Source organism: Toxotes jaculatrix, chromosome 9 (genome assembly GCF_017976425.1).
Source record: "Toxotes jaculatrix isolate fToxJac2 chromosome 9, fToxJac2.pri, whole genome shotgun sequence".
NCBI lineage: Eukaryota > Metazoa > Chordata > Actinopteri > Toxotidae > Toxotes > Toxotes jaculatrix.
Window position 1 is genome coordinate 11,376,843 of NC_054402.1, and position 125,634 is coordinate 11,502,476.

Consider the following 125,634-nt stretch of genomic DNA (forward strand, 5'->3'; position numbering starts at 1 on the left):
CAATGTATAATTGCATGTTTTTGTATATCTCATTGCTTTATGTGTGTAAGCTTATTCAGCCTTCTCTGCCAAAATCTACTTAATCAAACAGACAGCAGATATTAACAGAAACCTGCCAGACACACTTAAAATACATTACCTATGAATACAAAACACCCTGTCAGCATTTCACAGTGCACACAGAGGGAAGAGAGGAAAATGGGGTTGTGATGGAAGGGTAAGGACAGGAGGAGCAGTGCAGGGTTAAACATTTAAAGCTAAACCATGTGGGACACAGAAACAGCTTTCCAACACATGCTGTGGTTTAAACAAGTTTCTCTTAAATGGATCCCTCACGCAGATGTGCACAGTGCGTGGATAATTAACTCAAAATGCAGGTTTGTGTGCGTGAATGGGGGCAGGGGGTTGTCGGTGGAAGAATAAGCATAAAGGTATGGGGACAGTTATAAGTAGCTTTGTGCATAACTTGTTCTGAAAAGAGTGAACAGATTAAAATATATTTGCAACAGTGCTGCAGGAGGACTGTAATGATAACTATCCCCTTTGCTGGGACAGTTAAAGAGACTTGGAACTACTACTTGGAACTACTTCAAGAGTTTGATCAGATTCTTTAATAAGGGTTGTTTGAGGTCAAGCTTTAGAACAGATTCTCTTGGTCAACAGGCTGAAGGCTCATGGGTATATGAGCAAGCATGCCAGTGGCCATTGGGTGTAAACTTGAAGGCTTGACTGATGACGGCTCAGTGCCTGAAAGATAGCTCGAATAAGGTGAGGAATAAGACATGAGAGGACCAGATTTGTTCAGGATTTACCACACCTACTATGTCACTAAGACATTGTAGGTATACAAAAACCTGCACACCTATTGTGTCACTAAGACATAGCATAATAATTATTTATAATCGCACAAAATATGAGCAAAATTAAACAAAGTCTTTAGAAAAAAATGGACTGATTCATGAAAATCTGTTAATATTGTCCAATTATAATCCACTTATTTATCATCTGCAGTTATCGTTATTGACACAGTTTAGTATGTACAATGATACAGTCTTTATATAGACTACAGTAAAAAATAATTATGCCCAATCTGCTGGGCACAGGGAGCAGCCTTGGGTTGAAATTGGTCCCAGCAAATACTCACCATCTCCTCTGAAAAGTTCAGGCACTTTTGATATTGTGTCTATTACTGAAGTGCTGTAATAATACTTATCCCACAGTAGGGGTCCTAGAACAAGCATGTTCTATGCCTCACAGCGAGGCCAGTAATCACCGTCACTGCTGATCACTGGGCATCACTGTGTCTAGGGAAGTACCCTCTGAATTCGTTCTCTTAGGAAAAAAAGACTACATTTTGAGCAGCACAGAAATGTTGACATGAAAAGGTGAAAGTAAGTGATTGAGATAATGAAATCTTTTACATTTAGATTTGATGTTCATCTACACATGAAGTCAGTTTGGTAATCATAGGCAGGCTGTAACAGGCACAGGAGAATGGCTGTAGGCAGGCCATGTGAATCTGATTACACAGTGTAAATCCGTAAATAATTTCATGAGGCCCCTCCTGGTCACATTAGGCTTTGCAAGATCAGACAGGGTTTAGGGGTCTTCCCTTCACTTCTGGGCTACAGGGATAACAGTGGCGTTGAATTGAGACATGTTTTGAGAAATACAAGAAAATAAAAGCAACAAATGAGGAGTACTCGTTTTGCTCATTGCACTTTCAAAGTTACATAAAATGTCAGCGCATCACTAAAGTATCACAATGAATCACTGATTTCATGTGGTATTTATTGCAACAAACAAACACAGTTCCTCAAACTGGCACAACAGACAAAAGCTTCATTTAAATTCGGTTCTTGCCAGCAACCCCCCACTCCCACCCCTGCCTCTCTCAAAAAGGCCAAGAGAGATAGTGAGTGATAGATAAAGAGGTACTAATAGTGTCAGAGTCTTCCATCCTTCTTCACTACATTCCTTTTGGATTAACATTCACTCATGTCTTTTCATCATGACTCAGCACATTTCTTGCCTATACACTTTATGGGCACATATGCTTGTTATTTCTCCTTCTGTGGAAGCTTTTATTTTTGCAGAATTCCTAGGAAATACATTGTCGTTCGAAGGCCTAAAAAATAGCTTGTAGTCAGTGAAAGCCTTTTTATACTGCACTTTGACCCTGCTGCAAGACAACCGAAAAGAAATGGAGTTGCAGGAGTGGCACATTAAGATGGGGTATTAAGTTTCCTCCGTCTCCACCTTTCTGATTTCTTTATTGTCAGTCCCCCTTGAGTCTCGCCTGTTGTTCTCACGATACCTGAGACAGCAAAGGTTTGCTGTCCAACGTTCTTTTTTCCATGTCCCAATTTGAGAGTTCACATGATAGACCTATCTGCTTGTGGTGCACAGTAACCTCACCAGTTAGGTTTAACATTTTCTAATTGGCAGTAAACACAAAGTACATCTGAGGCTGATGGGAACTTCATTAGTTTTGCAGGTACTTGGCCATAAATCAAACTACTGGACAGATTGAGATTTTGACCTCTTGATGGTGCAGATATATAGCAGTAGAGAATATTTAAACCAAAAAAATCAAACCTGTTACTATGGTAATGTGTGCTCTTGTCCACTGCATCTAGGCTGTCTTGAACATTGATTTCTATCTTTTTGCTTTTTTGCTGTTTTTGAGATCAGCATGTAGAAGACCAATCAAATTTTAATATTTAATATGACAGCAAAAAAAAAAAAAAGAAAAAAAAAAGAAAAAGAAAGAAAGAAAAAAAAAATCATCTCCTGAGTATGTGCATTGTGTGTGCAGCGTGTGTTTTCATAGATGGGGCCTACTCTAGAAAAACTCTCGGCTCTCCTGTGCCTGGGGGTTTGGCTATTGAAGTTGTCCTTTCTCACAGAGTAATGCACTGTTTCACAGAATCACAGCCATTCCTCCAATCATTCAAACAGTCAGAGGGGACAAAGAACAAACTTGAGATAACAAACTAGGCACTGAGAGAACAGCGTCCTACCAGCCTGAGTTCTGGTCCTGTGGGCATTCTTTGGTGTTAAAGGTGTTTTTCCCATAAATTTCTGCCAGTGGGACCCTGTTTTAAAAGGACTTGGATTGTTGTTTGAGTGTAAGCTTACCCCAGGCTTTCTTGGACCCCTACACGTGAATTTTAAGCTATCTGACTGTAGGCCTCAGTATCCCAGACAATAAGTGTCTGTCTCTTGTTATAGTTTGACTCAAACCATCCCAGACACTGCGGGTCGGTGGCCAGGAAAGGGACACTGGACACTAGACACCATCTGTTACCATCTCAAAGTTTCACTCTTAGTTATTACTTTCATTCTTATCGTATCCCACTATTTCCTCCTGAAAAAATAAATTGAATGGGCAGAAAAAAATGGGGTGTATTCTCTTGCTTTGCTGACAGTCTTTATTGGAAAGAAAAAGGTAAGACAGAGCACAGCTGAAATTATGCAAAGGAAAGTCTGTTCCTCAATGATTATCAACTGTCATTCAAATATACCAGATGTTAGATTAATGTTATTGCTGTGCCTGCGGTTCCACATGAATTACCCTTTGATGTTATAACTATAACAATCATGGTATGTTGTACTTGAGAGGAGAGCAAATAAACACAGAGGTGGGAGGTTGCATCAAAGTCCAGTGGCAGTCCCCACAGCTGTATAGGCAAACCCTCTACATCTGCTCATCAGCTAATGCAACTTAGTTTAACTGTCACTCTAATAAAAGGGAGCAGTCTGCAGATATTCCAGTAGAGCTGCATGTTTTTGAACACACCACGCCCTTAATAAATTGATGAATTTCAAACAGTGGATTAGCTGGATAAAATAGCTCACATTTCAATTTTTAGAGAAATATGGAGACTTGAAACATCCTCAGTTCTTTTTTTTTTTTTTAATTCTCATTTCTATTCCTGATTTGCATATTAATGCTGAGGAGAATTTACATACAGTTGTGTTTTTCACCACGTGGTGCAATACGTGTCACTAGTGTTTGCTCTCTGTCATGCAAATACAAGTGCCCAGTTCACAAGGGTTTTCAGACACCAAAAATACCACTGCGGTGCTAAAAACTTTATCAGAGAAGAACATATAACTTCTTATATGTAACATTACATGCCATAAGTGTTCTTACATGTAATTTTGTACATTTTCTTTGAAAACAAAGAGCTCTGTTTCCTCCCACGAGCTTTACTGATAAAATCTGTAACAAAATGATTCTCTTCCTTAAGCCTAACAAAAAAGAATACCCTAACTCAATATGGAATTACACAAGACGGACTTTGCCTTCACTCCAACCTAAATTATATATACTAACAAACAGAGCTTTATTCTAATTGTTGTAAACCCGCCCACATGGCCCAAGATCTTTAACTTATGGTTATACCCTTCTTCACATACGGTTCTACACTGTCATTTTTTTGTGAGACAATAATTTAGATTTGTACCGAATATCAACAGACAATCTTGTGTCAGTAGTTGAACAGAGACTAACATTTTGAAATTAATTCAACCTATAATATAGCACAAATAAATCAACTTCATAAATGAAACATGCATAATAGTGTTTTGTATTGTGCTTTAATGAATGTTATGGAACTTGCCATTAGTAATTTACCGGTGAAGGCTTTAATCCCGCCCAAGTCGTGCGTCACGGGGCGTGGGTTGCCTTTCCCAGATAGATAACGAGCACACTGAGATGCCTCTTGGAGTAGCGAGGTGGAAGCCGGCAGCTTGGTTAGTACTATTTAAAAGACTATTTCCACTACAGTAACAGTAGTTTTTGGGGCAAGTGTTTGTGCTCTTAGGGTAAGTTTCAGGGTAACTGTTGTGAGCGCGCACAATGGCTGAGAAGATTAACATGGAGGAAGGGAAGGCATCAAACGGCGAGACTCACCTCGATGAGCCCCTGGCAAACGGACTGAACGTCCCCAAGCAGAGCAGTCCCGAGCCGCTGGCTCAGCGGGTGAAGAGGATAGTGATGGCCAACTTGCTGGTGATTCTCACCGTGGCCGGGGTCATCATCGGTGTTTTTATTGGACTCGGTGTGCGCAACGTGGCGTTGACGAGAACCCAGGTCATCTACATAGGTTTCCCCGGAGAGCTTCTCATCCGGCTGCTGAAAATGATCATTATCCCCCTCGTGGTTTGCAGTCTGGTGTCCGGGGCGGCCAGCATCGACCCTAAAGCCCTGGGCAAACTTGGCGGCTGGGCTATGCTCTTTTTCCTCGTCACCACCTTGATCGCCTCGTCCATCGGGGTCGTGATGGCTTTCATCCTTACACCAGGTGCGGTGTCAGTCGGGAAGCCCAAGGTACAAGGCTTGGACGACGACGTGCCTGCCGCTAAAGAAGTGATAGACTCCTTCTTAGATTTGATCAGGTGAGTGAACCCCCCCCCCCCCCCCCCCCCCCCAAGTACTGGCTCACCTACTGAGCCTTAAACACTCTTAACGAGTAGTTTAATTATGATGTTTAATTGTATGCGAATAATTGTTCATCACGGGTGTCAAACTTACAGCTAATCACACAGTAGCTGCTCAATTTTTCCAGTTAAAGATACAGCACACTTTGTACCACCTGTCTTGTCAGTTAACTTGGTTTCGAGATCCTAATATAAGAGGAAAAGGGAAATGTTAGTGGAAACAGTCAGCATTAACCACGTGTATTGTAAGTGCCGAACTCACTACCCGTGCTGTAATGGCAACAGTCAGTTGCATCATCTCGGAGAGGGTCAGTTAGCTCCTCGGGTCAGAAAGCCAGTTGTCGCGGACTCAGCCCAGAAGCGGACACGGTCCTTTTATTTATTTATTTATTTTAATTACTTAAAAGAATATTCTTTTCAAAATCTCTAAACATCAAATAGTTAATATTTCGCGTTTTGTCTTTGCTATATTAGCACTCTAACTACACGTGCGTGGGAGGGACAGTCCCGTTTGTAGAGAAAAAATAAAACGAACACGGTCCCGCTTATTTTACTCCGAGGGAGGGCTTTGTGACGAGTTTCAGAGGATTTCCGTTCTGCAATATCAGTTTGTTCTAGCCAGCTTGTGAAATAGGTTGCAGTTTATGGTTAGACCTTTTTTTTTTTTTTTTTTTAAGCTAAGTAAATGAAATGTGGTCTAACATGTCGCTGGTGTCAGAAACTGGCCCAGAGCCTTGCTGACCTTTTTTGCTCTTGGGAGTCACAGTATATTCCACCACACTGCTCTAAGCTTGTCTGCCTGGGAATCAGTATCATATATATCATATATCTCGTGTGTGTGTGTGTGTATAAGTATGATCAATGTGTCATATTCATGGGGCATTCATGTGCCACCTCATCTACTGAGAAATAAAAGGAAGCCAGAGTGCTCAAAGCGGGCAAACAATTGAGTCAGTGACGGAAATAGAGACATGTCAAAAATCCTCTGACGCTGTATCACACAGTTTGTTTTAAGAAACATCTTACCCAACAGGTTGCATGAGGTACATTTTTTCCCCTCTCTTACTCTTGCCCCATTTTTGATATTTATCCATTCCAAAGGAATAAAAAGTTGAAGTGTTTTGAACCTCATGCTTCGTTGTCAAGACTTTTACAAAAGTACACAGACAAACACTCACAGATATGAATTCAAACTTGCCCTCACTTGTTCACTTGCTTACATTTGCGACTCTTATTGCGTAATTCTGTCTGGTGAGTTTGAACATTCTTTGCAGTGCTCAGTGCTGCTATCCATGAATTATGGAATTGTGTACTTATAAAATCCAGGATTTTCCACCCCCTCCATCCCTCCTCCTCAGGCAGTGTGACTTAGCCCTGAAAACACCTCCTAAAAACACTTTATGCTGCCCAGAGCCAGTTTAGACACACAAGAGGTAAAGGGCAAAAAAACTTATCCATTCACAGATTAACATTGCTACCCTGATTTTTATCAGAGGTTCTTATGTAACCATATCCATAAGCTGCAACACAAGGGTCTGAGTTACAATACTCAGATGAGGTATTTAGCATTTGTCTGACTCTCATTCATGTTTAATGCCTGGGATGAATGAAAAGACCTTTGATCAAAGAGTTTACTTCTAGAATTAGTGCAACAGTCCATTTTATTGTTGGCTGATGACCCTGAATGCAGCATCTCACTACTGTTGTCCAGATTGATCTAGCTGCCTGCCTTTTGATGTGGAGGGGTGGGTTGGACAACAGCTTAGGAAAGTAATGTTTTTCTCGTGCAGGGCACCACACACATTTACACATTATCTTAATTGGACAGCAGGCGCCTCTCATTAGAGTGAGCCCTCTCAGTTGGTGTCCTGGTTAGTTTTACAACAAAAGACACTGAGGAACTTTGACTAAAGAGCTGTTCATCAAAGCGTAAAAATGGCCTGGTCATTGTTCAAAGACACGCACTGAGTCTGTTCAGTGCTTATTTGTCAATGTGTATACACACACACACTTAGAGAAACAGACCACATGCCAGGTTCAGCTTTGACTGGAGCCACTCCTACACATCCTTGTTGACATGTCTTATCTCCTGCCTTTTGTTTGTTTTCCCACTGTAAACCACACAGTCTACATTCACAGGTGACAGCTATCGATCAGTGCTAGCATCACCTCTGGATTTATTGACTATGTACAGTATTTGCCTTGATTAGTGACGTTAAATGCAAATATCATGGCACAAATACTTCTCAGTAGAGGTTTTACATATTGCCTGGATATTATTGGATATTTGTTTATCCATCATCCATACATCCACTCATTTATCTGACCCCTCCAGCATGTAGGATCATTAATTCTTTGCATCATTACATGTTAGGTAGGAATCTAATCATTTACTGTTCCACATAGAGGCGTTCTCTGCTTCCAGATCTGGGAAGTATAACAAAATGCTGGGCAGGCGTCATAGGAGTTAACCTCAAACAATGAGCCACCCATCGTAAAGGAAACACGCCCGCCCAATGGTGTGTGACAGTGCCGTGTTTGCCAGTTGTTGTCATACCATTTTTAGAAGGCTAATAAAAGCAGGGTTTTACTGTCTGTACGGCATATAACATCCTCTGCCTAGACCTAACACTGGGTTTGGGTAGAGGAAAAACTTAAAATAGGTTACTGAAAATACCTTATTTCTTTAAAGGGAACATGTTGTTAGTGTCAAGTAACATGGTGTGTTTTAGCAACAGGGGCTTCTTGTGAAAAATAAAACTGTAACGACCGGAAAGAAGTGAAACCCTTGCTGATGTGGTGGTTAGTGAATGGCTGTGACAGTTTCAAACTATGGTTTTTGGTTTTTTTTGTGTGTGTGTGTTATTCTGTGCAACAAGTGTACGCTTAACAAAACACCAGTAAGGAAGTGAACAGTTCTGAGTATAGGTGTACTGGCTCTGTGAAACATATATTCAAAACAAAATATCCTTAAATGGCTTACGGCTTAGGACACAACATAGATGGGTGGTCTGTGTCATATAGCGTCCCACAGAGCAAGAGTGATAGTAGGTAAATTACAGTGACCAGGCTCAGGTTTTGCAGTTTGACTATATAACATCTTTTTATCATGTGAAGCTGTTCTAAAATCAGGATTTAAACTAAATTGGAACATAATACAATAGGTTTTCTTCCTCTAGTCAGACTGTACCAGTCAATAGGAAAGCTTTGAATAAGACAGAAACATTTAAATATCTAGATAAAGTCTAAAGCCCGGCAGCCTTTTTGTCTTTTTGTTGTGGCTTTCTGGGTGACCAGAATTCAGCCTGTGATCCAGTTGCATGTTGCCCTGTCACACAGTCACATGATGTTTAATCCTGATGCACTATAGTTCCAATGAAAGGGAATGAATGGTTGGAAAGAGCTTGTGAAGTTAATGCCTTATTACTCTAAATCCATTACAGACAGCTGAGTACAGGGGTATCGGGGACGCATAGGTTTCATTAGTTCTTAGGAGATTTAATATGCAGTTGGACCTATGTACCAGTGCGTGTCTATGTGTTTGTACTTGTTAGCGGAGAGAAACTCCACAGCAGTAGAAATGGGGACACAAAGGGGAAGAAAAGGGGATTAATAGATAAATTCTCTCAGCTATTTCCACATGATCAACCTTGTGATTCTGTCTGCTTGAACCATCACTGTTGTCCAGAGGGCATAGCTGCTGTCTCTGCATGGCCGCTGGGGGTAGATCTTTGTAAAATAGAGTATTTTAGGTATAGTATGGTGCATAGTTGTTTGGTAGTTTGTTTAAACTCACCTGTGTGCTGCGCAAACAGGTTGGAGTTAATCAGAAATTATTATGAACTCGAAGGAGGCCAGTTTATGGCTTTACAGTGTGTTTGCCTTGTAAGCAAAGGTGCCCTTGCTTGGTGTACCCATTCATATAAGTGGTCAGGGTTGTTTCATGCAGTTGTCTGTGCAGATGGAGAAAGAACCAAACAAGGCCCAAGCACTTGTATTGTGTTCTTCTCTTTAGCTCCTAAACATGTAATTTTTCTCCTTCAAATTTCAGCTTTTTCTTTTTCATTGGATTTTTCCAAAGCATCTGGTACACACTCAGCAAAGGGAATTGACAGTGTTGTTGTATTTCTCCACAGAAACATTTTTCCCTCCAACCTGGTCTCTGCTGCTTTCCAATCAGTGAGTATTGGATCTTGAGTCTGTAATTTGACATAATTTTGATTTGAAATTGCATAAAGGAAATATTTAGATACTGACTGACTGAGTTTAATAAACTAACTGTGTATAACTTTCTTTCCTATCCAGTATGCAACCAGCTACAAGCTGGTTACAAAGAATGGCACAGATGGAAACCTCAGCGTCACAGTGGAGAAGGTGAGCGAAGTGAATTAGCTATCTTGTTGTGTCCATGTAGTGTCAACTGATGTAGATCTGTTTGTCCTCATTGTGTTTTTCATATACATGTCTGTGTGTCTCTAGGTGCCCTTTGGAACAGACCAGGATGGCATGAATATTCTTGGTCTGGTAGTGTTTGCCATTGTGTTTGGTGTAGCTTTAAGGAAGCTGGGAGAGGAAGGAGAGATCCTCATCAAATTCTTCAACTCCTTCAATGAGGCCACCATGGTGCTTGTCTCCTGGATCATGTGGTAAGGAAAGAAGAGATCCGGATGAATCTCATTTGATCACTGAATATGAGAGGCCTTTTGTCTGTGTGCTTTGTTCCAGACCCATAAACTACAGTGTTGTACTGTCCCTCCCCTTTCTCTCTCTTGACCGCGCTTCCTGTCTCTCCTCAGGTACGCTCCCCTTGGTATCATGTTCCTCGTAGCTGGCAAGATCGTTGAGATGGAGGACGTTGGCACACTGTTTGCCAGTCTGGGAAAATATATAGCCTGCTGTATCATTGGACATGCCATCCATGGCTTTCTTGTGCTGCCCGCCATTTACTTCTTCATTACAAGGAAGAACCCATACAAATTTCTCTGGGGTATATTCACAGCTCTAGCAACAGCCTTCGGAACAAGCTCCAGGTAATAAATTCATAGCTGCTTATTTCAGTCTCTGGTTGTTAAATATCATATACTGAGGTCCTCCTGCTCTACAGTGCACTTGCATCTCCCCACAAACACACATCCGCATACCTTTTCACCTTCATACACTCACACATCCCTTATTTCTTGCTTTTTTAGCTCTGCCACCCTGCCTCTGATGATGAAGTGCGTGGAGGAAAATAACGGCGTATCCAAGCACATCAGCCGCTTTATCCTGCCCATCGGAGCAACAGTCAACATGGACGGAGCTGCTCTCTTCCAGTGTGTGGCTGCAGTTTTCATCGCTCAGCTGAACAACACTCCCCTTAACTTCATCCAAGTCATTACCATCCTGTAAGTCCTAAACCACTGAAACACATCCACAGATACACAACTGAACTAAATAATACGTCTGATTTTACAATCACTTCACATATTAGGTAACTGAATACAACTATAATTGGTATAAAGTTATATACACACTTTAATGTTTGTGAAAATGCAGTTTAAAATTTGATTTGCTCCATCGGTGTCTTACTACGTCATCTTCCGTCCGTTTTGTGTTAGTGTGACAGCTACAGCATCGAGTGTTGGAGCAGCAGGTATACCTGCCGGTGGTGTGTTGACCCTAGCTATCATCCTGGAGGCAGTAGGACTGCCTACCAATGATATCTCTCTTATCTTGGCTGTTGACTGGCTTGTGTGAGTATACAATATACCGGTTGTAAAATATTCCAAATATTCAAACCTAAACATACTATGCTTCCTGACACGTTCACTTCTTTCCACGCAACAGGTCTAAATCTCTTTCTGAGGAAGTTTGTTAAATATAATATTAAAATTGCTTGTCATCCACTCTGTGTTCCTTTAGTGATCGTACCTGCACAGTGCTGAATGTAGAGGGAGATGCCTTTGGAGCTGGTCTCCTACAGTTCTTTGTTGACCGTACATCCAAACAAGAGGCAGGAGCAGAGCTGAGCGAGATCAGGCTGGAAGGTGAACCATCAGCTGCTGAACCCGAAAACTCGCCGCTCATTGAGAAGCGAGGTGGTAGGGACAATGCGAAGACAGCGCTGTCTGGTGAAAAAGAGTCTGTTATGTAAACCATTTGCTGACACCATCAAGAGCCTCCGTGCTTATTTGACACTCCTGAAACCTGAGGTTCAAACCCCCTTTTTCTTTTTCTTTTTTTTCCCCCCCTTGCCACAAAGAAAAGAGTACAAGGAGAGAGGCTGGACATGCACACTACAATGCAAAGAAAAACTCTATCCTCAACACTTTTCCCCTACTACTAAAAAGTTGTAGGGCAGATTCAAAATCCATGTTATGCACACTGACTTTGGTTTGATTTTGGAAGGGCAGTATTGAACATTAGTCTAGCTGCTGTGTTGACTCAAACTGATGTTATATTCAGTCAACCCTCATCAGTTTTAAAGTCAGAAGTTTATCATGTGACCAAGTGTGTATCTACCAGGTGTTCATTAGCCATCTGTAAATTTATCATGTGACCAATATATGCGTCCACTGGGATGTCAAATGGCTGGACCAGTGACCCCCTGTAAAATGTAGTAAGTAAGTAATGCCAGATCTAATGTCACAAATATAAAGAAATGTTACATTCATAGATGATGTTGAAAAGGAAATTACATGCTAACCCTAACCCTAATGCATTTACCTATTGGTCTATTGTTGCCACTTTGTCACAAGTCATTTACTCTTGTATCGCTGAACTTGCCTTTTACAAACCCCTCTATTGCTACTCTTCACCTTTTTAATACCTACTCCCTGGTGGAAAACATGAAAATTTCTGACTTTAAAAGTTCACAAAGACCACCATACAGCTTGCTATACCCGGCTTTATAGCAAGCTGTATTATCACAAGATAGTTTTCATATTTCATATTCCCCATCTGGAATTCTATATCTTCAAAATGGTTTTGTTAAGTGGTTTGTTTGTTTAATGTTTAATGTAATTTCAATCTTCCCATGCAGGAAAATCACTAATAAGGATCATATGTGTTGTAACTGTATCAGTACATGTTTTAGATATAAACCTACCTTGTTTGTGCACTTTAATGTATATGATTATGGCCACGTTCATGCAGATTTCATCTAACGTATTTATAGATCTCTTGTTTATGATTTGTAAAAGCAAATGGGACAGTAGCTATATTATATATATATATATTAACTATATTCCATATAGTCTGCATAAAAATGGCTGTGATAATATATGACAAGCACAAACATTTGTTCTTTTTGTAGGCTTCAGTTAGGCTTCAAGAATTTTATTAGTCTCTTACTGTGTCTTTGGTTGCTCCCAGCCAATGGTTCTCTTATGTACAATGCCTTTCTCATGATGGAAAAAAGCAATACACTTGTAAGACCTGTGCTCAAGATTATATTTATACTCCGAAGAACACCAAATGAAATTATATCCTCAGTAATGTCCCAAAGCTGAATGAAGGACCTTTTTCTCAAGGACTCACACTATGTCAACATGCCTGGAGATGTGCACAAATTGACCTCCAAGCATTTCTGCCTCTAAAGATGGACAGACATCAGTGCTATGGCAGGCAATATAACCTCAGGTTTACCTTTTGCTTGAAGACTGTCCTTCAGCTGCTCTTTAATTCTCTGAGACCAAAAATCACACTGACTCAGCAAACAGACTCCTGATGACACTGATATTTCAAGGGAGATGTGTCTTTTTTTTTTTTTTTTAATTATTATTTAATTAATTTTTTATTATGGCTTCCATTTTACCCATGTTGTAACTCTGTGTAGGTCCCAGCATCTTAACAAGGCACAAATGGGTTGTAAAGCAGTGTGTGACGAGAAGGACTGTTCCCTGATGTTGTAAAAAGTGTGATATGACTGCATGTGGTGTGTACGCGACAAAAAACCTTCCACTACAAGGATGTCTCTATATTGTAAAAGTAGCAGCAGTGGATTGTCACGTAGTTTTGACTGTAGAGGCCTGAAGACCTGAAGGACTTAAGAGAAAGGGTATGTCTCAACTTAAATCTATCTATTTTGTGGCTGTAAGGACCATAAACATGGAATACTGGTTTTATGAGCTCTACTCCTCCTTGTATGTTTGATAATTATTCATTATAATTCATATTTATTTCTCTAATCAAAATCCAAAGCATTTTTTGCCCGTTTTGGCTTTTTTTTTTTTTTGCCAGTTTCAAGTCTTCTTGTAATAAATGGTTGGAGGTATTTTTATTTTTATTGTTTTAAATGTTCATTTTATTTTGGTCTTATTTTCAATTTGTGTGTATGAGTCTAAACTCTGTGTGTAGAAGGTGCTTCCATTTGGTGATTTTTCTTTTGCAGTTTGGCAGTGGGCATTTAGGAAACTTCAAGACTTGAGATGTGGGGTTTAATAGAGATGACTTGTTTTGGTTGTACTCCAGAATAATACTGTCTATTTTCTAATGAGTAACTGTAAACTTGCACTAATGAATGTTTATCTCTTCCATCCATATCATCTTTAACTGTTTAAACTCTACCAAATAACTGGGGAATATGGTACTAATGTTATATACAAAGTTTATAAGCAATACCTTTGCAATGGGTATTTTTTATCAGCTTTATTTTGTGCTAGTTTTGCAGTATTTCCCATTATGTTACTCCATGGATTCATTGCAGGCCTGAGGTTATTTCTAAAGTCTTAAATGTAATAATTCCTAAAACATTAAGCACTGCCTCAAAACAGCTATTGTGTTCCAGCTTCTACTTTATGCTGTTTTTGTGTTGGGTTGTAAAGATGTTATCATTCCTCTCAGATCTTTCACCATATGGTCTCATCCGGTCATAGTGTTGTGTGTATGTGCATGGTAGTTGAAATGATTTTATTACAGTGGGGTTATGTTTCAAAGAACCTTCCCGGTTCAAATCTGAATGCAATTTCAGCAGGTTTAAACAGTAAAGGCCTTTTTTAAAAAAAAAATTTGGCTGTGTTTTGGCTTTTTTTTTTTTTTTTTTTTTAAACAACCTACCCTGCATGTTTTTACCTTACTCACTGTAGTGACTAGCAGCAAGGGCTTCATTCAGCAAATCAAAAAAGACTTTGTGGCTGTATGAACACTCTACAGCTCTGTCACAGTCAGCCACCTCCAGATGTCACTCTGTGGTAGAATGCAAGAGGGAAGACATACTTAGAATGCACAGAGATCCTTTATGTCTTTACATCCAAAAATAACCATGCATAGCCTCTCGGAGGTATACCGGGTGCGTATCTAATTACCAGGCCATAAATGAACAATGCTGTTCATCTATTGGTAAGTAAGAAGAATGTTACCAGACCTCGAGGAATACAACATCTGAATTATCAACGGGAAAGGCAGTTATTGTTAAATTCAGCCCTTTCTGGTTGAGTGGGATAAGGAACTGTTTACATCACTGGGCCAGTCTGTGACAAACAACAAACAAGTGAGCTGCATTCCTGTAACGTGACATTCCTGTTTGCCCTGTCATAAAATCCTCCACCCCCTGAGCTCCTGCCATATGGCAGACAAGTGGAGGCCACATAGTGCAGGGGCTTAGGAGTTACAAGTAATAATTAGGTGTGCTGTGCCTCCTAGTGTTCAAGAGGGAGTGCTGCAACCATTGTACATTTTCTGCTAACAGTCTTAGAAACCATGAATAAGGACGTGAAACTGTTCCAATTCTTTTATTTTACCAGTAAATGAAATGGAGCGGTACCTCGATACATCTCACACAAGTAACAACACTACAGGAATCATGTGGTATCCGCAGGGAACTGGTGTGTTTTAAAATGTTTTCTTCAAATAATCTGAATTGAAATTCCATTTCAGTCAATACATAATCAATGCTCAGTTATAACACGCATAACTGAGCAAAGGGTTAATATTCATTTACAACTTCAGCCATATTTGTATGTTTTTAACAGACTGCTAAGGCCTGATAAAGCAACACTTCATCTTCATGCCGACAATAACAGGATGAATGAGTGGGTTTCATTTCACCATACTGAAATTTTACAAACCACACTCTAGTTGTAGAGGGTACCAAACATCAATATATATAACATTCATTCATTAACTGTGCAAAACTGAATCAGTGCAAAACAATACAACAGTCAAGAAATGTATAAAACACCTGTTAGGGCAAAGCCACTTATTTAACACAAATAATTCTGTACAATATCTTAAACCCTGCTTAAGATAATGTAAACTGAAACTTTCAACAAGAAACCAAAATCAGTTTCATTTAAAAATATTTATCATGTTTACAGCAGTCATATTTATTCTTTACTGTACAACACATACAGATTTAGTACACCATGTAGTAAAAGCAGTCTTTCTTTAAGGTATACCTGATGTCAATGCAATGCACTAGTAAATGGATTTAAAATTTTCAAGCGTTCATACCGTTTGCAAACAAAATCCTGCGACTCACAAAGAATGAAAAGGCAACATTAGACTAAACAGTTAAATACTGATAATGGGGAGAAAATTTGACCAGACATACTACTACTTATACTGTATTCTACTGTTATAGTTGTGGTAAATGGCAAATGCAGTAATTTTGGCACTGTATTAGTTTCCAGGTATCATCTTTCAGGCTGTTTTTTTTTTTGAAAAAAAGCTGAGTTACATGTATTGCTAAGTAAACAAATACAGTATGACATAAAAAAAAGGCTTATGAGTTTCTATTATCTCTATAATTTGCTTCTCTCCAGCCTCTTTTTTGAAGGGTTGGGATACTGGGGGTTCTCAATTACCCCTTCTCCAAATTTGAGCTCCAAGAATGCCCGGTGGTTGTTAGGGCCATAGGCAGTGATGCCAGCAAAGGGCATGGGCACCAGAGGCTGCAGGAAGTGCTCTGGGAACTCCACATCTTGTTTGTGCTCCGTCCATGTGTCCTTTGTCATGACGCCATTACGTGGATAGAATGGCCACAGGTCAACATGGAGGTGGTTGGCCTCGCTGTACTGTACTCTGTAGAAGTCTCCCTCCACTGCGCGCTCCCAGACATAGCCGTTAGCATCCACAAGAGAGCCTGAGTCCAGGTTCTTCAAGTGATCACAGTTGGGTACATCTTCCAGGTAGATGCCCAGGTCCACATCGTAATCCCATGGGATGATGTCTTGATGGCGGACAGCTCCCAAGAGAGTCCCCCCCTCTAGCCAGTAGCGCACACCTGAGCTCTCCAGGATGTTGATAACATACTTGGTGGTTTCCCTTAGAGCTCGCAGACAGCAGGGAGGTGTCCAGCGATCCAGATAAAGGTAGTCTGGAGTGTCATCCTGCACAGTGCCAAAGCAGCGAGGCGTCTCTTTACTGCAGCCATACCACTGTTCCTTCCCATCAGGCAGCAGCAGACGTTTCAGACCAAAGCTCCTCATGAGCTTCCCGGTGGTGTCCTTCAGTCGAGTGTCGGCCTTCCACTGGTTGTGAGCGGAGCTGAAGAGGGGCCTGTGGTTTGCAGAGAAACAGGGGCTCTCCAGCAGCTTGACCTTCCAACCTCTTAAGGCAGTCTGAACAAAGAGCGAGGAGAAGAGGGGCCGCCCCAGAGGGACAGAGAGGTTAAAAAGATCCTCAGTACGAATTAGGACAACTGCATCACCCTGTAAAGCCGTACACACACTCCCGCTGCTTCCAGATGCAGCCAGCGTGTAGGTGGCTGTCCACTCTCTGAGGTTCACCCGCAGGTGAAGACACTGCACAGCCGATCGAGCCAGCACTGGTGCAGCTACCAGCCTCACAGGCCCTCCCCCCTCACCTTCCAACTCCCTGATCAGCCTCTCAATAGCCCGAGGTTGCTCAAGCTCCACCCCATCAGGCACCAGCAGAACAAACTCTGTCTGGACATGGAACTCTGGCCTGTGAGCTTGTGGAGGTTGGTCTGGGTTGGGGGAGAGCACTAGAAGCCGTGCCCCCTCTGGAAGCACCAGAGGAGGGTACGGAGACGTGTCAGCCACAGCCAGAAAGGGAAGCTCAGGTCTCTGACGAAGGAAGGAATTAGCCACATCCCCAACATAATTCTCAAAGTTTTCAAACTCCCGAAGAAGAACAGTCACACGTGGGGCACGACTGTGTCCCTCCACTCCAACCACTCCCGGCTCACCTCCAGCGCCTACAAGTAACCCCAGGCCTCCCCCGAGACCAGAGGCTGGTAGGACAGCCCTCCTTGTAGCCCTGCCAAGTTCTTTCCTCTTCTCCATCATTTGCTGCTGGGCCCGGGACACATAGTAGAGAATGAGGAGGTTGAGGATGATGGCGCCAGTTAACAGGCCCTGGCAGAAACTGATACGCATGGCAACTAATGTTTACCTTCCAGTTTCTCTCAGGAGCAAAATTTAAGTTTCAATCAGGAAATCCAGTAGTGGATCTGAGGTCCCCATTAGTGTAGCAGTAGAGGAATGAGAGATGAAGACAACCTGTGAAAGAAAGAAAAAAAAATGTGATGCAGTAATTGTGTTTTGCTTGTAACACCACAAGCTTATACGCACGTAAGAACTTTATAATGCAATCTGAATTAAAATGACACAAAGGGCAGTTGAAACTACTTTGATTTCTGACAGCTTGTTTTGAAATCGGTTACTTTAAATGTAAAAGTAGGTCAGCCATAGCTCCATGCAAGGGTTCCTTTTAAAATTTAAACATGGCTAGCTGCAGTATCAATCGATAAAAAAACAGGCTGCTAAAATTCAAGACTACAACTCACCGTAATTTAGATCTATTTATTACATTCTTTTCAAGAAAGTCGTCTGCAGGAAGCAGCCTATCACATCATGCATTTGTTATTAGAAGCTTTAGCAACGTTAAGCCCATTAACCTGTACTGTATATGGTTTTCATGGTGGTCCATCTCAGCCAGCTCTGGTAACATAGGAGCAAACCTGGTTGAATCGGGAGCAACAAAGACAGATATCAATCTGCACTGCTAGATAATGTTTTTGTTGTTGTGGTCGAAACCGAGCCTCCAAGACTAAGAGGGAAAACCCACAACTAAGCCCACAGAAAACGCATCAAAATATTTCTATGCCGCCTCACACAAGCTCAGCCATGAAAACCAACTAGGAGATTTTACCATCTGTGTTGCCCGCAGTAAAAACAAAGAGACTTCCGGATAGCATCCTTCAGAGTAAAAGCTCTGAACGCTATCTTGCAAAAGCTTGGTTCTTCGAACATAGACAACAAAAAAAAATATCAGATTTTGCACACAAAAACGGCATCAGCTGCATATAAAATAATCCTGGGCTGAATACTATCATTTAATCTGTGCCCTTTCATAAGGGTCTGCAACAGCATTGTGCTGTTATTGTGCCACAGAAATGTATGTATTTCATGTACTGTATGTGCTTTTTGCTTTTGTGCTTCTGCTTTGCATGTCTGAGTTAGTGTCTTATAGTGCAGCACAATGTTATCTAATTGAGGTCTTATTTCTATTAACATTAATATTCCCTATGTCATTTCTTAAGTATTTTGTAAGCATTACGTGCTTCTGTGCTGCATATTTTAAACAGTACCTGAAACTTTTGTAAAATTGTGTAAATTAAGTTTTTTACTGTCAGTATGATTCAATTCTCTTTTCACTCTTGCACTGCATGCTTATAAATGGTCTAAATATATTTGCAAATTTGATCTTATACTGTCATATTCTGTTTTTAGTATCACCTTTGTAACATCTTTCCAGGAAATATAGATGAAAAATAGATCACAAAACTTCACACCTGCACATATAGGAAATAAGAGTGTATGTGTTCCTATTTTAATCTGAATTACCTCTGAATATCTCCACGTGTTTTTACTTAAGATCACTAGGATGCCAAGGGACCAGGTGCCAAAATCTTCAACCAGCATTTGTACAGCTGCTTTTCTAATTTGTACCTTTCCAATGCCTAATTTATAATGCATTATGTAATTTTAATATACACATATGCATGTATGTTTAATTTAAAGATTAGCATTCTCATATGTTAACAATGTTTCTGAAGGCAAAATCTCTTGTGGTTGCAAGTGTGTGCTTTCCTAAATGAAATTATTACTTGATATTAATGTCAGGGTTGTAAAAATGCTTCTGGATAATTAAATTTAAGTTTGATTTATTGAAGAAGAATTGATTATAGCTCTGCAACAAAACTGTGATTTTTTTTTTTACGTGTTTACATGAGGCATCTGACATTTATAGCCTACAGAGTTCTGTATGTGAAGGAGCGGACTTCCATACAGTTGCTGTACCTCAAAGTAAGAAAATCGAAAATCGACCTTTGTTGTAGACATTTTTTTAATTAAAGTTTAAACCGGAAACAAAGTTGTGGAAACTTTTGGCTACCTTCACTGTCCTCAAACATCCCTGCTCACAAAATGGCAGGAAATAAACTCCCCTAGCGGCCTATTCTGTGTGTATTACAGAAAACATGGCCCTTTATTTGTCATCCACACCGGGCATTTCCGATAGCAAACACAAGGTGGAGGAAAATAGATCCGGGATTTGCAAAATAAGAGTCGTAAACAAAATTTCAACTCTTGTTTTGAGTGATAGGCATTTAATGGTCGTGTTTTGATGTTACTTTAGCAAACGTTTCCAAATAACAATGTATGTTTAATATTTTTCATTGGTAACTAAACGGGCCAAGATACTACAATTGTTTCTCTTGGTCAGGTTTTATCTTGAAGGTTTGAAAACGGAAGTGTAGTATTTTACCAACTGAATAGTAATTTAGCTCCGTGCGTGTGAGAAAAGGAAGAAAGGAGGGTATCTAATAGTGAAGTGTTGCTGGGTTGGAAGAAGGGAACGGGGTAGTTTTTTATTATTATTATTATTGTTCGTACACTCTGCCCGTTTACTCCTAATTATCCTGGAGAGAGGTTGAACGGTTAAAATGGAGGCGGACAGATCCGGCGGAGGACCAAACCCGAACTCCGGAGGCGGTAGCAGCAGCAGCGGAGCGGGGCGCAACCCAAACGGGCCCAAAGCAGCACCGGGCCAGGCGACATCAGCTGCGGCGACCGGGGCGATGGCAGCAGCGGCGGCGGCAGCGGCAGCAGCCGGGGCCATGCCCGGATCGTCGCAATCTCGGGAGCCACAGGATAGGGACTCGGGCATGACGCTTCCTGGGATCCTGCACTTCATCCAGTACGAGTGGGGACGCTTCCAGGCCGAGAAATACCGCTGGGAGGCTGAGAGAGACGAACTCAGGGTAAATTTGTTTGTTATTTATCCCGCGTCTGTAACGTTATCGCCGAATAAAGGCCAGAACGGATATTGCAGGAGCTCCCAAAGTGTTGCTTTGTGACAGTACACATGCCCCACAATCAGTTTCAGGATGACAAAAATGCTAACGGGCTAACGTTGCACCTTAACATATTGTATTGACCGGGGTGTATTATTACTAGACAGCAAATTAATATGTAGGGACTCTGTGACCTCCAGCTGATGCTCATCAAAACCAAACAGCCGTCAGAAGGCTTGAAACATAAAATAAACTATTTTCAGAAAGCAGTCATCTGTGTCTTTTGGCCTTCAAATTCCCACATAATCAGTTGCATTTCACTCAAAGATATACACCACGAAATCAGGATATGATAGAGGTTTATGTCAGCCTAGAAAAACAAACAAGCTGTACTGAAAAAAGGGTAATAGAGTTTAGGTGTGTGTGCTACCTTGCAGTGTTTCCTTGATATTTGTGCAGGTACACATCAAAGACATGCCTGGACCAGACTCATTTCAAGATAGTCTGTATTTTGGCATTTTTTGGCAAACATTGTAAGTAGGCAGCTATTAGGTTTTCATATCCCACAAGGACATAAGTGATCTGTGGCTGTGCTTTTGTGGTTAAAAGATCATGACAGTATCAGACCGCTGTGAGTTCCCCATTATCATGACTGAATTTGAGAATGATAGTTATTGAGAGTTGTCAAAGTGGCATGCTTACTTAAGGAAATGCAGAAGGAGGAAATGCAGAAGGAGGCATTGCTTTTTTTTTTATTCAGAAAACAATAAGCACGGGGAGAGAAAGTGCTTTGGGTGGCCTTTGAACATAGACTTCTGCTCCCTCCATGCAGACCATTCATTTAGCAGTTTTTGGACTAAATCACATCTTACTGTAAAATCCCTTTAGATGAAGTTCCTTGTGGCATTATCTTAACAAGCAGCAGTGCGTAGTAAAGAGTATGTCTGTGTATCTAGTGGTACTTGAAAGGAAATAACTATTTTGAATTGGGGCCTGTCACACAGATGGATGAATCAGTGGTGTGGTGTTTGAACATGACTGAAATGTATGTAATGTAGTTGTATTTTTTTAGTATTGTTCATATTTTTGGACTGAGATAATTGACAGTCAAGTACAGTCCTATCTACCACTGAATTGGCAAGTACTTGAAAATCCTGACTGAATGTAAAAAGTATGACAATATAAAAACCACAAACACGCGTGTACGTGTTGTATGCCTTTAGGTCAGAGAACTGAACTTGTGCTCTTAAAGGTTATCCGTTTGAATCGGTGAAATAGCGAGAAAAATCTATGTGAATGTGTGAGTCAGTGCCATAGAAATGCCCGTGAGCAAGGCATGAGTCGCCTTATGGCTCCAGTTATTCGGAGGCCAACAGCAGAAGACAGAGGTTGTACTATGCAACTGTCCTACATGCTAGCATTGCTGTGCAAGATTGTTGCTTACTCATCAAATTGTTCCAGGATTAAGAAAGGTTAGGGAAACATACACACATACAAAGATGCCTTTGCTCTGTGTTTGGAATGAAGAACAGTTCACCTTTTCATTCCTAAAAGCATATGTGGTCTTCCCCCTGTAACCACAGTTTGCTTGTAATTTGGATGATCTATCTTCTGGAGTTCATGGGCTTGACAAAACCGCAGAAACAGACAAATCATCGCCTCTCTTCTGTCACTCTGCTTCTCACTTTGCCCCCTACTCAAACCTATGTAGATATAAATAGGAGCTTGATAAAATATGGATGAACAATAACAAAGCGGCTGTGCTCGCTGCTTTTACAGGCACTTGTGGGGAAGAGTGGGGATGGAAGTTAGAAGCAGGCCATCGCCATGTCCAACATGCCATTAGTGCTTGTTATGGAACTTTGTTTACGTGTGCGCATTTGCTGCACATGGTCTGGTTTCACGGGTACAATTAACACCACGTCTTGTGCTGAGAGAAACAGAGGATCACTGGAGTGCCAGGCTGAAAAAGTGACCTAGCTTACATTTTAACACCCACAGGCCACAGGCCTCTGGCTTTTGTTGCCAGCATGCTCGCAGGCCTCTCAACATGCCAGTTAGCATAGCCCCTGGAAATATTCTGTACAGTTAGCAACACACTGTACATGTGTCCATGCTATAATCTGTTCCTATGTCTCCTATGTGTGACATTTTGTGCTTTTATGGCATTCAAACAGCTAGTAAGGAAGCTGAATGAAAAATCTGTCAGCAGCGACAAAACCATCACCGGAGTTTGACAGACATTAATGCTATCATCTTACGAATATGTGACTCTGTGTGGCAGTGTGAATGTCTGTAGCATAGCATGTCTCTGTGAGACTGTAGCACATGTGCCGTCTGTGAGTGTGTTTTCGGTGTGAAAGGCCACCTGTGGTTCTGTGTCTCCCGTGACAGGCCAGGAATTAAGGCCCTCCCCGCTCTGGGGCAGGTGGGGACGTCCCAGCACGACCATGGGAACACAGCACAGGGGACAGGTGTTAGTGGCCTTGTCCCCTCCGTCCTTCAGACACCTAAGAAGCTTTTTCCAATGTGTTCTGTCAAATCACGCTGCTGTTGTACTGTGTCTGAACAAGCCTGTAGTAATTAGCTTGGTATAATGGTCCTCATTATAATTTAATAGACAATCAGACTATGCTGCCGACATCAGATCAAGTTACTGCACTTATTCTACAAGGAAAAGGGTAGACCTTTACCTGTCCCTCTTTCCATTTTTCTAATTTTCAGCTATTTAATTTTATTAACAGTAGTTGTGTAGAATAGATTACTGGTGACCCACATGACATCATTTCCTGTCGAGTGTGGCCCCTGGGTACATATCTCTAATTAATACCTCTGCACTCTCAGCCATGACACACATATGACATCCATATGTACTGCGTTATTACAGTGTGTGCCTCCCGCCCGCACAGACTTGCTTCTCTCCTGTTATATTTTTTATAATTAGCATTTCACTTTTCTTTTTCTCACGTCTTCCACTGAAATCTTGGAAATCTCATGATTTGAAACGCGTCCATTTCATGCAGTAATTTTTGCCTCCCAATGATTATCAAACAACTTCTGGTCAAACTTTGGCAGCAAGCCCAACTTTTTAGGATGTCATTCTCTAGCTAAATACTACCCTCCAACACACACACACTCTAACACACTCCATCAAAGAACACTGTCCCAGAAAAGTTCATTGCTCTACTTGTTGGATCATGGATTCTCTCATGGGGATGAAGGGATGAGAAGATGGAAGGTGGCCAGTGGAGGAAGAAAGCTGCCCTTGACCCTGTTCTGCAGCTAGCAGAGAGGGACTGACAGAATAGGCTAAATGTGTCAGCTCTCCACGCTACAACAAACTCTGGAAAGGTCAGTGGCAGTAGGTCACATGGAGGAAAACCCACCCACAGGAAAGAGAGATCAGATGGCACGGCAGGTTTGCTCGCAACAAAGTTCCTTTGTACTTTAGGCTTTGTTAATTTACCAACATAATACAAAGAAAATAAATGCACTGTCAGGCTGAGCAGGGCTATATTGAATGACACCCAAAATACTTAAGTAATCCTCATTTTACTTGAGTAGAAATTGCTCAATAAGTATTGCGATGGTATTTGACCCGCTGCTCGACAACTGTTGTGACTGTCTCACCCATTTTTCTCCTGGTTTTTATAGTGTCCGTCTTTTGATAAGAACGCCTTTAATAGCTGGTGAATGGGCTGCCTTGTCTCGTTTCTGTAGGCCCCGGTCAAACGCACAGTGAAAACAAGCATGTCCCAATCTGAACCAGGCAAAGGGCAGAATAACAAGACCAGCAAAAGCTGAAAACCGTACAAAAATGACATCTCCTCAATTAATCGCCTTAGTCTGATGAAACAATCGGTATTTTACCTACAGGCTAATACACTGAAAGCTGCAATTGTTCTTGTCCCTAAAACAGCCAGTGCGTGCTGTGGTAACTTAATCCACTCTTAACATCATATTTTAGCCACTGTACCCTATTACACTACCACTTTCAAAGAGAAACACTGTAGAAAGGAAGAGCGAGTAAAACAAGGTCAGTGCCAAAGAATGAGTTGGTTGTAATAGATAGAGAATGACATACATCAGTAAACCCTGTGACGCACTAATCCCTCTGTTTTGGCTACCTTTACACACAGGAAAAAGCGAGTCTTACAGTGTGCATTGTCACTGTCATATGATTATTTGAGTGTGTACACATGCGGCCTTGCCTCTGTCTTGGCCAACAAAGCAGTGTCAGGGATTTGAGGTTTTGGACACTAGTGGGAACCTGTCCTTCTAAGGATCGTCATGACACTGGCGTACAGGATTGTGATGGTTATCTGTGTGCGCTTGTGTGTGTGTGCAGGTTGTAGCTCGTCTGTGTGAGTGCAGGAGTAGAAACGCAGGCCCTGCCCCTTAAAGGCGAGGTAGACACATTCCACTTAGAGGTGGAAATTACAAAGCACTTTGTCGATTCGAACAATTCAGTTCAGGCATGAGTTTGTTTGCTCATCATCAGTGTTCAGTTCAGGACAAATTAGACCTACATAAGAACTATTTACAAGGTGAAAAGCTCAGCAGCTGCCTATCTGCAGCTAGTTGTTGCACTACAATTTTTGGTCAAAGTCGTTTTTGGTCATAGGTTTTTAAGCACGTCTGTGTATCAAGGTTGAGCTGACAATGGTGTTTTCACTCACAGAAAAGCTCCTGATTGAGACAATGAGTCAGTACACTGAAGAATTGTTAGATGTGTTTATTTGTGTACCTCATATTCCACTCTGCCTCTGCCCTCGTCTTGAATTTGACTGATTTTACCCAAGTTGATGTCCTCTGCTTGACCCGCAGCAGACCACAGTATCAAAACAGTTGAATTGTTTAAAGGGGACATTTCACTGTCATCCTAGGTCAAGCTCGAAATTTAGCCTGATTGATAGAAGCGAATATTTTCTTTTTTTGTTTTTTGAACTTTGAAGATGTTATCTTAATATCAGCTGTTTTTTTCCCTTTTCTTTGTAGCTGCGTTCCATCTGTTTTCAACCATTTATAGTATCCAGTATGATCTGAACCTCCCACGCTATGACACAGCTAGCACAACAGCCGAGCTATCTGCTTGGCTTGTATTTTAGCATGTTAACATTTATGTCTGATTATGTCAGACTGGAACGATCGCTTCTGCCTCTGTGAAAAGTACAGTATTGCATCTGCCATTACAAAACAGAAAAGCTACACAATTACTGCTTGTGTGCAGCTGGGAATACTCAGCTAACTAGCTGCTTTTGCAGCTAACCCTATACTAGCTGCTTTTATCAACCACATAACCACAGCAAATGATATATTATTACATAGCAGTTTACACAAGGCCGAGCAGTTTTTTTTTTTGTTTTGTGTCTTCCTATCTTATTAAATAAAACATTTCTTTTCAGCCTGCCCTGTTGCTACCCCGTGCACATGAACACAGTTAAATCAGTACTTATTTTTCTTATTTTGATGGACTAAGACAATTTGCAAGAGCTGAACTGCTCCTCTTAGGTTAGGCCAAGTATAAACCACATAAGGTTATCGGTATTTCACAACATCTTAGATCATGCCTGCAGTGTTGACATGCCGGCTTTGACACTTATCTCCAAAATTCTCAGATAAGCATATAAAATCACATTGCATTAATCAGGATTACTCAGCAGCAGCAGTAGTAAGGTTTGCTTGGCAGATTATCCTGTGTTCCACTAGCCCTTCTAGCTGGTTACATGACTGTGTGTGTGTGTGTGTGTGTGTGCTTTCCTGGGTGATTGACTACCCTCTCAAGTAGACCAAGTGCCTGCCCCGTGAGATAGTGTTTTTAGACTGTTCTAGTTTTACAGAACTGCGTATGCGTGTGGGAGCAGACTCATGGACTCGGACAGGGGCGTGCAGAGGAGAAATGGACTGTAAAACAAGCAATATTAATGCTCCAGCACCCCTTGGCTGACAGAGAAAGAGAGAGAGTGAAAATACAAAACTGTTGTGCCTACAATCACCTGCGTGCAAACCCAGAGAGTAGAAACAACATAAGGCCTTTTTAACCTACTTTGAAGTGGGATTTTTTATTTTTTCCACTGGGATATATTTCCCCTCCATCCAGTGGAGGGCAGGATGTTTTCTACCCAATGTGAATCACAATTTTGGCCAAAACTCCACGCTACCAAACATCATCTGGTGAAAAACACAGCAAGTTTGAAATCTGTGTAAAAATGTTTACTATCCAGTCCGACATCTGTTTCACTCCTTTGTCAAGCCCAGCCATGAGATGGTGTACCCAAGTAAAAACCCATGTAGGGATAGTCTTGACATTTTCATCACAGTGCGTTCTCTCATTATGACTTTTTCATCTTCTCACAATACCTTTCAATGTTTGACAAATGGCAAGAATGGGCAGCGAACATCTCTTTCCTCAAGGTAAGAATTTTATCAACTCAGTGAGGAAGGAAACGGATGTAAAAACAAGAGAGGAAGTACACAAAGGAAGGATGTGTCTTAAAAGAGGGTATTTGAATTTGGCTGGTCTGAGTCTTGTTTTTCTGCTTCTGCAGATGCGCAGTGAGGCCTTGGTTAGGAGAAGTTAAAAATAAGAGCCCTGTTCCACAACCCTCTACTTACTCCTCTGGGTTCTCAGAAAACGTGTTTGCTATGCTCGTCACATCAAACATTTTCCCTTCACGCTCGCGGTCTCTTCTTGTGATCTCTGTTGATATCAAATGCTTTGCTCATTAGCCTTGATTGGTCAAGTACAGGCTTTCTTATCCAATTCACTTAAGTTATGGCAGAGTCATAGTGTCAGCCTAAGTTGACTTGGAGTTTGTATATGCTTATGTGTGTGGATGTGGCATGTGTGTGCCTTTTTGAAGATACTTTGTGTGTTCCTTACCATCCTGTGTATGCGTGTTTCAGGCTCAGGTGGCGTTCCTACAGGGTGAGAGGAAAGGGCAGGAGAATATGAAACAGGACCTGGTGAGGCGGATCAAAATGCTGGAGTATGCCCTCAAACAAGAAAGGTACGGCTGATGTCAGGAAACCCCCTCTTTCTGTCCCTGTCTCCTTTAATCTGTTATCCATTCAACCAGCTCTCCTAATGGTTTGCATGCTTTAGGTGTAGTGATTTGATAGTGAAAGATTTCTTTCTTGTGTTTACTTATAATGGTGCCCTCGTGTGGACTTTTGTGGGGTTGCAGGGCTAAGCACCAGAAGCTTAAGACAGGAAATGACCAGAGTCCAGGAGACAAGAAACCAGAGACGGAGGCAGACCAACGTAAGTGCAACCAAACACTTGTATTCTGTGTTATTTGGAAATGTTATATTATCTACTGCTGCCTCTCTTTCTCCTGAAACTAAAAGTTTCTGCTTTTCTCTGCTTTTCTCTCATGCCCTTCTGTTGCATCACTATTGACCAATCTGTTTTCTGTAGTTCCCAATGGGCCAGCTGAGTCAGACTCTGAGCCAGCCAATCAGATGTCCTGGAAGGAGGGACGTCAGCTACTACGCAAGTAAGGCCTCTCAGTCATCTGCTTGTTTTATCACGACCATATTGATATGTTGCATCATTGGTTTTACACTTGTGATCTACAGTAGAGAAATTAATTTATATGGATATGGGTGTATATTTATGTGTTCTTTTTCCTGTGAATGTAGATATTTGGAGGAAGTGGGTTATTCAGACACCATCCTGGACATGCGGTCTAAGCGTGTGCGCTCCCTGCTCGGGCGAAGCAGCCCCGAGGCTAACGGGCCCCCACCCAGTGAAACCTGCCCTGAGCCAGAGCCCCGGGCAGGTGGAGAGTCGCTGTTGGTCAGACAGATAGAGGAACAAATCAAGAGGTGAGACTGGAAGCAGACACACTGTCTCTGCTGGTACTCCACAGTTTAAAAATCCTCACTCTTTGTATGATGTGTCATATGTTTTTTCCCCACAAAATCAAATGTTAATGCTCATGCAGTTGTTGTCAGTTGTGAAAATTCTGTGGACAGATATTGATACTATAGACTTTCACTCTTGTACCAGCCTTTACAATACATGACTTTGAAATATTATGGCATATTGATCCATGTGAGTGTAGTTCAAGAGGTAGAGCACACACAGCACTGTACAGACCTAACCTCCTAAGACAATAAGTAAATCTTCTGGCACTGAACCTTCTGACAAAGATCGCTTATACAAAGCACGGGATATTTTGTGGAAAATCCAACATTCTTTGGTTCATGGTATACCGTTATAAACATTGCTATGCTAGAAATCAGAAATCAGAAATAGATTAGCCAGACAGAAAAGGTGCAGGTGTCTAAAGTCTAAAATAGCGGAGGTCTGTTAAGTGTGTGTACCTGCTATTGCACAGAAAATATGCTGTATGTACCTGTCAGAAATGTACATATTTTGCCAAGTAAAGATGAAATGTGTGAGCATAGCTGTTTTGACACAAATTTGCTTGAAGTAGGAAAGTTAAAAAAAAAAAACAGCGATAACCGTACTTACAAAAGTTAGATACTGAAGAAACAGCTGTGCTCTAATGTCAGCTGCTGAGGAGAAGCTTCTAATAATATGGTGTTATGCTGTATTTTCCCACTATAAGGCTTTGTCCTAAATAATCTTTTTATCCATTCAATTTAACACGGAGCAGACAGACTATAAAGTATGTGTCTATTTGTAGGAATGCGGGCAAGGAAAGCTCTAAGGAACGTCTGGGCGGCTCTGTGCTGGATAAGATCCCCTTCCTGCATGGCTGCGAGGATGACGATGAAGACGACAGTGACGAGGAAGATGACTTTCAAGGCATGGCCACTGACTGCATCGATGGACCGCGCAAGAACAAAAAGTCACGTGTAAAGGTATGATCGGTGATGCAATTAAATTAGGTGGCACTGAGTGACTAAAAGAATGGCAAGTGAACTACAAACTATATACTTGACTTATCATATACTTAATCGTGTTCTCGGCTCTGTTCTCACGTCCAGATGGGTTCAGAGCCCATGACCACAGACCTGGACCCAGAGGACGAGGAAGACGAAGATGACTCAGAAGATGCACTTGGAGAATTTGACTTCCTGGGCTCGGGGGAGGATGGGGAGGGGGCGGGAGAGGCCCGGATCTCGGGGGACGGACGGGAGTTAGGTATGCTGTTGCCATAGCAACATCATCAGCACCAGCACTTCCAGAATCACTGCCACCAGTGTATTTGTCTTTTTTGCCTCCTCCCTCCCCTTTGCTCACCTTTTTATCTTTTACTTCTCATTGTGTCTTGGGCATCTCTTCTTGTCAATAAAACCAGCCTCTTTTCCCAACCACCCGTCTCTCTGTCCTGTTTCACGAGCTGTCAGTCTGTGACTCCTTAGAGCTGTGTAGCTGTCATCTCTGTCTGTAGATGTGTTTTCTGTGGTACGGGGTCATTTCAAAGATCACCACGCATGCTGCATTCTCCTCTTATATGTCCACATTTCATTCTTTGAGTCACATTTACACTGCAGCCCTACGCCTTTATTGATTTCATCCTCTCACAAAAATAGTCTGTGAAATTGTGTGTGTACTTTATTTAAAGAATGAAGTCTGTCTTTCTGCTTCCATCTACATTCGTCTGTCTCTCATCTGTCCCTTTGTTGGCCTTTCCGTCCTTCCTCCGCCTCTCTGCATGACTGGATGTTTTGTGTCTCTCTCCTCTTGCCGGGTTCAGAGAACCGCAGGAACAAGTTACAAGGCATGATGTCGGACTTCCCCCCTAAACCTACCCCGCCCCCTTCTGTATCAGGACAGGCTCGCTCCGGTGAAGGTAAGACTTCCCCACCAAATAAGCCCCATAGAAAACCATAGACTGTCATCTCCCATGTATTCTTCCTCAGTTTCCCCTGTATCCCACATGCATGATTGTAGCTTAGACATTCAATCTTAAATTTAGATGCTGTCTCAGTTTTGTTCAACCTCTAAGCCTGTGTAGGGGTACCCTTGCAAAGTTGCTCCTACACTTAAAAATACTTCTGGTACACAGTGTGGGAGTAAGCCAACAGGATGAATGGACTCTTGCCACAAAGATCTAAATTTAATTGCTATATTTTGCAGTTATTTCAGTCTGTATTTGTAGGGCCATGACGCATTGTCAAGATTCACTAGTGACTTACGCTCTTCCACCTCCTACCTACAGGTGGTGCCCTGGGTTTCTCCTCTGATGTCTTCATCATGGACGCCGTTGGAGGAGGGGACATGAACCTTGGTGAACTGGCTGATCTCACCGTTGCCAATGACAACGATCTCTCTATGGATGTAATTACAGATTTGTATTCTGGTCAATACACAGGATGTGATCCAGCATGCATGTGCACGCTCAAAATATGTGAATGTTCACTCTTTTTAAATGCATCAGATGCAGGATAACAGAGAGGAATTTAAGAAGACATGGAACCCTCGTTTCACACTACGCAGCCACTTTGATGCCATCCGCGCTTTGACCTTTCACCCCAGCCAAGCGGTGCTGCTCACGGCCTCTGAGGATGGAACACTAAAACTGTGGAACCTCAACAAGGCCATGCACTCTAAAAAGTAAGAACCCTTAGATCCACAGGGAGATCCAGTAAGGAAAATTGAGAAGAAGGAATTAATTTATAGTAGGACAGAGACCATGCACGTGTAAAATAAAACACAGCTGAGAAATAAAACAAACAAATTTAAAATACTGTGTCCCTCCACAGGAACGCAGCTTTGGATGTTGAGCCCATCTATACATTCAGAGCGCACAGGTGAGTCTGAGAGACGAATACAAATTCACACCTTGTGCACAAGGCTGTCACTGACATACACAGAAGGAGTGTAACCGCTGAGGCCTTTCTGTGGTTTTGTTTTTCTAGTGGAGCCGTTCTGTCACTGACCATGGGAGAGGATGGGGAATCCTGCTACAGCGGAGGTCTAGATGGAACTGTCAGGTGTTGGAAGATGCCAGACCTCAATGTGGATCCTTATGATAACTATGGTCAGTCATTCCCAACTGAGTATTCAGCAATCACCGAGTCATAATACACCTATTTAGAGGTGCATCCCTTATGTTTTTGTAATATATTCGTTTGTCCATCCAGATCCTGGCATCGAGAGCAGTGTACTTGCAGGCCACGAGGACAGTGTCTGGGGTCTGACTTACTCAGCAATTCACCATCGTCTTGCCTCTTGCTCCGCCGATGGAACCATTCGCATCTGGGACCCTCAGAACTCGGCACCTTGCCTGTCTGTCTTCAATAAGGAGAGAGGTAGACGTCTGTGCTGTGTGTGTAGGTTCGCCTTTAACTTTTTGTATCGAGCCCATGCTCCACAGCTTTCATCTTGTCATGTCTTTTCTCAGAGCACGGAACACCCACCTCGGTGGCCTTTGTGGCTACTGACCCCAACCAGGTGGTGGTGTCATTCGACGGTGGCGAGACACTGCTCTACGACCTCAGCACAGAGCAAAGCGTCACTGCGCTAGAGACACAGACCAAGGACGGTATGTTCTGAACACAATACCCAATTTGTTGCAGTTGACTTTCCAACACGAGTAATATCACCCATTCAGTTTCAAATTAAGATAATAATTAGATGAATAGATAAAATAGATTAGAGTTGTCTTGTTTTGCAGCGAGTGAGCTGATCAACCGAGTGGTCAGTCACCCATCTGAGCCTGTCTCCATCACTGCACATGAGAACCGCACCATCCGCTTCCTAGACAATAAGACAGGTATCTGCAGGAGGTCTTTTACTTTCTATGGGTTATCTGTTAGTTTAAATATGTCTAAATAAGCTTGTTTTGTGCGTTTTGTACAGGTAAAGTTGTCCACTCCATGGTGGCTCACCTGGATGCGGTCACCTGTCTCACTACAGACCCTAAAGGCACTTACCTCATCTCTGGCAGTGAGTACCACTCAGCTTCCCCGTGTCCATATTTTGCAGAACATCTTAGAATCGGGCTTCCTCCAGGATAAAGAAGAGAGCACTGTAAATTCTGATCTTATTCGCACTCCTCTGCACAGCGCAAACGTAACTTTGCTTTGTGTCCACTTGCTTTCTGCCCTCTGCAGGCCACGACTGCTCGGTGCGCCTGTGGATGTTGGACAACAGGACGTGCGTGCAGGAGATCACAGCCCACAGGAAGAAACACGACGAGGCCATTCATGACGTGGCCTTCCACTCTTCCCAGCCCTTCATTGCCAGCGCCGGCGCAGATGCACTTGCCAAGATCTTTGTCTGACAGCACTGTTGTCATTCTGGTGAGGTGGGGGGTGAGTGTGGAGGGGTGCAAGACAAGGACAAGGGTGGGGCACAGAGGGCGGGTTCACTAATTTCGAGAACGCACTCACACTGAGATGCAGATCTGTGTCCATCTAGATTAAAATTTAATAATAAGTTTTAGAATTCTTCAGTCGCAACACATATGTTCAAATATAATAGGCTTTATTACCCTTTCATCAAAAAAAATACAGTATTTAATCTTAAAGGGGCACAAAGTTTTCTGTGACTCAGGGTTTATTTTGCTTCATATATTGGACAGAAAGCCATCAAAAGTCATTTTAATTTTTTTTTTTTTTTTAAATGTGAATTCTAAATGATGAAATCTGTTTGTGTCATGTGCACTTCTGAATGTTTGTTGGTCTAACTTTGTTCACCTCTTTTTTCTGCTTTTTAGAGTCCTACAACCACAACTGGGCCAAAAGAGACTGAAAATTTAAGTGGACAAATTTCACCTGCTTACACACACTCACACACACACACACACACACACACACGTCCTGCACCCCACTGGCTGGGTCATCGCCACAGGACGTCACCTCCCCTCGATTCCTCACTGTTCTCTGATGCCTCAGTGACTTCTTGTAATACTAATCACACTGCTTTTTTATAACTTTAAAATCTTGGCTGCTCCGTTTTCAAATAATCATATCTGGAGTAACACTTTTCTACACTACAGTACTTTGTTCTGCTTTTTATTTTTCAGTCTGCCAATTTACGAAGCACCGCGCGCGCGGGTGTGTGTTTGTGCGCTTGAACTGCTGATACACTACTCACATTTCACAGAGAACCACAGAGGAAACACTCACACTGCACAGCACACACACCGCACAAATGCATCGTTGCATTTCATTTAAGATCTTTTTTTTAATAGTTGAAAAATTGCTTGTTTCTAACATACATAGGTAGGCATGATTTAAAACAGTAACTGTTCCCAGCGGTGGCAGAAAACACCAGACCAGCCTCTGCATTGGGAATCAATGTATTACATTCCAAAGACTCCAGGGGTAGAGTGTGTGTGGTGTGGTTTTTGGGTTTGGAGAATGTTTAACTTAGTTGTGTGTGATGTGAGGAGGCATTAGACAGTCGCTAACCAGTGTTGAACAGATAGCTTTAATTTAAACTTTATCGCCAAGACACCAAGTCTCATTCTATGTCTGTGTATTATAGCGTCCCCATGATTCTGCCTCTACTTGCGTGTGTGTGTATGTGTATGTGTGAGAGTGAGGTTAAATGTCACTCTGCTGTACATTATAAATGAAGATATTTACACAGTCACGGTCCATTTCTGCAGATGTACAGTCTGAGCTCGACCCTGCAGACTGATGCTTTCACACCATGTTAATCAACGAATGGTAGAAATCACAGAGAGCACAGCTGAAGTCTTTAGACCACAGGGGTGTGAGGCCAGTGTGTATACTCCCAACAAATGACACAGAGTGTGTCATTTGGTGCTTTTTACTGTACAGAAGAGTGTGTGTGTGTCTGCCTATGCGTGTTTGTGTGTGCACTAGTTAAATCACGGTGCTATGAAAGACCTCGTCAGTCTTGAGTCAGAATCAGGGACCTGTTTTTGTGTGTGTACGTGTGGGGAAAGAGAGACTGCGTTTCTCACTCGCCGGGCTACAGATGTACATCGTGTGAATCAAGTTTTTCAATGACATTTCATTGTTGAATCATTTCATCAACTGTGGTCACATTTCAGAATTAATGGTCACTGTTATTGTTTCTCATTGGAGGGATGTGAATCACGTTGGCATCAAGCAGTTCAGGCCTGAGGAGTGTACAGAGCTGATGATAGTTATATCACAGTGAGGACCACATGGACTGAAAAGGTCCTCAGATGACAGCTGTTCAGATCGTCTTTTTATTATTATTATTATTATTATTTTTTTCATCTTGAAGTTGGTGCCAGTTTGTTTAGGCGTGTATTTATTCAGGCTTTCCAAAAAAAGCCTCACCTTCAGTTGTGTGTTGAGATTCCCTCCTCTTGCTTGACGTGCATCGCTTGCACAGTAGCACATTACCCAGACAGCTCATGATGTGAAGCTGGTCTCCTCTTTCTGAAGAGGCATGCTGGGAGAAATAGCTCAAGGGGAAATGAAAAAGAAGTAAGTCCATTTTAAATTCAACCACTTTTGTCAGAAAGATAAAAAGTAAGTATTGATGTGTGGGTGTCAGTAACATGATTCAGCACCTAACCTGTCTTGCTGATCTGTTAAAAGCTTCTGCTATTTTGAAAATAACCCAAAAAACATTTGGCTTAGGGGGAAACATTTGTTCCTTTGAGACACCTCACGTCTAAATCTGTGTCCTGCGTTTATGCTGATAACTGTGTTTCTTTTAGGTAAGTTGCCCCCCTGACGGCTGACCTGACTTCAAATAACTTAACTGGTAATGCCATCCACAGTTACCTCAAGAAGACTGATAAAATCTGGTGTTAAATCAGGTGTCAAAGGGGCAACTCTCCCCCTCTTCAAGATTACAGGGTCACACAGGGGGTCAGATCTCAGATCTAAATGTTCAAAGTAGCCTAGGGTTAAACACTCCTCTCCTAATCACTGGGGACACTAGCATTTTATAGCTCAGATTTATTTTCTCAAACAGGGTGGTGGACTGTTATGCTGCTGTTTTCCTCTGGCACAAATCTGTCAAAGAGAACAACCAGGTGCAACTACATTATTGTACTGCTGCTGGGCATAACGTCCTGTTAACGTCACATTTAATTACCATTCAGCTCCACGTTGCACTACATCTAATAGTGGATGTTGTTCCTTAGGAGTGGTTATATACAGACAGGGTGCAGAGATGATGTTTTGCAGGCATTTCTTATACAATCTGGAGTAAATACTACAAAGGTGGAACTTGTGGCTCACTTTTTTTTTTTTTTTTTGATAGTGGGAGGTACTGATGGTTTCTTTTCACTCTGAGCTACTGTGTCCCCCTCTCTGAGAATAAAGACAAATCAGTATGACACATCAAAAAAGAAAAAGAAATCAAAACAGAGGTTGTAAATGATGACTAGAGATGCCATTATGTGCTGTAAATGTCCATCATTTCCTTGTTTTCTTTCTTGCATTTCTTTTCTTTGATTATGAATATGATTATTAAGATGTAAGAATACTGTAGTATCATAAGTGAATCATTCTTCCTTGCTAGGCATAGAACTTGCTTGTGATTGATTATGGCAATGTATAACTTGTAAAAAAGCAAAATGATTAAAAAACATGAAAAATGAAGAAAATGAGTAAAAAAAAAAATAATGTTACCAGTCAGAGGCCAAGGTAAAGGACTCTCATTTCTTTGTGTTTTTATTTTTTTATTAGCAATTTATCACTGTGTGATATTTTGTACATCATATTAAGCTGTATTCAAACTATTTCCTCTAACTACAAGGGATAAGAGACCTGCTTTTTATTAATTTTGTTTTATTATATATTTTTGAACTGCATTCTAGCTTGTATCAAATGACTTTCTCTTTTTGTTTACGGGTCCCCTGTTGTATGTCATTAAGGAAGAAAAAAACAAACAATGAAGATTTTGTACAGTGAATTGAGAGTTCTGTTTTGTGTTGTCTTTCCTGCCTTCTAGGGATAACAACCTTGTGAAAACAACTGGAAGCACAGAAGTATCATCCTTGTGTGAAAATACACCGTAAAAGTATCCAAATTGAATTCTACTGGTACATGCAGCTGTCCAAAATAACATTTAGTAACCAAAGCTAAGATACTGAACTAAAACAAAACCTTTTTTGGTCATCTGGCTTAGATATAGAGAACCCCTTTGTTTTTTTTGTCTGGCCCATGGCTTCAGGCTCTGTGTCTGCCACCCAGCTAATAAAATATTAGAAACTGACTTACGTAACCCACCAGCGTCAGTTGTCCTGCCCCACGGCTGGCTATGCACTTAATTCAAGAGTTTGTTTTTTTTTTTCTCCCACAAAATATAAGTACATTTTAAAATATTTAAGAACGTTGTCTTAGAATTGTTAAAGGGGCATTCCACCTATTTTTTTTATTGCATTATTTATTCATTAAAATATCCTGAAATTCCAAGAGACAGATTAATTAATATTAATTAGGAAGAAAGGTCCAAATTGATGCAGCAGAGACTGACATCTGTTTTTTTACTCCCTAATATGGATCGAGTTGCCATTACGCAACTCAGCAGTGTTTTTCAGTAAACCCTCCATGCCTGATAATTGCCCATGTCTTTTAAACTCCCAAGTCCCCATTTTATAAGGCAGGCATTTAAATTTTGAAGACTAAAACCCAAAACAGATAATCCTGATGAGATTACCAGAGCAACGGGTGAAAAAAAACATTGAACTCAAACTCCACTGGCTAGGTTTTTCAGGGGCTTTTAACCAAATCCAGTGGTTTTCCTCAAAGGGTGGACTTTGTCCAGAATGTCAAGAATGAACTGTCACCCTCAATATTGTAAAGTTGTTTTTAAAGGGTGAGTTGTACTCTATACTATAGAGTGTAGTATAGTATAGTAAACTATGAGTTGTACTCTGTAGTATAGAGTACAACTCATAGTTTACTCATTGTATAGAGTCTATACAAAGAGTAAACTATGACTACACTGAGAAACTGAAACTAGAAAATAAGAAATTCTTTAACAGTCTGGCTTAGATTTAAGAGAGCCCATCATTCAGTTGCCCCGTCTCAGGCCAGTCATTGTGCCAAGGATTAACTTGTCCAACCTACCAGCTGTTCTGCCCTGATTCTGGCTAAACTCAAAAGAGTATATTTCACTCTACATACATTAAAAAAAGGTCTGTGATACATATTTGGCATTTTTACATGTACATCTTGGCTCTAAAAGCTGATATTTGGTTTCCCCCTTAAGGGAACATAATCAAAGTACACCTGACTGTTATGTTTACTTTATCTGTGATTATGTGTCCATTTGCAGTATGAGATTAAATCTCCATTGGCATCAAAGCTACCAAATCTCTACTATATCCAGCTAAACCAAAACATTGCCCTCTTGTGGTGGGAAATAGACTCCTAGCAAACAATTTTTGCAGCTTTTGAGAAATTGATGTCTCTTGTCAGTTCACTATTACAGCTGAATGCAGTTGTCTGTGGTTAATTTGTTGTAATGAATTGATAACTGAGATTGCTTCACAGAGAGAATCACAGCATAATGGTCCTGGAAAGGAGATAAGCCGAAGAGGATGAACTCAATGTGGTTAGAGGGTTTCAATGTTGCCATCTAGGGAGGCTTCATGACCAAGTCATTATTTTCATTTGCATGCTTTCTCTGTAGAAGGAAATGAGTGGTGCAGAGTCACAGTCATGCTGATGATTTTGTAAACTAATCCTCTAATCTTCTTCTAGGCATTTTGTATATACTGGTGTATGCAAAGTTCTAGTACCTTGCCACTAAAGTTCTCATTTTGCTGAAACCTTCTGCCTGCTTTGCACGAAAACCACTCTGCAATAGGTGTGGTCTTATTCTGCAGTATGGCAGAGGTGTGTCTACTAAAAATGCAAAAAGAAAAGGTGTTACAGGTTAAAAATAAGGCAGGAAATACACTTTCACAGAGGGACAGAAAGAGGCTAAAGCAATAAGAGCTAAAAATGAGGAAGGCAGGGGAGGGTTTTAGAGCACGGAGCTGCCCCCTCAGGCAATGTAAGAGGATCTTTGCTGGCCTCCACTCAGGGAGGGAGCAAAGAAGACGAATAAACCAAGAGTGTGAGAAAGAGGAATGGGAGGAGGGGGAAGCTTGGGAGTAGGTAGTCAAAGGGCGGGACTTTCTGTGAGTCTATTGGTTTCAGGCTGTGTCAGTCATTTCACTTCCTCCTTGTTTGTGGCAAGATCATAGATGAGAGGGCAGGAGGGAGGGGGAGAGGGAGGTACCCTCAGACAGATCTTTCTCTCTCTCTGCTTTTTCACAAAAAACACTGAACTGGGGCTGAAACTGAAACAGGGCAAGACTCGTAAAAGCAGTGCAGTCTCTTGCTCTCCTTCTTTCTCACAGTTTCCTGTTTAAGGAGGCCATTTTGTAACTTAGCCGGGGGAAGAGCACAACAAAGTTTGGCATTGTTTTTGTTTTTTCTCTCCCACGGCTGGGAGTTTCACAATCAACTTTGGACTTTCTCCTCTGCAGAACAACTTCTTTGGACAAGGGAGGTGAAGGAGGGAAGAAGGTGGAGGAGGAAAAGCAGCAGGAGGGTGGTTCTCTCCCTCAGTGTATCTCTCTTTCATGAGTCTCTCACACACATTGCTCATGCCTGTCATGCTTGGACAATAAAAGAAGTCTGACGACGAGGGAGCGCGACAGAAGTGGCAGAAGGGAGGTAAAACCACCGCTTCCTGGATAAGGATTTCTTCCTTGATCCACAGGGAGGGGGGTGGACACAAGACGCAGAGGAACCGGGACTCTCTGCTCATTGCCTGTGTGTCCATGTTTCAGTGTGTGTGCCCCTCTCTCCTCTGCTGAGACAGTTTGAATGAATGTGGTTTTTCTGAGAACTGCATCTGGGTATCTGTTTGTGAGTGTGTATGTTGAGAGCTTCGGGAAACCAGCAGACAGGACTCTGAATGGCTAACGCTAGCCCTTGTATGCCCTCAGGGGCCATGGCCCAGGTCTTCTTTCCTCCCGGGGGCTCCTCACCACCAGGCTCAACTGTGATGCAGCAGACCCCCATGTCCATGCCCTCTATGCCTGCTCAGGGTGGATTTCCTGTGATGGACCTGACACCAGGGCAGGGTCCTGGTGGGGTTGGGACTCCCTCATTGCCTCCCACTCCAGCAGGGGTGTCCTTCATCATCCAGATTGGCCTGACCAGAGAATCTGTCCTGATGCCCCAAACTGCTGACCTGGCCTATGTGAAACAAATTGCCTGCTCCATTGTTGACACCAAGGTAGGAAATGTGTGAGTGTGGGTGCCTGTGTGTGTAATTGCAAACTGTGGATGGTGGCATGTCTGGTAAAACTGGACATATGTTTTCTTCAGGTGACCAGTTTAAGTTGTACCATTTTTGTGTATTAGTCTCCCACAAAACCCTTTGTTTACACTCTACTGTTCTCACAGGTAAATGAAAGGGTTTCAACATGCAAGCAGACAAAGTGTTTGGACAGGGAGCTGTGACAGACTGAGGAAATATACAAAATTACACATTTTTTGCTTCGTTCTAATTACAGCAATTAGCATTTATCCCTCACACAGTTGGAAGCGAACACTGTGTTCTGTAAGGCTTTGTTAAGCCACAGCAGACTAGCAGAGAAATGTTTGATGGGCTTAGTGTTTGGGACAGGGACAGAAGTCAGTTTTATCCAGCTATTTACACATAGTCAGAACTTCTGCTATGCATGAAACAGCAGTTTAAACTGAGGAAATACAGGTAAAAAAAAGCAAGCAAGTCTCAACATGTCCAGTTCAACAAACAGATTCACTTGTTGAGGAGAACCTTAACTTCATTTTCCAACATTTAAACTGACTGTAAGTGTGAAGCCAGTAACTGAATAGCCATGAGGAAACTCATAGAACAGATTTAGTCTGATGAACTTAATATATAACTGAATATATAATGTATATGCTCAATGTTTCTATCTGTCAGAAGGAAAAGTCCTCAGAGTATGTGACCTTTCTGGCTGTTTTGATGAAAGTCCCTTTCACTTCTCTTCAATGCAACTTCAGAGGTTTTGCATTTCACGCCACAAGGACACATTAGGCCAAATTTGGTCTCTTTGCTGAGTTCTTCATTTCTTTCTTGTTTTAGCTGTCACTGATCACTTTTAGGTTATAGGTTTGAATTGCTCAGGATTTCGGCCTTTAAATATTTCTGATAGACAAGGTGATAAATGATGGCCAGAACTGGGCATCAAGAATTTTTTATTTTTTATTTTTTCAAAGATTTGCAGCCTTTCCACTGTGTTTTACATTGCTTCACAACGTAAAGCATAAGAAGGGTGCTGGTTTCCAACACAAACTTCTCTGAATTTCTCAGGAGGTATTAGGTGGAATGAGTGGAACACCTATGTGAATAATATCTTCAAACAAATGTATCTTGTTTATTAAAATTTAAGATAAAACTTCAAAACAAACGGGCAGGGTTAGGTAGGGAGGGAAGGTAGTAACATCCTTTTTGCAACAGGAAGCAATGAGTGTTGTGGGAAATATGGTCTTTTTGTGAGAACTGCCAGCATTGATTCATTTGGCTGTGTATGGCCACCAAACCTGCACAAAGATGACTTGTAGACTTTATACACCGACAGCAGAAAACACATGCAGAAGATAATTTAATCCTATATTCAGGTGGTAGTTTGAGTAGGCCATGTGTTTTTATCTGCCAGTTAGGCTAGCAGGTGATTAGATTAGCAGATTTGCACAGTGTGCTCTGAGCAGCTTTGTAAAACTCTCCACAACTGCAAATCTTCCAGGAAATACTGGTAGCTCTCCCCAGCCAGCTTACCCACTCTGCTAATCTGTTTTTGTGCACAACAGTCTTTGTTTTCTCCCTTCATATGAGTGGTTCTCTGACATGCACTTGGTTTAATTTACAGTGATAAACGAATGCAGCAGCTCTGTGCATCTGATGCCGGATGGTCACAGCACATTTGACACACTGTACAGCACTAAGGCTGAGATCAGTAGCTGTACTGTGGCTCGCTCCCAACTGTGTTTCCATATGATGGGAACAGTTATAGTTAGAACAAGTTTGAGGTGTTGCTTACCTTCAACAAAGTCTAAAGAGCAACTGCATGTCCCTGTCTGTTCAGTTCACTTGTGGCTTCATCTTCACTGTTCCTCTTTTTTGTGTTTTCTCTTACAAACCAAAACTATGTATCTCTAACGTGATGTTACATAGGTTGTTGTGTCCTTCCTTACATTGTTTGCCACTGATCGGCCATTTAAAAAAAAGGCACCACAAACTGTGCAGATAAAGATTGAGACAAACCTTCCCTTCATCAGGCAAGCCAGTTACCTCCGCAACTCAACAACTCAGCTGCGGCGGCTGCTTCACAGTAAAAGCCTCTTACTTCAGAAGACGAAATCAGTTCTCTTGTTAAAAAAAAAACCCTTTGGGTAACTCCACACTAGTGGTGACATACTCCTGTCAGGAAAGGAGTCAGATGCAAGGCAGGAAGCAGGTATGCGGGAGTCAAAAAAAATAACAACAGTCTGACACTGTGTTAAGGTCACGCTTAGAATTATTAATAAACAACCTAGGCTACATTGCAACTGAGTATCAGGGCCAAAATATGGAGCATCTAGCCTGGCAACACCCATCTAGGTTTAACTTTTCTGTATTTTTAGACTGCGAAAGGAATGTTGAGTCCACAGCAGAATTTTAAATATACATTGGGTACCAGTTTGTGGTTCTTGCTCTACAGCATCTAATTTAGAAAACCTTGTCAGCAAAAGAAAAGAAATTATCTTTCTTTTTGTTTTCATTCAACGTCAACATCTTCACTCCTCACGTTGTCCAAAACTGTAGCACTTTATTTTAAATTCTAGTAAACATTATGTAGCTTTAATGAAAAGCTGGAGCAAGATAATAAAGAGAGATGTGTGTGTGTGTGTGTGTGTGTGTGTGTGTGTGTGTGTGTGTGTGTGTGTGTGTGTGTGTGTGTGTGTGTGTGTGTGTGTGTATGGAATAAGTTATTATTTGTCTTATTTGCATCTCACTTGCCCACTGCACCACAGATTACACTGAGTCTCTCTGGGTGGAGTTTGCATGTTCTCATCGGGTTTCCTCTGGGTGCTCCAGTTTCCTCCCATCCCAAAAGACATAAAAGATAGCTACTGGGCTGCTCCTGCGATTTTTTTTTTTGACCAATGCTCTGGCCATAGTCAACTATGGCTGCCCACTGCTCCAAAATGGGAATGATAGGTCAATTCAGAACATGAATTTCCCCAGAGGGATAGATTAAAGTAAAAGTTTTAGATGCCTTGCATCTATTATGTCTTTGTTCAAGACTAATGCAATCCCTTGCAACACAGAATTCAGTGGTGTTTTTGTTGAGTGCGACTCAGTCGGAATAGGTGGTCATGTCCAGAGCCGTTTTTTATTATTATTCCAAACCTATCCCTTTCTCTTACTGTTCACTTTTTTGAAAATCAGGCAAGAGAAAAACAAAACTGACAAAGTACCTTCATGCCCACAAACATAAAGAAACTCAGAACCTGATCTGATTTTCCAGCCTTGCTAGGCCACACATTCAGCAAGCCACAAAATCCCCTAAATACAAAACTTTTACCCTGCTAGGAGCTACGGCTTTAGGTGGGAGATTTGGACAATAGACAGCTTGTCCTGGTCTGGTCAACCGAGTGTGACATGAGTTGGACTGTGTGTGCACGCATGAATTCCTACATTGGTGTGTTTAGAGGGGTAGTGAAGGCAGTTTGGTACCTCACACCCCCGCCCACGGTCATCTCTCCCATCCCAGAAAGGGTGAGTCACCGGCTCTGTTTATTCACAAGCTCCCTGCTTGTGTTCCATTGACACGTTTTTCCATTCACTTCTCTGTGGAGGAGCACACTCTCCTCTGGCTTCAGCTTCCAACACCAACCCCAAGTTAATGGCCATCCTGCAGCTCTTGTCTATAGCCTCCTGATCTGGGAATTATCCCCAGTCTCTCAGGCCAGAAATCCAAATCCATCTTCAGTCACAAACAGTATCTACGCTCCACAATTCCCACACCTTTCAGAAGCATAGCTTGGCTCTGTACCTGGCAATCATGCTCGCCAACATCCCATTTAGCTGGCCTATCTCCAGCAACCCTAACCGTCCCCGCCCCCCCCACCCTAATGGAACAAGAACTAATAGTTTAGCCTGGAAACCAGGGGTCTGTCTCCATTCAACCATGATGCGTCTCTGATGTATTCACTGTTTTGTTGGTCAGGCCTCAGTGACCCCCCTTCTTTTTCCCTCTGTTGTTATTTCCTTTCCTCATTTTACCTCCTTGTTCACCCCATCTGCAGTGTTCATTTTCTTTTTTCTACCTGTCTTTTTCTTCTTGGAAATTATTTTTTGGAAAGTATAACTTAGAGAACATATAACTTTGCTGTCTTCTCCTTTTCTTTCCTCTTTTGTTTACTTCTTGATGACGTCTGTTTCCTCTCACTGTCTTTAGAAGAACAACTTCCTACTCCTCCTTCCCTCTCTACCTCCCCTGAAGATCCTGTATTTCCTCTCCTTATCCGCTCGTCTCCGGTTCCTTCTGCCTGTCTTATTGCCAGCTTCTTCTCACGCTCTGCCTCCTCTTCCTTTTTGCATCCCATCTCCCGTTCATCCACTTCCCTCTCTTTGCACTCACTCACTTGCTGCCACTGCCTTCCCTGTCAGCGCCACCCTTTCTTTATATTGTCTGCCCTCTGAAACACACTTCGAGTGAATCAATACATCAAAAATCCTATATTCCTGTTTGTCAAGTTGTAACCCCCCCTTCTTTGCCTAGTTTTCCAAAAGGTGTGTCAGTTTCTTTCAACACCAACAACTTGTTGTATTTCGTCATTAATGAGATGCACAGCGATGTGGGTTGACGTCAGTGGGAGTGTTACAGTGTGTGTGTGAGTGAGCATGTCAACGTGAACAAAAGTGAGAACCTGTTGAGTCCCATCAGCGTCGCCTGTGGTCACATTACTGGATTGCTGAACATGTCTGCAGACTAATCTGTGATGAGTTGCAACACATTTAACAACCAGTGGGCTGTGTCGAATCCAGCAGCGGATACGCAGGAAGCACACTGCTGTTAATTCATTTGTATTGTAGAAATTGCCAAACATTCAGTCTTTCACAGAAAGATGTCAGTTGAATGTGCTGGAAGAGGCCAGTTACCACTGTAACGTCTAAAATTGTTGTAAATAAGTAGAAATGTAGGAAGAATCTTATTTTGTTCTTTAGGTAGATGGTTGAAGACACAAAGAAATATCAGCTCACACACACACACACACACACACACACACACACACACACACACACACACACACACACACACACACACACACACACACAGCTGTGATGGAGAGCCCCTGCCCTGGCCATTGTTTCCACCTCCGTTGTGGAAGGGGCTGTTTCTTTATCTCTCTCCCTGGAGAAGCAGTTTGGCCCTGGGAATGGGATCATACACACCACCTCCTGTTTACCTCACTCTCTCGCACTTGTATTCTACACACACACACACACACACATTGTAAAGTAAAGTAAAGTAGCAGTTGGCCCTGATTTTCCAGATAAAGACCCAGTGTGAGAGACAAGGTCGTATTGTTCGTATGAAAGCAACAGTTCAGTGTTCAAAGGCGCTGTAGGTGAGGACGCTGACTTAATTTGGTCTGAATTACAACCTACAGCTACACTTTCATCCACTGAACTGATCTTATGTCATGGGGCATATTGTCTTGCTGCTTGGATTATTAAAAAGCCTCCTGTATGTGTCAGCGCTGCCGGGCAAATACACCGTGCTTATCAGCCCAAACCTTTGTTGGTCAGTGAATAAATGCCAGTCAATTAGCAAGACACTGGCAGGTGGACGTGCAAGTGAAAGAACAAACCACGCCTTTATTAGGCCGCATGACATTTGATGACTGAGTGAAGATAACACAGCCTCCGACCAAACGCAGCAGCTTTAACCAAACGTTCCGAACCTCACACCCAACCTAATATTTTATCTAATAAAACTTTACTTCTGTAACGGAAATTGAGGTTATTTTCAAGGGAGTAGACCCAAAGTAACATGTATCAGTTCTGCTTCCCAAACCTCTCTCTCTCAGTGAGTGTGTGTGTGTCTCTTTCTCTCTTGATTTGCATGGTAGCGAAACAGCTTTGCATGACTGACCGTGCCTGGTGTCTCCTGGCTGCTGGCGGTGTGCTACAGGGGAAGCTTAGTCCGCGCAAGGACATTTGATTATTCAAAGCACACACACACACACACACACACTGCTGCCCTGGAGCCCAGTGGCAGGATGTTTATCAGAGGGAGAAAAAGAGAGGTGGGATGATAGATGGAGGTTTGAAGTGTTTGAATCTTGAGCCGCTGCTGAGATTGTGGTCCTGAATGAACACACAAGGATAGGATACAATCAGTGAACAAAAAGATTAAATCTGTCCCACTGCCTGGTGTATTAGAGGATAATTCCAGTTTATCATTGTCATGGGCAGATTACTGGACAAGCCTACTGGGCAAAGATTCAGGGGCCCAAGGGGTTAGAGGGACCCGGCGCCAGAGCCTGTGTTTGCAGTGACTGAAATTTCTTGTTGGGAAGTCAGTCAAACGATAAAAGTAGACTCAAAACCGACTACAAAGAGATGCCAAACTACAGCAAATACATACCAAACAACTACAAAGAGACACAAAATGGCCCAAAAAAGATAGAAAATGACCACAAAGACACAAAACTACCACAAAGAGATGCAGTATGGCTAAAAAATGTAGCTCTTGCTCTCATGTGTGAGGGGTAGGGCACCTTTTACATACCTGTACCTAGGGGCCCTTTGTCTCATAATCTCCTCATCATTATTGTTGGGTCTGATGTTTGTCATTATGGCCATCATTTCTATCAGTAATGATGAGACGGTGCACATCTGGGAAATCTGGGAATATGAGGACACTGATTAGAAGAATCCCCATGAGGCAAGAAAGGAACAGTCAGATGATTACAAATTTTAATCAAATCTGCGTTTTCCAAACTTATTTGGAAGATAAAATGGAAAAGAAGAGAAAAAGAAGAGAAGAAGAGCTCTAATATATATATCATATTTGCCCTAATTTTGAGAATGTCAAACCTACAGTAGTTCTGTATAGTGTAAGATGGCTGTGGACATTCTGGGTGAGCTCACTTTCAATTTCATCAGCAAAAAAAGTTTAAACAACAGTTTAGACCACCTGTCTGATTTGCCTGAAAGCTTGTGACTCCTGCCCAACATGACTTCATTCTGACTCCAGTGATTTTGGAGAACACAGTGTTTTCATGGCCAGTAGAAATGATGTCTGAAATGAGACCTCAGTCCTTCAAGGCCAACCTGATTCCTATTTCATGTGTTTCTACAGCCTGTTCAGCCTCTCAGACCCCTGCATTCCTTCTCTTGTTCTTAGTAAAGGAGACCTCATGATTCTAATCCAGCGATTAGCATCGGTAAAAATGGTTTTGTTCCGTAATCCAATTGGTAGCCACAGAGTAATGCAGAGCAGCATTCGGTGACATGTAACCATGTGAAGAGCTTGTACCAGCCAGTTAGAGAGAATTTCTTCTACTAGACAGGGGAGATCAATGGCTGATAAACACACACACTCACTTTTGTACCACAGAGAAAGAAGTTAGGGGGGCCTGTCCTATTAGTGACTGTCACCGGAATAGCTGAAAATTGAGTGAATTAGACAGGACCAGACTTTGACAAGTGTCACGCTTTTGGTTCTTTGTACTCATTTTCTGAAGTTGAATTTTGATGTAGATGATAGCAAAGGTATGAAGCAGATATTTAAGCCCAGCAACATATCTTGCATGATCTCATTGCAAAATGGGGGGAGCTGCATCGCTACAGGGCTTGAAACTATTTGCTGTTCTAATATCAAGTGTGTGAAAAGTGTGTGTGTGAGAGAGTGCTCTGAGGAAGACGGCAGACAATGGGGTCAGTGTGAGGGTTGACAGGGTGGGTTGGGTTGGTCTGGGGCACAAGTACAGTGTGTGTTACTGTGGCCCAGACACAGAGTGAGGTGCGTGTGTGTGTGTGTGTGTGTGTGTGTGTCTGCATGCTGTGGACGCTCAGTTATGAGGGAAAATTAGGGCAATACTTACCTCAAAGTCTTACCTCAATAGATAAACACATGACACCAATATTGAAGGCTACTCAGAGTAAGAGCCAAGTGGAAAATAATGTGTGGCCATCAGTGAGGTCTTTAGTTCTTAACATGAGGCCTGAGGAATATCAACCAAAATCCTTTGCAGTATATAATGATTTCAATGCCATAATTAAAGCATGAAAGTGATTAGTTTATACACAGGCGATATTGTCACTGCTGTTACAAGCCTGCTGTTTGCATCCTTTACTCTTACTAAAATAGGTGAATTAATACCACGCAGGCTTGATATAACAGCATAATAATAATAATGATAGGTAAATGAATTAAATTATCATGTCGACAGAATACTGAAAACATGGTGTCTGTATGCATATGCTATTTGATAGAACCATGGTTTAGTAAGAGTTGAGACAACAGCAGCTCAAACTCCAAAAACAGATTTGTCATATGACTTTAGTTCAGCCTGTGGCCTCCAGCATTATCCCCCTCGCTTTCTTTAAAGTAGAATCCAAACCCACGCCACACATAGTAGAAACGAGAGGAGTGAAAACAGGGAAAGAAACCCAGCATGTGGAGAGGAGAGGGGACAGGCATAAAGGAGGGGAGGATGACTCAGAGTGCAGTAATGTGCCCATTGTGCCCCTCAGCATGCAGCTTTGTGTGTTTGTGTGTTCATGGCACTTGGCACATGGAGAACGTGCAAACACTTTTCTCATGGGCCAGTGTGTGTGTGTGTGTGTTTTCTTTATGGTCACTCTGGAGAAGTACTTATGGTCAATTCATAGCCAGAGAAATAGCAGGTGATTAGTAAGTTTGATGAAAAAAAAAAGGGATGAGATCAGATCGGATCGGATCAGAGAGGTATCCACTGTTGTGCGAAATTGCAATTTACATAGAGAAAATTCAAGAACTTGGCTAAGTCGGAAAACTGATAAAGGGAACATGTGATGCAAAAGGATAATGGAAATTGTGACGAGGGGCCTGCTTTCGCTTCTTCTTCATTTATATCCTGTATTGTAGGTACCTAATGTGTTCCTGTATTGCATACAGTACTTGACATTACATTGAAGGCACTGATATAATTCTCTGAGTCACTGGACTTACACAAGGGTTGCAGTGACTGTTTATGATTTCAATATCTTCTTTCACCTTCTCCACAGTGTTTCTTTAACAACAGTTTGTGGAAACATACTAATTTTTGTTTTCTTTTGTGACTTTTTGGAAACTAACAGGAAATTTGCACAACATTTGGATGGAAAAGCATGTAAGATCCCTTCAGAAACTATTCAGCATTCAGCAACCATGCTTCAGTTTTTCCAAACATGAGTAAACAATGTCTGCTCAAACCTTTCCACTGACTCTCGATTGCATTGCAGGTATTCTCAGTATGCTTACCTCTGTGATTTTGCGTGCTGAAATTTGTGCTGAAACACAAAGACGTCTGATAAAGTGGTTTTAGCATGAGCACTCTTATTTTATTGCTCATTTTGTTTCCATCCATCTTTGTTCTCTTCTTTACTCGTCACTCAGACCCTAACCCTTCTGCTCTCGTATGAAGGCCTGTTTTCGGTCTCCCTCTTGTCATGAATCAGTGAGTTGTTTGTTGCACACTGAATGGACTGACTCCAAGGTTCCTATCGGCTTACCTGCCCAGAACCAGGCCAAGGAAAGACAGGGAGGACGAAGAGGATGGTGGGGGTTGATGGAGACAGGAGCTCATACCAACAAAGGCTGGTTCAGAACAGCAGTGCGTGTCTCCTTTATCCCCAGACCCCTCTCTCATGCCTGGTCACGGCTCTCATGTTACCTCCCCGTCCTCCTTGATGCTTGGAGCAGAATGAGACGCTTTGTCCCTGCGCTTCTGCTCGAGACTAAGCTTTTTCCACTTACTGTCTGCACACACACACACACACACACACACTTCTTTAACCACTGTAAAGGGCTCTTCACATTCGTCTGTTTTTTTAACTTCGTCCATTTCAATCAACTCGTACTTTATTTCTCTCTGTCTTTTCATCAAAGTATACTCTTAACTCCTTGTGATATGTACCTGTGCTCATGCGTTTGCCTTCACCTGACCTCCATGTTCTCACTGACCACTTCTCTTTATGCATGCTGGACTCAAAGGTTCTTTGTGGTGTGCAGGAAACATGTCACATTTAGCACGTGTTAGTTTTAATACAGCGTGCGTGCATGTGTGTATTAAACCCAGGCTGTTTGCATTTCTTCAGGTCACGTGCTTGATGGGTTTTTCCACTGCATGGAACACAAAAAAAGCATGCTTATTAGGTATGCATGTTTGTGCACTGTGCTTTGTGTAGGAATCAATTTGTGTGTATGTGTTCACATTTGTATGTCTGTGGGTCATGTCCTTTATGGGTTTTTTTTTTTTTGTTATTGCATTTTCTTTGTGTGTGTGGGCTTGTTTTTATATGCTGATGGGGACTTCTGAATGCACACTAACCCATAAGCTTTTGTGTCGGGGGGCGCAGAAATTGAGGTTCTTGTGTACTGTATTTTTTTTCTTTTATATATATGTTTATGTGTGTCTGTGTGAAGCCAAGATTTACATTCCTTCCATCAGTCTCTCAGGTTTACACAGTTATCTCTGGTATGTAGAAACTAGCAGGTCAGGACTGTAAACCTGATTATGTCTCTGGTCTCCAGGATGACACACACACACACACACACACACACACACACACACACACACACACACACACACACACACACACACACACACACACACACACACACACACATGAGTCAGGTGAAAACAGAAAGGCAAAGTATAAAATACAGTAGTCTTTCCTATTATTAAGAACATAAGGAGCTATATCTTTAAATACCAGTCAACGCTACATGCAAAAATAACGTTCAGTGCTTTTGAGTCAGACAAGCTTGAGGTCTTTGCTCTAATCTAAGTTTTTTTTTACTTGCTATACTTCAAGATTTTCATTTTGCTTATTTATATCAAATTTTAATTGAAAATCCATGCTGTAAATCAGCAATCACTAGTAATAGTGATATAAATTAACACCTCATCAAGTGATAGTTGAACATTCAGGGGCAGAAAGACTCAAAAACAAATTCACAGCAACAAGTCTGATGTACTATGTGCATATCTGATTCTTATGGCTAGTCTGCCTGGTTAAGCATCCATTGAAACAGAGAAATACTGTCATCCCGTAAGAGTTTTTTTTTTCCCCAAGGTAATTCCAGTATTTATTGGCAGTAGCAAGCAGCTTGTATGGAACATAGCAACATCCTGATTTTATACGAGGGGACTAACTTTAAAGGTGTTATATGTATGTTTTTGCTAACGTTAATATTAACATCTCATCTTGTAATGCCACTCTGTAATAGTGAGTCACTGCAGCTTCCGGTCTGCACTCAGTTCAGCTCAACACGATGGAGAAGCAGTGCTGCCCAGAGGATGTTTTCTACTCTCTTGTCTTGTAAATGCAGCGATGGGTGACGCTCTTGCTAAGCGACCACCACCACCACCCACTCCAGGCAAGAGGCCACGTCTGGCAGCAGAGAAAACATACATACGGCCACTGAGACAGGCAAACCAAAAAAAAATGACTGAAAGTTGCATGGAGCCACATTTTTTTCTGGGAACGCCCAACTCCCAGCTTCACCTATCAAACAAAACCATTGTTTTACACTTTTAAAACCTTCGTCATATGTCTCATGTTCAGCCTCAGTATAATGTTTCAACAGGAAACCCATCAAATCCAGGAAGAAAGAAGCTTTTGCATTTGGCCTTTAATGTCTCCTTGCAAAGATCATGATCATACTAAATGGATGCTCATTATTTCCATTGATAAACTATATCCTGCTACACAAGATTTTAACTCGCTTTGAACTTTTTACCACATGTATATGTGGTGGCAAAGAGACTTTGTATCCTGTGTGTGTGTGAGTGTGTGTACGTCTGTGCAACGAGAGTTGACAGTGTTGCAGGAAGGCTCAGAACATCCACCTCTGAGCTTTTCAGTGTTCCTTCTTTACGTACATACTTTCTTTGTTGATTCATCCTCATTTTGTCTTCCCCCTTTGTGTCTGCCAAGCCCAGCAGTCAGCTGACGTCATAGGTATTACTTAATTCTGTGTCCTCCTGGCACACACCTGTCACTCACTCCTGTGATTTAATACATGTTGTGAGCGTTTTAAAGATAACAGCACAGTCTCACGCTTTGTTTTCTTTAAACGAGCATGGTGTGCAATACGGGCTCTCCAGGTGACTGAGGGCACGGGAAGAGTAGGGATGGCTGTCATTTTTGTCATCTGCTCCATCTCTTCGTCAGTGTGTGACCTCACTGGGGATAAAAATAGACTCCCGAGCCAGTAGCACGTTTGTTCCATCACCAACACTGTCAGCACAAAAGGAAAAATTCCTTTGTTGCGCCAAGTTGTTGTCAGGAGCTAATGAGGGCAGATCGTTGACGTCTTTACATGCCCGTTACCACGGCAACCCCTCATTAAACACCTCATCACTTTCAGAAAGGTGGGGTGGTTCTTTCTAACAAGAAATTGAGACAGTTATGGTCCAACAGTTAGGCTTTGTGTTAGGGTGGTTTATGCAGATACAAAAGCATAAACACACATACACACACAGTAAAGTACAGGTGAATGAAAACCTCCCATCATGATCCTTATGATCCTTGTGTATGTGTGCACATGAGAATGTGAGTGTGTACACGCACACGCGTGGGCAGGAGGTTGTATGATTTGTTACACAGTAAGACATGGATGTTTAAACAATGTCTGTTGTTTGAAGGGATGCAGTGTGTTTCCTCTTGACTATAAAATGGCTCGATCAGGTTCCTGTTGTGATAACTATCCTCTGCTGCAGTAACACACTGGCGTGAAGAACCATGTAAGGCTATAGAGGTCACTCTGTTTACACAGCTCGGTGTGCAGTGTCACACACAGCACGTCTTGTAATTTATCCACTCTGATTCTCAGTTGTTGATCATGAGTTGTCATCTTTTGGAGGTTGGCCCGATTGATTGTGCAAAGCTGCAGTGTTTCTGTGCTGAAACTCATCCTGTAAACACAAATCCAGCTCCTGTCATTCTGTAACATCTCAGTCCTCCACTCTTTCCTCTCTGCACTATTAAAAACAATAAAGCAACAACTGCAAAGACTACAAAACAGTTTAAAGCGGTTAGAAAATCTTTTTTATTCCATTACAGTCTTTGCTACTACTTCAGTTATTATTCTACCATGTTATCAAGATGTGATAACTTTAGTTCTTTGTAGACACTAATCAGAAAATTCAGTGTTTAAAATGTCATTGGCTGGACGGCTCTCAAATGTTATAATATCCTACATTGTCAATCATCATATTAGCTTCATAAATAGTTGCTATTGCAGTGTCCCTCTTTTTTGACGTGATATTCTCACCACATTATCTGCATTTTCTGTGACTGTGGTAACTGGTATATAGTTACCATGCCAATACTCTTCCTCCTCAGACCAACATGATATGTTTATACATGTTACTTTACACCTTTGAAGCACTATAAACCACATGCTCATAGCTGCAGTTTCCTGTGTTGTGGAGGTGACTGATGACATTAATTCTTAGTACTGCTAATACTAATTGTAAAACTACAAAATATAACTGCTGCTGATGCTTCAAATGGCAAAACTGCTACTTACTAAGCGAATAAGTAAAAACAGTATTTGTTGTATAGAATGGTGCTCAAACTATATGGGGTGGAGACCCCCTGCCCTAAGGTAGACAGAAATGTCTTTTCTTTGAGAACTCGTGGACCTTGTGGAGTTTCCCTTTATGTGGTGAAAAATGTGTCAACATGATGTCAAAGAAACCACCAATAGCCACTAATAGCTAATAGAGCAGTTGGCAGACTTTAAGTTACATCCCAAGTCCTGTACTGTGCTTTAAGTGAACTCTTAATTTACACTTTTATCTCCCAGTGATGAAAATTACATCAACGAGGCTGCATAAACACTGTTTTATAAGAATAACCTGTTTTGTAAGAATAACAAAATGCAGCCTTGATCTCGACTGCTTTGTTGATGAGTAACTATGTAAACTTGCCGAATATGTATAAACTGTGGAGCTATTGTTAGCTAGCACTGAAACTGTTGCGTAAATCTGATTATGAGTTTGTGTGTGCGTGCTTGTGTGTTTGTGCAGCTCGGTGGTCGAAGGTGGCTCATGCTGAGCTGCTGGAGGGGAAGTGATGGGGAGGATGAAAAGCAGAAGCAAGCGGCTTTCTCAGCAGGACTTAAAAGTCTTTATGTTCTTCACACATGCAAACTGCTTTATATAAAAGGGGTCTATATTTAGCACAGCTCTACAAACGTTTGAAAAGCCCTCAAGGTTGAAGTGAAACTGACTCAACTGGACATCAGTGCTGGTCCTTGTGAGTGGGCATCAGTGTTTTGATAAGGTGATGCTAACCTGCTTCTGAAGTTGAAGCTCAAATTTCTCTTACAAAGGCCTTGTTCCATGACATCACACTGATATGATGAGAAAGATGTTTTTGTGTGTGGAGTGTACACACAGAATGATATCCCTTGTTTTGTTTGTTTTCGAGTGTCTGGATCCTTTTGTGTGAGTGTGTGTTTTTAATAATGACTGAGTAATCTGGATAGAGGTGTTTACCCTCATTGATGTTATTGACAGTAGCAACAGCGCACAGAGAAAGTAACAGTTGTCACTGTTTAGTGTGAAGCGGTGCTGCATCTATGGTAAATTTAGATATATGGTTGTTCACTTTTTCATTCCAAGCTTGGACAAGTTCCTGTTAACCCCATCAGTGCCAGTGAACCACGCATTGTTTCAATGAGAACTGATCAGTGTGTCTTACTGTCAATCAACATATCAGGTTCTTATGAGCAAAATGAGTTGTTATGCTCGGTGACAGTTCATTGCGTGTTAGTAGGGCAATCCAAGCAACATGCGTGCATTAAAGTTTGCTTGTGTCTTCTTATGACTCTTATGGGGTAAGAGTATTCAAATAGTAACCCATGTCATTTACTAGTTGTGATGCTGCAGTGCACAAGAGCACAAGATATTTCAGTGATTAGTCAGATGACTGTTCTGTAATGAGATATCACATTTGACACTCTGAAGATCCTAGTGACATGCGTTCTGTAGTATAATTTTTTCTAGTTGAATCTGAATTCTACATACTGTACTGTGTATGTAATCCATCATATCTTATGAAAAGTAAAAAATCTTGACAGCAACTATGGCTGCAACTAATGATTATTTCTATTATTGATGAAGCTGCCACTTTATTTCAATAAAATGCCCAAAAAAAAAGTGAGAAATGCCCATCACATTTCCCAAAGTGACATTTCAAACTTGTTTGTTTTGTCCAACAAGGTGTTTTAATTTACTGTCACATACAGTAAATTAAGAGCAATCTTTCGCTAGATTCATCTAATATTTGGCACTGTGGTTGAAATATGAAAATATCAGTATGAGCTAATTCATTTTCTTTTGACTGACTAATCACTCAGTCATCGAATCGTTGCAGCTCTAAACACATCCATAGTTAAAACTAATAAGAGAGTATAAAAGGCATACATAATAAATGTATGTAGATGTAAATGTAAGTAGAGCATAACTGCACTTGACTGAAATCCTTCAGAAGGGCAAAGAAATGGAGATAAAGAATCTTTAAAGTCTTCTTTGTCTCATTGCACTGTGTTGATTTCCAGAGTCCTGCACTCTTTACTGGGTCTACTTCCATGGAAAATCATTTCATCATTTCCAGAACAGAAACACATCATCCAACCTTTGAATAAAGTAGGTTATTCAAGTCATTAGTGAGGACGCGCTGCTGGCCGGCCTGAACATTGCATCAGCTTGTGAGCAAGGGAGTGGACCACATTGAGGACAGTGTTAGTGGATGGTTAAGCTCAGAAAAGATGACAGAATGCTTTCTTTAAGTGTCCCTTTCTCTTGTTTCTATTCACAGTGCCTAAAAAAAACAAGGTATAAAATAAGAATAAGAGATTAAAAAAGAAAGGATGAAAAGGAAAGATGGAGAGCCCAGAAGAAAAGTAAGAAGAAGTTGATCAACACAGCACCACAGCACCAAGTTGATCAACACAGCCTAGTCCATAATTCATTTCACTCATAATGGCTTCATTGGCCCAAAGAGCTGCAGGAATAGTGCAGGCAACGCGGGGTAACCTGATCCCTGGTAACCCAAAGAAAGCAGCTAGAGACACAGCCCTGTCTCCAGGCAAACCACACTACACTACACTGCAGAGCATATGATAATACAGCCAGGTCTTCATCTGCAGACTGTACTCACACACATGCACATACAGGCAACAATGCTCCTAACCACAAACCAGTTTACAGTGTACACACCAATATATAGGTGTGATTATGTAATTACAAGACAAAGAATGTCATTTTTCATCATGTTTACATACAGACAGAAGTAATGTGTGGCTTCTATGTTCTTTCCACCCTGTACTTTCACTGAAAACTGGAACAGTGGGAGAAGAAAAGATGAAAATGGTAATTTTCTCAGAGGGAACTGTGGTTTTGGGGAGTTGGGATATTGTGCTTTTCAGAAGAGCTGTAAAGACTTGTGGTCTGCACAGACGTGGCAGCTGCAGTTGTGGTCGATGCATTGTGTATGTTTTGGACAGGAGGCGCAGGATAATATGACTCACCTTGTTTCTTGGGTAAGAAAGAAGTGAGCAGTAACAGAAACAGTGTGGGGTTAATAGCCCAGAGGCTGCCATCAGAAGCGCAATGGGGTTTACAAATGACTTAGGCTGAGGGTTGTCTGTGGATTTGGGAGTCTCTTCTGATCTGGGTTCTGTGGGTGTTTGTAATTACAAGTGGCAGCAGTTGGTCTTATTTGCGGCAGTCCCAGGTACTGATGCATTACATGTTATTATATGATTCACTCCAGTCAGAGAACTGCTCTGGGTTTTTAAGTATGGAGTTTGGAAAGTTTGGAGCCTCTTCTTATTAGTATCTGTATCGTCTATTTGACCCAAAGCCACAAACATTTGTAGATGTCTGCTGGTGTTAAAGGGTCTGTTCATCTAAATTATATACAAAAAACAAAAACACAAAACAAAACAAAACAAAAAACAACAACAACAACAAAACAGATTTTCTCTCTTACTTTTTGTGGTATCCAGACATGCAGATAGTTATGTTTTTATCTGGCTAGCTTTTTGAGATATCCATCTCTGAAATGTCTGCCTCCACCGCAGCATGATGGAGATGATCGGAATTTCTTTTGTGTTCCTCACAGTACAGAAAAATTCAACATTAACTCCTCTTTCCGGAGACAGTGTCCCTGTTACTCTGAATAATCCAAAGGCCTCACTGATTTGGTTTCACTGAAACTACTACCAAAGAAACAGTCCCGACATTCGTTCACTGCAACACATTTCCAGCGCACGCTGGGAATTGTGCCGGTGTACTGCATGCCAATACTGCCACTTACCTGAAAGCTATGCCATTGCTTGCTGCCACTGCTGCCGGCACCGGTGCTGCTGTTTGTATAGCATTTCAGAAGTCCCACCTCCACCCTGCCATCCACTTAAGTGAAAGTCTAAGTGCCAAACATGTTTGTAATGTTTTACACATTAACATTCACACACAATCTATTCCACATGAGTTTGCTTACAGAAATTAAATTATTTTCACACAGCAACGGTCAATCTCTGCACTCCAGGGTGGCTCTCTCTCAGTTAAGGCTCCTTTCTCCACAGTGGTAGAATGAACTTCACAGTGTTGGGCAGTCGTTGTGAATCTCCTGATCTTCCAGTGCAAGCTGAAAACCTGCCTTTACAGAGTACGCCTCCACATCAAAATCTAAGAGATGGATATCACATAGTCTGGGCAAAAAAAAATAAAAACAAAACTATGGACATGATGTGATGCCACTGCATGTAATACAGGTGAATAAAACCTTTGAATGGTTTAAGTTATAATCAACATTTTATTTTGACAGTTTATCATGTTACGTATTGCGCATAGTGATGATCCCACAGAGAATTATCACCAGCTCTGCAGTTCCCTTCGATTCAGTTTTACTGACCTTTATGATGTCTTTCAGCTTTCTAAAGTATGAAAAACCCAATACATCACCTGTCTAGCACCAAACCAAAGAATGATAAAGCTAGCTGGAGAAAAACATTTGCTAACATCATCACTTCACATTTTAGTAGATATTGTCCGAGTTGTGTTCACAGCTGTTTTCCCCCAGTTATTGCAAGTTTAATGTCAGCTTAGTAGCTGCAGCATTGACAATGGCATCAGACAAAAATAACAGTGCAGTAAGAAGAAAGTTCCCATTATATTTCCTCTAATTCATCTTTTAGTTCAACACTACTCAGTGTTCTTCCCTCAACTCTTAACCTTTTATTTAATTCTGTCGTCTTCTACTTTGGGAATCATCTTTGAATAGCAGGTGAGCTAAACAAACAGAGGCATCATTTAAACTGTGCCACTACACTGATTTGCTCATAAATGTTTCACACCTCTTCAGCTCTGCCAGAGTTTGTAGTCCACCTTCTTTGCTCTAGTCCTGTCTGTGGCTTTCTTTATTGTAAATGCATGTAATCGTTGTCAAATAAGTTGAGCATTTTCTGCAAAAGGCCACTGTGTGCACTGTGTGCCACTCTTGTCTTTTTGTTGACTGTGTGGTCAGCAGCAGTAGCCCACTGGTGGGGCGTGGTGGACTCACTGTGTTGCTTGGCAGCAATACAAGCCAGGCCTGGATTTCAGATGTGGTGATGTGGAGTGCCTGTTGGGAAACTGAGAGGGGGACTGTGTGTGTATGAATCTCACTGTGTGTGTGTGTGTGTTTAGGAGAAAAGAAGGGAAATGGGGAAAAGACAGGGTGTGTGTGTGTTGCCGTTTGTAAGGAGGGTGTGTCTGTGGGTAAGTGAGAAGGAGGTGTATGTGTGTCATTGTGTCGTTCCAAGGTGGAGACCAGGGTTCCCCTTCCTGTAAGTTGCTGGCGCCCAGCCATATGGTGAATCTTGACTCTGGCATGGGAAAAACAACAACAAGAAAGACGGGGAGGACTGTGTGTATGTAGGTGTGACAGGGACTTCTGTCAAACTGAACTTTATTCCTTTTCTTCATACTCCCTCTGGCCTGATCTAGTGTGTGTTCTCACTAAAAGACACTCACTAAAAGACAAATTAATTTGAAGTACCTGTGGTGTCCTGTGTGGTGTGGCCACTGAAGTGAACCAGACAGTATTAACTATTCAGGAGAGCAGGGTTTCCCTTCGCTCTGCTTACTTCTGACTGACAGTCTCATCTCATATCTCTGGGGGAGCTTCATGGAAACACCTGTGTGGCTCGGTGTGTGTGCGTGTGGTGGGGAGTGTGTGTGTGTTCTTGTAAATGAGTGATAGGAAGAAGGATGAAGTTTCCTTTTGTCTTGCTTTCCACCAAGTTGTTTGATTTGTGGAATGAGTTTACACGTGTGTATGTATGTGTTTGTGTGTGTTGGCTGCTAAATATTTCAGGCACTTTGTATAGCAGGGCATGATAGAATTAGTTTAAGACATACAATAATGTGACATTACTGAGTTGTACATACATGGTTCCTATACACACACACACACATATATATAGCTGTTATTTTTACGGGTTCATATGAAAGATGTAAAAAAGCTTTCTGTGGTGGCTTCATGCTTATCATAATTATCTTGTCGAAAGAAATATAAAAGTTAAAGTTTAAAGTTAATTCCTTTATTGGTCCCTCCTGGGGAAATGTACTTTCTGCATTTTACCCACACCAAGTGAACGAAACACACACTCAAGAATGCACTAGAGACACTGGGGCAGGGGGCTTTCCTAGTGAGGCGCCTGGGGAGCTGGGGTGGATCGGTGCCTTGCTCAGGGGCACCACAGCCATGGTCACAGAGGCAGGGGGGGCGCGTCTCCTTCACGCACTCTTAACTTGCTGCGCCACGGCCGCACCCAAGTATGTATATTTGTATAAAATACAAATTAAAACTTAGAGAGATCCCTTTGCACATGAGCCGAGTATTTAATTCTTCAAGAAAAACGTTAATTTTTAAACACTCCAAAAGAAATTTTATCTAATTTGACAATTCAATTAAAAAAATTAAAAATAAATAAAAATAAAAGAAATTTTAGTGACAAGATGAAAAACATCTCCAGTTATGTCCTAGCCTTAAATGTCTTGGCGTGTGTTTGTGTGTGAGTCCGTTCCGTTTCATCAGATGGCTTGTTTTCTACCGTTACAGCTCGTTGGTTCTGCTAATGTATTCGCTTTTGGTTTTATTTGAAGTGAAGCTTTTTCCGTCTCTAACAGAAGCTCAGTGAACTGTTGATTTGAAACACCTGACAGATGACACACATGCACTCATAAACCTGGTAGTCTTTCAACTACCAGGCTTTCAGGACTTAAAATCAAAATGCTAATCAACGTTTTTTTTCTTTTCTAATGTTGATTCTCTTAACCAACATTTCTGTTATGTTTTCTTTGTATGCTCTAGTTCCCAGAGTGCGGCTTCTATGGCATTTATGACAAGATTTTGCTGTTCAAGCATGATACATCCACCAACAACATCCTGCAACTGGTTAAAGCTGCAAGTGATATTCAGGAGGGAGATCTGGTCGAGGTGGTGCTCTCTGGTAAGTAACCAGCACTCTGTTCTTCTCTTCCCTTCTCTTCTTTCACTATTGTGTGCCATGAATGTACATAATAGCTGTATTAAAATCTACAGTAAATTACCTTCCTTCTTCTTTCTGCTGTAATCTCCCTTTCAATACTGTTGCTGCTCTGCAACAACACTCTTGAAATCGGTCCTTATCTGCTTATTTTACTACAGGTAAAATCTTTCACAGGCATAATCTGTTCTTTCATTGTTTCAGACTGTACTGCTCCCCTGTCAGGAGGAAAACTTATCTGTTTTTCCATCCTGTTTCCATCTTATCATTCCTTCTTCTGCATAGTTACTGTACTGTGATGGTATCTTGAAACCCACTGACACTCTATCCCTCTTATCTCTTTTAGCGGCAGCCACATTTGAAGATTTCCAGATTCGACCCCATGCACTCAATGTACACTCTTACCGGGCCCCAGCCTTCTGTGATCACTGTGGAGAGATGCTGTTCGGACTGGTCAGACAAGGGCTCAAGTGTGACGGTGAGAAAAACAGTTAGATGAAGTGTAAAAGACACTTTGATGTAGTTCACAAATTTCTCTAAGAAATGAACTCTTAACACTCATCAAATATGCTCCACCTTCTCCTCTTTTCTCCTGCTCTGTTGATCTGCTGCTCCCCCTGCTGGTTCTTTGGTCCATGCCGCCCCCTGCAGGATGTGGACTAAACTACCACAAGCGCTGTGCATTCAGCATCCCAAACAACTGCAGTGGTGCTCGTAAACGCCGTCTATCCACCACCTCCCTGAGCAGCAGCCAGTCCCTGCGTCTCTCCACCACTGAGTCAGTGTACAGCGTAGGGACGGCCTCCACCTGCGCAGAAGATGCTGCTCTCATCCGCTCACACACACAAATGGTACTAGTGGATTCATGCACACAGTGCACTGGTCAGTTTTAGACTATTAAAAAGAAGGAGGCTTCCAGGGGCAACATTTATTTGATCTCATGAAAAAAATGTTGTTTTGTGTTTTGAGATGCATGTCTCAAAAGTAAAAGTTATTAAACTTTTTAGGCCGATCAAGGCAAAAACCATTATTGAAGATTGAGTCCCCCTGTTAATTTACTCTAATTATAAAGGAGAAGCTGTAGGGAAGCCATTTAGTTAGACAGAAAACATGAGCTTCAAGCAGCTATAATTATAAAGATATTTTTGTGCTAATAATATATCAAATGACAACAGGAAAACAACTTCACATTGTGAAAGGCATCACTTGTACTGAGAATTACAACCTGAAAATGCAGCTTCCCTCAACACTATGGAGCTTCGTATTGAGTTTCAGCTCACTGCCTAGCTATCTGCCCACAACTTCACTGTTTTGGTTCCTTCTCGCCACTCTCATAGCGATGTTTTCAGCTGTGTAGATAGATGTTTTCAAAATCTCTAAAAACCCTCTGTTCACTACCTGCTCAGCACCAAACAGCAGACAGACATACTTAGCAACTGGCCAACTAGCCAGATATTTCCCTCAGGAATTGGTAGAGACCAGAATCAGAGCTAAAAGAGAGTGAATAATGGACTTAAACATGACTTCAGATAAATGCTAAAGCTGCTGGATGTGTAAATAAGCAAATGTTTGCTGACAAGTTCACTGTATCAACTTAAAAGGCAGCGATACTGTTTGTCAGTGTTGTTTTCAACTTGTTTCTGCTGCCCCCAAGTGGCCAAAAAATGAACTATTGCAGATTTATGGACAGAAATTTATAAATGAATGCTGTAGTAATTAAATAGTTTGATAGTTATTAACATTGTTGTCAACGGTAGATAATAGTGTTCTTATTTTTTAAGTCACTAACAATCTGTTTTATTGATAATCTTTATTTCCTCTCTATTCTGCTAGCCACGGACTCCTAGTGATGCCCGGCGCTTCTACACGGGCCGACCAGTTCATCTGGACAAGATCCTGATGAGCAAGGTGAAAGTGCCCCACACCTTCGCTGTCCACTCCTACACGAGACCCACGGTATGCCAGTACTGCAAGAGGCTTCTTCGAGGACTGTTTAGGCAGGGATTACAGTGCAAAGGTGAGTACAGAGAGAGACTCATTTCTGGATATCCAATGTGATGCAGAATACAAGCTAAATCTAATCAGATTACATGGAATCTGATAAGAATGAACTGTATTTTATTCATCTCAGACTGCAAGTTCAACTGCCATAAACGCTGTGCGTACAAGGTTCCAAATGACTGCCTTGGGGAGACTATTGGAGGTGAGGGAAGATATAAATCTATCACCTTTCTCATTTGTTTATGACTCTTTTAACTGTGCATGGACTTGATCATTTCTCATCTGTCATCATCATGTTTCCATTGTCAGAACTAGAGTATTTTAATAACCATACATGATATAACACATTATCTAACAAGACTGAAACTCACTGGTACTAATGTTTTTATCTTCTCAGACAACAGAAGTAACTGCGGTAAGTATTATCAGTGCTCTGTATTGATGCATGTAAAGCTGTACTCTCTCTTTGTAGCTCTATAGCTTCCTCCATAGCTATATAGCTTATAGTTATATTTATAGACGTAGCAGGTGGTAGTATTTTTCCGCAGCATTTTAAACACATGGTAACTTTAAATCAAGTTGCACTCAACCCCCTCTCTCCTTTTTTTCCACCCCAGACATGTTGAGTCCCAGTGCAGACCCTGAGGTGCCCATGGACTACACCAATGAGTACGACAACTCAGACAAGTCTTCAATAGATGACTCAGACGAGGCCTGTAGCATCCCCGGGTCCTTTTCTCCTGACAACAACCAGGATGGAAGCGGTGGAGATCAGAGGTATGAGGAAAATGCAAACATTTAGAGCAACAGACAAACAAATTCTGTAAGGAATGTTATATATATGTGAATGTATTTACCACAAACCCAAACACACACATTTTGCTTCTTCTAGCGTTTACATCCCGTTAATGAGGGTGGTACAGTCTGTAAGACAGACAACCCGTCGATCCAGTACGGCTATCAAAGAAGGATGGATGGTTCACTACAGCAATAAGGACACACTGGTAAAATACATTACCCATTATTTCCATGCTACCTAAGCTAAGTGTTTTTGTCATTGTTGTGGGAGCTGAACATACAGAGTTCAGCACGTTTTCTCCAGATGCATGAACTCACTTTCTTCACTTTCTTTTCTATGATTTCTTGCAGCAAGTTTGTTTTGTTTACTTTCCACTCACTCAAAAGAAATAAATGACCTTCTAGTCGTCAGTTTATTGTCTCCGTCCACCAGCTCCTTTCGCAACAGTTTCAACCTTGATCATTTGGTCTTTATTGCTTCCTTTTTCTTTTCTGTTTGTGCATGTTTGTGAGCCTTTGTGTGTGTATTTATATGAAAGAAGCAGAAGATGGATGATGAGACTAACTCTCTCTGAAACTGTAATAGCACTCAGCAGCTGTGTGGTGAATTCAAGCTAAAAGCCCATTTTCTGCCTTTTCTTTCTCGATTCTCTCTATTTGACCTCAGTGAAACTTTTCTGCCTCCGTAGTCTTTTTCATGCTTGTTTTTTTTACTCTCTGGCTGCAATAGCACTTTTTTCCTTTCTTTCACTTTTGTCTCTCTTCTCTGTGTTTCCACCTTCTCATCTTGCAGCTCACAATCCTGCTCATCCTTTTTCTCGTCTGGCCACTCTTCTCTTCTTCTGGAACGCCACCTCAGAGCTTGAAATGCATCAGTGTTAACCCCTCAACTTTACCCCTGATCCATGCCCCATCCCTCACCCTCTGTCCTCGCCCTATCCCATTCTTCAATGTCCTGCCTTGTCTTTGTTGTCCCAACTCATCACACCCTACTCCAACTCCAAACAGAGAAAGCGGCACTACTGGCGTCTGGACTGTAAGTGCATCATCCTTTTCCAGAACAACACCTCCAACAAATACTACAAGGTACGTATAGTTTACTTCATGATCTGATGTAATTTATATAAAGTTCGCAACTTTTTTTTTGTTACTGAATCTTTCGTCCATCCTCTTGCAGGAGATCCCTCTGTCTGAGATTCTGGAGCTGCGGCCTGCCGGCAACTTCAGTCTCGTTCCCCCAGGCACAAATCCCCACTGCTTTGAGCTCATCACAGGCACTATGTGCTACTTTGTAGGGGAAGACCCCAACACTCTCCCCTCTCTGTCATCCAGCAACCCCCAGACTCTCCCCCAGACCCCTCCCTCACCTAGCCAAGTCGCGCCCAATAGTGGCATTGGGCGTGAGGTGGCCAAGGCGTGGGAGAGTGCCATTCGCCAGGCCCTCATGCCTGTCATCTTTCAGGATGCTCCGCCAGCTGAGGGGAACACACCTCATAGTAAGTTTAGAGCAGCTACATGTAGGTGGTGCATTTTTGGTTAGGTTATATTTACCAGGAGCTTTATGGATTGGATGGTCAGCTTAATATGCCAAAAAAAAAAAAAAAAGAATGGGCTCTTCTTACGTCACCCGCCAACAAGTGATAAAGGCCCAAATATGAAAAATTAGATTTCTAACATTAGCTGACTTACAGAACGAGTTTGAACTTTATTTAACCTGACAATAAGGAGCGGCCAAAAAAAAACGCATATAGAAAACACTCAACATAAAACTATATAACCTGTGCATTGTTGGTGTTGTTTTTTTAGGGCAAGCGTCTATCAGCATATCAGTGTCCAACAGTCAAATCCAAGAGAATGTGGTATGACCTTTTTTTTTTTTTTTAAATCAATTTCCTTCTATATTTAAATGAACATATATACATTGAGAATGATGATGATTGTGTGAAATACATTCCTACAGGATATTGGTACAGTGTACCAGATTTTTGCCGATGAAGTGCTGGGATCTGGGCAATTTGGAGTAGTCTATGGAGGTATGTAGATCTATAGCCGGTGATGGTAGGGACTGATCTCTTGATTGCTGTATCTTCTTAAGGTCAAAATGAAAAGCTTAAAGTGAAAGCTAACATGACACAAAACTGTACATCACAAACCCTCCAAAACACAGACTGTTTATAGGATGTTTGTACGTCAGACAGTGGATATGTCATTAAAGGGGAACTACACCAGTTTCACATATGAAGGTTTACTGGTCTTGGGGACTTCCGCTGCATATGGGAACAAAGGTTTACTGAAGTGACGTGGCTTCAGGCAGTATCGGTTGGGGTTAGAGAGTACAAGTTTTAACATGAAAACAAATCTGCTATTAGCTTTACACACCCGAATCTCTGACTGAACTGTTGGCAGTGGAGTTGTATTGCTGGTAATTTAGGTGCAAACTGTACATCGCAAACTGTACTGTACTGTAAACAGGGCTCAATACACTATAATCCCCATCCGTTCACAACCACGTGTGTTACTAACACTTTGTTTCTTCATCAGGAAAGCACCGGAAGACAGGGAGGGATGTAGCAGTCAAAGTCATCGACAAGCTTCGCTTTCCCACCAAGCAGGAGAGCCAGCTGAGGAATGAGGTGGCCATACTGCAGGTAAACACTCACATTCTCAAACTCACAAACAGGAACACATTTCAGTTTCACTGTCTCGGACTGCCACGTTTGTCTGGTTTAGGCTCATAGTTAAATGTAGAGCACATTCTGCACCAGCAGATGGAGACAGAGGTACAGCGGTCTGTCTATTTGACATCTGAATGTGTTTACAGCTCTGTCACCAGAAGACCTGACAGTTATTCATTTGGCCTGTCAGACTAAAAAGGGACTGCCACATTCACCAGGTTTCCAGTGAAATATGTTTTAAAAAATGATGCCCCTCTGAATCATAGACGCTGTCACGATATTATCCCCCTCAACCCTCCCAATTCCTCTTCTGTGGTTTGCTGTTTTTTGCTGACTGTTTGTCTTCTTCTCTCAACGCTCTGCATCTGTTTCTCACACTGTATAATCTGCTATTTCAATCCTTACTTTACCTCTGCTAATACTTGTCTTCCACCACTCCTATTTTGCTTGCTATTTCACCTTCCCCCTTTTTTGTTCCAAACACAACCCAATTTTTCTTATCGTCCATTTTTGTCTTCCCTCTTCTTCCTTCTCCTCCTCCTCCTCCTCCTCTTCCTCCTCCTCTGTCACCACTTCCTCAGAGTTTACGACATCTAGGGATTGTGAACCTGGAGTGTATGTTCGAGACCCCAGAGAAAGTGTTTGTGGTGATGGAAAAGCTACATGGTGACATGCTGGAGATGATCCTCTCCAGTGAGAAAGGCAGATTGCCTGAGAGGCTCACTAAGTTCCTCATTACACAGGTGTGTATGCGCCTCAGCAAAGAGGGGATTTGTTGCATGTAGAGATACAGTATATACTACAACACTTAAAGCATTGCTGTTGTTGATGTGTGTGTGTGTGTGTGTGAGAGAGAGACACGTTTCTGAAAATGGCGTCCTGATGCTGCATTATTTTTCCTGCATGCTTTTTTGTGGTCTACCCATTTTACCATCATGATGCATATTTAAAGCATCACTCAAACGTAACTCTTGGTTAATAGTTATATCTGACTGATCCATATCCTGTTTGTGTGGTTGTGCATATGCGTATGTGTGTCATGTGAGCAGATTCTTGCAGCTCTGAGACACCTGCACTTTAAAAACATCGTTCACTGTGATCTGAAACCAGAGAATGTGCTGCTTGCCTCTGCTGATCCATTCCCCCAGGTATATGAAAACACGCAGCACAAATACACATACACGTACACACTCAAAAACCCACTCTCATATTCTGCACTTGTGGTTTTCGCACAATGAAATGAACAAGTCGATGCACCTGAAGTGCAGTCCCTCAGACATGTTTCTATTTACTATTCTCAAGTGTCACTTTGTTATTGTAACCCTTCCCTTTTTTCGTATTTTCATCCCCAATTGCTACGCGACTCCGTAGGCAGTACTGTTCACTGTTTCTCTCTCTCAGGTGAAGCTGTGTGATTTTGGCTTTGCCCGTATCATTGGTGAGAAGTCTTTTCGTCGCTCGGTGGTTGGCACCCCTGCTTACCTGGCCCCCGAGGTCCTGCTGAACCAGGGCTATAACCGCTCGTTGGACATGTGGTCAGTCGGCGTCATTATGTACGTCAGCCTGAGTGGGACATTCCCATTTAATGAGGATGAAGACATCAACGACCAGATCCACAACGCAGCCTTTATGTACCCTCCCAACCCCTGGAAACAAATCTCCAGTGATGGTAAACACCGAGAGGGAGGAATGAGAGGAGCTTCTTTGATTGTTTGACAAATTTTAGAGATGGGGGAGGTGGAAATACACTCAGTCGCCAGTTTATTAGGTACACCTAGCTTAAATGAATGCAGTCTAATACAACAATCCTGCAATAAGTCCTACCTTCATGAAGGTTATAATGTTCAGTTTTTGTTAGAAAGTTTAGGGAGGTGTTGATTCCTCTTTACAGTTAATTGGTAGGGTGTAGTTTGTGTTCTAAAACTGTTGTTATAGATTGCATTAGTTTTTAATTAGGTGTTCACAGTAAACTGGTGAGATATGAGGTAGGTTAACACGAACTGTCAAAGTAGGACAAGCCATGACAGATTAAAGTTTCTGTAATAACGTGCTTGATCTGTGGTATGCCTCTCAGTACAGAAATGAAACTACATCATGATGATTCAGCCAAACATGATTCCTGTTCATTGTACTGTATTTCTATGGTACATGGTCTTTTTGCTGTTATTTGTCAGTTTCTCTTCATAGAGCGATGTGTATGCCTTTGTGTTTCCAGCAATCGACTTGATCAACAACTTGCTGCAAGTTAAGATGAGGAAACGCTATAGTGTGGACAAGAGTCTCAGCCATGCATACTTACAGGTAGCACAGAGAAACTACCACGCTCAAACACGCACACTCTTTAATTATACTACTTATACATACTTTATGAAATTTATGAAAAAAGGATGTGGTTTATAGTCTGTCTGACACTTGAGTATTTTATCACACTTCCAGTAGAACCATTAATCCTTAAACTACAGGAAGCAGCACCTTTTCCTGAAATAGTGACTGCCAATAGCTTTAGTGGCAGAGCAATGCCTCACAAGAACTTCACCTTTTTTTTCACCCTTCACTAAAATCTATGGCCATTACAGGAAATAGCAGATATTAACACGAGGAGTCTGCACTCATAACCAAGCGGCAGCTGCTCAAGGCTGATATTTTTGAACTTTATTAGGATGTGAGAGGACAGATTAGCTGTAAAAATGATGTTTTCATTCACTGCACAGTTCTTAAATGTCTCCTTCAAAACAAAATGATTAGCAGTGGGAAAACAGACCAGTTTTCCTTGTAGGACTGAACCAGTCCACTGTTGTTGTTGTTTTTGTCCGTCTGAATTTCTGTGGATTAATTAATTTACAATGCCACAGCAGCCCTTGGATAAAAGTGCCATTTATAATTTCTTCAGAAACAGTCAGGCCAATTTAGGATTTAGGATTCAAATTCTTACAGTGCACACACAACCTAAAGTAATTACTGGTGGATGTTACACTATAAACACATAAAATTCCCTTTGACGTTGATCTAATTTCAAGGCTCCTAAAACTGAAACTGAAATTTCATCCCTTTATATTTTCCCTGTGTATCTCATTTCTCAGGACTACCAGACGTGGCTGGACCTGCGGGAACTGGAAACTAAACTCGGCGAGCGTTACATCACCCACGAGAGTGATGACAGCCGCTGGCAAATGTTTGCTAGGGAACATACTCTGCCTTACCCGGCTCACCTCGTGCCTCCTCCTCCTGCACTGGGCTCTGACGATGAGGAGGGCGGGGAGGATGCAGATGTGCAAGGCCTTACTGAGAGGGTCAGCATCCTCTGACCAGAGAGAGACAGGTGAGACAAGATCATGGAAGGAGGAAAGAAGGGAGAGGGCGGATGAGATGGTCGACCTAGAGTCTGAAAGAGACATAAACCCGACATAAAGAAACACATGGTTCTAATAAGAATAGTATCCAGCTGTTTAGACTTTCACAGCACAATGTCTACAAACACATTTGTAACAATAAATCCAATTTCTCGTTTCCAGACTGAGGTCATCAAAACTTTCTTCGAATCATTTACCTCTGCTGTGAATTGTCCTCTTTTATGTTTTGAAATGTTTAAACTGGAGTTAAACTTCTAAATCACAATTTGCCACTCAGATAAAAAAAAACAAAACAAAAAGAAAACAAAAAAAACCACAGCATGTTCTTTTCTTCTCACCACAAAATGTGAGCAGGAAATAATACTTTTCCACAAGCGATCAAGATAAGAATTAAGTGAAGGTGTGTGTCTCATGAAATTTTTGAAACTAAAAGGAGTTTATATTCAAAACAAAACTGCTTCCCATTAAAAGAGGTAACATTTGTTTTTATTGTCATCCAACCGGACTGACTGGAATTACAGTCCCTCTTATGTCTTCAGTAAAAATGGGTTCAGCCTCTTTTCAATGACGGACTGCTTTACGGTGACAAAAGACTTCCTCTGTGCTGGTAATTACTAATGTGCAGGCATGGTGTTCATCCCATCTGTATTCACAAATGCATTCCCATAAATTTCTGTCCTGTAGTTGAAACTGAAAGTATTGATCTGGTGACAGCCAATCTTCCAGTAATTACCACTAGAGTTTTGAACCACAAGACACTCTCAGAAAATATATGTGATTAAAGATGGCATTGCGGGTTTAAATGCACTCTCATTGGAGCTATTTATTGCCTGCCATGACCAGGCAGTTTTTAACAGTCATATAAGACGTTTCTACCTGCAGCTGACATATGATACAACATTAGCCTCAATAGCTATTCCTAAATGGTGATAATTGCCTCCATTGTGTTGGGCTGCCCCCTCTCACCCATCTCTGAAGTCAAGCTGTTGTGTATTTAAGTGGTGAATTACATGTCCTCGCAGATAGCTGTATATAAGATTCACATTCTGTTAATGATGATGACATGATAGACAGACCTCTGTTTTAGCAGGAGCAGACCTCTCCCTATGATGTAAGTGCGTGGATGGACAGCTCGGGTTACTAAACTAGATTGTGGAGAGTGTATGTAGCTCAGTTACTGACTACCTGTCATGTCAACATGTTGCATGTTTCTGTGAAGTAGGATTATTTAGATACAATATAAAACATACTGTAGTTACTGTTGGTCTATTATACACATGTAACCTGAACTTTATGTAGTTGTCAAATATGTGTAGATTGTGTTTGAAGGATAATCCTAGCCTTTGTAACAGCCAATACAAACCTGAACAATATTCTTTTTGTCTTGGAGGTTTTATTTATTGTATCATTCATCTGTACTGCTCTTTCAAGTAAAAACACACCCAAAACTAAGCAGGCATAGAAATGTGATTATGATTTACCACTAAAATACTTGTCCTTCATACACAGAAAATTTGCTTTTCCTCAGCAATATATTTAAGAGGCAAGGACCATTACTGTCACTCAGGTTTCCTATAGCAGAAAAGAAATGCTTTGAATGACAAAGGAATAGCAGCAATAAATTACTTTTCTACTCACAGTCTGACAGACTGTTATTTTTTTCCCTCTCTGAAGTACAGCAGATTATCCCAGACATGCCGACTGTAATTTCTGCTTAAATGTATTGACGCTAGGACCAATGCAAAATTTCAAGGATGCTTTCATGTGGGCTCATGCCACGTTGACTCAGTATATGATGATTTAATGTATGTAAACACGCACACACACAGAAAAATAACTCACAGCTGTCAGAGGACAAAGACAATTTTTTTTACACATATTGCACCTCACAGATTGAGTGGCACTCAAGAGGACCCTGTGGCTATAGAGGCGAAGAGAGCGAATTGTTTTCCATTCTGCGATGAGCGTGCTTCAGTCGGCTACTCTGGTGAAAGTGCACCCTTGTTCCTCCTACACTGCATCCATCATCATTGCCAAATGATGCCAAATGATACACACTCTTTCTCTCTTTCTGTCTCCTTTTATTCTTTTCAAGAGTGGGCAGGTTTCCCATCAGCTACACTTCTCCAGGCTACTGTCTTTGCACTGACAAGTGGCAGAGGAGGCCCTTCGCTTAGTAAGCAAAACAGACCGAGTAGAAACCTCAGAGAGACTTGTAACTGGCACCATCAGTAAAGTCTCTATTTAGCTTCATCCAGTTTGATGAAAAGCAATCTTCATTTAATTCACCAGAAGAGTGGGATGACTTGACAAATTTGAGGACCCCACTGAAAGTAACAATGCATCTTGGCTGAGTGATGACGTTGAGAAATGAAAGGTTCTTCTTTAATTAAAACATACCTATGCTTTCAGCACCAATAGCAACTCGTGGATGGCTTCAGGTTTTTAATTGAATGTCCACCGTGGATCGCAGCATTAGTGATATGCATAGACATAGAGACAAGAAAGCGTACGCTCAGCAAATTAGAACAGCTTCACTTCAGTCCTTCCTTCGTCTCTCGAGTTATTCTGTCATCATCAACAAATCCCATGAAAAGATGGTAATCAGCACTGTGTGTGTCTGTCTCTTCAAACTTGTTGGTTAGAAGAAACAATGTTTAACATCAGTTTCATGTGGGAAACAAAGTCCTGTATTTTGTTGGCCCATCTCCACCCAAACCTCCTCTTCCTCAATTCACTAAATTCTTCAGTTGTTTTTCTAACATTTTGTTTTGTTGCACGGAAGTAGGATTGATGGAGTTTGCTGATAACGCTTCATTCCTCAGATTTTGAATGTGGAATGAAGTTAGGAACAATTTTAGTTGTTTCCACAGTCAAGCTCAGACTCAGCTGAGTGATCCAGCTTCCTGAGATAACCATCAACAGAAACACTGCCCGTAAACATGCAAAACAAAAACTGAGCTCTGGAAATGTTTAGTCTGTAATTGTGTAACATGATCACAAATTCTGAAAGCACTTTCCTCATCAGCTGTTGCAACTGTAGAACCAGCGACCTGCAGTTTGGGCACCAAGTAAAAGCTATGCCAGCTGCCGAGTTTGCCCTTGCACTCAGGCGTAATGCATTTGAAAGGAAATAACTCAGCTGTATACAATAATTTGCAAAATTGCAGAAAATTGCCGAGCAGTTCCTGTTGTCAGCTAAAAGGTACACCAGAAGTCATCTTGCATCACACCACTCTGTTTTTGTAAAAATATATCTGAAAGATCTGTATAGGGGATGAAATTCTTATCATAGCTGATAACAAAAGTTTGTAGTTTATTTTGTGTACAATATATTCATCAAATGGTTTGTTATGGGATAAAGATACTATTGTGGTCCATCAAACACATATATTGTCCCTACAAATTTATAATACAAAGACCAAGCAGATAGTTGAAAATCAGTATGTAGGATGCCTGATGAAATCTGTGTTAAAGGACATGATAAAGTGATGTAGTAAAAGGTTAATTAAATGTAACTGATGTCATTTAGCAATTCCATTTAATTCATTTCATTATATTTGTCTTCTGAGTAATGAATACTTTTATTTATTGATGAATGGGTTTCTAAAATGATAATTGAGATTAAATTTTGCTATTTTATTTATTCAGCCAATGTATTCTGTACATTATTACTGATCTCTCATACCTACTTTGTCTCTTGCTAACTGGTCATTGTCCTAATATCACCCTTTGTCACTTGTGAGAAATATGAAAGCAGGCTGTATTAAGTGTTTGAACATTCTGCCTTCAGATTAAGTGTGACATTGTGTCCATTTCAGCGAGGGACATCAAGTACTCAATAAGTGCAGTTTTCAGTGGACAAAGTGAGAACAGTGTTGCCAGAAAAGAAAATAGCAAATATTTTATTTTCAACATGTCAGTTTCATGCTTAGGAAAGAAAAAAGAGAAAATGAGAATGGTAACTTTCACGGTAGCAAACTCACGCTTCTCATGTTAGCACACTTCCTGTCTCCTGAATTTTTAACTGCTGCAAAATTTCCACCTACAGGTTTTACTTTTAAAATGTCATACCCAGGTAATGTGTGGGGCTTTCCTTGGAGGAGGAAGTGCTCCACAGTGATGTAACTTTAATCAGAATCAGAATCAGAAAAACTTTATTAATCCCCGTAGGGGAAATGCTTTTGTTACATCCAATTTAACCATTTAACCTGACAAAACATAAGACCTCAGACCACAACTGACTGCAGTCTTACTATTAATATGAAAGCATGCAACATGACACAGGCAAGGTGCACTTTACAATGACAGATGTGTAGCACAAACTTTAAATATTATAACGTCTGCACTGTACAGTATATCCATCATCCTAGAGTGCTTCTGCTTTCACTTCAAGTCATACTTGTGTTGTCATTTGCATCAGAGCATGCCTGTTTTCAGGTTTGAGCATGTAAACTGCACAATCCTCAAATCCACAAACCTTTGTGTATCCTGGCAATAATTCATTCCAGGGTTCAGCACAAGGTGAAAGGCTTCATCAAATAGTTTTCCTTGTTTTACTGTGTTGCTGAGATCTCATACGCAAAAGAGGACTGTTGATTTTACTGTGTTAAGAAGAAGAAGAAAATGGTCAGTATGTACCAGATGAATGATTATAGTGACTGAGAGCTCTTTCAGTGTAATATGGCTTTTGCGCAATGTTTTGACTTGAACTAAAAAAAAAATTGAGCCTATCAGCTGAATTTCTTAAATTGGCTTTGGAAAAAATCGAGACATAGCACAGGTCAAAGTAAAAGATTTAATGTCTCATAGACAAAACACTCACTTCACAGGTCTGCACATGTTGCCCCAAGGTTGAGTGCATGTGTTAATTTGTTCCTGGGAATTTATACTGCTCCCAGGAAGTCTGAGTCTGATTTAATACAGCTCATTCAGCTCTTTATAAACACCTGGAAAAAAAAAGTGTCTGGCTACTGAAGGCTCAAGAAATGCTGTCAAAATGATAAATGCTGTCAAAAGATTGACTAAACTGAACTGTCAACTAAGTAATTTAGGTACCCACAGACACATTTTCCAATAACTTTCTTTTGCATTTTTATCAGATTCATCATGAATATGATCTCCTCCTGTAGAGCTAGCCTCTGAAACACTCACGGGGCCTCCATGGACAGGGAAAAAAAGAAGTGATGGATGATGGGTGGTGAGGCTAGAAAACCCCCGTAAGTCTCATTGGCGAAAAAATATTTTTCCATTTCTGCTTACAACTGTTCTTCTTTCCCTCTCACTTCTATTTGTTTAACAGGTCTCAGGTATGTATTCTTGCTCGAAGGAAAATCCACAACATTCACAGATAGTATAAATGTTTACTCAACATATTAACAGATAGGCTGCAGGCTTTCGTCACAGATTCTTTTCATAAACATAAAACGAGCCTCAGATACTGCACAGATGCAGGGTTATTCTGGGTAAAATGCTGTTTCTGAAAACCACATGGTTCACAAAGCTGTCTGACACAGAGCTTGTAATATGAAAATTGGTCTCAGCACACCTCATAACCTCTTTTGTTTTTAGCAGTGAAAACAACTGAACCACTTCAGTTTTAGTCATACTGAAAGTGATCAGCCAAACTCTACATCAGAGGAATTTAGACTGAGAGAGATTATGAAATGAGAGCATTTCCAAATGAGGGAGAATAGCTATGATTTACATTTACACGGGTGATTCTATGGAAAGAATCATATCAGTGTGAAAGTGGAGAGGAAGTCGATCTTGAGGTAAGTGACGTCCTGTGGCTGTCTGCCCACAGAAAACGTTTTCTGAACCATATCTGTTCCATCACAGTCTAGTGTTTCTCCCCACCCCTGGAGCCTACTTCCTCTGTGCACGAATGCAAAGCCAACCCTCCCTCCTACTACATGGGTCTTCCCCTTTTTCTACTTTGTCTCATCCGTCCTCCACACTCTTTGCTGACATTTCAACTGAGACTGTCAACAAGAAATCATTTCAGCAAGAGCAAAGGCAAATTGGATGGTACGCAGACAGAAGAACACCTGCACTGTGTAGCTACTTTATTGGCTGATTATTAGCTAGTGTAGTAATCATCTGAGAGTGCCATGTCGTATTACAGTGGCTTGGCTGTGCGCCAGCATCACTGAAGAGTCTCTTCTGAAGCTCGTCCTCTGACCCTCCTGGACTGAACCCTGCCAAACCTGAAACCGCTCTGGAATGTGTCTGAAACTCTTCAGCCAGTGGACAGCTTTTATTTACAATCAAGATACACATCTTACCAAAAACAGCAGGTGAGGTCACTCTTGATTACAGTTCTGGATGTATAAGATGTATAAGATAAAAACTGTACTAGACTTTTAACACTTCTGTTTTTTAATGTTTTGCAAGCAGGGTGTTAAAGCTGTTAATTTATTTTGAAAGCTCACTTTCTTTGCTAGTTTTTTTTTTTTTTGTCCCCAGTGGACTGTTGTCAAGGGAAAGACAGCAAGCTTGAGGCTGTGTGAGTAAGCGTAGCAAAAATAATCAGACGAAAAATGTTGATTCTCTGCAGGGTTGAATGTTTTTTACAGCTCTCCCAGCGGTGGTCACAGCAACAGGCTGGAGAGTGCAGCAGAGAGCTGCTTGACAAGAAGAGATTGTCAAAATTCAGAAGAATGTACAGTACAGATGAACCATGACACTTTTCCCTCGTCATTGTATTTCACATTCCCCTTGAAAAGGCTGAAAAAAAGTTTTGCTCTTTTAAAGCCTCACTGGTGACAAGACTGTGTAACAACAGCAAGGCTTAGTTCAGCTCATAATATTAACAAATACATAGTTGGGTAAGATTGATGAAAGGGTGAACTGAAGCTTGGACCAGCTGCATAAAGTAGGCCTGTATTAATCACTGTGTGATACAATAAAATGTTATACATTTGAAAAATACATGAAAACTTGAAAATCTGTTGGCTAGAGGAAAAAGAAAGGAAGCAAGAAGGTAAAAGGAAGAATAAAAGCAAGTGAAAAGAACAAACTCTTCACAGTTACAGGAATATTGTTAGTTAGAGGGGAAGACCACTGTATGGTTAGTCACTGCAGTCAGACCAATGACTAAACAGAGGGCTATGAATAATTTTTAAAAAGGTAGACTTATGAGTAAAAATTTCCATTCCACAAAGTTCCCCAGACCCACGCTGTTTGAAAAATTTATTAATAATCCATTAAACCAAACCCATTTCCACCCATCTGCACGCATGCACATGCACAAAAAAGAGACACACTCACGAGGATGCACATTACCATTCACTGAAGACAGTGTGACTCTAAATGGCTTCTCCATTATTGAGTTTGGGCAGGACAGCCTATCTCTGTCCAGACGTTAATGGCATTAGATGCTTCCTGAGCGTATAAACACACCAGGACCAAGCCTGAGTGATACAACAAAATGTAGAGCGGAAACAAATATCAAAGGATGTCACAGAGATACAGAACAGATGTTTAATTTCCTATTGCTGAGAGATAGAGAGACAAGAAATTGACAGGATAAAATCTATGTATGAAAAAGCTGAAGACAGCAAAGAAAATGTCCTTCAGGCACTCTTCAGGCAGAGCAGGGAGAGGAGATGTATGAAAAGCCCTTTTTTAGCTGGGCATATTACTTGAAATGTTGACCTTTCAGTGGTTTTTAACACCTGGTACTTTTTACAGACAATACACTGGAAGTAGTAGTATTGCAATATTGTAGCTATATTGCAAAAACAAAAAAATACTGTACCATCAGTCCCATCAGTAAGTACAGTTATGAAAGTTGTTTATTGGAAGTTTTTATAATCTATTTCATCTAATTCAAACCTGGATATATCAAGATGTATTAGGACATGACATTTAAAAATCCAGTGGGTTATAAATAAAATGTCATGCCATAGGATAATCTACATGTTTATCTCTGATGGCATGTTTATGCTCACTCAGACTTTCAGGAGTCTCTTGGTAAGTCCATTGTGCCGCAGAGCGCCTGAAGAACATCAATCAATTTTTCCATCCAGCATCCAGGAGGAGGCTCTTGAAAAATTAAATTCATTGCACTAGGCCTTGTCTTCTGAATTTAAAAAAGCTACATGCCCAACATGCAGGAAATCTTGTCCACAGCTCTGGACCTGGTCTGACTGTGCATCTACAATGTTAAACGGGGAAGAAGTGAATTGGTTAATTCATATAATGTATGAAGTTCACCTTACTTATTCTTCATGCCACATTTAAATCCCTATCCCTTTTCTCCAGGAGAGATGCTTAAGAGTCACCCAGTCCTGCTACCTGTTACATCAGACATGAAATTGGACCACCAGTCAGTCTCTGTAGGGATACATTTAAATTAACTGGGTTGAGTCTGACTGTGGGTTGTTTTGTCCCCACAGAATCACAAATCCTTATTGCTCGGATAAATTGGACTTAAGTAGTATAAAGCACTGATTACTGTAAAATGCAAATGCTCACTTTGCCAGTCCAGTCAGTGTGTTGCCCCTGCCTGCTGCTCAGATTCAGACCACGTCGGGAAATAAGTGCAACAATTTACAGACAATTTAACAAAAAGCAGCATCAACATAAAATAATGTGATCGGCTTGGAGATTTTGGGAGCACAGTTTTCTACATCTAATTCATCTGATATAAGGCATTAGTTCCTTAATGCTCTCAGTTTTCATAAAACCGGGACATTTATGAAAAAAAGGCCATGTTTTCTCAATACAGAGGAGTTGAGGCAATAAGGAGAGAACTTTGGCAATTTCAGTTTCTGTTAAAACCATGGGTGCAAACTGTGCTCGTCGGGGAGCATGACTAAGCCTATATATTCCCTGTGAGGGGGGGCGGGGGGGGGGGGGCTTTAAGCTTTCTGCCCAAACACCTTATTCTGTAGAGCCAAACTGCCTCACAGTCAGAAACATCAGAGCACAACCACACAGTTTTCCCTCTTGAGGTCACTGAACCATGAAATAGGATGGAGTACACAACATGTCCCAGCTGTACTGTACGTGGAAGCTCAGCTGACAAACTCTTACTGTAAAACTCTTTTTTTTTTTCATGCTTGCAGGTGAATTTCTAACCAAGAAAGTGACAGAAAACTAAAGGAACAATGAACAGCACAGTCACACCACAATGGACAACCACAAACTCAACTAATGTGTGTGTTGACATCGGCCAGAGCTCGATCAGTGACTTGCTGATGACTGTTTACATCCTGGCTTTTATTCTTGGTTTGATCTTCAATGTGCTGACTCTGGGTCCTATTTGTCAACTTGTGCGGAAGCAAAACATTTTGGGCATCTTCCTGCTCTGCCTCTCCATCTCCGACATGCTTTATCTCTTCACCATGCCCCTTTGGATCAATTATTACAGACAGGACCACCGCTGGCAGCTGGGTGTTCTGTCCTGCAGCGTAGCTGGCTTCATCTACTACTCCAACATGTACATCAGCATCTACCTACTCTGCTGTATCTCCGTGGACCGCTCCCTCGTTGTCACCTACCCGTTCCACTTCAAGACCCGCCGTACACCATGCTACGCATGGGCACAATGTATCATTATTTATGTTGTAGTGGCGGTGCTGCACATCATGGTTCTGATCTATGACAATCTCAAAGATGCCCATGATGACATGAACCACAACGACCGTTGTTATGAGACGTACCCTTTACAGAAGCCTGTTGCCCTGTTCAACCTAATCAGAGTGGGTGTCGGTTTCCTGCTGCCCCTGCTGGTGTTGGCGGTGAGCTACTGGAAGGTGCTGGCTACTGTGGATCAGAGTCCTGGCCTTAGTGCCCAGGCCAAGAGGAAGGTCCGTCTGCTGTCCTTTGGGGTAATTGGGATCTTCTCCGTTTGCTTTGCTCCATATCATATTCTCCTGCTCACACGCTCACTAGTCTTTTATAACAGCGACAGCACAGATCCTGGAGGAACCTACTGCCTGTTTGAACAAAAGATGCACTTCTTCTTCTCATGCACGCTGGCTCTGTCCAGTCTGAACTGCGTGGTGGACCCTGTACTATATGTGCTTGTCAGTAATCTTGCCCAAGGCGAGGTACTACCATGCTGGAAGAAGCAAAGAAGGCCAAAGGTAGAGGGCTGTGCCCTAACTTTATCCAACAGAGGAAAGTCAGATTCAAATTTAATATGAAACATTAGCTGTACATGAGTGAACAAGAGTATCTGTGCATTTCGTATGCACATTGTGTGTGTATGTCCATACGTATACATGATTATGCATAATACTGTAGCTGTTTGAAGTCATGTCTACATCTTCAGTGTTAGTAAGTAGCTGGATTATTTACATCCCATAATCAACCCTTTGTGGACAATCAGATATCCTTTGAGAAGACCACATGGCCACTTTTGTCTGTTTTTTATTTATTATTATATTATTATTATTTCCCTCATTTCCTGCGCGGTGCAGAGGGGTTGAATAACATGCATCTCAGGGCTCTGAAATTGGATTGTAGTCCCAGGTTCTCATCTCCCAAGAGTTCTTCAGGGGCAGCCACTTCTGGTTTGTGTATGGACACCACGGGAGTTGAAGAGCCCTTGTGTTTTCCCTCCAATCTATACAAGGGTGCTGTGATTGTGATTGTGTGATCCTAGTATAACTAAAAGTGCATTACCTCTGAAGCATGCCATAAAAAGCATTTATTAGCATGACCATGTGTCCTCAGTGTCTTACCATCAGTGAAACATGTTAAATGTAAATCCAAATAAACCAGTGGTTTGATGAGATGCTCTGATTTTTTTCTGGTTTTGTTATGCAGAAAATGTGAGGTGATACATTTTTCAGTTGGCGTTTTACGCATCTCCACAGGGAAGGAAGGGCTTAGGAAATGGTAAGTCCATACATTTAAGCACTTAGCCATTACTGTTGTACATGATAAATCACAGATCAGTGAGAGAGAAAGACACAGAGAGTTTTATTTAAACTTATTAAAGTTTTATTAAACCTCCTGTGAATTGAATTTACAATAGACACACTAAAGAATGAGAGAAACAAAGTGAATCTAGATTCTATCTACATTAAGACTGTTAATGCTTTGTTTTATATTTTGCCCAGTATTCATACTGTAGTTCTCTTGTGCATCAGTAGATCTCTTTGTAGTGCGCATCGACTGATATATCACCAGCTGAGCACATGTTGTGTATGAACAGCATGAACCCCGAGGTTGTTGAGGTTTGTGTTGTATTTGCCCTTTGGCACAAGGATAAGATATTTTTAATAACTGAGATCACCACCACTGTTACCGTGTGCTTGTTTATTCTGCCATTCCGAATAGTGAATTTAGTTTCAGGAGCTGTTGCAGTAGTGCGTTCATCTCAGAGTTGTGGTGCGAGTTTTGCCTGGTAGTCGATCACCTCAAGTATGGTTTCTGTTCTTCTGTGTCTATATTGCACTTGCCTGTCACTTGTGGTGACCAAATTGCAGTTTGTAAGCTTGTTCATGGCTTTTGTCAGTGTTTTCAGTGTTGAGGCTGTCTTTGTTTACCTCTTCCTGTTCCTCTGCATATGTCCTGTCCCTGCACCCAGAGGTGTGCACAGCTCTCTGGTGAGGTTTTGTTTGTGTTGGGGATTTTGTTTTGCGGTCCTCTGAGAAGTCATTAAACCTTTTACATTTCATGCATCTCTCTTAGCTGGAGAGACTGCCTTAGTGCTGTGTGAGGTGCCTCATCAATCATGTTCCTTGTTTGTTGTATTGAATTCATAAGTGTTAGTCCCTGGCTGAAAATGGTCCCTATGACAAATGTAAGATTTACTCCTTTTTTGAAAAAAAAAAAAACAAAACAGCTGATGCATTGTTGGCTTTGGTCCTGGAATTGATGGCAAGAAATATAAACTAATACCAGCCTTTTAAGGCAAGCCACAACTGGTGATGTTTCATCTGCCCTATCAGACAGCAGGTTTTCATCAAATAGCTCTATTTCAGAAAGAGAGAGAGAGAGAGAGAGAGAGAGAGAGAGAGAGAGAGAGAGAGAAAGATAGGGGAAAAAACAAAGAAAAAAATTATTTCCCCACGTGTCCTTCTCTCACTCTTTTATTTTCACCTCAGTACTCCTACTAGTCAAAGCTTGGGGCATTTTGAAGCAGCACTTCTTGAAAAAGTAATTTGACACCACATTTGCAAATGTTAAAATGCAGTCATTTTTAAAGAAATCACCCGAAGCAGTATATCATCCAGTGGCATTAGGCCCAAGATATTACAGATCCATTTTCTCTAGACTCCGCTTTTAATGAGCTAAGTCAGGCTGTGGCCAGACTACTTGGGAAATCAATATGGTTGCATTGATTAGCTGTTCTGACTCATAGCCTCATAATGCAGGGCTGCTCTAAATGCATTATATAGACAAGCTATTCTTAGACTAAGAAACTTTAGCATTGAGTATTGCGGTACATACAAAACAGTGCTCAATAGAAAATAATTTTCTATTTCCTCTGCAATAAGAAATAAGCAATCAATGCTAATCACTTAATATTTCCAATGAACTGCTGCTCTCCTGCTGCTCATTGTGTTAATAAATGTGTCTTTAATGAACCAGCGAGTCTTAATAATCAAACTCAATTTGTTCAAGACTCAGTGCATTTCTGAGTCACAAACCCAAAGTGGTTTGACTTTAAATTTGATCTTTCATTAGCAATGTTGGCAGGATATTTAATTTTCACTATGTACTGTAACTGACAGACTTGAGTGTACATTTGTGTACAGTATGTGTTCAGTAATGTATATTTATTATAGGGTATTTCTCATAGATGTATCGAACATGCGTGCACTGCCTTCTTGCCTTGATTTACCCTCACAGAAAATGACACTTTATAAAATCATTTTGTATTGTCATCACATATTTCTAGTCAAATGTTGTCAAATGTGCTTTATTTACAGCCCAAAATTTTCCTGAGAGGGTTTTACAGTCTGTACAACACATGTTGCCTTTTTCCTTAAACCCTTAATCTGGAAATGGGAAAACAACCATTTAAATGGAAAAAAGCAAGAAACCTTAGGTGAAGCAAGAGAAGTGGGATCCCTCTCTTCCAAGACAAATAGACATGCAATAGATATGATATATATGGACAAAACAAGGAAGACTGTAGGCAAAAGTAGCAGAAGTAGAATAACAATTGAGAGAATAAGAATGACAGTATTGGGTAACTGAAGTACAAACATATAAAATTAAGAAAATAATGAGGGTACCTGGTCTGAGAGGTCCTAAGGTGGCTGATGGCTCATGTAGTAATGACTGTTGTGCAAACAAACAGAGGGTTTAATATAACTGCACTAATCAATACTTTTATATTAACAATGGATCAGATCAATGTGCAATTTGAAAAGGGTCACTCCCAAGCCCACAAAGAGTCATCATCCCACTCTGCAGTTCCCGCCAGTTTGAGGGCTGGGTTTTCCAGCACTGTAATACCTCTACCTTTTAATTCAATGAAAACACTGAAGTTATGTTTGCTGTGGTGTTGGACTACATTATACACTGTTGCCTGTAAAGTTGGAATAATTTTGTTTTTAGGCACATTCCTCTTTTTATTCTTATTCACACACAGAGATTGATCAATGAAGTTTTGAGAAGATATACAAGATATATATACGAGAATAAATCACACTGTCACAATCATTTCATGAGAAGAAGTAAAATATATTTTATTCCAACTTTATGTGCAACAGTGTATTAAGAGGTGTTTCTGATGTTTTTCTCTCCCCATTTCTGAAAAATGGGAAGGAAGAATGTTAGAACCACATTTCCATATAAGGCAGTACAATGCAACACCACCACAAACTACAACTTCAAACATGTAATTGAATTAACACCTTTGTCTCATCCTATAAAGTTTAAACACAAAGCGGCCATCATAAGCAACAGTCTCTCTTTGTTTTTTGACCAACTCATACAGACATAAAAAAAACAGTGACATTTCGTTGCACTATGCTGATGTCTGTTACCAGGCCAGTTATGATAAACCACTTCCATTTGTCAAAAGTACAAATATTTTTGTTTATTTGAATGACAAAAATAAATAAATAAATATTTGCGATTCTGTGCTTGAACAGGGTAGCAGGTGCTCATCATGTCATCTGCACCTTTTCAACAACATCCAATTTCCAGACTGGTGGGAACTTTATAGTTTACTCAAAATAATTGCCTGCAGTATAATATTTTCTTTTGAATAAAACCCCTTTCACTCCATTAACTTTACTATGACAACTTGCTACAGCCCATAATTTAAGGCAAATTGAGTGAATTCTGTCTGTGGCCTGAGGAACAAGCAAATCTAAATCCTGACTGTGAGGATCTTTATTTGTTTATACAAACAGGTCTTAGACCAAATCCACTCAGCTTGTTGTCAGCTGAAACATTAAAGTTTTCACAACCTTGCATTGTAATATGAAGCAGATGAACTGGTGTAGCTCTTAGCATTATCCAAGCAACAGAAGTGGCCATGAAAAAGCCTCAGAGCTACCATCTCTACATCTTGAATGTCAAGTTTTGTTTTCCTATTTGTATTTAACAAGTATTTGGTTGTTTAAGTGCACTCTGCATTTATGACAGGCTTGGATTAATATGATTTTTGACAGCTTTGTATAAAGGCATTATCTGATATAAGACTGGACTTTTCCACCCACAGTGCTATAATTTGGCTTTGATCATACTACACAAGATTTATTTTATTTTATTTTATTTTATTTATTTTTGAGTATAGGAAACAACTCTACAGCAGCATACTTATTTTTAAAAATTATTTTTAATGAATTTTACATGTACATTATTTCACACCTACAAATAGACAACAATAATAATTAAATCAAACAATAAAACGTGGTTGTGGTGTTCACAATCAAAGGAAACATAACATGATATATGTAAACTTTTCACACACTTCACATGTATCAAAAAAATGAAATAAAAACAGCAGCTTATTGTAATTTCAAAGTGAATGTGTACCTTGACATCCAAAAATCTCCAAGGTTTCCACACTTTTTCAGATTCTCTTGCCCTTACCTCTGCAGCACTGTACAGCTACAATATGCTGTTACAGTGGAATCGCGTCCTTATCTTATATCATCACCACTGTCAGTCAAAATGTGATTCCTTCGCACTCACAAAGAACTGATAAAGCAAATTAGGGGAGTGTTAAACTCTTGATAAATAATAAGGATAATTTTTCTAAACTTTATCGTTGATTGTTGTTTATTTAGTCATTTATATTTATTGTCATTTGAGAAACACTAAAAATATTGAACCAAGTTGCAGGGGCTTTCACAATGAACTGAGGTTGTGCCTGGCATTGGGCATTGGAGGAAGGTGATATTCAACTGACCTTCCTTCTGAAGAACAAAACTATGGCTCTTGCAGACCCTTTCAGAATGAGCACCAGGGCAAAAATCAGATTGAGTGAAGCTGAATGCAGTCTCAAAGTTCACTCCTTTGAGAGGAAAGCCAGGGCAGCCTCGCTGCTGAGCAACCAACAGCACAGTAATCTGATTGTTAAAAGGTGATAGTTGGCATCAGTAGCATTGGCTGGGAAGCTGGGGCTCATTAGCTTGCACTAAAGCTACACTTTGTATTTCAGTTCCTGCCACTAGGCTGACGGAGCAAATGGTGTTTTGGGATTTTTGAATGGGCTGATTGGGTTTGTTGAAGGACAGTCTACCCTGCACTATGATACTTTTGTTGCATGTAATGCATTGTTGCAACCCTTCCAGTTAATTGTAGAAAAAATATCTTTTTTTTTTTTTTTAAATCATACGCAGCAATAATAATGATGAAAACTGTTGCTCTCTGAATAACTAAGTGAATAGAAGTAATGCTGCTTAAATGTAATTTAAATCACATTAGCCAGGTCTCTGGTGAGTCTTTTAATAGGAGCAATGTTCAAAAATTGTCTTGATAGCCAGGCTTTGCAAAACAAAGAAAGCATTAATCACACTTGATGGGAGCTCAACAGGAGTGGCGTCAGCACAGTGATGCTTATGGGTGACTTTATTATTCATGCTCTGAATATTAAGTTGATCATTGAGTCAGCCTTGTTTTCCAGACAGAGCCAAAGCAATGAGACTTTGTTCAACAGGTAACACTGTTATGAATTTGACACTGATTAAATATTACAAACAGGGGTTTTAAGGTGTCATGTAACCTCTAGATTTCATCTCCCACTGCTCTACATATTGATTTTTTTTCCCACTCAGGTCCAAACAAACTGTGCACACTACATATGTATGCACAAACACAAAGTTATTTAGCTGTCTGTGCACAGATGACACAAAGTTAGACTGTGGAGCCAAATTATAATGAATAAATTACACAAAAAATAGGAAATGTGTATTTCAACATAACAAATCTAATATAACTTATTAGATTTGCAAAACAAATCTAATATAACATATTAGATTTGTAGGTGCTATGTAATCCAAGAGAGACATAATTGACATTAAGAATAATATTTTGAAGCACAGACATTCAGTACCACAGGCAAAATAAAACAATCAAATTGTGTCTTTCGAACATGTCCTCTTCTTGGTCTGTAATCCATGTCTGCTGAGAAGAGTTCATTGTTTGGTCAGCTCCCTGAAGTCAAGCATTTACTGTTGAAGTATAACCAGGCCCTGTAACCAGTTTAACCACCCCTGGTCTTAGCCTCCAGCACAAGTCTGCAACAGAGCCACTCAGCCTAAGGGTCTGTTTATGCCCCTGACAGCCTTTTTAAAGCTGCAGGATCTGCTTAGAATCTATGCCAGCAGCACCGGCTGTCCATGAAAAACACGGGGATCCCAATGGATGGCTTGATCTTCTTTATCATAATATTAAACTACAGTCAGGTCTGGATCTGCATCTTTGCCTGTTCACCATAAGCAGCCTTATTAACACTGCCTTTGATGAAGCTGTACAAGTAAGGACCAAATGTCCTGAAATCATAAAATGCTGGAAAATCATGGAGAAATCTGGTTTTCGTGTGAGAAGCTTTCATATTATCATTAACATCAGTGTTAGGGGTGCAGTAGGTAGCTTGTGAGTAAGGATGGGGCTCTGCACGTAAGGAGCTGCTAAAGCAGTCGCATCATAACAGACACAGTTGGAAATCAGCTCCTGGACGTCGCTCTCTCCACCATTGCCCTCTGACTTTTGCGACAAGGACAGAGATAGCCTTTTAGGTGCATGCGCACCTTGCTATGCAGTGAGGCGTAGATGAAGGGGTTGTAACACGCAGAGCTCATAGCTACTAAATGGCAGCACACTTGTAAGACGTTTATGTAGCGCTTCCCTATGATGTGGAAGTCTGGGTCCAGGTCCAGCAACAGGTTCAGGACCTACACAATGAAGTGGGAATACATGTAACTGGACAGAATTTATAATGAATTTTTAAAAATATGAGTATATTAAGTATATTATATTAGTATAGTATAGTATAGTATAGTATAGTATAGTATAGTATAGTATATCAAGTATGAGTATAATACTGCAATAACAAAAAGACACCAGGAAGACAACAATGCATGAAGTAATGGTGTGCTGCTGTGATCACATTTAGGCTGAATGCTAATACTGTCGTTGTGGACAGCAAAGGAACAATTTCATTGTACAGGGGAACATGTTTTCTTACTGTGCATATGACAATAAACACTTTGAATTGAATTGAATTGAACTGAAAATTACCACATGTGACAACTTAGGTTTTAAAACCTGATAGCCAGGGGCCCATTTCACCAAATCTGCAACATGCAAGCTACAGTTTGTAACATTTGAAAACTGTGGGACTTTTCACCAATCAAAACAAATGTCATACTTGCGAGCTATGCGTGAATATGCAAGAGCCTTTTATGACTTTTTCTGCAATTTGCCTGAGACACTTGTGCAACATGACATTGCCACAGCTTGTGATCTGAGTAACACTTCTATGAAACAGGCCCCAGGTCCATACAAGCCCATGGTGATGTAACCCCTGCCCCCTTTTTTCCATTAATATGATGATGGCATCATAATCTGTTCACCTTTTGCATGGTTCATTGTGGACGTAATGTTGGTTTTGTAGACACAATTACCTGATGATGGGCTTCTGTGGTTAATGATGTATAAAATCTAATAATCTCATGGAAAGTTAAAGCTTCACTCTCTTTTTTGCTATCACTTCACTGCCGTCAAGTTTATGATTTGTAGCGGATACTTGAAAAAAAAAGTAAACTTGATCTTCATCCTATGTCTCTGCCAAATTGAGAGCTCCCTCAAATTCTACTGAACTGAACAAGGAGCACGAGACAAAGATAGTCTAGTTTAGCATGGCTTGCAGTTTGGCTTTGATCTGGGGTCTAATACAGTCTTAGACTCACCTGCAGAGGCAGCCAACACAGGGCAAAAGCCAACACTGAGGCCACCAACAAAGAGAAGGTCTTCTTCCTCCTTTGGCTCCAGCGCTGCTGGCTGTTGGATGGCTCCCCGGGTACTGAATATCGTTTTAGGCTGACAGTAATGGCACAGTACGATACACTAACTGACAACAGTGGGATCATATAGGAAGCTATGAGAATGAAGCAGGAATAGAGCAGCCGCAGATTTCCACTGTTTGGCCAGAATTCCTCACACACTACCAAGTTGATACCACTGGGTCGCAGGTCCAGGTAGCGTGTGTACAGAGATGGAGGTGCAGCCAGGGCCAGTGATAAAAGCCATACACCCAGAGTCACTGCACCACAGCCCCACACAGAGATCCTCTTCCGCACCGGGTGAGCTGAGACAGGAAGGAAAAAATAAATAATAAACAGTAAGTACAAACATCAAAGCAGTACATTATTTCACACATAAAAGCCACAATGTTTAAAGGTGTGATTAAAACATCTTTGAAATTAACTGGATGGCCAAAGATTTTATTTGTGAAAATTGGTGCACTCTTTGTGCTGATTTCATCTCAGTATCCTCAGATTGGATCTGAGAGGGGAGTTAACAGCGTGTATTGTTGTCTACCACAGTATCTTTTTTGATAGCAGGATTGTATGATGCCAAAGAAATACACTTGCAAATCCTGCAAATTGAGGGTTTGAAATGATGTCAGACTTTCCAGCTTCTCGTGAGTATTAAAGTGACCCTTAATCATTAAAAATAATGTGAAGTCCCCTTACCCACAACAACATAGCGGTCTACAGCGATGGCAGTGAGTGAGAGCACTGATGCAAACACTGTGGCACATTGCAGCAAAGGGACCAGGTGGCATAGGGGTCTCCCAAAAGCCCAGCCATGACTGTCGAAGGCATAAGACACAGTCAGTGGAACACAACTCAAACACATGAGCAGGTCTCCTGCAGCTAAGTTACCGATGAAAAAGTTGGTAGCATTGTGGAGCTTCTTGTCAGCCAAGATGCAAGCCAACAGGAAAGAGTTTCCAACACCAGCCACAGCCACTACAAGGCAGTAGAGAGGTAGGAAGAGAGGTTTGAAACGTAGAAGAAGCTCCATGCCTATGAACATGTCCAAGGGGTCACTGTGGTTGAGTCCTTGGCTTTTGCTGCCCTCTAATCTTTGTTGTCCTATTTCATGGCTGGTGTTCCCAGTCACACTGAGATCCTTATCCATGAAAATATCCATGTCCCTGCAGACCGACCTAAACAGAAGGAATAGAATTATCAATAACAAATCAAAAAGTTGCTAATAGGCAAAAGGCAATGAGCAGCCTGCACACATTATTTGGGGGATTCACTGAATCAGTGTGTCACTGATGAATGGACTTATTGTTTCTTTACCTAGAGGATAAAAGTACATGTTCACTACAACATCTTCTATGGGGACTGCTCAGTTCCAGTGAAAGCAAGAGTAAAGGAGAGCCCTGTTTCTGAAAAGTCAAGTCATTTTTCTTTCTCTTATCTTTGCTTTTTTTTTTTTTTTCTAAATGTAGGTTTTCCATGCTGTGAACAACACGTAAAATTCCTTTCACCTCCATTGTAATAGTGCAACAACAAAAAAGTGAGTGACTGACGTTTCACATCCTGCTGGTTAGATAAAATCAAAAGTGACTGAAAAGTTAGATTCTTCAACAGGTAAATATCTGGCCCTTTAAAAGTTTTCCGGAAAACAAGTGAAACCACAGAAGCTGTAAATGAGGGAGCTTACTATGGTCCTCTCTCCGATAATTTTGGTCAGGCAGCAATTTAGGTAGCTGCATGGGCGACAACTTGAGCCCCGCATTTGTTTACATTTTTGGCAAATTAGAATCTTTAAAAGTATGCCGAATTAGCTATTATCAGTTCCTCTTTGCAGTGCACCAGTGGATTTACAAGCAACTGTTACTGGATTACTTTCACACTGACGAAAACTTAAAAACGTGATGATTTTCAATCAAGTTCTGGAGTTACGAGGAGTGTCCTGATTCATGGACTTCTGTTGGACATCGGAATTCATGATAACCCCGGCAACAGTAAGTCACACTTAATATAAACATATGAGTAGTTTGTTAATTTTTTGACTGAGGTATTACTCTGAGAGGGAGTATGAATTTTGGCACCTGCCCCGTGTCTCTCCCACTCTCTCTCACTAAAACATTTAAAGTGCATGGTGTTTCTCTGGGGCCCTTCAGCTCAGTTGTTCGACTCACTGGGGGGAGTGAAAATGCCAGTAAGGTATGCTGTTCTGATCCAGAACCCATCATAAAACTGCCCAGGCAGTGAGCGATTATGAACAGGGGAGAATGTTTGTTCCATTTCATCCTCACAGGAATTTCCTGGAATCATGTCTTCTTCTTTTTCATATCGTTATGCTAGTGATCTTGTTTATTTTATCTTGTTTGAAGTTACTTAATCCCATCTGTAGATTTTTTTTTTCTTCTGTAACTCTTCTGGGAAGAGGTGCATTAAACTAAGCAGCAAACTATGGTGAAAAAAAAAAAGTTTGAGAATAAATGACTTCTCATGAGAAATGTTTTGAAGTTTCACTGGCTTGTTCAGAGAGCAATCTAAGATAATGGATTTTTTTTGCGGGTCAGTGCCCTGTGATGTAGGCTATCATGCACTGGAACATTATGCTCCCCTCAAATAGCTGTTAAATCCCATTTTTGGCCGCTGCTGTGCCATCAGTGCAGCCTGTAAACTCAATGCAGGAGCCTAAAGCCATAAAGCTATCATGAAGAGGGGAAATCGAACTCTAAAATCCAAACTGATTTGGTCTGTAAGAATATAAAATGTTAGCTGAATCTTATCTAATAATTTTAAATGATAAAGTACACAATCTTGGTTTTAATTTGGCGTTTTTTAAGTAATAAAAGGCTTTCATATTTAAAATTTTGAGAAATGCAAATAATAGAAATCCGATATGAGAAATGCCAGTAGGCCCTATGCTGGGGTAGCTAGTGAAACAGCCTCCCCTGATAGAGGACTTTCTGGATCATGGAGATTCACTCAGGTTCCTAAAAATGGCTACAGTACAGGTTAACTCTGCTGCACTTCTGGTGCACCCCCTTTTCTTTCTTCTATTTTTTTTTTCTTAGCTCGTTCTTCGTCAGCACTATAAGAGAGTGGGATTGTCCTCTCTATCTACCACCTGCGAACCACATTCTCATGCTGCTGGATTAGAGCAGCTGTTCCCCATCAGTGTGTGGCATTTTGACTTAGGCAGTAAATACTGAAAACATCAAACTGCCTCCATGCTCCCAGTAAAACACTGCCTGCACTTCAAAAGATTTTCTGAAGTCTATGAATCTTTTTGTTAATGTCAACTTCTCTTTCTTTAGAGAAAAAAAGATTCTGACCTTTATCCAGACTACTGTTCCCCATACATAGAATTGATTCTGGTGGCCAAATTTGTTGCTCACCTAAAGGATTTTTTTTCCTTTTAAAGGTCTGTGTGGAAATGCAGTTGGAAATACATATTGATCGAAAAGTCTATGAAGATAGTTTAATCAGGTGCAGTTGTGTGGAATTGACTTGCCTGTTCAGAAATAAGCTCATGACTGCAGTGCTGTTTTGCTGCCAACTCTAATGTCAGATGTTGCTACACATTTCCACCAGTGCATGGGCAGCCTGCAAGGGCTAACCCTCTGGGTTGACCAGCCCAAATTTCTTAATCTGCTAAACACAGTTTGATGCACTGTTGATATTTTGTTTCTTTTTCGTTTTCTTCCCTCATTTTCACCTAAACCATCGTCCTCTCCATGTAGAAGGAAACTATCAAATGTTTCTTTTGTTTAGTTTTGCGATAAAAGTAACAAGAGAAAACTTGAGATGTTTCATGCTCTCGTTAGGGGAGCCCTGACCTATACACTATCCTATCACTTGACCTATCACTTCACTCATCCACCTTTTGTTACAGTATACTAGAATAATAGCTACATACCCAGGCCCAGCTAAATAGTTCACTGAGGACACTGAGTACAAAGTCTTCCAGGGGGGCCAGGCATACCAGGCAGAGCATGGCTTTTATATACAATGACAGAAGCACACTGTCAGCCTCCCTCTGTAATTTGAATGAGGAAATATCCAGAGGGGCACAACATGGTTTGTTTTATTTTGTTTCTCTCTGTAACATTCAGCAGCAACTGCCCAAATATTTATGAGTCATACATTTTGCTGGTTATTCAAGGAACGTAACTGGATCAGCTTGTTTAAAGAAGTGGTGGGCAGGGTGGTTTGGGTCTAAGATGATGACTGAGGAGGTCCTGCCCAACAATTGGGCCTGGCAGATGTCCTCAACTGCCAGCAGCTGTGCGCCAATTTTGTTTTGAGACGTCTTGATGACTCTTTGCAGAGCTTTCTGGTCTTTCCTGGTGCAGCTGGCACAGGAGATTATACACAGCAGTTTGGCTCTCCACAGCTTCCTTAGAAAGTAGAGGCGTTGTTGACAGTGATAGTGGAGGTGTGTGTGGCCCAGAAAAATGCTCAGAGATGTGTGTGGTGGATGCATGTTTCCCTAACCTGACCGTCTATTGGGAATGACAGTGCTGAAGGCCAAACCACAGTCCAGCAAGAACACCCTGATGTGCGTGTCAGTCCAGGGCGGTATGGAAGGCAAGGCTGATTGCATCCTCTGTTGATCTGTTTGCCTGTAGGCAAACTGATGCCGGCCCAAAGTGGCAGGCATGGTGCGTTTGACGTAAGCCAAAATCAGTCTCTCAAAGCATTTGGAGATCCTTGGGGTGAGTGCGATTGGGCAGTGGTCATTTAGGTAACTCACATTTTTTTTTTTTTGCTTGGGGATGGGCATGATGGTTGTTGTTTTGAGGCACGTGAGGACAACAGAATAGATCAGGGAGACTGCTGCTGTCCCTCGGAGACACTATGACTGAAGTGTTTTTTAACGTTTCTAAATGCATTATAAACAGAAGAGCTCACATTTGAATATCAGCAGAATATAAGCAACAGGCTATGGAGCATTCAGCATTTAGCATATTTTTTTATTCTTTCTAACTTGTGACTAGACATTTAATCAAGATTAATGTACTTTAATTTCATATTTCTGATCACATGGACATCTGATGCAGTATTTAACTATGAAGTACATAGCCACTGTTCAGTTACAACCTGTTTACTCGACAGTGGAAAGAAGCAAAATTCTAATGGAATTTCATAATTTTTTAATCAGAAACCAAGTAGGTTGACCACTTGATATGAAGAAGTCGTCGCCATGTGTTCAGACAAACTTCAGACAAAGTGCAAGGCGAATACACATCTCGCCTTCTGTGTGAACACAACATAAGAGTCTACAGCCATGCAAGCAGGACTGGGAGGCTCAGACACAGCTGTGCTTTACGCTAAATGCTGATGTCATCATGCTAACATGCTCATGATGACAATGCTAACATAATACAGATGTTAAGCAGGTGTGATGTTTACTAGCTTCACCATCTTGGTTTAGCGTGTTCCCAGCCACCAGGTCTCAACCCAGTTGAACACCAGTGGGAGATTTTTAGGGTGATATGTTAGACAGCGCAAAGATTTATTTTAGGCAGCGCTCATCTCATTTGTTTTTACTGTGCATATAACAGAGTGAAAAACTTTACTGTTGAAACCCATTGAGAAGCTGTAATAGAATGCTTGTCAAAACTGAAACTATCACTGAGGCTGTTTTAGATCACAACAGATCAGCTTTTAATAAAGTCTGGGTTGAGAAAAGTGGTGACTGTACAGCTGCGTTTTTCCATTCCATCACTGCGTGAATAAATGATTCAGATAGTTGATAAAGTCTTTAGCAGATGGATCCGCTGCAGTGATTCAGTATGTTTAGAACACGAGTGCAATCAGTCTGAAGGGCATGTTAGAACATTTTCCATGTCCAATTCAAAACCTGTTAGTAACCATTACTTGCTCAGCAGCACTCTCCACTTTAGATCTAGCGTTTCTCAGTGGCAGACGGCATTGTGTCTTTAATTTCTAATTTGTTATGCACGTGTACATAATCAACAGCAGGAATATGTTTTCTGATCCCATCTGTTCTCACGCTGTCTACGATATCTGACAGCTTGGAAGAAATCCACCCTTGCCTAGTAACGCTGTTACCATGGCCTCTGTGGAAACTATCCAGACCCTGCAGCTAATTTGTGAGGCGTGATGAGAATTGAGAACCCTCAAAATGCAAAACAGGAAGGGCGACTCCTGACGACTCTCTCTCGCCCTGTTTTGTCTGCTCTCTCTTCCTGTCTTTCTTTACAAACACTTTTTTTTTGTCTTTGACTCCACTGACATTTCCTAACCTGTGCACTTAAAATCTTGCATTTCCATCATTCTGAGGCTGTTGATGCATCCAAAGAGAGCTGGAGGCAGAGGTTGGACAAATAATGAAATGAAATGAGGTGAAAGTTGATTATATGCAATTCTAATGAGATGACTTAATGGTGTCCCTAATTATTTGAATCAGGAATGTGGGAGGCCTGCTCCTGTCGAATATCATTATTGGCACAAAAAATACACTGAGGCTTAGGTGACGATACCACAGTAGAAAAAACGTAAATATCACATTTCTTTCACTCTACAATACCATCTCCACAACTCAGATTTTGTAGACTTGTATGAATTGCAGTGTTGTGAAAGCCTTAACCAGATACTGTGTGCTTTTAAGTGTTTTAAAGCCAGTACATTGAAATTTCACACTGCAGGGAGAGTGTTTTCCCTTGTCTGCAGGACTAATGATCAACTGCTGGTTAAATGTTATTATCTCCTGCTGACCCTTTCATTAAGTGAGGTCAAAGCCTCTCTAATAGCACTGGCTCTGCCAAGGAACAGCTCATCACAGTTTAAGACGTGCAAACACATACGTACACATTTGAACAAGTGCAGGGAATAGAAAAACCAGCACTTAAGGATTAAAGGTTAGCGGTGCTGTGGTGCTTGCTAGTTAGTGGAATTCATCAACCCACAAAGCGTTGCCCACCTGTCAAGAACTTTTTTTGTGGTTGTTGTGCTCCAAGGTAGGAAGAGTTCATTCATGTGTTACTTTACAGATAGATAGAACAAATACCCCCCTGCTTGCTGGACTTGTTTTCATAGCAATATTAATACAAGCTTCAGCAGTTTTATCCTTCCTCTGAAGTCTTTGTTCTTGTTTGCCTCCATGGTGTGATTTTTCCAACACCAGAGCTTATAAATGCAGTGCTATTCAGCTTTAAACTCTGCTATTCAGGCAGTGCCCCCCTCCCCTTTGGCCTTCATTTATGCTGACAGGATTTTTTTTCTATGATTTTGTATTGAAATTACATCCCTTCTAGTAAAGGGGCTAAGACATGCAAATGCATAATTTAAACAACAGGACTGAATTGGGTACATTCTTGGTGTTTTCTTGATAACATGTAAGGGCATATACTGATTATTTCACTGTGTGAACATGTTTTAACTTGCATATCATTACAATTTCCATATATAACGTTCTATCATGCACGCTGTAAAATTGCATGTATAAACACATACAACCATTCATATGGAAACACTTGTTGTTACACCCACTGGATCTTGAGAGGGCCCTTTAGGATACCTCTTATTCCTCCTTATACCAGAGGTTTTATTAAAATATTTCACTTATTTTCAATATCCAGGACCTTACTGGACACACAGCTCCTATCTCAAATGCCCTCTATTCTAATGAACATACTGAAAACACATTTGTCCTTTATTTCTTACAATTCAAAAGGAATTCAATAATCACAGAGATACTGAGGCAAAAAAAAAGTAATCTGAAAATAGACACAGAATCTGTGTCTATTTTTGTATGAAGGAAAAACGGAAGGACACTGGGACTTCATATCCTTGATAATCACACACCAAGCTATTTCCTTGTACTTTTTTGTTCCTACTAGCTATCCTACATACCATTTTCATTCTATGAAAATGACCAAAATATGCTACCTCGCCTTGTTTTATTCAATATCTTCATATCCATTGGTGGTAGAGACCTCAAAAATGATCACAAAATTAATAAAATATTATATTTGCAGAGAAAATATTGATTGATTTTATAGTGGTGCAAAAATGTGGGTTAGTGTCACTGTTGTTTAGCGATTTTGCATTTTTTTTTAAAAAAACCTTTGGCCTTGTAAAAATAAAATGGCATGCAGTACAGGTTTTCAATGAAAAAACAGAAAACAAGCTTGTCTTCCGTCCTACAAAGTTTGGTGAAGCTAGGAAGAATACATGTCAAGATATAAATGCCCAAACATGGCTTCCCAGATCATACATTTGTGAAAGTGTAAAAATTAAACAACATGAAAACTTTATGATATGGACAAGGTTTCAACAAATCATCTGAGACTTGCTGCAACAACCTTTATGCGATTTGACACGGAATGAACCTAACATATGCATGTACATACATGTAAATTGCATACACATGAAAATATAACACACAAAATTAAAACTAAACTACTCCACAGGCTGCAGAAACATAGAGAGTAATGTATAAAATTTGTAAAACAGTGGCTGTACTATATTGAAATTTCACACTCAAATTATTACAACACGTCATTCCTATATATAGCATTTTATTGCCTTCAGGACTGAGCAGACTTATGCACCTGCAGTTTGGTCACAGACGTCTTAGTGCTCTTCTGTAGCGCTAATGCTCCTTTGAAAGCTCACATATCAAAGTGCTGATTGCCAGACCTCCTTCAAAGGCTCCTAATTGGCATTCATTCAAATTCGGGCCACTTTTATGGCAGTGTTTGCTCAACTTATTTCAGCATTAAAGTCCTTTTCCATCAGGTGTTACATTATTTTGTCCAGCCCCTGTGTGTTGATTGTAAAACGTAGCTTGTACAAGACACTTGCGAATCTGCAATCTGAAATGGTAATTAATCTAAAATAAAACTTCTAATTAGATAATTATGCAGATTACACTGCATATTAAATTATGCCTTTTAATTGAGCAACAAAAACAATAATATAGTGCAAATATTTGAACATTTGTGGATGTTGGTGCTATGTTTGTATGTGTGTGTCCTTACATGTGTGAGTCTGTAAATGTCAATGCATGCAGTCATATCTTACCTGTGCAGATGTTTAAAATTGGAGACAATGTAAGAAAATCCCAGTCTCTTCACTTCAGCAAATATGCTTAATTTCTTCTCCTTTTCTTTGTCGCCTTTTTTGTTCACTCCCTATCTTTCTAGTTAGAGATCTTAAATCTTTTTCCTGCAGTTTTATAGAAGCCCACAGTGATATTAGGAGTCAGGCAGAGAGACGGTGTTGTCTCTCTCAGCACTGAGTGAGAGTGACAGAGGGAGGGAGGAAGAAAAAGGACCCACATAACCTCTCTCCCTCAAATCCTCATAAGCTGTGCCTCCTCCCCCCATTCTCCTTTATTTTGTCTGCATCCACACATATTCATGCTTCACGTGTATACACAGAAACACACATTTTTGCATGTATTCTTCTCAACATGCTGTGAACACCTGTGTAGTAGCCATCGATTTACCCTCAGGAGAGAGGGCAACCTATTCTTTTTGCTGTATTTGCTGTATGAAAGCCTTAATTGCCTGCAGATTCTCTCACACCTGAAGAGGATTGAGGGAGAAAATGAGCAGCCGTGTGAAAGAGGGACAGAATCATATTTATTGTTTTGTCTCTAGGGTAAGGAGGGAGCTGAAAATGCCCAGTTGTTGCACTGAAAAAAGGAAGAAAAAATTGCAGATGCATGCCCAAATGTGCAAGGTACATACAACTGAGTCAGCTCATACATGTTTGCTTTGTCTGCATCATTTAAATAATAACAAAATAAATAACAAAAAAGAAATCTAGTTATGTTCACATTCTTTATATCAAGTCCTAAACACAAAGTCCACAAGCACAGGTTAAAAAAAATAACACACGCGTGTGGCTGTGAGTCTCTCTACACCAGCGCTTGTAATGTCATGTCACTCTTCTACCAATTTACCTTTGTACTGCTTTTTGCAATGTAATGCCCTCCTCAACCCCTGCTGACACACAGACAGCAGCTACAATGCAAGTAGCATCAAGTAATGTTCAGACTGTTTTCCTCGTTTGAGCTGTTCCTTCATATCTCTCTCTCTCTCTCTCTCTCTCTCTCTCTCTCTCTCTCTCTCTCTCTCTCTCTCTCTCTGCCCCTCTCTCTGGTAAAGGCAGCTTCTTATCACCATTGTTGAACGTATGATGAGGATCTGACACTTGAGCTCAGAAATCTGCTCGGCAGGTTCTTACCACCCATTTTACACTACATCAATTGGGGGGGGGGGCGACAATTCAATACAATAATAGAACACACTGTCCATACAAGCCCATGAGAGCTCTGAGCAAAAAAAACAGAAAAGAAAAAAAGACAGGAGAAAGCAGTAGATATGGATTGCTGTATTTCAGAGGAATTCTGCGCGGCGGGTCCTTTTGTAGGAGCTTGAAAGAAAACTCAGTGTTTGGTTTGTCCGGCTGCTGTGGAAAGCTTGCAAAGAAAAGGGGACTGAAAAGGCAGAGGTATTCAGGAGGTTTTCAGCTGCAGGTCTTAAAGATGAATGGCAAAAATAAACACAGAACATCAAAAGTACATAAATACAGGTTTGGTTATGACAAGTATCAAATCGTCAAGCATATTATCCTTCAACCAATTATAATTTGCCAACAAGTGTTAGATGTTTTGATATATGCATTTATGCATTATGTTCTAAACTAATGACTGCCCCCTAGACTGCATAATAATTATAGTTGCTGGCGTATGAGTAAGCTTTTAGCAGTCAGGCATTTGGCATAAGCTGACATTTATTCAACCCTGTTATCGGTGTGTCACAGCTATCTGTGTAATTGACTGATCGACTGTCTGTGAAATTACTGCAAGTCTTTTTTGTAGGGTGGTGTTAATTGGTTGAGAATGTGTGTGCGTGCATGTCTGTGTGTGTGCATGTATACACTGAGATCTACAAATCTTTATAATGACTTTGGCTTTGGGACATGTAGCCTCTTATAATTATCTTTAAATGTGTCTTCAACTTCCCAGTTGGAAAGATTTGAAAGTAGATAGCACAGCAGCAGAACACTCATAGCAGCTATCAGTCACTGCTGGGCATATGGTTTTCAAATTCATTCAGACCTGCAGTGGTGCAGGAAGTATTCAGATCGTTTACTAGCACCGACTGCAATTCAGTTCATCAATGGAAAAATACTCCATTACAAGTTAGTCCTGCATTCGAATTCTTACTTCAGTAAAAATTTAGAAGTATCATCTGCAAAATGAGTAAAAAAAAAAGTATTCAGTTTGTAGGAAAATTAGCCTTGTATATGTTGTTGTATACTCGTGTTACATCATGAAATTGTCAGTACTGTTTTTTTGTGCATTAGGGGCATTTTAATGTTGCAGCTGTTGCTAAGTTTAACTATAAAAAGTAACGTATTTAGTACAGTGGTTCAGCGTTTTAGTTCAATGTTTCTCAACCGAGGGATCAGATGCTTATCGAGGGACCCAATCTGAGAGGTTGTGAGATGTTTAATGGGGCAAAAAAAGAAGATTTAAATTCATCACAAACTTTCTGTCAGAATTTTATCAAATTTAAGCCTTTTTGTGAAACATTGGATAATTTTACAATTGGGCCTTGAATAGTTCTTCAAATGAAACCTGAGAAGTTTAAAGGGGAAACGTGGAGACATCTGAAATGTGACAAGAGCCCCAGCTACACTGGCTTTTTTTCTTAATTCTTTAATGATGCATTGTATTTTATAATATTCGGTAAGTAAGGGAGTAAGAAGTACAATATTCCCCCCTCACATATGTGATGCAATGGCACAAAATGGATGAATGAATGAATCAGGTTATTTTACAATATGTTGAATTTCTGGCTTTGATTACCACTGATCACTGATGTTTTCGGGGTGTAGCAGTGTAGCACATCTGCCTCGCTAAATGTCACAGTCTGTCTAATTTTGATACACCGTCCCTTAAGGACACCTTTAGCAACAAACAGTCATGGTAGATTAGTTTGGCTTCACATCCCTTCTCGGCTCTGACCTTCATATGGCTGTATGTGCATGAGCCTCCCTCCAGGAAGGAAATACCATAGAGATGGATGCGATGAAGGAGATGTGGCAGAGAGAGAATCGAGGTGACCATGTTAAGAGGATTAGTGGTTGAAGTGAAAGCAGAGGGATGGTGCTTTTAGTGTAGTGTGGAAACACACGATAACTATTGATTTTAGTGAAAAGCATCAAAAAGATGAAACGCTTTTAGTGACTATAGGACAGGATAAGTATTCAAGAGTGAAAATCTTGAATACAAATAAAAAATAACAAAATAGGGACATAAAATAGAGTGTGTGAGAGTATATGTTTGTAAAGACAGGGAGAAGAGAGAAATACAGTAGAGCAATATTTCAAGTACCACTGTGTAGTATTTAGGAGGATCTAGTGGCATAAATGGAATATAATATTCATAATTATGTTTTCATTGGAGTGTAATCACCTGAAACTTAGAATGAGGGTCTTCTTCTATGGAGCCTGCCATGTTGCACCACCACGTCTCTACAGTAGCCCAGAACTGACAAAACAAACACTGGCTCTAGAGGTCCATTTGCATTTTAACACTACCTGAAGGCCACTGTAGATTCTCCCACACACTTGGAAAGAGAGGGGTGAGCGGAGGGTCGTTCAGTTGGTTGCAATCTGCAACCTCACAGCCAGATTCCACTAAGTGAGCTTGACAAACGTTATATTCTGACACTTCATCTTGATTTCATGCTGGGGTGTCACCCTTATCGTTAAAGCAACTTAGTGATGCAAAAATCCATAGCTTATCTGTCCTGTCTTGCCCTCTCATTTTCACACTCATCTGTTTTTTTGTTTTTGTTTTTGTTTTGTTTTTTTTAGATTTTTTCCCTCAGCTCTCTGGGTCATTTGAATATGAATTTCATGTTCAGTCAAGATAACAGACCCTCCTTCAGTAGTTCCTCTTTGACTAAAACAGCTTGTCATTTTCGAGGTATGTAAGCATGCTCAGTTCAGGCGGCAGAAACTTACTATATGTGGGTAAATATTTCAAAAGCACCAGACAGAGAGGAACAAGCACTTCTAATAATGCCACTTCCACAGAAATACTGTCAAAGCGGCTTTGGTTCAACAATTTTCATTGAACGTTACTTAAGAATTTCCTCTATACACCATTTCCCAACTTCTATGACACATCTTTTTGACTGTGACTAAGGTAAACATGTTTTAGAATAATTGATTTTCACAGATAACCTCTCATGTGGTCCAGTGTTGCTTGACTGTGCCAAATGGGTATGTTTGTCATTATGTTCTCTGAAAGCTCATCGACTATAAATTAATGCTGCTGCCTGCAGCTCATTTTTGTCCAACAAGTGAATGCTGGAGCCAACTGGGGACAGAATGAGCAGTGACCTCTTAGACAAATGAACTAGGACACAGATTGTGTTTGAGAACTATTGTGGTTTCAACTGTTTCTGTTAGCTCAGGCACTATTTGCAGATGCTTATTCATGTCTGGTATGACAGCGGGCTGGCTGGGAGATCTCAGAATTACAGGACACATGGCTGCAACAAAGTAAGGTCTTATCGCGCCGTGGCCATATTGTAAGGAGCTGTTACAGCCTTGTGAAACATTGGCACAGCAGGCGCTACAAGTTTTCTGTCTTTTTTTTTTTTTTTGTCTGCAGATGTAGATATTTTATCCATGTCCTGACCTTTTAAATGTATGTCTTGCTGCTTGAAATTGTGGAAAGTGACACATTGGCTATATCACAGCTAGACTTCATGGAGCTTTTTTTTTTTTTATCTATTTGCGGTAACACCATCACTCTCCAGTTTTCCCAAGAGAATAGTGACTCACAGTGCCACATGTGGCACTACCCGACTGTCTGTTTGATTTGTTTCTTAATAAATCAGTTGCGTTATATATTTTTGACATGTTCACACTTGTGTGTATATTTTGCCCCTTTACTATATAAAGAAACTGTGTATATTTTACATTACTGCTCACAATTTTCCAGAAAAAATGTGTTTTTGAATTGTGTTTTGTTTTTTTTTCTCCATATTTCAGGCAGCTCTTGGTTTCCATTAATTTTAGTTTGGTATGAAAATCAACTGGCAGGTACTTATAACTTTCTCAGTTCTCAGTTTGGTAGATGCTGTTGTGTAATCTGTCAGTCTGTTCACTCCCACTTGCCAGACTAAAAAGGTTAGAGCTGTGTATCACAGGCAGTGTGTGGTGACAGTTGTTGGCTGGCTATTTGCAACAGAGTCAGGGGTGAATATCTGTCAGAGCTGCAAACACCTTAAAAGAAATTAGACCTGATATTGATGTCACTTTTGAACCAATTTGAGGTGTCAGAGTGACAGACTACAGTACTTCAGAGCTCTGCCTCAAATCTTTTTAAACTATTGACAAATAGGGCGGCACAGATCCAGTATCATTCACAAGCAGTACTCTAGAGGAGGCACTGATTGTCCTAACCTGTGTAGTTTAAAAGCACTAATATTTAATATAATGGTTTGGTCAGCAGTTAAAATCATAACTCATAAATGCTAACGATACATTTATGAAACTCTTTTTTTATGCCTTCGTACCGGCAATAGCCAAGGCCAGAGGCATCATGTTTTTGGGTTGTCCGTCCTTCCGTCCATCCCGGATTCTTCTACACACAATATCTCAAGAACGCTTTGAGGTCTTTCTGTCAAACTTTGCACAAATGTTGACTGTGACTTAAGGCAGATCCGAAAGGAGTTTGGAGGACAAAGGTCAAGGTCACATGACCAGATTTATGTTTTGCATGGTAATGCAATATCGTAAGAACTGTTTGAGGGAAGGCTTTCAAACTTTGCACAAATGTCAACTGTGCCTCAAGGATGAACTGAGTAGATTTTGGAGCTCAGACGTCAAAGGTCACAGTCGCTGTGATCGTACATTTAATTTTATGCAGACAAATGTGATATCTGAAGAATGCTTTGGATGTTCTTTAAAGTTTGCATAAATGTTCACTGTCACTCAAAGATGAAGTGAGTAGATTTTGGAGGTTTGAGGTCAAAGGTCAAGGTCACTGTGACTGTGTTTACGTTTTGCTTGGCAATGCGATATCTTAAAAACCCTTTGAGGGATTGTCTTTAAACTTTGCACAAATGCTGACTGTGACTCAAGGATGCACGGAGTAGACTTTGGAGGTCAAAGGTCAAAGATCAAGGTCGCTGTGACCTTATATCCATTTCATGTCTGGATGGTCTGGATGTCTCATCAGATAATGGGTAGACTGCCATGACAGTTGGTACACACATTCATGCCCCCATCATGATAAATTGTAATCATTTTGATGATCCGCTGACTTTTCATCTAGCGCCATCATCAGTTCTGTTGCTCAATATGATGATTTATGAGTGTATGGCAAGTATCCTTGGAGCAAAGGAGAACTGTTGTGCCTGCGCCCTATCTCTCCTCAAACAACTAGCTTCTTTAACACTACCACCTTCGTACTGGTTACAATAAGGGACAACTACAACAAGTCTTATGACCAGGGATGTCACTAGGATTTTAAAAGGGAAGGGGGGGGGGGGGGCTTGGCCACTTTTGGGGGGAGCTATTTATAACTGTCAGGAAAAACTGCAAATATAACTAATTTATTCAGTATGAATATCCCTGTCAATTTCCATAAAATGCTGTCCGCATCGCAAATAACTGTCAGATCACTTTGACCCACCTTAGCAGCAGAGACCGACAGGTGAGAGAGAGCGGCAGCTCTTCCTGGCATCTGGCTCTAACTCAGTCGGTACCTGGATGTGGAGAGGAGTGGTGGGCTGATTATTATTTATTGTGCTATTCTTTTCCATTGATGATAATGATAACAGCCAGTGAAGGAGCTTAGCTCTCTTTTTTTAGAGTAAACACCACTGACAGTTACACTAGCCATTTGGCTAGGCAAGCACAGAATGCTATATTGGTAACATGATGGCTGATGGCCAGGTTTTATTTGTCAGAACAGGGAGGATACTTTGATTTATTACTGACAAGGGACTCTGTGCTGTTGGAGTTAACTAATTACTCCCTCCAGCAACGATGACTTACTTACTTCTTTAGAAACCTCCGATTATCCATTTCGTTGCGGTGGCACTCATTTTAATCATAACAAACGTCTGTCAGTACGTCACTACCGTACAGTCTGTGCAGCGTACCTGTGAAAGGTAATAGTGAAAACGTGGAATGGATTTTTATTAATACGGGCATCTTCTCGGCAATTAGACAGAATGTATTTGACTCGCTGAAGCAGCCCATCGCCTGTTCCCTGTTTTTCTGCTCCTGTTCAAGGGAGCAGCAAAACATGGACTGGATTATTGTTAATGTTGGCTTTCTCTCAGCGAAAAAGCGGATTGGATTGGCGCTCTCTATGTCGCCCGGAATTTACACTGAATTGATAGAAACAACCAGAAATATGGTCGTTGACTATTCTTGACTTCCCCCAGATTGTTTGGCTTAAGGATATTTAAGGACGACCATGCCTATGAGCTCAATGTATGCTAAAAGGATGTTACAAGCAATGATTGCCTTCAGCTGACAGATTCTTTTATCCTTGTGATAGATATTCCATGTCGGTTAGGGAATATTTAAATCCCTGTTTTGTTTGGCTTCTTCTGGGTTTGTCAAGGCAAAATACAGAGCAGTGGGCTTAATCGATCTGATAGGTATGACGGAATAAACTTATCCTCATGCTGGTCAGTAAATCTGCTGCTCATGGCATGCTGTGGTGTGCAAAACCTTGATATTAACAAACAGCAACCACCAAAATGCTAACCTTTGTCGCCCTGATTTCATTTTCTCTGTACTGTACATAATCCAGTGAGATTTTGTTCAATGGGGAAATCCTTTGCTGATTTAATTTTACTAAGAATTGGAGCTCACTGCTGCGATATTTTGGCGTAGGGGTGTGTGTGGGTGTACTTGTGTGTGCTTTTACAGTATACAGAATTTGAGGAGGAAAATAGAAAAATGCCAATTATTGTACTTTATAGCTCAAAATAAATGGAGCTTATAATTTATTCTCACTTGTTTATTATAACAAGTGAGGTATAAAGACAAAGTGGCATGTAGACATCCGCTGACCTTTTTCATGAAATACGCTGGCCCTTTATGACAAAGTGCTGTGCCAGGTCCTCTAGGGTGACCCAGAACCAGTTGTAGATTGTTTAAAGCGCTCAGGCTTTACAAAAGAAAAAGAGCTTTGGCCACTTCCAGCACTTTCAAGAATAAATTTAAATATTTTACATTTTTTAAATTTAATTTCTTTCTTCACGGCCTCGATTCAAGCCCAACTATTGAACTTTCAAACCCTCACAAGCCTTCATGTCCAGTCTGAGATCCTTGTGGTCACATGGTTGTACAGAATCCAAGCTAAAGACCAGAGGTGACCTCTGCTGTCAGTCTGTGACCTGTCTGAAGGGATCTGTCGAGTTACTGTAAGTCACTGTCACTGTCAATATCTTTTATGTAAATATCTTCCAAAAAGGCAGTTATGTCAGGAATAATATATATATTTGTATACATTTATTTTTGCTCTTTGCACATGTAAACAGATTAAGTAATTATTTAATTTATGTAGTAAAATAAGGGGAAAAAACCTAGCTGTAATATTCTGAACACACACACATACTTTTGGTCCATAAATTTAACATTTAAGAAGAACATGGTGTGAATGATGATGATGATGCATAATGAAACAACACAAAATGTAATTACTTCAGGCTGAATCATTGCATAAACAGCCATCTCCAAGTAGTATAGATGACAAGTGAATGGTTTAGTACAGTGTATACTAAGGAATAACAGATCAAGTTCAGCAGATACAAACCAATGATCCCTGTTCTTAAATCTCAGCATTGAGCTATCAGGGATTCTTCCATACTATATTGCCCTCTTGTGGATTTCACCATTAGATTTTTCCCCCTGCTTCATTAATTCTTCTTTGTTTTATTGAGGGCTCCAGGCAAAGGCAAATTAAAGTTTAGTTCTGGAACCACAAGTTCGTCCTAATTGGCCAAAGAGGGACATGCAAACTTTAGTGCACAGTTCCACTGTAGAGAACAGTCATGTTCATGGAGCACATTACAGGAACCTGTCTGTGCTCATAGAACAACAGATATAATGTGTAACCTTCATCATGGCAAGTGTGTTGATGTGAAGTGTTGCAGAGACATATCTTGTAAAATTTTGCATGCTACCGTTACACAAGAGGAAACAATTCAAGAAAGCTAGATGGTGATATTGAGGCAATAAACTCTCCGAGAATCTGTGGGATGCACATGATTCCATGTTGTGCACTTTTGGAGTCCATGCTTTATCCTGTAATGCTATAATGATCTAAGCTTTGTTGGCAAGAAAGATAGATTTTCAATACATAATATATAATATATAATATTTGAAAGGATAATCTGCAGAACACCTAAATCCTATTACAATCTGCTGTGGTATAAAATGTGGGACTAATTTTAGCAAGTGGGACAAATGCAGCAAAGAAGGAGTGAAAATGTTGCTAAGTAGCTTTCTGTTCGTCATTTTAATACTATCACTTATTGTTTCTATAATCTATGTTTCAAGGTTAACCATTTCTATTTTAATACCATAGTTTTCTTCATTTTGTTTGTCTGATCAGGAAGCAGTTGAGTGAGGTAATAAGGCATTTGTGTTTACAATATATTTTAAAAGATTTTTTTTACAGAAAGGACACTGTCATATTATGGAAACACTAAAAAGAAAAGGGAAATTACACAAAAAGTCAGTTATCATCAGTCTTTTGAAAGAATGGTTCATATGATTAATTTTCTGTCCATCATTGTGATTATCAACATCACTGGTAATTGCAAGACTTCTAAACCAAGATCAAACGCGAAGTTGATCAATAAAATGTCATGTATATTATGATAAAGACAGCACACAGGGCAACCTTATCTCAGCTCTGTCAAGTGAGGACGGCTTCCTTCAGACTGCCTAAGGCCTCCTCTTCAGTGATCTTCTTCCACTCTTCAGGAATCTCTGCTGGCTTCTCCTCATATTCCTTTGCAAATTTGTCATTGAACCTCACCAAGACATACCTGAAAATTAAAGAATATTTTGCTTGTTTTAGTACTGCTATTTGGCATGACTATATTCTAAATAAATGATTACATATCTAAGTGATTATATTTTGAATAAATCACACAGTACCTCCAGTAAGCACTGGGGGTCTGGCTGTTTGGGTCCTCATGAGAGATGTTCCAGCCTGGGTGGAGGGAATGGACATCCATGCATGCCACAGATGTATTTTGTGTGTCTGTATTCTGTTCTGGGCTACCCTGCATCATGCCTTCATGGCAACTGATACAGAACACAGAACATGGGTCATAAGGCATCATGCCTTTGGGCCTGTGGAGCAGAGCCCTGTGAGCCTCATGCCCCATTTCCTGCACCTCACAGGGGGCTCTGCAGAGAGGACATTGCTTGTCACAGCCCCTCACTCTGTTGAAGAGTGATTGTTGGGGTTGAACTGGAAGGCAATTAAGAAGTTGGGTGATATCCACATTTTGGGAGAACTCCTGGGCAAGGTCCAGCCGCACTGCAGCCAGTAACTCCATTAAACATGTAACAAAACGATCCCATTCTGTGGTGATACTGAAGAGAGGTCCATCCAGAGGGGCCCTGGTGACATCCACAACTCCATCTCTCTCTAAAGTGAGGCACACTCTCTCCAGCAGAGGCTTTGTATCACTCAACACTCCATTAGTACCTTCTGCTGTTTCGCTCACTGCTGCTGCAATCTTTCCTACAATTTCTCCAAGTCTCTGTTGCCTCCATTTATCCAAGTTGGTTGATTCAGAGAGGTGACCCACTACTGTCTCCTGGATCTTCCTCAATCTGAAGCTGTCATAGCATTGCAAATATTCCAGGAAGCTTTCAAAGCAGTCTTCCCTTATCAGCTCTTCCATCAAGTTTTGGTTGAAGGCACTTGGGGACTGATACTGCTGTTCTTTAGCTTGGATCTCCTCCACAATATGCATCCCTAGTGGTCTGTAGATATAGTCCAACACTGTAGGTTTGATGACCATAGAGGTGAATGCTTGGGCCACCCTTTGACATTGGTCTCTCTTCCTGAACTGGTAAATGAACTCTGCCATGTACTTACTCTTGGTCTCAGTGATACATGCCAAAAGTTCCCTGTCCTTGGCATAGCGGTCATGAATTTTTTGGAAGTCTTGGCATGCAGAGCTACAGAGATACACTTTCAGATCCACTTCAAAAGCTGATCTGATTTCCATAGATTTTTCCTTCAAAGCTTTTTCGACATTTTCTAACAGTTCTGTTATGTAGCTGTCAGAGAAATCTGCTGGTAAGCTAGTTTTATCTTCCATAAAGTGTTTGTATTCTTCTATCACACGGCATGCTATCTGTTGAGCTGCTAATCTCTGTAGTCTGTTGTTGTCCTCAAACATGTGCTTTAATCTGCTGCGGTATCCAAAGTGTTCATCATAAACTTGGAAGGTAGATGTTTGGTTTTGGCCGACGGCTTCAGTTTTTTTCGTGTGTTTCTGGAGACCACGGCTGATGAGATTCTGTCTCAGAATTTCTCTCACTCTTACAGTAATATCATCTGTCTCTGAAGGCCTGAAGTCAAAGTTAGACAACATCTTACTCCACACACTCTCAAACTCCTCTTCCAGTTCTGCATCTTGAAGGAGAACTTTGTTTGACTTGCTTTTCTCTACCAGTGCATGTAGCTTGGACTCTTGTTCTTTTTCCAGTAAGATCTCAAAGTTTTTCAGCTGTATGGAGGAACAATAGCTCTCGTTGACTGTCTCCAGCCTTTGTATTATCTCTTCAGTTACTCGCTCCTGGAGGTCACCCATATAACTCATTAGGATTGTCTTGAATGTTTCAGTGCTCACTTTGAAAAGGTCATCTTTCATTAAATACGCCTCTACTTTTGACCTGAGTTTGTCCATCTCTGTTTTGACCTCCTCTCTGGCTTCATCCTTCATCTCACTCAAAAGGTTGTTTTGGGTTGCAGCGTCTAAAGCCTTTGCGTTTGTGGTGAAGATTTTCTGTGTTGCACCCACAAGCCAGTTTTCAATGTGCTCCAGTAAGCTATCCTCCCACTGGGAAAGCTCTGTGCACAATAAAGAGAATGCTAAAGCTATGTCAGTATTTTGCAGACCAATGGAGAATGATTCTGCTTTCACTGCATCCCAAACAGCATGCAAACGGATCATAAATTCTGACAGTCCTGTGGCTTCTGACTTAGCTGCACATTTCTTCAATGCCTCAAACAGGGTTTTCTTAAGCTTTAGCACAGCCGTACTATACTGTGTATCAACTGGTTCAGAGACAGACATATTGGACCAAGGCCCTTTGATGCAGGTGATACAGCTTGTGGTCTTTGTATATTGCTTCTCAGCATTGTTAGTTCCTCTGTCCCCAGTCTCAGTCTGAAGCATCCCAGAAACACGTCTTAATTGTGAGGCTTTTAATAAGCTGTTTATTCCTTCATCCTGGATGAGAAGTTGGCAATTGGGCATGGAGCCACATTCTTTGACTCGTAGAAGAGCATTGACTATGACATTGAAGTCTGTTTCAAACTCAGAACTTGGACATGAAGAGATATTTTGCATTAAAACATCACTCAATCCTGTTGCAACAGTGGCCATCTCAATGTCGTGGATTTGGGTATTCATTTTGTTGTCCTGAGAGATTGAGCAGAGACCTTCTACATCAATTAACAACAGAAAATCACACTCCAAGTCCTTTCTAAGCGTGTCAGGGGGACAGAGGGGAACCATGTACACCCCTCTGGTGGATCTTTTCCTTCCTTCAGGGAATTTTACTCCAAATAAAGCTGAAAGCACCTCAGCATTCTGTGCATGATGTACTCCAAGGTTTGTCAGTACTCGGGTCCTGCATTGTTCTTGAGGTAGGCGGCGTTTGAGCTCTGCAAAGACACAGCCCAGCCACCGGATGGGAATGTTTGAGGCATCTCCATCCATTAGTTCAAGTGGAATCCCATAGAGAAGCAGGTCTGCAGCTAGGCTGGGAAGACGCAACACACTGTGGTTTCCACTGCCGGGGTTGATTTGTGTCAGCTCAAAAATTAGGCCCATCTCACGCAAAAAGTGCTCAAGCCCCAATGAAGATGGATCAGGCTCAAAAGGCTGTGAACACCAGGCTACCTGAGGTTCAGAGGACACATCTGGGTACATTTGTTGTTTAGCAGAAAGAATTGATTCTGAGATTGCTGTAGTCAGTTCTGGTTCATCTTGCTTTGTCCCTTCGCAGCTCAAGGTTCCATTTTCTCCAAACTCCAAATGACAGTTTTGGTTCTCAAAGACTGGGTCTGACATTTGGTCTTCAAAACTGACTTTTTTTTCAGTTACTACATTGCCTTGATTCTCCTTCTCATTTGGCATCATATATAGCTCTTGCTCCACGACTGGATCGTGTGTAGGCTCAAGATTGTTTTGATCTGACTGTGGTTCCTTGCCTTCATCTGTAGACTTGTGCATAATATGCTCCAACTCTTGCTCAATGGTAAGCTGTTGGTCAGAAACTTGCAGTTCAGAATTTACAGGCTGCTCTTCAGTTTCTTCTTCTTCAAATGTTGAATCTGTGCAGAAACTATCACTGTCCTCCAGGTAGCTACTGGCTCGATTTTCGAGATCATCAGAATGTTCTGGCATTCCATCTTTCTCTTCTCTGAATATATCATGTGGACTGTTTTGTTTTTTGGTTTGCATCATCTTAAGCTTCCGTTTAATCCAACTTAGAAAATAAGTCCTCTCCACTTTATCTGTTGTGGAGAGTGCATCTGTGAAAATCTTCATCGCTGGGGTCATTTTGTAGCTTCCCAACTCGACCAAGATGTCTTTCTTTTCTTTTTGCAGTTGGGGGTCGATTTCTTTCCCATCTTTTTTCTGTTTGCTCTCCTCCTTTTCTATTTCAGCCAGTTTGCACCACAAAGACCCCTGCAGAGGAAGCTGTTTCTCCTTAAATTGAGCACATCCCTTTTCTAAACCTTTCAATATTTCCTCCACTGTGGCCATTGCCTTTTGACAGACTGTCCCTTCATCCATATTAAGGCCTAGCTCCACTGCTAATTTTGATGCTGCCTCCAATGTAACAGGTTTCAGTTTATCTGGTAACAGATCTTTCAGGGTGTCAAACAGCCTTTTAGCCAGTTCCTCCTCACTCAAAGCTCTACCCTGCAGCACTGACCCTTCAGGTAACCCTATATCTTCTTGAAGGTTTGGACAAACAAATCCCACAACACTGTTCTCATTTTTCTCAGCATCTGAAATGTCAATCAGTATGAGCTTGCTTGCCATATCTTTGCAGGACTTAAGAAGTTGTCTGTCTTTCTCCCTAAGATTCCCACAGAAAACAATCACTGCCGAAGAAGCTTTACATAGAAGACTGAGGCATTTTTCATGTGTGCTGGCATCACCACGTAGGTTAGAGATGACCACAGGGACATCTAAATTTTCTCTGGCAGTGTCTCCAGGTAGATACCATCCAATCTCTACCAGGCCATTGGAGAGTTTCCGTGGCAGCTGTCCTCCATCCATTCCCCTGTGGAGAAATGTTTCATTGCAAGATTTGAGTCCACGTAGAATGTGGTTGAGCACCTGTGACTTGGAGACACAGCAGTGACCGAGCTTCACACAAGAAACCATTGGCATTTGTGTACTTGCCAAATCCCCCTCTTGGACCTTCCTGTTTTCATCCAGAAAGTGAGACATCCACTGGCTCACAACGCCTCTCAAAGGCCAAAGAAGGAAGTGACTTGGTTCCTCTGGTTCAATGTTTGGCAGGACCAGGGGCACAGCAAACTGGCATTGCACCATGCGCACAGTCATCTCCTGCTGAAGGAAGGTGTTGGAAGACATAAAGACTGCTGTAACTAGATCAAGAGGGTTGATGGCATACTGGCTTTCTCCTCCAAGACCACTGATCATTTCATCGGGTGGTTTGTTGGCATTGGTCAGAACATCGCTTGGAGGATTGTAGCAAGGGCTCCGGGCGTCTGGGCTAAGCAGCCAAAGGCGTTGGAGGAAAGCATTTGGCAGGTCTTTGGTCTCTAAAGGAGCTTGGTTCTCCAGAGTCCAAGTGCTGATGTCCAGCATAGATGCTGGGTCCAGTGGTGCGGTCCTGAAGGCCTCCAGGCCCAGTTTTCGTAGAACCTCTGTCTGGGCATTGTCCTTTGGAGGTTCTGGTTTGAAAACAATGTATTAATTTAGGCTATGTAATCACTAAATGTTTTAATCTTATGTGTTAACATACAGTAGTTTTATCCAGTTAAGTGTAACATTAAATTTTAAATGATCAGGAGAAAAAGAAAACAATTTCTTTGGTTTGAAGTAGTACAAATGTTATGGTTATACCTGGTCCTGATGTGAATTCTGAATACAAACAAATAATAAAAAAAAACAAATTTTTTTAAAATATGAACTTTTACTGAGTTCTTATCAATCCTTCAATTACGCTCTAGGAAGTTTTCAGCGGTTGTATCAAACTAATTTTAATAACAGTAACAACAGGCTTTGCTTTTTAAAGAAGAAGAAATTTTTTAAATTGTTATTGTTATATATAAATTGTCACAGAGGGCGTTATCAGCTAACCTTTTATTAATAGAAAAGGCTCAGGGTCTGAGCTACACCTACAAACAAATATCAGTGTTTCCCTTTAGCAGACCATACTGTGGCGCCATTAACACCAGAATTTACACTACCAATCCAATTATCATTAGTTAGTTTACACATTAAAACATAGTAACACTATGCTTTTATCCAAGTACATCCCTTCTGGCCTGCAGGTTTTATCTCATTTTGTTTTCAAAGCCAGAGCAGTCACAGGAGGCCTCTGTAGTGTTCAGCCCAAATTAATTTCTGCCTTCCTTAATGGTATGACCATACCAGCCAAGCCAAATGACACATTACCAAATGATTTGGTATCATGGTTGTTGTGCACATATTTAGCATTATTAGCCAAACCATTCAGACTGGTACAATTTAAACTTATATTTGGATTAGCTGAGATCTGGGGGAAACAAAAACACACATTTAGAGATATTACAGCAAAGTCCTCACATCATTTTATCTTGGATTGTTGAGATGTTTGAGGTCTTCAGATGGTACTCTACTGCCACATCTTAAGAATAAGAGAGTCATTTTTTTGCCATTGATCCCTGCTTGTTGACATTCCAACTTGGTATGCATTTTTATCAATTAATCTTATCTATTAATTTCAAGTACACGAGGAAATCTTTTGAGATCGTTGGTCACTAAGAGAAGTGTTTAGAAAAACAGTACTCCTTCACTAATTTTCAAAATATTAAAATATCATTATTAATGCATATTCAGCAAAAAACAAAAAAACAACATACTTTTCTTCTTGCTGCTCAGCCTCTTTGGAAGCTTAACCGACATGATAAATCCAGTTGAGTGTCTCTTGTCTCCGTATTAAATGAGTTTTTCTTCTCTGTCCAGCCACATCACTAATGGTGTGGAGTGTTGACTGGAACCCTGCTAGTAATATAAACATTAGTGGCATCCAAAAGGCAGCACTACACAGTCAAAAGTGCCTGCAAGTTTCTTTGGCCTAAAACCACCAACACCACATGCATTTGCAAATACTAATAAATTAGAATATGTCTCAAGAGACTCTTCATTATGGGAAGTACAGAGGAGGCTGGTTTGTCTAAATATTTCTTTTCTTGAAATGCTTCACTGAATTAAGGTTGGTGAAAGGAAGAAGTTAATGTGTTATTTAGTAGAGCTCACTACAAAACTCATCAGTTTTGGAAGGGTCGTGAGATGATTAATGGGAGAGGAAAGAGGAAAATGCTGCACACATTTATATTCTCTATATTCTACTCTATATATCTATATTCTATTTATAGTCTATATTTTTTGATCTTCTCTGTAATATTTTGCTTTTTTTGAAATAATAGATCAGTTTACCTTTTTGGAAACAGTCAAAAAATTAAGCTATACCTGGTTTCTTAATTTTATTGGGTGATTCATTAAGAAAGTGTTTAGTATCCAAATTCTAAGATAGGAACCATTTCTTATACACTTCTTAATCAACATAGTATCAAGCAGTCTGATTAAGTAGCTTTTGACTATTTTACTCTATTGTGCGTAATTCTGGTTTATTCTGAGTCAGGAACTTGTCAGGTGTTACTGTCCTGACTTCCTCAGTTATTCCTTCTTTGTAACTCTTTTGCTTTCCAGGAAAACTAAGACAAAAAAGTAGAACATTGCCTGTTCAGTCCTATAAATTTCAAGAGCTGTAATCTTGATACTCTTGGATACCCTGCTTTATTGAATGTGCTATCCTCAACCCATGTTTGATGTGCAACGACCTTTCTGCACAAAGATAATTTCTCCTCATAAAATAAGTAAGTTGTTTCATGTATAATCTCTCAAAAATGACAAAAACATTCTATCAATGTAAAAGACAAAAACATTAATGCAATCAATGTAAATATTTCATTATCCTTGTGATAGTGCCTATGTTCTTTAGAATTTTTATTTTTGCCTAAAATCATAATGTTCTTACCTATTTCTTCTCATACGGTAGCTTGTTAAAAAATGAATATCCTTTGCACTTGTAACCAGGTGGCTTTGTCTCTGTGTCTGTCAGGGTAGCTCTTATACCTGTCTGTCCAGTCATAAGGCACATTCCTGCACTTCTATCTGATCCCATAATTGCGAAATGAACATCAGTCACATTCACTAAGACTCACAGCAGACATCAGGAAACACGTAGGCAAGAATAAACAAATGACATTAGTGATTATGTAAAAATTCTTTAGATGACAGGCTCAATACTGAAGCTTGATAACAGCAAGCAGTGCCAGCTACTCACAGTACAATATATTGGTGAAATGCATTCACAGGCACCTGTCCAAAGGATTATCATTGGTCTACAAGGCTCCAGACAGTGACGCACGCAAACCCTTCGTGTGATCTCTCAGATATAGGTCTGTCTGATTACTACAGATAGCTGGCATGCTGATTCTCCGTTTTATTCATAGAAAGCCTTTTCTCCTTGGAGTTCTATATCCTCAAAACCCTTGTGACATAACTATTTTCCTTTGGTCATTTAAACTAATATGATTCTGGGCTTGTTTCATTAATTTAGAGCAGGTTCAGATGGCTGTCAGGATAAGAGGGGACAATTGTTCCAGAGAGAGAAATTCAAGTGAATGAGAGTACTACTTGAGACAATATTCTGTACTTCAATTTCCCCTGTATTATCTCAAAAGAAGTTTGATTTGCAACCATTAAACACAAATATATAAATCAGGTGCATACAGTAATTACAAACGCAGAAAACTTTTCACAATTTTCCCCAAACGTATGTCCTTATTTGTATTTGGGGTTAAGAGAGACTAGATTTAACTGTAAATGCTGGTTTTCACTTTGTAAATGCAGGTGGATTGAAACCTGATGCAATCCTTCTCTCTCTCTTTCACCATTCTCCCCTTCTTATTCAGACAAAATGCTCTTCAGCCATCTTAATCTTGACTTGATTCTTATCAGAAGAAAGCAGCCATCTGGACTCTTTCTACTCTACACTTGCCTAGATTTGTATGGTGGTATTTTCTAATAAGGGACAATTTATAAAAAAAATTGTATCTAACAGTTTTAATAATTTTTAATAAATTATTTCTAAAGCTGAAAACCATTAGCAAGACCAATGTTTGCACCAAAATCAATTTATAATAACTTATAAATGATCTACTGACAGTAGTAGCACAGACAGGGAGGACCCAAATTCAAACACGAAGCAGGCAGGTGTAGAGAAGTTACTTTAAATAAATAAACTGACGAAAACCAAACTTATAAAGGAATGGGTGGACAAGCAGGTAGGTAGGCAGGTATGCAGACAGGCAGCACAGACAGCAGGTTACTACACATAAGCATTAGGCACATATGAGCTGGAGGCAGTGCCAGGTTGTAATATTGGCTGGGGTGATGAGGAAACTGGGAACAGGGGTGTGAATAAGTGGGAAGCTCAGGTGACTGTAAACAGGTGAGCAGGTGGGTGTTTAGACAGGAAGAATGTCCAAGGACATCTAGTGGGCGGATAGAGAGTTGCAGAAGATGGATGGAGGGATGGCGGGTCCAGGGGAGCAGGCAGGAGAGACGAGTCTTGACAGTTCAGGACATTCTCCCTGATTCATATGGAGGCAAGACATTTGTACTAGAAGGAGAATAAAATGATGTGCAAAGCAAATTATCAATAAGGTTTAGTCTCTTTTTTTAATCCCACACGTCTGAATAAAACCTGATCTGCTTCGACTGCTGGAGAGGTGGAAGCACACCTGGGGGATAAGTGTTGTGCCGAGGAAAAGATTACTGCTTCTCTATTTCTGTCCTGCAAAGCTCTTTAGCAGTCTTACCCTTGTGTGTCACAGACTGAGAATGAAGTTGTGTGTATGTGTGTGCGTGTGCGTATGCATGTTTGTGTGTTGTGTGTACCTGAGAAACCCATGTGAGTGGACAGACTCAACACTGTGTGTTCAGATGTCCTTCCCCCGAGCAGCACTTTTGTTGCATTCCTGATTGCTGTTCCTGTGTGCGCTTATCTTTCCTTCAGCAGGACTGAGGAGAGCAATCGAAAAACGAAGAGAATATTAAGGATTAATAGAGACACTAAAGGAACAGTGGTCAAGATGTTGATCACCATGCTAACAGCCATGTACATGATGGTCAGAGTCGTAGAATCGGTAAGATTATTATATGGATAGATCAAACTGAAATAAGAGTAGAAATAAGAATTGTATTGATTATTTTTTTGGCAACTTGGATTTAACATTTATTATCTCCGCCAAGGAGGTTATGTTTTCACCTGTGTCTGTTAGTTAATTTGTCAGCAGAATTACACAAAAAGTACTGTATGAATTAGCACCAAACTTGGGGGTGGAATGGGGCATGAGCCAGGAAAGAACCTGCCAAAGTTTAGTGCAGATCAGGTTAAAGGGGCATATGCAGGGATGTTTTATCCTTTTACTTATAATTGCGAGATTTTAAGGCGTTTTTCAACATCTTCATCAGATTCTCAGAAATGATGTATGGATCTTAATCTAAAAATTCAACATACAGCATTGAGATCTGTGAGTTGTACTTACTATGTTTTATGACAAATGAGTGATTTATGTTTTCAGACTGCTTTTTTTAAAAATAAAGAAGTAGTCTATTAACTGTTAACTAGTCTGTTTACTTTAAAATTTCTGCTAATATTAAAACATTCTAATTATTATAAGGAATGTTTTCAAATTGGAAGAAATACACTAGTCGTAAAGTTGTATTTTTGCTGCAACCTTAACATTGTGGTTTCCTCACCCAATAGGCTGTCAGTGTCAAATACAAATCAAGTTTATATGGACAGAGCCAAATGTGATTAGGGTGATGTTAAAACAGGTTGTCAGAATCAAATATAAACCAGGTTTATATATCGACAGCATCCCAATATAATTAATGTCATGTTAAACTAAACTTCTATCTTTCAGCATTCCTTTCTCTTATTCCTCTCAGCTTAATATCTAATGCTCACGTTGTTATTCACAGTTATTCACCACTAGTTCAGCACTGAAATGTTTCTTACGAACAGAAACTCCCCAGCAGGCCAACATGTGCTAAAAGTGTAATGTTTGTATCTATTTCTTATCTATTATATAAGTAAACCTGACAGATGGGAGAGAGGAAGAAGAAGTCAAAGAAAAAAAAGGAATTCACATCACGGTTGCTTGTGTTTCACCATTTGAATCACATTCTCCTTCCCTCTTTCAGATAGGGGTACGGTTTGCACGGCAACAGGACCCTTTACCTTACATGGTGTCCCAGCCTTTGCCTTGGCAGGTTCACTCAGTGTCACTCAGTCGGAGGAGCAGCAAAGCAGATGAGGTTAGTTGTGATGAGATCTGTACGTCAGTATAGCTGTTGTCACACGTCCCCATGTTGATGCACAAATGCAACTGATTCCTCACAACTAATACAATGCGCATTCATTCAGCACATGTCTGAGTCATTAGTTGTAATCACATCCTGTCTTCTAGACACTGACTAGCTCCACTGGGGTCTTCTCAGGGTTACATTTTTCACAGGAACTTTGACGGTACTTGACTTTTTTCTTTGGATTTACCCTACGGGGGTAGCTGTGATTTTTACTAATAAATTACCTTTGCTTATCTTCTTTTGTCTAATGATGAGACAGAGCATGTGGAAAGTTCAGCAGTCAAGCTTGACTCAGCATGTGAGTAGATAAGCTGGTCACGTGTTCTATGCTTGCTTATGGTGTCTCAAAGGAGGTCTGCAACGGAAAGATTTAGGATTTACAAGACAGAGATGACTTTCAGTGCCTCTGAACTCATACAGCACCAGCCAAATAATGAAATATAATAAAGCTGATTTTCACATCAGACTCTGTTAAAAAAAAAAAAATTAAACAGCATTTAATCTAGTCCAAAATACACCCCTCTGCTGTCCTACACATAAACAGTGTAGTTCGTAGGTTTCCTTTGAACTAGACATTTTTGGCAAATAAACAGACAAACAGAGAGACACAGCAGAAGGAAGAATTTTGGTGGTTAACCAAAGCGACACATAGCGAGAGCTGAGAACAGCTTTCATAAAAAAACAGAACATCCATGACGTAAAGAGGGAGGAAAGAAAATAGATAAAGGCAGATATGGAGAAAGATGTTGTGTGTCTTAGACTGGCCACTGGTTTAAATTCATCTTAACTTTTCTAATAACAGGTGATAGAGAGAATAGACCTCACTGAGGAGGTCGTGGAGCTAGTCTGTGGGACTGAACGCAGGCACACAGCCAAACTAACGTGTAAGCAGGCTAAGCTGGTCCAGTCCTCTGCTTGTAGCTTCCCTGCCGCCGCTCTGCTTGAGCTGTAATCCCAATCAAGGGGATTTGTGTTTGAGGTCATTATTCTAACTGTAGATAGAAAGGACACACACATGTTCAGCACATTACACGCTCATTCCTTAAGCGCAGCACATTTTGTGCAGTTGAGTCGAAGAATTCTACAAAAGCACCTGTGTGTGACTATCTGTATGTGTGTAATTTTCGCACTGTTGGTGGTATGTGAAAAATGTTTCTGCTAACTTCCAGATAAGATTGAGGCCCTGATAATTATCATACCTTACCAGTATCTGATGCATCCTGTGTACAGCCCTCACCACTGATACTTCACTGATTCTTTTTTTTTTCCCTCTGTGCGTCACTGTGTGTATCAGTTTGAACGTGTCTCCTAACGCACATGTTTCATTTGCAGTTTGATGGCCTGAGGAGGAACAGCATAGGCGTGTATAGAAAGAGTAAGTAATACTGTTAATCCACTTAAATGCAGGCTATTTTTCTGCCACAATAATTTTCATCTTAAAGTTAACGCTAGGGTTTGATTCCATTTAAGTGTCAAATCCAAAGGACTCAAACTTTAATCAGAAAAATAGCCCGCTTGAATCAAGGCTAATACATAAACCATGTGTTTGAACTCAATCATTGCTACAGACTATGTCTCCATGGCTATTGCCTCTACCTCTCTGGCTATCCCCTGTGTCCTGTCGTGCTCAGACTCCAATGCCAGCAATGGGACGTGCACCATTCCTGCTGTTCCTCCACTGAGCCCCGTTGAAGTTGAGAAGGCCGCTTCTACCATCCAGACCCATTTCAGGAAGTTCCAACAGAAGAAACAGAAGAACGGCAAGTAGATGGACAAAGAGGGAGGGTGGGACAGGTGCCAGAGAGACAACAGGAAGCAGGTGGGACGTATGTCAATTTACCAAAGGAAGGATGAACTCTGTGATGACATACACAAATGCGTATGTGCACACATATGCAAATGTACATACATTCAAACTGTATGATAAACACTCAGTAGAACTCCAGGCTTAGCAACACAGTATAAACAATAATATACAGTAATAGCGTACATCTCAAGCAGCTGCTTGTAAAACCCAATTTAAAATTCTGTGTGAAAAATAAATGTGAATATATTCTACATCTGAATGAATGTCAGTTTTAATGCGCTGTGAGCGTGTGAGCGACTGTGAGTATGCTGTAAATTATATATGACCAATGTTTTGAGGATATAACTATGGAAAAAAAAATCTAATAATTTATCTATATTGTGGATCTTTCAAAAACAAACATGTTAAATTTCGACAAACCTATTTCAATAAACTCCTCTGTCAGCCTGTATTGTGTTTCACTGCAGCATGTTGCCCTCTAGTGTTTTGATCAGGTTCTGTATCACATTAAGGATGAACCACCTGAAAATGTGGTTCACCCTTAATGCAAAGTCCGCATGCAGATTTTTTTTTGCATTAGAATGCATTAATATTTATATTTTTAAGGCACTGAGGGTGAACTGTTTATGTTGTGTGCAGAATTCAGTGGTTTGACATGAGATTAAAATCCAAGTAAAAAAAAAAAGGATTTTCTTACTCACCTCTTGTGGTATCACATGCAGATAGTTTAATTTTACTGTGAGGTTTTGAGATAGCCCTTTGATTTCCAGTGTTGGGACGAACACGTTACAAACGTAATTAATTACTGTAATGCATTGCTTTTTGCTGTAACGCGGTAATGTAAGGCATTACAAAAAAGAAGTTGGTAATATTTTACTCAGTACAAATGTCAGTAACGCGCGTTACAATGCATTTTAACCCAGAGTGGTGTTTTTTTCAATACAAATTTGCCAAAATCACTGCGAGATCAGCAGAGGAGAAAAGTCCATGCAAAATGTTTCATTTCCTGTTGTTAGCTAGCTTCTAGTTTACTACAGAAGAACAGAAGGGATGAGTGCAGCAGCAGCAGATCCAACACTGGACAGTACATTCGCCTATTACTTTCAGTTCTCTACCACAATTTACCAGACTTTGACCTTTTGTCTGTTCTTCAAATGATTGTTCCTTGTATTGCGCCATGAGCCATCACTGTGGCTGTTATATTCTACTGTTTTCAGCCTTAAGCCAGTCAGATATCACATTACCTTCCAATGGATGTGTAATAAGCAAGGGGGGATTTGTAGGTTTCAACAGTGAGGATTAATTCCACGTTCAAAAAGCTGCAGTTCCTCGGCTGCCGCTGGGGGCTGGCTCCAGTTTAAAATTGTTACATAAATTAGGGCGTGGTTACGTTGAGCTCCATAGACAGGCACTGGCAGTTAGCTCTTTGCTAAAGCATCGGCTGGGCTCTGCGGCTACATCCAGAGGCCTCCGGCTACCTCCGGCAGTTGACAGGGGCTACAGTTAGTGATGGCTGATCGAGGCTTTGTTGAAGCTTCAACACCTGATTCAAAAAAATGGTTAATTACCGGAGGCTTCAGTGACACAGTGCTCGAGTAGGACATCTAGTGGTCAATAAAATGAAGTGCAAACAAGATGTGTCATTTATTGGTTCATGGATTGTTTGGGCTCTGACGCAGCTCTGACGGGAATCGAACCCACGCTACATTGTTGCAAGACAACTAAACCAATGACAGGGTTTCGATACCGAATGAAGCAGTAAAGTGGTTCATACGTCATAAATCACGTGATTTTTCTTAACCAAAACACACGTCTGACTCCGAGTCTGACTAACATGGAGCTAGATAAATAGTACTTTTCTGTTTGACTGCACCAGATGATAATGTGGTTTCAAGTGGATTATTAATACTAATAATAATAACCATGTTTGTTATTTGGCATGGCTGATTGTAACCCTACATAATCTTCACTTATATTTTGTGTTGTGAAACATTGAAATGGTGCTAGTACATTCATGAGATGTGTTCTACAAATACAGACTGATGTCATTTTCACATGGTACTGGTGCAAATACAGACTATATCATGGTATGTTTTGGGCTTCGTTGGTAAAGAGGTTTATGTGTATGTGGGTAAAGAGGGTGTGCTTGAAGAACAGGGCAGTGGGTGTACTTGTGTAACTGTTTAGGAGTATATATATATATATGTCTGTGTGTGTGTGTGTATTTATATGTAATGAATCTATCTGTCTTATCTATAGCTAATGTTATTTATAGATATATCTGCATACCTATCTATATCTATCTATCTAATTTATATATTATATATATATTGCTACAATGATTCTCCAAAAATACACTATCAACACTACTAACTCTCAAAGCACCTAACAACCGCAACAAACCAACCTACTCTGCAAAGAAAAATTCAAATGACCGCCACTACATAGAGCTATCCTATCCCTGAACACACTTGATCCTGCCATGTGATTCACATGACAAACCAAACCAATCAGGTGATTCGTTTATCATACATCTCCTTGTTATTTGGCATGGCTGATTCAAGTGCCTCAAACGTCAGTACTCACGTGACCAAACCACACCTCGGCACAGTAGTTCGATACAACTGCTTCATGAGCTACCGCGCATGTGTCAGAGGACCATCACTACATATGGCCGTAATGTGTCAAATTTGTGCAATGTGTATAATGTATTCTTCAATATGTGCAAATCCCTTTATGTTCTGCTTATCCTAGACCTGATCCTCTGTTTGCCCTCTGCACCTCACACACTCCACACACACACACACACACACACACACACACACACACACACACACACACCTCCCCTCTACTCCCACACACACACTGCTCTGTCACACACCAACACTTTACTCATCTGTGTATGCTCCTGTGATGAGCATTCCACGAGTGTTGCTTATCTAGCAGCTGCTGCCAGAGTGCTGTTCTCATGTTGCTCTCATGTTGCACTCTCATTCCCACTTTGCCTGTTGCTAATTTCAATAACCTTGAAAAGGAGATGTATGATAGACAGAGTCTGTTAAGGTAACCTTAAAAGTTTTTTTAAAAAACAGTCAAAAGAAGCCCAGATTCCATTATGGTTGAAGTGTGGTTGAAATGGACCATTGTGGTACACGTGAGATAAGCAGACACCAAGCCTGCTAAATTCCAGGAAAAAAAGATTGACATAAGTCTTGACACCAGTAAAAACTCACCAACCAAAGAAAGGGACATGGCCAGTTACGTCCAGACTTATCCTTGAACCTGGACTGGTCATGTGTAAAGGCCACGTGCTGTACTTTTTTGGTATAAGATGGAAAGGGCTAAATTTTAGATATGAGAAGAAAAAAAAAATTACCAATGAAAGGGAAAAAGGGATGTGGTCAGATATGCCCCTTTGTCTGTAACACACCTACAATTTACAATATAAAAAGTGATGCACAGATGGAAAAACTCAGTCATCTCCGCGGGACAGCTCGGACTTTTGAATTCTGTATTGAAGAATAAAGCACTTTGGATTCAACTTCACTGGTCTCCATTGCTTAAGATGTGCCTCTTTGTGTTTTCTTTTAAAAAGAAAAGTTGAACACTTAGAAATTTTTGGGGAACAAAAAGACTTACAGAATGAAGAGTAAAAGAGTAAGGTGGCTGTACTTTGACACAGCATCAGTTGGCCCTCAGCTGGGTTTTGGGGGGGGGGTTTTTGGCAATTTTTTATTGGCCTCAAAATGTCATAAAAATGGTCATAGTATAGTAAGGCGTCAAAATCGGAAAAAAAAAAGTCCGAAAATTTTTTGACCTCCAAAAGTCATAAAAAACGTCATAATATAGTAAGGCGTCAAGATCGGACAAAAAAAGTCCGAAAATTTTTTGACCTCCAAAAGTCATAAAAAACTTCATAGTATAGTAAGGCGTCAAAAACCGACAAAAAAAGTCAAAATTTTTTTTGACCTCAAAATGTCATAAAAAACGTCATAGTATAGTAAGGCGTCAAAATCGGACAAAAAAAGTCAAAATTTTTTTTCACCTCAAAATGTCATAAAAAACGTCATAGTATAGTAAGGCGTCAAAATCGGACAAAAAAAGTCAAAATTTTTTTCGACCTTAAAATGTCATAAAAAACGTCATAGTATAGTAAGGCGTCAAAATTGGCCAAAAAAAGTCAAAAATTTTTTCGACCTCAAAATGTCAGAAAAAACGTCATAGTATAGTAAGGCGTCAAAATCGGACAAAAAAAGTCAAAATTTTTTTCGACCTCCAAAATTCATAAAAAACGTCATAGTATAGTAAGGCGTTTTTTTCGGCCAAAAACAGTCAAACTTTTTTGCGAACTCCAAAAGTCATAAAAAACGTCATAGTATAGTAAGGCGTCAAAATCGGACAAAAAAAGTCAAAAATTTTTTCGACCTCAAAATGTCATAAAAAACGTCATAGTATAGTAAGGCGTCAAAATCGGACAAAAAAAGTCAAAATTTTTTTCGACCTCCAAAAGTCATAAAAAACGTCATAGTATAGTAAGGCGTTTTTTTCGGACAAAAAAAGTCAACATTTTTTTCGACCTCCAAAAGTCATAAAAAACGTCATAGTATAGTAAGGCGTTTTTTTCGGACAAAAAAAGTCAACATTTTTTTCGACCTCCAAAAGTCATAAAAAACGTCATAGTATAGTAAGGCGTTTTTTTCGGACAAAAAAAGTCAAAATTTTTTTCGACCTCAAAATGTCATAAAAAACGTCATAGTATAGTAAGGCGTCAAAATCGGACAAAAAAAGTCAAAATTTTTTTCAACCTCCAAAAGTCATAAAAAACGTCATAGTATAGTAAGGCGTTTTTTTCGGCCAAAAAAAAGTCAAAAATTTTTTCGACCTCCAAAAGTCATAAAAAACGTCATAGTATAGTAAGGAGTTTTTTTCGGACAAAAAAAGTCAAAATTTTTTTCGACCTCAAAATGTCATAAAAAACGTCATAGTATAGTAAGGCGTCAAAATCGGACAAAAAAAGTCAAAATTTTTTTCGACCTCCAAAAGTCATAAAAAACGTCATAGTATAGTAAGGCATTTTTTTCGGCCAAAAAAAATCCAAATTTTTTTCTACCTCAAAATGTCATAAAAAACGTCATAGTATAGTAAGGCGTTTTTTTCGGACAAAAAAAGTCAAAATTTTTTTCAACCTCCAAAAGTCATAAAAAACGTCATAGTATAGTAAGGTGTTTTTTTTGGCCAAAAAAAGTCAAAAATTTTTTCGACCTCAAAAAGTCATAAAAAACGTCATAGTATAGTAAGGCGTCAAAATCGGACAAAAAAAGTCAAAATTTTTTTCGACCTCAAAATGTCATAAAAAACGTCATAGTATAGTAAGGCGTCAAAATCGGACAAAAAAAGTCAAAATTTTTTTCGACCTCCAAAAGTCATAAAAAACGTCATAGTATAGTAAGGCGTCAAAATCGGACAAAAAAAGTCAAAAATTTTTTCGACCTCCAAAATTCATAAAAAACGTCATAGTATAGTAAGGCGTCAAAATCGGACAAAAAAAGTCAAATTTTTTTGCGAACTCCAAAAGTCATAAAAACGTCATAGTATAGTAAGGCGTCAAAATCGGACAAAAAAAGTCAAAATTTTTTTCGACCTCCAAAAGTCATAAAAAACGTCATAGTATAGTAAGGCGTTTTTTTCGGACAAAAAAAGTCAAAATTTTTTTCGACCTCAAAATGTCATAAAAAACGTCATAGTATAGTAAGGCGTTTTTTTCGGACAAAAAAAGTCAACATTTTTTTCGACCTCCAAAAGTCATAAAAAACGTCATAGTATAGTAAGGCGTTTTTTTCGGACAAAAAAAGTCAAAAATTTTTTTCGACCTCAAAATGTCATAAAAAACGTCATAGTATAGTAAGGCGTCAAAATCGGACAAAAAAAGTCAAAAATTTTTTTCAACCTCCAAAAGTCATAAAAAACGTCATAGTATAGTAAGGCGTTTTTTTCGGCCAAAAACAGTCAAACTTTTTTGCGAACTCCAAAAGTCATAAAAAACGTCATAGTATAGTAAGGCGTCAAAATCGGACAAAAAAAGTCAAAATTTTTTTCGACCTCAAAATGTCATAAAAAACGTCATAGTATAGTAAGGCGTCAAAATCGGACAAAAAAAGTCAAAATTTTTTTCGACCTCCAAAAGTCATAAAAAACGTCATAGTATAGTAAGGCGTTTTTTTCGGACAAAAAAAGTCA

At 40.6% G+C, this 125,634-nt stretch overlaps 8 protein-coding genes across 21 annotated transcripts; 5 read left to right on the forward strand and 3 right to left on the reverse strand.

Annotated features, from left to right (window-relative positions):
• Positions 1–4,724: 4,724 nt before the first annotated feature.
• On the forward strand, positions 4,725–14,046 carry slc1a5 (solute carrier family 1 member 5). The gene is made up of 8 exons (XM_041046540.1): positions 4,725–5,406; positions 9,585–9,627; positions 9,754–9,822; positions 9,928–10,094; positions 10,245–10,478; positions 10,638–10,832; positions 11,046–11,180; positions 11,350–14,046. Exons 1-8 carry the CDS (start codon positions 4,868–4,870, stop codon positions 11,579–11,581), a joined length of 1,614 nt encoding a protein of 537 aa, XP_040902474.1. The 5' UTR covers positions 4,725–4,867; the 3' UTR covers positions 11,582–14,046.
• A 1,107-nt stretch (positions 14,047–15,153) lies between these two features.
• On the reverse strand, positions 15,154–18,512 carry LOC121187343 (fukutin related protein). Of its 2 annotated transcripts, none has more exons than XM_041046542.1 (2): positions 18,290–18,512; positions 15,154–17,891 (listed from the first exon to the last, which is right to left on the reverse strand). In XM_041046542.1, the coding sequence occupies exon 2, from the start codon at positions 17,766–17,768 to the stop codon at positions 16,170–16,172; it is 1,599 nt and encodes a 532-aa protein (XP_040902476.1). In that variant the 5' UTR covers positions 17,769–17,891; positions 18,290–18,512; the 3' UTR covers positions 15,154–16,169. The 2 variants fall into 2 exon arrangements, with proteins under 2 accessions (XP_040902476.1, XP_040902475.1); XM_041046541.1 differs by having other exon boundaries at positions 18,179–18,512.
• A 1,658-nt stretch (positions 18,513–20,170) lies between these two features.
• strn4 (striatin, calmodulin binding protein 4) lies at positions 20,171–34,604 on the forward strand. Of its 2 annotated transcripts, none has more exons than XM_041046537.1 (18): positions 20,171–20,656; positions 27,596–27,699; positions 27,877–27,953; positions 28,110–28,188; positions 28,334–28,519; positions 29,347–29,524; positions 29,651–29,807; positions 30,364–30,459; positions 30,829–30,947; positions 31,048–31,223; positions 31,373–31,420; positions 31,529–31,650; positions 31,754–31,921; positions 32,014–32,154; positions 32,287–32,385; positions 32,472–32,558; positions 32,726–32,926; positions 33,331–34,604. In XM_041046537.1, exons 1-17 carry the CDS (start codon positions 20,339–20,341, stop codon positions 32,893–32,895), a joined length of 2,325 nt encoding a protein of 774 aa, XP_040902471.1. In that variant the 5' UTR covers positions 20,171–20,338; the 3' UTR covers positions 32,896–32,926; positions 33,331–34,604. The 2 variants fall into 2 exon arrangements, with proteins under 2 accessions (XP_040902471.1, XP_040902470.1); XM_041046536.1 differs by having other exon boundaries at positions 32,726–32,914.
• Positions 34,605–38,846: 4,242 nt separating this feature from the next.
• Positions 38,847–70,841, forward strand: prkd2 (protein kinase D2). Of its 3 annotated transcripts, XM_041046534.1 has the most exons (20): positions 38,847–39,244; positions 39,520–39,812; positions 60,204–60,342; positions 60,725–60,856; positions 61,030–61,229; positions 62,212–62,395; positions 62,510–62,581; positions 62,777–62,794; positions 62,997–63,156; positions 63,272–63,383; positions 64,186–64,263; positions 64,355–64,673; positions 64,984–65,036; positions 65,138–65,210; positions 65,719–65,825; positions 66,434–66,595; positions 66,902–67,000; positions 67,254–67,521; positions 68,068–68,153; positions 68,933–70,841. In XM_041046534.1, exons 2-20 carry the CDS (start codon positions 39,525–39,527, stop codon positions 69,155–69,157), a joined length of 2,775 nt encoding a protein of 924 aa, XP_040902468.1. In that variant the 5' UTR covers positions 38,847–39,244; positions 39,520–39,524; the 3' UTR covers positions 69,158–70,841. The 3 variants fall into 3 exon arrangements, with proteins under 3 accessions (XP_040902468.1, XP_040902466.1, XP_040902467.1); XM_041046532.1 differs by having other exon boundaries at positions 38,847–39,812; XM_041046533.1 differs by lacking the exon at positions 62,777–62,794 and having other exon boundaries at positions 38,847–39,812.
• Positions 70,842–75,141: 4,300 nt separating this feature from the next.
• gpr184 (G protein-coupled receptor 184) lies at positions 75,142–79,952 on the forward strand. Its single transcript, XM_041046544.1, has 2 exons — positions 75,142–75,501; positions 78,277–79,952. The coding sequence occupies exon 2, from the start codon at positions 78,319–78,321 to the stop codon at positions 79,357–79,359; it is 1,041 nt and encodes a 346-aa protein (XP_040902478.1). The 5' UTR covers positions 75,142–75,501; positions 78,277–78,318; the 3' UTR covers positions 79,360–79,952.
• A 49-nt stretch (positions 79,953–80,001) lies between these two features.
• Positions 80,002–119,848, forward strand: LOC121187349. 7 transcript variants are annotated; one of them, XM_041046554.1, is made up of 4 exons: positions 80,002–80,056; positions 117,426–117,539; positions 118,923–118,965; positions 119,159–119,848. In XM_041046554.1, exons 1-4 carry the CDS (start codon positions 80,054–80,056, stop codon positions 119,356–119,358), a joined length of 360 nt encoding a protein of 119 aa, XP_040902488.1. In that variant the 5' UTR covers positions 80,002–80,053; the 3' UTR covers positions 119,359–119,848. The 7 variants fall into 7 exon arrangements, with proteins under 7 accessions (XP_040902488.1, XP_040902487.1, XP_040902491.1 ...); XM_041046553.1 differs by lacking the exon at positions 80,002–80,056 and adding an exon at positions 89,352–89,618; XM_041046551.1 differs by lacking the exon at positions 80,002–80,056 and adding an exon at positions 116,233–116,362.
• On the reverse strand, positions 85,787–88,795 carry si:dkey-202l22.3 (7 transmembrane receptor domain-containing protein). The gene is made up of 3 exons (XM_041046549.1): positions 88,330–88,795; positions 87,544–87,941; positions 85,787–86,526 (listed from the first exon to the last, which is right to left on the reverse strand). The coding sequence occupies exons 1-3, from the start codon at positions 88,790–88,792 to the stop codon at positions 86,299–86,301; spliced, it is 1,089 nt and encodes a 362-aa protein (XP_040902483.1). The 5' UTR covers positions 88,793–88,795; the 3' UTR covers positions 85,787–86,298.
• Positions 106,257–114,306, reverse strand: si:dkey-202l22.6 (interferon-induced very large GTPase 1). 4 transcript variants are annotated; one of them, XM_041046528.1, is made up of 4 exons: positions 114,187–114,306; positions 113,009–113,150; positions 106,807–111,835; positions 106,257–106,694 (listed from the first exon to the last, which is right to left on the reverse strand). In XM_041046528.1, the coding sequence occupies exons 2-4, from the start codon at positions 113,049–113,051 to the stop codon at positions 106,562–106,564; spliced, it is 5,205 nt and encodes a 1,734-aa protein (XP_040902462.1). In that variant the 5' UTR covers positions 113,052–113,150; positions 114,187–114,306; the 3' UTR covers positions 106,257–106,561. The 4 variants fall into 4 exon arrangements, with proteins under 4 accessions (XP_040902462.1, XP_040902461.1, XP_040902463.1 ...); XM_041046527.1 differs by having other exon boundaries at positions 113,009–113,147; positions 114,187–114,246; XM_041046529.1 differs by lacking the exon at positions 113,009–113,150 and having other exon boundaries at positions 114,187–114,230.
• Positions 119,849–125,634: the final 5,786 nt, after the last annotated feature.

Coding starts and splice junctions, on each gene's coding strand:
- si:dkey-202l22.6 (XM_041046528.1), bottom strand. CDS start 113,051: ATGTCGGTTAAGCTTCCAAAGAGGCTGAGCAGCAAGAAGAAAA. Junction 111,836..113,008: donor GCTGAGCAGCAAGAAGAAAA/GTATGTTGTTTT, acceptor TTTTCAAACCAG/AACCTCCAAAGGACAATGCC. Junction 106,695..106,806: donor ACCCCCAGTGCTTACTGGAG/GTACTGTGTGAT, acceptor TTTAATTTTCAG/GTATGTCTTGGTGAGGTTCA.
- si:dkey-202l22.3 (XM_041046549.1), bottom strand. CDS start 88,792: ATGGATATTTTCATGGATAAGGATCTCAGTGTGACTGGGAACACCAGC. Junction 87,942..88,329: donor AGACCGCTATGTTGTTGTGG/GTAAGGGGACTT, acceptor TTCCTGTCTCAG/CTCACCCGGTGCGGAAGAGG. Junction 86,527..87,543: donor TGTGTTGGCTGCCTCTGCAG/GTGAGTCTAAGA, acceptor TTCATTGTGTAG/GTCCTGAACCTGTTGCTGGA.
- strn4 (XM_041046537.1), top strand. CDS start 20,339: ATGGAGGCGGACAGATCCGGCGGAGGACCAAACCCGAACTCCGGAGGC. Junction 29,525..29,650: donor ACAAAAAGTCACGTGTAAAG/GTATGATCGGTG, acceptor TCTCACGTCCAG/ATGGGTTCAGAGCCCATGAC. Junction 30,460..30,828: donor ACAGGCTCGCTCCGGTGAAG/GTAAGACTTCCC, acceptor TCCTACCTACAG/GTGGTGCCCTGGGTTTCTCC.
- gpr184 (XM_041046544.1), top strand. CDS start 78,319: ATGAACAGCACAGTCACACCACAATGGACAACCACAAACTCAACTAAT.
- slc1a5 (XM_041046540.1), top strand. CDS start 4,868: ATGGCTGAGAAGATTAACATGGAGGAAGGGAAGGCATCAAACGGCGAG. Junction 10,833..11,045: donor ATCCAAGTCATTACCATCCT/GTAAGTCCTAAA, acceptor GTTTTGTGTTAG/TGTGACAGCTACAGCATCGA. Junction 11,181..11,349: donor TTGGCTGTTGACTGGCTTGT/GTGAGTATACAA, acceptor GTGTTCCTTTAG/TGATCGTACCTGCACAGTGC.
- LOC121187349 (XM_041046551.1), top strand. CDS start 116,309: ATGTTGATCACCATGCTAACAGCCATGTACATGATGGTCAGAGTCGTA. Junction 117,540..118,922: donor GGAGCAGCAAAGCAGATGAG/GTTAGTTGTGAT, acceptor TTTCATTTGCAG/TTTGATGGCCTGAGGAGGAA. Junction 118,966..119,158: donor CATAGGCGTGTATAGAAAGA/GTAAGTAATACT, acceptor TCATTGCTACAG/ACTATGTCTCCATGGCTATT.
- prkd2 (XM_041046532.1), top strand. CDS start 39,489: ATGGCTAACGCTAGCCCTTGTATGCCCTCAGGGGCCATGGCCCAGGTC. Junction 60,343..60,724: donor GGTCGAGGTGGTGCTCTCTG/GTAAGTAACCAG, acceptor TATCTCTTTTAG/CGGCAGCCACATTTGAAGAT. Junction 67,001..67,253: donor CTGCTGATCCATTCCCCCAG/GTATATGAAAAC, acceptor TCTCTCTCTCAG/GTGAAGCTGTGTGATTTTGG.
- LOC121187343 (XM_041046542.1), bottom strand. CDS start 17,768: ATGCGTATCAGTTTCTGCCAGGGCCTGTTAACTGGCGCCATCATCCTC.